At 39.5% G+C, this 144179-nt stretch overlaps 1 protein-coding gene, 1 long non-coding RNA gene and 1 pseudogene across 2 annotated transcripts; 1 reads left to right on the top strand and 2 right to left on the bottom strand.

Annotated features, from left to right (window-relative positions):
* Positions 1 to 1913: 1913 nt before the first annotated feature.
* Positions 1914 to 3429, bottom strand: LOC131490840 (S-formylglutathione hydrolase-like; annotated as a pseudogene).
* A 33701-nt stretch (positions 3430 to 37130) lies between these two features.
* Positions 37131 to 137582, bottom strand: LOC131491507 (uncharacterized). Its single transcript, XR_009251491.1, has 4 exons — positions 137484 to 137582; positions 133374 to 133541; positions 78022 to 78102; positions 37131 to 37563 (listed from the first exon to the last, which is right to left on the bottom strand). It is a non-coding gene; the product is annotated as an uncharacterized LOC131491507 (long non-coding RNA).
* Positions 45716 to 143267, top strand: MUSK (muscle associated receptor tyrosine kinase). Its single transcript, XM_058694595.1, has 14 exons — positions 45716 to 46145; positions 56292 to 56418; positions 61860 to 62011; positions 67326 to 67453; positions 68712 to 68853; positions 95184 to 95308; positions 105399 to 105558; positions 113785 to 113791; positions 123063 to 123326; positions 126512 to 126687; positions 133376 to 133577; positions 134071 to 134262; positions 135969 to 136117; positions 137266 to 143267. Exons 1-14 carry the CDS (start codon positions 46067 to 46069, stop codon positions 137946 to 137948), a joined length of 2586 nt encoding a protein of 861 aa, XP_058550578.1. The 5' UTR covers positions 45716 to 46066; the 3' UTR covers positions 137949 to 143267.
* Positions 143268 to 144179: the final 912 nt, after the last annotated feature.

Raw genomic sequence — 144179 nt, 5'->3', positions numbered from 1 at the left:
TAATTTAAGGAAGAACTCAATGTGTTCTACACAACTTACATCCGTAGATTCTGGTTTATGGATTAACTTCTAGGGCCCCTCCTCTCTTGTCAGCTTTCCAGTTAGTTTGTGTGAGCGTATAATATGCTGGAAAATACATATACCAAAAGCATAATTCTTGTCTCTGTCTGAAAGTTGATTAAGTAACTTTTATCAATTTCTTATAATTTTGGAGTGGCATCTCCAAACTAATACCGATACTGGACAGGTATCTATTCTCAGGCAGCATTCGCCACTGCCTTGACAGGTATGACAGTTACATTCCTGGCAATACTTTGAGAGAACACAGGAGCAATGGAGTTTGTAATAGATTCAGTAGTGAAGCCCAAAAAGTTACAATGTTTGAACTTCCCAAGAGCCGCCCCCTTATTTAATATGAATTTCTTTAAACCACCAGAACTGGGCCTCATTCCTCTCCCACACTCCCTGGGAATTCTGAATCCCATCCAGGATCTTCCTTATGATTTAAGACCAGGAGGACACGGTCTTTATGGTGTCTCCCAAACTGGACTTCTCCTCTTAGTTACATACAGACTACTAGTTTCCCATTGAAGTGATCCCCAACTTTGCAGAAATACCTGAAGCCCTTGCCCTGTCTTTTTTGTTTTTTTATAACCAAAACCTGTGGCATGTGCTTCTTTAAGAAAATACGTCTGCTCTCCTCTTTCTGTCTTTCAACAGCTAGCAGGCATGGCCTACTGTCCCTGTTACACATAATTACCTCTTTATGCGCTACCCCTTCTTTAAAGAGGTATTTCCCTCTTCTGTTCTCTTGTATCCTTTTCTAAAGCCCTAGGCGTGTTACATTTAGGGCTTGGATTTCACTCATTTTCTACATTTGTAGCACAAATGTCACCAGAGGATTTGTAACAGATTAAGTGAAGAAAAACACAGAGTTCAAGGTGAATGAAGAATTTTAAAAAACTCTCCTGCAACAGATGAACCAAAAGGCCAGTCAATTATTTTCTGCTAGAACATAATTTCGTCAAATAAGTCATAGTTATTCTGAGAACTACAACTAGTTTGATCAATCAAAAAAATCAATTTATATTATTTTTCTCCTTTAGAATGCCGATTTTCAAATTTGAATGCCGGAGGAATTCTTAAAAACACTAACACCTGATTCCCAGGCATGAAGACTCTGATTTAACTTGCATGAGTTGCAACCTAGACATCAAGAATTTTTAAAGTTCCCCGGGTGACTCTATTTTGCGACAGAACGATTTTGTCGTGTGCAGCAAATTTATCATGATCAGAACCACCAAGATTTTGATAAGACACAGATTGTTAGGGTGTCTGCTAGGTTTAGATGGGGCCCGAGAATTTCCATTTGTAACAAAACCCCAGCTGAGGCAGTTGCTCTGGAGATCTTCTGTGGGAAGCCCTACTTTAGAGCACTTTCACTTGCATATGAATCACCTTCTTGCGCCTATGATTCTGTTAAAAGGCAGGCCTGATTCAGCCGGATTGGAGTAGAGATTCTGCATTTCTAGTAACCTCTCCGGAGATACTAATGATACTAATCTGTGAACCATACTGGATATAGCAAAAGATTGGAGTATGGGTAGTTAACTATCAGAGCATATTCATTAAATACATATGATTTTGTGAAATAGCGGGGAAAAAATTTAGTACCAAAGCACTCTTTTGAAGCAAGTTTTCAACTGTAGTTTCGATATTATTACATGGATACATTAGAAAAACTTCATGATCTCTGAGAAATGACAACAAAACCTGTTTTATGTCACAGAATAAGAAAACCAAAAGTACTTTTCTTTTCAGGTTTTTTATATTTATTCTCAAAGTGATTCAACTATGGAATGATGCATTTTTAGCACTATGAAATCCAGAGTTTTCAAATCCTTTTCCCCTGCAATTCTGTTCATTACAATTCTATAGGCCTGAAGAAACTCTCTTATCTGTAGTCATGCATTCAAGCATTCAAGATGATGTCTGATATGATCAGTTATAAAGGTTGCAATGAAGTAGTAGCTATAATAATAACCCTCTTGTAATCTGAAAACAACAGGGACTTTGTACAAACAGCTATGAAGTTACCAGGTAGTAACTGTCCATCTGAAAGGAACTGGTCATCTTTTCCTTGGTCAATTAGCACGTCTAGCTGAGAACCTGGATAAGACTTCAAAAGATGAGAGGCATTATAAGCCTTCCACTTACTTTGATCTCTTCCCAAATATCCACTAAAGGCTTTTGTGTGTGTGTGTGTATGTGTGTGTGTGTGTGTGTGTGTGTGTGTGTGTGTGTGTGTGCCAAAGACAGAGCACTGGGTTGCAAATTGGAGCAAATGCTGACACAGATTTGTACTTTCCAGGATTCTTCAAAGTACAGATTAGAGATTCATGTGCTCCCACAGAGTGGCCAGAAATTGACATCCTTTGTGGGTCCACTGGAAAATGGGCATTTATGAGTTGGGCAGCTCCTCAGTTACCTAAGAATACATTCTATAGGTAATTTTCCAAGGATCTTCAATAGCATCCACATAAAACCCAGCGCTGTTGCCAAAGTCCCAGCTCTAGCCTTCTCCTTTAAAATTACAGACAGGAGGGCTGGTATCTGGAGCAATGACAAGGCCATGTTCTGAGGCAGCTTGATGCGAACCAGACTTAGATACAAAATTTTGTTCTGTGCAAGTTAAACCAGACAGCCAACTCAGTGCAGAGGATTTTCCAGTTTCTGCCTTTGGTAGTAAGTGATGTGGGAATGCGGGGGTTCAGAGCTGACGGCCAGGAAAGAATTCTTGAGATATCTTCGGTGCAAAAAGGTGGTTTTATTAAAGCACAGGCACAGAACCCGTGGGCAGAAACAGCTGCACTGGGGTTGTGATGGGTGACTGCTTATGCACTTTCAAGTTGGGCGGAGGCTGGGGACAGTGTAACTCGCTAAGGAATCTTAGGAGCAAGGTTTCCAGGACCCTGACAGGGCTAGCTGTTATTGTTAGGAAGAGGTCATTTATTTCTGTTTAGTAAATGCTCAGTCATGAGACCTGTCAGATGTACACCAGCGTATGCTTGGAGGATGATTGCCAACATACATTTGGGGGAAGTTTCCAAAGGAATTTTTACATGTTAAAGTAGACTTAGAGGAACCTGGAAGTCAGGATAATGTTAAGCTAAGGTTGCCTTTTGCCCTCAGCAAAGTGTCATCATGGAGGCAGCTGACCTCCTACAGGAATGTCACTCTGCCAGTCTCAAGGACTCCTCAATGGGCTGTAAATCGTCAGGAGACTTAATTTTTTTCCTTTGCCTTTGTTGCCCACATCAGTAAGGAGATAGCCAATTTTATTTTGCAGTTCAGTTCAACACTGTCATGTTCCAAACCTTTCTACAATCCTCCAAAGCCTTTGTTGCTGGAAATCTGGTTGAATGTCATTCTTCTCCTGACCTATTGATACCTGCTTTTTTGTCTGCACTAAAGAACAGATCTGGGATTGGCGGCGGTGGGGAAAGAAGCAGCAGCTGGAATGGAAAGGCGGGGCCTCTGCTCTGTCTTTTTAAGGGAAAAGTGTCTAATGCCCCAGAATGCCTCCCAAAACATTGATAATATATATGTTTGTCAGTTTTACTGAAATATAATTTACTTACATAAAGCTCACCCAATTAAAGTGCAAAATTCAATGGCTTTAGTCCATTTACAGAGCTGTGCAGCCATCATTATGATCTAATTTTAGAATATTTTCATTATTTCGAGAAGAAACTCCCTACTGAGTGGCAGTCACTTGCCATTCCCGTCGTCTCCCTTACTCTGTGAGCCCTGGGAATCACTAATCGACCTTCCGTCCTTACCTATTCTGAACATTTCCTATAACTAGGATCACACAGGATGCGGTCCTTTGTGCTTGGCTTCTTTCATTTAGCCTATGTTTGTTTCTCCGTTATATAATTCTGTCAGCATTACAGACAGGTTTTCTTCAGGTGATATTTAAGAATACTCCGTTTTTTGAAGTTCTTAAATACTGAGAACAAATAGGGTTAATGGGGGTTGGGGGAGAGGGGAAAGTGGGTGCTGGGCATTGAGGAGGGCACTTGTTGGGATGAGCACTGGGTGTTGTATAGAAACCAATCTGACAATAAATTATATTTAAAAAAAGGAATATCCAGTTTTTATATCTGTTCATTTTTTGTTTTCAAGTGCCAATTATCAGCCCTAACCAAGAATGTAAGAGTAAACCAGTAACCCATATTTATGCTTTTAAGTACATCATAAGAAGTATCAGATTTCACTCTGGCTCTTCTGAGAAGTGGGAGGAACACATGAAGATTCTGTTTGTGATATAACTGGCTTACCACCACACTAGTGAACCTTCCTAATTGGCTTATCTGGAGTGACAAGCTTCTACGGCTCTAAGTGCATTTCCTGAACTTGAACATGTACAGCTAGCACCTTACTAAAGTTTGCCACCATCCCTTTCGAGGCCTGACAAGTTTTCCGACCAAACGCTATCAGGTAAGTTCATTTGGAAGAAAAAAAGCAAATGCCAAGAACCTTGGAATAAAAGCGTAAGTCTTGTGGTCATTAGTAAAAATCAGTGCCTGAAAAGTACCTATTAATGTGACGATTGGAACAACCAGGCTCATGAATAATGATCTGGGGGCCATTTTCACAGAAGAGTTCTAATGTTACAATTTCATAATTCAGCTTCTGCTAACTACTTTGTATTTTTTTTATTTTCTATGCTTAAACTTAGTAGGCTTAACAATTTCTATGCTCCTTCTACTCTGCAAGTGTTTATCCATTTTTGCATAAATGACGAATCAATTCCTGAATTTTGTTTAGTGCTTTCTATTCTTTGGATAATGAAGGTCTTATTATAGGGTGGAGAGAGAACATTTGGTTTCTTTTGTGTACTTCGCAGGCACACGTTAAAGCAATGACTTCACTTTCAGGAACTGATGGATTTTTTGGGAAACATCTGAATGTCAGACTTTCAAATTCTGAGAAAATATGTGAATAACCAAATAAAACAGCATCGTAGTGTGATAACCGAACCTTTCAGACTTAAGGTTCTGGATTTTAGAGGCAGTGACAGATACAAAAATGGCAAGAAATACCAGAAAATGATAAAGAATTTGATAAGGCCATCTTTCAAAAATAGGAATAAGATACTTAGCGGATGTTAGTGAAAATAAAATCAGTAATATGTGTATTTCTCTCTTGCAAATTAGGATTATTTTCACCAGGCTGAGAGCTCATGGGTGAAGGTATAGAGGCTTTCGGGGATCAATGCAAGTGAACAAGACAGGTTGGGGTGACACCCCATCTGGGCTCTCTGTAAAATGAGAAGGTTCTACCTGACACCATTTCCTAGTCTATGGGGGCAGTGGCTTTGAGCTTCTTAATGCTTTGAGAACCTTCCGAAGGCTATGGATCCTCTCCTCAGAAAAATTCATAATTTGCACATAATTCCATAGATTCCAGATGCCCTGAAGATGGCTAGTGGGTGAGGGTGCCTGGAGCCCAAGTGAGTCATAGACTTCACACAATTCAGCATAGAATAAGTTACATATGTTGGCGATGATGATAATAAATAGCTTTGGTTCACGAGGTGAAGAATGAGGAAAAAACCTACTTATTTTATAAATGGAGTTTCATTTAGGATAGTGACTAGTGACAATGCCTCCCAGATTCTGGCAACAGGCTGTCAGCCTATACTGTTGATATGTTATTTTGAATGCTCATTCTTTTCTGTTTTTAATCAATAATTTTTGGCAACTTGGGAAAGGATCCATGTAAGAACTACTGGCGATTTATTAATGACCTTGTACCAAGCACTCTGATAAGCAACTAGTCTGCATTAGCTGATTTAATACAAACAAATCTTAGTAAACAAATCCTTCCTACTAATGAAGAACTTCAGAATTCTAGTAACTCCCAATGGTCTCACAGTCTATTGTGGGACAGGAACAGCTTTGTTTCATGAAGGGAAGAATGTGTAGAACACAAATCATTTTTTTAATAAAGCCATCTTCGTTGCCCCAGGAATTACTGAAAATTTCTTCCAGATTCTAACAACAGGCTGTTAATACTGCTTTTCACCGTTTGTTGTTTCGGACTGTCATTATCCTCTGGCTCTGTCAGAATTTTAATGTGAACTCTGGACATGGTAAAGTCGGAGCTGCTAGTCAGAGGCCATTTGAGCCCTTGTATGCACCATTCCAACCAGAATTGTCATTTCCATGGCAGAACTCCAACACTGCCATTTGGCTTTCCTATTAGCTTTGGCTTTTCCCCAAAACCAGCTACCTGCGTCATAAACTGAAACTTATTCTATGTTTTATACATGCGTACCTTGTTTTCTTTTTCATTCATCCTGGTTTCATGCTAAATACGAAATCAGCTAGAAAACTGCCACTTCCAAGTGTTCATTGCAAGGCTGTGAAGAAAAGAACACCGTTTTTGTAAAGACTATCATGCCCACGTTTATTTGGTAAATATTTGCCATTAATGGCAGCAGGTAATGGAAACTGCTCGTCCTGTGATCATCTGCTTTCTTTTTTTTTAGTCTTCTAGCTTCTGTCATTTCCTTCCACCACTCAAAAGCTTTCCTTATGCATATTCCTTTTTCTGGCCTCATATTTTCATGCCCTACACATTCCCCTTGAGTGACTTCATCCAGTCTCTCGCAGTCCTCCACTCCCAGCCCAGACCTCTTTCCAACCTCTTGACTTGTTTAATCATTTACAACTTGGATCGGCCATCCGCTTTTCCATGGGCATCTCAAACTCAACACGTCCAAAATAAAGTTATCACCTTCAACAATCTTTCTACTTCCTGAATCATCCACTTCCCTCCCGCCATTCACCCATTAAGAATTAACCTCTGATGTTGCGCGCTACCCCATACTATTCACCTTCATTAATTTATCCACGTGAAACTCAGAATCCCCTACGTTCATCGATCCACGTGGTATTATCTCGTTAAACGCCATTTTCTGCATATGTAAGTAGGAAGAATAACATCCACTTATCCCAGCGGGGTGGGGGTAGTTGCTACTGTTTTAAGGCTCTTTCAAATCTATTTTTGTGTGATTAAAATGATGGAATATCGTTGAATGAATTTAAGTATAAAACTATCTCTATGTGTTTTTTTACTTTTGGCTTAGAAAATGTTAATATTTTCATTCAAGCCATCTGGGTGTTGGAAATACGTGCTTTTGATGACTATATGTGAAAACTATTTTTTTGCATCTTTAAAAATTATTGAAGGAATGCTACTTACTAAATTTGCTTTCCATTTTTCTGACCACAAGTGACAATTAACTTGCAGTTCAAAAGACAAACTTGAAGTATATTTAAGCTGTTCCAAGTGAACACCACAGATATCAAATGATCAGATGAAGATAGGGATAGCTGTAGATGACTCAAATGTTTCCTTGACTTACCACTGTCTTTTGTCTGCATGTAATTTTCTTTCATATTAAAAAAAAAAGTCCTTTGGTACCATCTACTCCTGTATTGCTTTGCCACGCTTAAAACATTTTATTTCCGGACACTACAGTTTTGAAATTACTCCCTGAAAGTCTCTTGAAGAAAATAAATTGAATTTCCATTCCCCCAGCTTGTTTCTTAACAAACAGCAGACGGAGAAAGTTTGAGACTCACGAAACACAGAACTACATGAATATTTTGTTATAATCAGACATTTCCCTTCTGATTCTCCCTCTGACCCTAAGGCGACACGGTGCCCGAGGAAACAATATTTTATGTGCTATGTACACAATCTGTGCAACAGTTTTCCTTTAAAATATGCAGATCTACTTTTATAATCTGAACCATAAAATGGGGAGAGTTTTCAAGTAGTCTCATCCATTTTATGGATAAACATTCAACAAATGACTAGACTGCCAAAATAAATTCTCCGAGGGAAGTTGACAGAAGCAATAAGACCGGTGAAAGAAATCCAACAAAGTAAACAGAGTCTTCCTCTATGCAACACATACACTCAGATGTATGTAAAACTATGTAAAACATACACTCAGATGAAAATCAGACTTTTCCAATTTTTTTTTTTAACGTTTATTTATTTTTGAGACAGAGAGAGACAGAGCATGAACGGGGAAGGGTCAGAGAGAGAGGGAGACACAGAATCCGAAACAGGCTCCAGGCTCTGAGCTGTCAGCACAGAGCCTGACGCGGGGCTCGAACTCACGGACCGCGCGATCGTGACCTGAGCCGAAGTCGGCCGCTTAACCGACTGAGCCACCCAGGCGCCCCCAGACTTTTCCAATTTTTGACAGTGGTAAGAGAGGATGAATCAGCTGACATCTTCAGTGTGTGCAACTCCAAGTGGGTGATACTGATTTAGAAGTATAAATACGTGGTATTAAGATAGTGATATTGAAATGGTCATAGATGGAATAACAGTAGGCCAAATATAGGTTCATCCATTTAGTCATTATTCAATATACATTGAACACCTGTTATGTCTAGAGTCCGTATCAGTTTCTGGAAAGAATCAACCATTTTCTTAGAATTTATAACAAAAATTTACTCATCAGCTTGTAGATGCAACTGGACCTCCTTCCTCCAGTATATTCTATTTGAATCCATTTTCCACATACAAGCCAGAATTAACTTTGTAAAGTTAAAATTTAGTTACATGGTTAAGCTCAAACTCCCCAATATGGTTTACAAAGACCTTTACGGTGTGACTCTTGCTTACCTCTTCTGCCTTGCTGTTCCACCTAGCTCCCTGATCATAATGAATTACTAACCATTCACAGAGTAAGTCAGGCCTTTGCATTCTGTTTCTCCTGGCCAAATGCTTTTCCTCCTCTCCTTGTCTCACCCTTTTCCTCTGACCTTCAGTTTCTAACCTAAACATCTCCTTGGCTAAAACTTCTCCAAGGACTAAAACATGGTTAGGTGAGCCTCTTAGGCAGCAAATGTTCTACTCCCGAGCTATACCCACAGGTGAACCTTTTTTTTTTTTTTTTTATGTTTATTTTATTTTTGAGAGACAGAGGGAGAGAGAGAGAGAGAGAGAGAGAGAGAGAGAGAGAGAGACAGTGCGAGTGGGGAAGAGGCACAGAGAGAGGGAGACACAGAATCCAAAGCAGGCTCCAGGCTCTGAGCTGCCAGCACAGAGTCCAACACGGGCACAAACCCAGGAACCAGGAGATCATGATCTGAGCTAAAGTCCGATGCTTAACCAACTGAGCCACACAGACGCCCCCTGCAGGTGAACCTCTTATGCACCACATAACACCCCAGGCCTTATACCTTGTAGCCCCTAACACAGCAAGTGATTTACTTGCCTGCCTCCTACTAGACTATATATCCCTCAAGGACAGGAAATATCCCCTCATCTGCTCTGGAAATCTCCTGATGTGAAACAGAGCCTTGGCACATCTTAGTGATGATTTGCTAAGTAAGTGGAAAATTAAACCGTGTATTCTTCCCCTTGATTTTGGTAAGACCATTTGACGGTGGCAGCCGTGGGAGGTAAGGGAAGTTATCCCCAGCCTCACTACTTGACTACATAAATTGAGATATCTGATGGTAAATGCACACACTTGAACATATTCCCTTTTCCCCTCCCTCACACATTTTAGTTCTAATTTATCATTAAAATGTTTCATCCTGAAATCAATAAACACCCCAATCTTTCCCACTGAGAATATTCCATGACTTCTTCTTGCTCTATGTTTTATGATGGATCAAAATACAAGGCATCTCCAAAATCAACTTAAAGCTTTTTCTTTTCTTTTGAGAGCAGGGTGAAAACTAAAATGAACTAATCTAGAAAAATAAAAAGAACTCCGTCCAAATAAATTGTTGTTGTCTGCACAGTGTAACACATAAAAAGTACTGAACTTCTTAAAATGTTTTCTGTCATTGGTATTTTTCTTTAAATATTTATTGATATGGATATGGCACTTCAGTGTTACAGCATAATTTTAAGCTATATCTATAGATTCCAAGATCAAATCTGGAAAGTGAATAAACCTCCATCTATGTATATTTGACTGGGAGGGATTAGATCAAAACACAACAGTTATCTATGGTTGAATTTTATTTTCATTTTTCACTCTTCTATATTTTCCCACACTTTCACAATGAGCAAGTCAAAAAGAAAACCAATAAACATGCTTACACACAGGAATGAACAGAAAAGATAGTGACATCATTCAAACAGAAATTAGTAAATATGGGTGGTCTGTAAGTTTCTTGCTATCTTTAAAATCCTATAATTTTATGACTTCTCAATGTACTATGCACACATATGTAGATTTGTCTATACTAGACACAATAGGGATCCAGATCCCTACAGAAATGCATGGCAAATGTTCTTTCACAATAGAAGTAATTAATGGAACAGTTTACATATGACTTTGGTCATAATAAACAGTGAATGCCTTGCACATAGTAGGCACTCCTTAGGTGTTAAATGAAGAAATCCAGCAATTGGTCAACGAATGGTAAATGACCTTGGTGTTAAAATTCTGTCTCTGCTGCCCTCCAGTGGCTCACGTGCTCAACTCTGAAAGACTTCAAAAGAGAAAATCAAGTGTCTTCCATTCCCAGATCCTTATTTGAAGGGACTATTGACTGTTCAGATTTTGGGGGCTTGGTATTCATTTTGGACAAATTTTTATATACGTCCTCTGTGATATTACCTTGGTAGGTCAAGATCAAATGCATTATCTGTCTCCTCCCACCTGAAGAAGGTCAAACTGAAGCAATAGTTACAGATGGGGTCAATAAACACGAATATTTGTACATTCATACTTCATAGAGATTTTTCATTTGTGTCACCACATTAAACTTCTAGTAAGAATCTGTGCTGATAATAATGAAAATAATTGCAACTCTTTTATTAGAAAGTTCTGGGGGCGCCTGGGTGACTCAGTCGGTTGCGTGTCCAACTTCGGCTCAGGTCATGATCTCTTGGTTGGTGGGTCTGTGCCCCACATCGGACTCTGTGCTGACAGCTAAGGGCCTGGAGCCTGCTTCGGATTCTGTGTCTCCCTCTCTCTCTGCCCCTCCTCCGCTCACGCTCACGCTCTGTCTCTCAAAAAATAAATAAACATTAAAAAAATAGAAAAGAAAAAGAAATCGTTCTGGCCCCTTGTTCAGATACAAAGGCATGATAGTGTTGTCAAGTGCCATTAGGCATGAAGGTTCGCATCCATAGTACACCTTAAGGAGCAGCCCAGAACTCTTAAACTTACGTATCATCTTGGTGTAGTACTGTAGAAAAATGTTAACTTAGCAGCGAACACCATCAGCAAATATCAGCGCCGCAATCGGTGAACTTTAGAACCGTATTTTTATATCGCCTTGGTCTGTGGGGGTTATATCCTGAATTCAGGTAGTTGGTCAGTAGAATGATCGCAGGAAGAAACCTTGTTTCTAGAGAAACCTTGTTTCTGAAACCTTGTTTCAGTCTCAGTGCTTTGACATTAGCTATGATCTACTAGATATCCTGCTTCCGGCCTCATCCTGTGGTTTTAGACAACAATCTCCAACTGAGTTATCTTCTACATGACTTCCTAATGTGTTTATCTTCCCCTGTTATTGTAGTTCTTCTGGAATATCCTTTTAGTGTTAGCCAAGGAGTCTCTCAATTCCTTCCTCGTCTGCCACCATACCTCCAGGTGAGGCGATTATTTCTATCCTTTTGCTCATCTGCAGTCTATCTTTTTGAATTAGAGTCTTTTTATGTACTCTTATTTATTTTTATTGTATTTTTTTAGTCTTTACTTTCCATCTCTTACTTCTGTCTCTTACTTGAACAATTTTTTCCTTTTCAGTACTATGGAAGTATGTGGTATTATTATCCTTCATAATAATGAGTATTTTTTCTTATTCTCAGATTACTAGAGTCGTGTGGATTTCACTGATATTTTCATAAGCTCTTGGGTTTATTTAGCCAATGTATCATTTTTGTGCTTTTTACATCACAGTAATTTAGCAACTTGTTTTCAATTATAATACTGGCAATATTATAAAAGAACATTTATTTTTAGAACTAATCCTAAGAGAGTAATTTTTTCACAAAAGGTTTTTTATTTATAAAACTGAAGCATTTAAAAAATAAACTAAAATAAGGGCACCTGGCTGGATCAGTCAGTTAAGCATCCGACTCTTGATCATGGCTCAGGTCATGATCTCATGGCGTCAAGAGTTCAAGCCCCACATCGGGCTCTGTGCTGACAGCATGGAGTCTGCCTGGGATTCTCTCTCTCTCCTCTCTCCCTGTCCCTTCCCAACTCGTGCTGTGCCCCTCCATCTCTCTCTCTCTCAAAATAAATAAACATTAAAAAAATAATAAACTAAAATGAATGTCCAAGAGATGTATGATACAAACTCAATAGTATCATAGAATGCAGTAATATTCAGGAATTCCAAGTTTTACTTTAATTATTCATTTGCTTGTTACAAGTCCCTAAAATACCAAGTGAAAGTTAAAATTATAAGAGATTTTGGGAGTTAAAAAATAAAAACAAAGTACTAAGTACAAACAGTATTTTCCCCCATTTTTAGAAATGAAGGTGCGTGCATATATTGTGTGTATGTTTATGTGTTATGTATATGTACACTTAATGTCTGAAAGAACATACTCTGAGCTAATAACAGTGATTTTATCTGCGATGAGGTTGTCAGATAATGACAATCTGACTCTGTAACCAAAAACTACCCCAACTCTCATTATTCTTATAACAATGAGGACTTTAAACTGTCCAATTGTGGGGGTGCCTGGGTGGCTCAGTCGGTTAAGCATCCAACTTCGGCCCAGGTCATCATCTCGCGGTGTGAGTTCCAGCCCCACATCGGGCTCCATGCTGATGAGACTGGAGTCTGCTTTGGATTCTGTGTCTCCCCTTCTCTCTGCCCCTCCCATGCTCATGCTCTGTCTCTGTCTCTCAATAATAAATAAATGTTAAAAAATAAATAAACTATCCAATTGTGCCTTAAACTTCAGCATATATTTTCATACAATTTCTTAATAATCAATTTATTGTAATGCAATGAAATCTAACACATAACACCATCTCTAGTCTATCAGTCCCCATCAATTATTAGCAGAATATATTTGAGACTAGCACATTAAGATAATTTCGTTGATCAATGGGCATTATTAAGCAAGAAGGGGAATTCAGAAGCAGAAATGCACCGCGTTTGAGAAGCAAAGACATCAAGCTTGGTTTGTAAGTACAAAATGATGAATTAAGAAGATGTGTCCTTAAGACCTTACGGAGACAAACACAAAAGGAAAAATAAATAACTGAACCGTGGTAGCCTTTACATTTTTGTGGCAATGAAAGTGAGCCAGGAACACAATGAGAATTTGTTTTAAACCACCAAGTTTGTGGAACTCTGTTATGGCAGCCATAGGACACAAATACAATTTCCTTAGGAAATTATCCATTTTATCAAGGTTTTAAATTTTTACATGTATAGACACCTATAAAGCAGTCCCCTGTGATTTTTAATTGCTTTCTGCTTCAGTTTGTTTCCACTCAATTTCTCATTTAGTATTTTTTAACTTTCTTTTTCCTTAAGTTAGTGTTTGTCTAGTGTTTTATTTTGCCATAAAATGGGGGTTTTATTTATTAATTAGATCTACTGTTTTCTATTCTGAACCTCAACAATTCCTGGTTTTATCTTTACTACTTCCTTGCTTATTTCTTTCTTTGGTTTGCTTTATTTATCTTTTTTTTTTCTTTCTTTTTTCCCCTTTGCATTTTGAGCTGGAAATTTATTTATTTGCATTCTTTAAGTTTTGCTCATAAAAGTGTTTAAGGCTATGAAGCTTCCTCTGATCGGCACTTTAAATATACCAAATAGAGTCTGATATGTAGTGTTTTCATGTCATTATTTTTCGAAAATTCTGTAATTTCAGTTTGTATTCCCCCATCACCTATTAAGCAAGAACTGTTGAATGGAAGGCTTTTAATTTTCCAGCTGGACTTCTGTTGTCAATAATTTTTATTTGTTGGCTCTGTGATAAGATAATGCATAACATTTCTACTTCATGGTAATGATTGACATTTTCCTCATGACATATGATCAGTTTTTGTGACTGCCATGTGCACTTGACTAGGTACACTCTATTAACAGAGTTTGAAGCTTTATATATCCTTGAGCTTTTATTATCAACTTGGCATTTGTGGTCTCAAGTTTATCATAGTATTTTATAATTACAATGTACATTTGCTGAGTTTTTTTCTATACATTGCATCTTTTCTTTGTTTTGTTTTTTACCTTTTAAAATCTCTTTCTATTTAGAAAGTTCTAGTGTTGGGGCGCCTGGGTGGCACAGTCGGTTAAGCGTCCGACTTCAGCCAGGTCACGATCTCGCGGTCCGTGAGTTCGAGCCCCGCGTCAGGCTCTGGGCTGACGGCTCGGAGCCTGGAGCCTGTTTCCGATTCTGTGTCTCCCTCTCTCTCTGCCCCTCCCCCGTTCATGCTCTGTCTCTCTCTGTCCCAAAATTAAAAAAAATAAAAAAAAAATTAAAAAAAAAAAACGTTGAAAAAAAAAGAAAGTTCTAGTGTTATCTTTATCCTTACGTATTTTTTAATACTCCTAGTTCTCTCTTCCTTCTTTAACCTTTAATGCAACATTTTATTAGTTATTTCTGATATCCATTTACTCTCCTTCATTCTCTATATTTAAAAAAAAATGAAATTAGCGGGGCGCCTGGCTACCTTAGTTGGTGAAGCATCCGACTTCAGCTCGGGTCTTGATCTCATGGTTCATGGGTTCAAGCCCCACGTCGGGCACAGAGCCTAGAGCCTGCTTCAGATTCTGTGTTTCCCCCCCCCCCCCCCGCCCCGCCTCTGTCCCTCCCCCGCTTGTGCTCTGTCTCTCTCTCTCTCTCAAAAATAAGTAAACATTAAAAAAGTTTTATAAAAGAATAAAATTATTCTGCCTTCCCCTTTTGCTGTCCCTTCTCCCATAGTTTAGTTGCATTGTTTATATTTGTCAAAGAATAACTTACACAGCATACAACGAGTTCTTCTACCACACTTGTCTCCATTTTTGTTTTGATCTTACTTAGATCTACAACTGAACATATTAAATGTATGCCGTCTTTTTTTTGCTGAAGCTTCCTCAGTCATATCTTCAGTTATGAGAAGCTCCTGTTCTAGTAGATTTCTCAGGAAGGGCCGTTGGGTACAGAATGAGCTGCTCACTGCATATTAGCATCAATATCTGAAAGGCAACTTGCCTTTCTACAATTCTTGGTTCACACCTCCTTTCCTTAAGCTGTTTGAAAACGCTGTCAATTGATGCCTCGCTTTACTTATGCTTTTTTGAGAAATTTGATGTTGGTCTCATTATCTTGTCCTTGGAACTTTTTTTTAATTTTTTTTTAACCTGGTGGCCTTGAGAACCTTGTTCCTAATTTAAAAAAAAAATGTTTTAATGTTTACTTATTTTTGAGAGAGAGAGACAGAGCACAAGCAGAGGAGGGGCAGAAAGAGACAGGGAGACACAGAATCCGAAGTAGGCTCCAGGCTCTTAGCTGCCAGCACAGAGGCTGACGTGCAACTTGAACCCACAAACCAGGAGATCCTGACCTGATCCGAAGTTGGATGCTTAACCGACCGAGCCACCCAGGCATCCCTCTTTTTCCTAATTTTTAAAGTCTAATAGTTTCAGACTAATAGGTCTAATAGGGTATATCACAGCATTTATCATTGTGGTTCAATTTTGCCTGGTGGGTCAATTTTTCCTCCTTCTGAAACTGTAGTTATACGTAAGTTAGTTCTTCTTTGCTTGAATACCATCTCAGTCACTTTTCTTTGGCCTGTTAGAAACCTCTTCTTTATTTTTCATTCACAAGGTTGTTTTCTCACTATTTTTCATTACACTTTATTAAGTGTTCACTCACATCTTTTCTTCCTTGGGTTCTCCATAATTTAGTCTTTATTTTTTATATGATTCCCCTCCCCCTCCAATTCAGTTAATTCCCATTTCATTTCCTTCTATTCTTGACTCTTGGATTTCTGATGTAACCTGTTTTTTGTTTTAATTCCAAAAGACTGGTTTAAGAATATTTAATTCAGCTTGGAGCACTGTGTTATAGTTTCCTCCTACTTTGCTCTTCTTCTGTTTGAGGAAAAGTTCACCAGATAAACTCTTTCGATTTGCATTTTTGTTTTCTCTTAACAGTAAGTTGGACAAAGACTATGTCCTCGCTTGGGACTCTTTTGTTTTTAAGGTTTTATTTTCAAGTAATCTGTACACACAACGCAGGGCTCGAATTTACAATACCAAGATCAAGAGTCGCATACTCTACCAACTAAACTGGCCAGATGCCCCTTATGAGATTCTTACTCAAAAACACCTTCTTCTGTCAGTATAACAAAGTGTAACTTCTTTTTAGATGGTGCTTGATTTTCTGTAGAGAGTAAAGAAAATGTGTGCTCTTTGACATTTTTATTTCCTTTTGTCTTTAAGGATCTTAAATTTCTTTTGCTTCTTTTTCTCATTTACGCTGAATTTTTCAAGACATGTCTCTCTCACCTTTTTAACCCTTCTCTTTCACCAAAATTTGTTCTCTTCCAATTGCTTTCTTATATCCTCTTATACATTTTTAAGCCCCTTTCATGAAATTACTACCCTTTTTCAGCATTTTTACACTTAGGGTTGATTTCCTTTCTCTGGAAGTAATTTTTAGATCAATCTTAGGTCCATTGACATTTCTCTTTTTCTCTCACGCAGTTTTTAATGGGCTGCTGTTGACCTCAAAAAACACTTCTGTCACGAGTATGAGATATAGTTCACTGGTCTTTTTAGTCTTCTAATTTTACATGTAAACTTTGGACCTTCTCTACTACAAGAGTTTTGCATAGTTTTATTTGTTCTTCTTGTTATTCTGATTTTTTTTTTTAAGAGGCCATGTTGGGAGATTTGAATTTACACCACTGTCTTTGCTTTGGGCTCCTCAGACTCCCACAATTTTAAGTGATGGATTTTAACATATTATAGCGATTTTGATTTTGAGCCTAAAATAGTGTTACAGAATGGCTATTAAAAAGGTAACATGTGAAGCACTGATTGAACATCAGTTTATTGTGAAGAAGTACTATCAGGTTATCTAGACTTTTTTTTGACAGGATAGCTAGATTTGGGGATTGTTGTAAATATGAATGTATCTGGATGTGTGGTTACATTTGACAAATCTTTTATTAAACCCCTTCGGACAGAATGGAAAAATGGAGGCTGTATATTTCTTACTGTTTCCTATAAGCTATTAGACTTATATTTGTGACAGATACTCATTCCTCCCTACAAAAGAGGTCTATCAACACATTCTTTTTCACTACTGTTGTCCTAACCAATTTTCCCTTATCTGATCCTTGTTTGTTTTTACCCCAGCTTCTGACCTGTTCCATTTTCCCATTTATGACTTTGCCTTGAGCCTTGGCATTCATTACAATTTTCTGGCTAGCAGTGACACCTGGGTAGAATTCACATTCTCTTGGATTACTTCTAGAAAAGGGATGACTATAAATTGAAGATGATAAAGCTATAATGTAAAACAAAGGGATAAAAGAATGACAGAGTCCATATTCAGATTTTGAAAACCATTTTAATGGCACCATATGTAAGTTAAACTAAGTGAATTTCATAAGATTTCTTCATATATATTCCTCTTTTCCCTTAAGTATGTCACAATGTTTAAGAATTACTGACTTCCCAAATTCTGAAACTTCTTGCTGTTCTGAAGAAACAGCAGATGGCACTGCTAACTTGAAGAACCAATTTCTAGATGCATTAAAAATTGGAGACATGACTTCTTAAAACTATTAACAGACACTATTGTTTTCACCGTGTATGTGTATTGTAGAATGGGAAAATAAAGTTAAGCAGATGGAAGAAATTTAAAATCCATAATTACAGATAAAATCACTATGAACATTTTAGTGCACAGCCAAGTTTTCTATTCACATGTTTAACAAAAATGGAATATATCTTGCAAGAGCTTTGTAACCAGGTTTTTCAAATGAACCACGTGTTAGAAACAAATTGCCTTGTCATATTTCAAAAACCGGTTTTTTATGGCTGTAAAAGTATATCATAATTTAGTTAACCAATTACATGTTGTCTGAAATTTGGATTATTTCCAGTTTCCTGTTCTCATAAATAACACTGTCATGAACATCCTATTGCCTAATTCCTCAATTACAGGGTCACATGCTTAATTGTCTCCACAAGATAAATTCCTAAAAGTAGAATTTTTGTTTTAAAATATATCTCTATTTTTTAAGTATTATTTTTAAATTGGTCCCAGGACCAATTTTTCCCTTTGATTTACATATACTCTATATTAAAATACGTTTGTTTCAAAGTAAGTATAAAGTATAACTTTTAAAAAATTCTGTCTGATTAAATATTTTCAAACTTTTTATAGGTTTATGGCCTGCTTGATTTTTGTGAATTTCACAGAGTTCATGTCTTTTACCCCTTTTTAAAAAACAGAATAATTCATGATTTCTCTACTTATTTTGTAAGGATTCTTGATATATTAAGGTTATCATCGCCATTAAGGTTATCCTAAATATCCTAATACCGTTAACCCAAAAGTAATGTAGGACAACATTATTTTACTTTAAAAAGAATATTATTTCTTATTTTTAAAGTTTATCGAATTTTTCTTTGAGTGTTATTTTAGGATTAATTTTAATAAATGTCCACAGGGGCTACGAAAAGAGTTAGTCTATACTTGCATTCTATAGAATTCAAAATTTATAGTTCTGGCATATTTCTCATATCCTCTACATAATGTTTATTTCTTGACCACTTGGTTTTTCATGGAAAAACAGTTATGTTTCTTTTCATTTTCTTTTTTTTTTTTGCTTTCTCATTATATTATTTGGTGCATGAAAGCTCATAATCAACATATTGTGTAGATTTTGCATTTTGGTTCAAAAAAAAGCTCTTCGCCGTATTTCAGTTGCTTCTTTCTCTCGCTCTCTCTTTTTTTTAAATCTCAAATTACACTACTTAGTATGCTTCTTAATTAATGTATCAATTAGTACATTATTAATATATCAATCAATAGATACTTCTAAGTGGTTGAAGAGTTCGATCTTTTCAGTAGCCTTAAACATTGGATTGATAATGTTTTCTAGGTGTTTTCAATGTCTCCCTTCAAACTAGCCCTACCACAGATTCATGTCACCACACACAATGGATTATAAGGGTCTGAATTCCATAATATAAATGCTATAAAGAAGGATGTGAGTATCTCTTATGTACTCACTGCTTAGGGAACTGCTTAGTTGGGATAGAATATTCTCATTTAAATTAATGGCTTTTTAAAAAATAATAGTCATTCACTTAAGGACAGGGTTTTCAGGAATAATTTAAAATCTTTAAGCACAGGATGGTGTATTTCCTTATCAAACATCCACACAAGGTAGGTATTATTATTATTACAATATTTTACAGATGAAGAAAGAAAGAGATTAAATTACTCCCCTCAGGTAAAGCATCCGGGATCCAAACCCACACTACAAAAATATCTGAGTTTGTGGTTTTATTCCCACAACCATGCCAGAGGGAGAAAAGCCTGTGAATTTTTATGTCCTTTGCTGAATAGTCAATTGGAATTTTTTTCTTATTTTATGTAGTTTACATAAGCTCTTGATGTGCTATAGTTAGTAATCAATTACGATTTCAGTAACAAGTATTTACCCTTAATTTCTCTTCAGTAGAGAAAGGTTCTACCTCATTCTTGATGTCTATGTGTGAATCTATTTGCATAAAATCCCTGGATATCTTGACCTTGTTATCACTCTTTTCGAGGGAGAAAAAAGCATCATGATCCCATCGATGAGTTTGGGAGCAAACTTCCCTCCAGTGAGACAAGAGAAACAAGTTCTGTTCTGCTCTTTCATGCTGTGAGTTTGATAGGGGCAGGCCCCCCGTATTTTGTGAAGGCTCTGGTTGGTCCAAGGCTAGCTCTGAGTGGATGGGTATATCGACCTAATTCAGCGACTTTATATTAGCACACACCTGCCTATTACTATCCAGCAACACCCTCCAAGATTAGCTTACTAAGAAAGGTGCTATCTTGGTCTCTACTGACCGATCTCTTTTATTTTTCAATAGGTTCAGAAATGGGACAGAGTAGAGAGGTACGATTTATTGGACAATTTGAATTGCACTAATTTGGTGTTTTCTTAATGATTTTTTTATAATATAAAATATTTTAATTTGGGGGAAGTAAAATGTATTGCTCTTTTTTTATTCTTTATGTTGCTTTTATCCTTAGAAAATCTTTACCCATGCTAAGATCATTCAGATTTATCTATATATTCCATCCAGCTATTACATAGTTTGGCTTTTTGTTATTTAAATTCATGTGAAATTAGCTTATGTACAAAAGATGGGAAGATTTATTTTCTAAATAATTAAGAAAACACCCTGGCAAGTTTTAAATTTTCTTTTTTATTCACAAAATTGCTATAATTTCATAATATAACATCTATTTATGTGTGAGTGTATATGTGTATGTATATGTTATGCATGTGCGTGTGTGTATATATATGTGTGTGTATATATGTGTGTGTATATACATATGTGTGTGGGTGTATATATATGTGTGTGTGTGTGTGTGTGTGTGTGTGTGTGTGTGTGTGTATATATATATATATATATATGCACGTGTTTACCCACATATTAGTATATGTCATGTCTCTGGACTGTCAATTACATACTCTTTTGATTCTTTTACCAAAGTTCTATTTGTCAATTACCCTAACTACCTATATATCTATTTTTTTCATTAAAGTATAGTTGACAAGCAGGGGTGCCTGGGTGGCTCAGTTGGTTAAGCGTCTGACTTTGGCTCAGGTCATGATCTCATGATTCGTGAGTTCGAGCCCCATGTCAGGCTCTGTGCTGATAGCTCAGAGCCTGGAGCCTACTTCAGATTCTCTGTCTCCCTCTCTCTCTGCCCCTCCCCGGCTCATGTTCTGTCTCTCTCTCTAAAATAAACATTAAAAAATTAAAAAACAAATAAAGTATAGTTGCCATGCAATCCACATATATTTTTTAATCATGTAAGGAAAGTTCTGGTTTGTGTGATCTGATTATGCGAATACATGATATAATCCACAACATAACATAAAATACTATTTTCCAGCTATAAAGTCTGCAAGCAAATGTTTAAATCAATTTCCTACAACAGCTTTTATCACTTTATAATTATAATATTTAAGCACTGTCCGTGTGTATGAAGAGTCTGTGAGTCAGGCCATAGACTGTATTGCGGATTGTGCTGCCAGCTGGCCTATTGCATGACAGAGAACGGTCACCACCAGTCACAAATTACATCTGTTTGTGCCTCTATTTGTTAGACAATCTGGCACCAGTAACAGCTGAGAAGAAAGATTTGCAAACAGCTTGTTTGATTGATGTGTCTAGAGTCATCTCTAAATCCAAATGAAATGTCAAGGGCTATCAAGAAATCATAAATCAGGCATATCTCTCTTTGAGCCATGAGAAGGTTTTGCTAACACTTTTATGGCACCCATGTGTGAGAGGTATGATTGGCTGATATTCAAAAAGAAATCGGACCTGCTCGTTCCACACAATTAATTAGGTCACATTTTTAACTTTATTGAGCTGTGAGGTGTTCCACAGGGCCTAGCACTTAAGTCATGATCATAAAAACTGTTGGAGTAGGGTTTTCAACCAGGTAAGAGGAATACAGCATCAACTACGGATATAGAAGGTGGTTGATTCCAAGGAGTATGTTGGGAAAGCAGATAACCTGTGACCGAGGTTACATGTTCTGGGGTAGCCAGACATCTATCAGGACAGGCATGTACAACCAGGTTAGCTGAGCCCTAACCAGCAGGACACAACCTTGGGGGAGATGCCAGCACTGAACCTTCACGGGCTATGACAAGAAGTGTTCACATTTGGTATCTGTGAAAACTCGAAATGCCCAGGAGAGAGTGCAAAAGTACCTTTTTGTGAGGTAAATCTTAAAACAAAAAATTCCTTATCTGTTGTATTAGATGCTACTGATTAATACCACCTCTGCCTAACTGAAGGGGACAAGTAATTACTGGAAGAAGATCATGAATCTCACAGAATCCACACGAAGCCTAGAGGATCAAACTTGAAAAATGGGTAAAAACCAAGGGAAGTTAGGCGGGAGGCACTGTGTCAAAGCAAGGGCCCGGGAGACGTCGGGCTCTGGTGACACGTTGGCCCTCGCACTTCTGTCCTGAACTCTGTGGCTGCCATGTGCCATGACAGTGAATAAGTTCTAAGGTATCCTTGGCTTTCGTTTTATTCTTAGAACTTAAATTCCTGGTTAGGAGCATCTGATTGGCCAATGCTCTTCATGTGCCAGCCTGGTTTGGAAGCAAGGGGGGAGAATCTGAAACCTTAGGCTTCTTTAGCGTGAGGAGTGCCTTGACTCCTTAGAGAGTCCCTGAGAGTAGGAAGGGAGAAAGTCTGGGTGTTGGGTAGGTAGCAGGGGGAAAAATGGAGAAGAAAAAAAAAGAGAAAGAAAAAGAAAACAGGCACACGCGCGCGCGCGCACACACACACACACACACACACACACGTATCAGTAATGAAGTTCTATACCTGAAATTTTTAAAACATTTTGAATATTTGTTACTTAGACAATAAAAAAATTTCTTTTTTCCACAATAATTTGTTTTGAAAAGGCTATTTCTTAAGGTCTGGTTTTTTTTCTACTTTTGGTGAAAGAAATATCTTCTCTTTGTTCATTCTTTTGATAAGCGCCTGGTATACCTCCCAGAAACAGGGTGCTTGGTTGCTCCTTGATTTCCCCCAAGTAAGGCTGATCTCTAGCTCCTGGATCCAGTAGTCCAAACTGAGTGCAGAGGGATGTGGGGTAGTGGACAGTCCTGGTAGGTAAATCTCATTTCTGGAGAATTTCTCATCTGTGTCTCTCAAAATATCTCATCCTGTGTGGCTGGATGTCACGGCATAAGCTGTGGAAACCCACGCAGAAGCTGTGCCACCTCCAGGAGACTATTCCCCACCTCTGCCCATGCCTATTTCAGCCCTCTGAACAGTGAGCGGTCTAGACCTTGACCAAAGCTTTCTAACGTCACCACTGTTAGCAGCCAGTGACTTGATGAAGACTTCCATGGCTCAGAACTCTCGGGACAGTTACTCGTGAGCCCTACTGTACTCCCCTACAGCACTTACACCATCAAAGTCTGGTAAGCAGCAGCTGGCAAAGGCCTTCCAGGAAGAGGATTTTCCTATGATCCCATGGCCCATTTCCAACTCAAGCTATGGACCATATAAAATAATGTATGTTTAGAATTCTTAATTTTTGGAAGGCTCTAATTTCTAAGGCAAATGATTTGCAAGTCAATCTTGATTAATCTTCTTTAAACAAGTCTCATGTGCCTTATAATTAGAAATTCTAGCATTTGGATGGTACCCTTCCCTAGTTTCTTATATGAATGTAGTTGTTTCTCCATTCTTGGCTGATTCCCCTAGTTACTACGGAGGGAAATGCTGGACATCTGCTGTCAAGTAGCCAACTTGTCCAACAGATGGCAACGTGATCTGCAATTGTTCTTGTTATATTTTATTTCACCTCCTCCTTTGAATTCCTGTCTCCTTACCTTCTTTTGGCATTGACAGAAAGGCAGGAGGCAGAAATGAATTAGGCAAGAAGGGAAATAGCACATTTCTCTCATATCCCCACCTCTTCGAGAGGCTGCTTCCTGTGAGCTTTGCTTCCTGCCCTCACATCTACCTAGTTAACAACTGTTCAGCTCAAATGGTACCCTCTCTGGGGAGTCATCTTAGACTGCCCTCAACATTGCAGGAGCCCCCATAAGTGCCCAGAGTGCTCCCCTAGAGTGCTCTAAGCATGCCTCTCTAGCACTTATCCATGCTATCCTAATTGTTGATGTATTCACTCATCTCCCTACCCAGACTCTGAGCTCCCAGATAGAGACGGACTCGTCACTGTACTCCCAGGGCCAAGTTCAGTTAGTAAAAGGAATAAACAGGTTTGGGAAGGAGACAAAAGAGTCAAGAAGGAGCGTTTTCCTAAAACCTCTAGATTGTTCTTAAATTGGTACCACTGAAGCTCTCCCATGCTTTTGTTCGACCAATTTGAGAAGACAAATGTGAAGAATAAAGAAAGAGCTGGATTACTGGAGCTGGTAACTATTTTTTGCTTATGCCCTGTTAAAAACATAGTGCGTGTGTTAGGTTAATTTATTGATTGTAAATAGTTACTAACAGCAAATAGCAATACAACATAGCTTTTGATAATAGGCTCCACATAATCCCAGCTCTTTATAATACATGCACTATTCTGCACTGGTAGAAAAATAAGTTGTTCACTGTGAAAATGCCACCCATTAGTGCCACCGCTCCCAAACGATATACAATCTTGTGTTTTATGGCTCTCAGCTGCACACTGCCTGGAAGATGCTTTAGACATGAGCCAACTTTTTACATCTAACAAATGCCCAGTAAAAGACACTTAGAATTCCAGTTGGACTAAACTTGCCCCTTCTCCAGAGGGCACATAAATGAATAAATACAAGGAAATCCCCTCCCATTGCACACACACACATGCACGCACGCAATCCTCAGAGCAGCTGTGTTATATTATAAGTTGGAGGCCTTTTGTTAGTTCAGATGTTTCAGGTCTGCAAAGGCACTCTGGAGAAGAAATAAATATTATGAGTAAGTCTCGTTTCCATGCTTGTAGTGGGGAAACACTTACTAGCACCGTTTACTACAGTCTTAAACTGAAACAATCTCATAAAAGAATACCAGCATTACTCACTCAGCACATGACTGCTAAGACAAGATGGTGTCTGTTTTATTCCCTAAATATTCAAAACATGATTTCATTCAGACTCTTTCCCAGATGGACTTCCTTTTCAGTTAAACTAATCAGAATAATCATGGATTGTGTGCTTGCTAAATCTATTTTTTTTTTCTTAAACCATTCAACTCTCTTTTATTTTACTAAGTAGTGCATATAAATAAAATTTCACAAATGAGAGAGCTTGGATATTAGCATTAACTTATCAAAGGAAAGGCAGGTTGGAGCTTGGTGGGAGCTCAACCTGGAATCCAGGTCATTCCATTTGAGGATTTGGTCTTCTACTGGGAAAGCTTGGCGTCTGAAGTTGACAAATTTGGTAAGAAGAAGACCGTGTGCTGGAGAGTGATGTAAATGTGGATTTAGTAATTTACGAGGAGAAAGGACTCTCGTAATAACAAAAACACTACAAGCCTGCACAATCAGTGCATTCTCTTATTATTATTAAAGTATGTGTGAAGCCAAAGTATAATAAAATTTTTTCATGAACATACAGTCAGAACAAGGGGACACGGAGAAATTTATTTTTAATGGCTCTGAGAGCCTGATACGTCCATCTCTCTATGAAGCCTTGTCAAAGGGATTAGAAACACTTTGCCATGCTTCTCCCAAAGCCTGGTACATTCTCTCCCCATTCTTCACTAACTTTTACTAATCCATCTAATCTTAGCTTCATTATCACTTTCTTAGAGACACCTTTTTTGGTCTTCTTATCTAAGAAAGGGTCCCCACTGAACACTCCAGAGCGCTCTGTAATTTCCCTTTATAGCACTTACCTCACTTACTCATCTGTTGCTGTAAGATCTGTCTGCCTCTAGACTGTAAGCTCTAGGAGAGCAGGAACCACGTTTGTTTTGAGTCCCACTAGCTCCTCAGGGCCAACCACAGTGCCTGGCACCTCTGAAAGCATTCGGGACCTACTTGATAAATGAACTAATGAAAGCACATCCAGGAGCTGGGCAGAGTAATGGCGAAGGGCACAGGTGCTATATTCAGGCTTCCTTGTTTGAAATCCTGCCTCTGCCTCTTAGTGACTGTGTGAGCTTAAACAAGTTACAAAATCGGATTCTTTATAAAATGAGGACATTGACAGCTCCTGCCTCCTAGCATTCTAATAAGGATTAAATAAATTGATACAAAACACCTGGAACGGTGACCGGCACAGAGTGAACAGTCAAGCAGAGTCAGTTCTTCATATTATCTTGTAAAGGACAACTCTAAAAAAAATGTTAAGCCTGACTGCTAAAACTCAGTTTCCTTGGGATGTTCCTGGGATGGGTATGATTAATACTAACCTCTGAAGATATTTATTCATGTTTCCACGGTTTAGCAGTACTATATTTCTGATTAAGAATACTTCAGGGGCACCTGGGTGGCTGGGTTTGTTGAGCATCTGACTTCAGCTCAGGTCATGACCTCATGGTTTGTGAGTTCGAGCCCCACATTGGGCTCACTGCTGTCAACCTAGTGCAAAGCCCACTTTGGGCCCTCTGTCCCCCTTTCTCTGCCCCTTCCCTGCTTGTGCTCTCCCAAAAATAGATACATATTTTTTTTTAAAAGAATACTTCAATTAAATAGGTGAATATATTAAAACAGATTATGCCCAAGCCCTTCCAGCCTGGAACCCACTTTATCTCCTTTGCATGATGTTTTGTGTCTATCTACTGATCCATCATGCATGAAGATCAGAGCTTAACTCTAACGGCAGCTGTATTATCCTTATCTCCAAGTTCTTGGGACAGCCATCTCTGTAACAACGAACTACGGACAACAATATTCAAGGTGGATATTTTATAACACTTAGAAAGTAAAAAAAGAACATTATAAATACATACAATTCCGTAACAACAGAGGTAATCATTGTATTTGTCTTATTTGGTTTTAAAGGCTTTACTGCTAAATACTATGGGGCAAAGTACCATATTTAACAATTACATATTACAGTGTTGTCAGACAAAACTTGCATGGTTGTTAGAATCTTGGTCCCTGGTTCATTTGCTGAACATGTATTTACTGAGTGCCTAATATGTGCCAGCCATTACACTGGGGGTGGTTTTTAACACTTTGGGTTTGAACTGAAGAATGATACAAATAGGACTCCATTATTTGATGAATTGGTATTTCAGTCATCAAACACTAAATAAATTTTTAATATTTTACTGTCTGCTATTTTCGATGATAAAATGCTGATAGTGATAATGTGTGAGAATGCACTGCTAAAACAACTAATGTGGGGGCAACCACCTTTTCCTCCCACCCTACATACACATGAAGTGTGTCCTTTGATCATTCGCTGTAGGTGATACTCAAAGAGCCTATTTTCATACACAGTTGAGCAGTATTTACTTGAAATTAAAACACCTCTATGTCAAAACACACCTCTTCCTTACTTTTAATGTCACTATAGTAAACCCCAAATCAGGCCTTTCTGATGTGCCTTTCTATATCTGAGCCTTGATTTGTCCATCTTCTCTCTGTTCCAGCTTCTTATTCCCTCATATCGCACATCTAGTGTTTTTAGTCCATAAGGTAACACTTTACCTGTGTCCCCGTGAATATCCCAAAGATTAAACTAAGATACTGAATCTCAGAACTGGGCCAAACTCAAAGATCTTACACAATTACTCATGTGTTGCTGAATTTCTCCTTGCAAAAAAAGAAAGAGAAAAAAATTTTAAAAACCTAATGAAAGAAATTGAAGAAGACACAAATAAATGGAAAATTTTATATTCATGTATTAGAAGAATCGGTACTGTTAAAATGTCCATACTACCCAAAGCGATCTGTAGATTCAGTGCAATCTCCATCAAATTCCAATGGCATTTTTCACAAAAACAGAAGACACAATCCTAAAATTTGTATGGAACCACAGAAGACCCCAAAAAGCTAAAGCATTCTTGAGCAAGAAGAGAAAATGGCTGACATCACATTTCCTGTTTTTAAACTACACTACAAAGCTACAGTAATCAAACCAGTATGGTAATGACATAAAAATAAACACAGAGATCCATGAAACTGAATACAGCACTCAGAAATAAATCCATGCATACGAGTTCAACAAATTTTCCATAAAGGCACCAAGAATACGCAATAGGGAAAAGACAGTTACTTCAATAAATGTTGTTGGGAAAACTGGATATCCATATGAAAAGAATGAAACTGGACCCCTATCTTACACCATACACAAAAATCAACTCAGAATGGATTAAAAACTTAAACATAAGACCTGAAACTGTAAAACTCTGAAAAGAGAACATAGTGGAATAGCTCTTTGACATCAGTCTTGGCAAAGATGGTTTGGATTTGACACCAAAAGCAAAGGCAACAAAGGTAAAAATAAACAAGTGGGACTACATTAAATTAAAAAGCTTCTGCACAGCAAAGGAAACCATCAACAAAATGAAACAGCAATCTATGTGACAGGAGAAAATATCTGCAAATCATACAGCTGATTAGGGATTAATATCCCAACTATATGGAGAACTTCTACAACTTAATAGCAAAAACGAAGAAACCATCCAATTACAAAATGGGCCGAGGGCTGAATATCATTTTTCCAAAGAAGACATACAAATGGCCAACAGGTACATAAAACGGTACTCAATATCACAAAGCATCAGGGAAATGCAAGTCAAAGCCACAATGAGACACCATCTCACACCTATTAGAATGGCTATCATCAAAAAGACAAGAGGTGACAAGTGTTGGCAAGGATGTGGAGAAAAGGAAATGCCTGAATGCTTTCGGTGGGAACACAAATTGGTGCAGCCACTATGAAAAACATTATGGAAGCTCCTTAAGAAATTAGAAACAGAACTACCATACCTTCCAGCAATTCTGCTTACGGTATTTATTCAAAGGAAACAAAATCGTTATCTCAAAGAGACATCTGAACTCTCATATTCATTACAGCATTACTCACAATACCCAAGAGAAGAAAACAACCTAAGTGGGGTGCCCGGGTGGCTCAGTCGGTTAAGCATCTGACTCTAGGTCTTGACTCAGGTCATGGTCTCAGGGTTTGTGGGTTCAAGCCCTGTGTTGTGCTCTGCACTGACAGTGTGGAGCCTACTTGGGATTCTCTCTCTCCCTCTCTCTTCCCCTCCCCCACGCATGCACACTCTCACTCTTTCTCTCTCAAATAAATAAACTTAAAAAAAACCTTAAGTGTCCATTAATGGATGGATGGATAAAGAAAAGGTGGTCTATACATACAATGGGATATTATTCAGTCTAAAAAGAGAAGGAAATCCATTTGTGACAACATGGATGAACCTGGAATGTGTTATGCTAAATGAGATAAGCCATACATTATGGTATGGTATAGTTTATAAACAGAATCTAAAAGAAAACAGTTAAGCTCATAGAAAGTAAAAGCAGAATAGAAGTTGCCAGGAACTGCAGTGGGGAGCAAATGAGGAGAGGTTTATAAAAGGGTACAAATTTCAGTTATAAGCTGAATGAGTTCTGAGAACCTAATGTATATCATGGTGACTATAGTTAATAATACTGTACTGTACACTTGAAATTTACTAAGACCATAGATCTTACACATTCTCACCAAAAATAAAATTTAAAAAAGGTAACTATGTGAGGTAACGAGTGCGTTGATTGTAGGAATCATTTCACAATACATACATATATCAAATCATCCAAGTTGTAGAGTTTAAACATCTTATAAATTTGCCAAAGAAACCTTAATAAAGCTGGGGGTAGGGTGCCTGGGTGGCTCAGTCGGTTGAGCGTCTGACTTCGGCTCAGGTCATGATCTCGCAGTTGATGGGTTCAAGCCCCACATCAGGCTCTGTGCTGACAGCTCAGAGCCTGGAGTTTACTTCAAATTCTGTGTCTTCCTCTCTCTCTGCCCCTCCCACACTCATGCTCTGTCTGTCTCTCTCTCTCTCTCTCTCTCTCTCTCTCAGAAATAAACATTAAAAAAAAAATAAATAAATAATAGATAAATCTGGGGAAAACTTAACCATTTCCACTTAAATTACCAATTGTAGAGAGGTATGTTAAAATCTTCCATAGAGGCTATAGATTTGCCAATTTCTCATAGCAATTCTATAAATTTTTCTTTCATGTTTATTGGGGCTATATAATTAGATGCATAAAGCTATAGTACATGACAGTGCATCAACAAGGAACAGATATTAACAAAACACAATGTACAAATATAAAGCATGTTTACTATTACCCTCCCATTCGTGTGCTCATGGGAGACATCAGTAATCAATTATGGCACCCTAGTCTGCTCTCACATGGCTCCAGAATGTTTTAGCGTACCATTCTATGCAATCATCTTAGTTGTCACTCAAACTAATTCCTTTTGCCTTTCCCTGGCCTACCAATTTATCGCCCTAAAGGCTGGAATATTCTAAAAAGGTGAGATGTCAGATCAGTGGGATGAATAGAATATTCTTCAATAAATAGAGGTGGAACAACTTATGCTTTAAGAAATAATGTCATCTTTCTACTTTCCATGTAAAGTAAGAATAATTCTGGATTTACCAAAAACTTCAATATAAAAATTATGAACTCCTGAACAGTCTAAAAGAGAACATGGGTGAAAATGATCTTTTCTGGGGGTTCAGAGAGCTTTTATGACCACAAAACAGAGAGAGGATACAAGAAAAGAGTCTGATAGATTAGGTTTTATAAAAATTAAAATCTTTTTGGGGCGCCTGGGTGGCGCAGTCGGTTAAGCGTCCGACTTCAGCCAGGTCACGATCTCGCGGTCTGTGAGTTCGAGCCCCGCGTCAGGCTCTGGGCTGATGGCTCGGAGCCTGGAGCCTGTTTCCGATTCTGTGTCTCCCTCTCTCTCTGCCCCTCCCCCATTCATGCTCTGTCTCTCTCTGTCCCAAAAATAAGTAAAAAAACGTTGAAAAAAATTAAAAAAAAAAAAAAAAAATTAAAATCTTTTTTTCAGTCATAAAAAACAAACTGAAAAAATAAGGGAAAGTTTAGCAGCGTACATAATAAGGTTCTTTTTTTAATGTTTGTTTGTTTGTTTGTTTGTTTGTTTAGAGAACACGAGGAGGGAAGGAGCAGAGAGAGGGAGAGAGAGAATCCTAAGCAGGCTTCGTGCTGTCAAGGCTGAGCCTAATGCGGGGCTCAAACTCACAGCCATGAGATCATGACCTGTACCGGAATCGAGAGGCGGATGCTAAGTCCACTGAGCCACCCAGGCGCCCCATATAACAAAGTTCTTAATGTATAAATATCTTCTAACTTAAATAAGAAACAAACATCCTAGAGGAAAAATAAACTAAGAACAACGTAATAATTTACAAGAGACAAAGTATTAATGGCAAACACGTATATTGCAAAAGGATACACTTCATACTAACAACAAAAGAACACGAGACATCTTTTTCGCCCATCAAATTACCCTAACGGGTTCAAAAACGAGAATGTCGTGACAGAGTGTGCATAGGCAAAAACATCTGGAAGGAAATTTGAATATACATATCGAGGGCCTCATTAATATTCACACACTTTGACTCAATAATTCCATTTCTTTAATGATTGGAAGGCCATAATTACAGCATCACATGAAACAGAAGGGATAAGATGCTGACATTTTATTCCTAATAGTTAGAAATCAGAACTACCTACAACAGGAGAATGGTTACACAGATAATAGTGTATTTGTACATTAAAATAAAATCTGTAATAATCAATGATGGTAGAAATGTACACGAAACCATGTGCAGTGTGCATCATATTTTATTTAACATATTTTCTGTACATAGAATATGATAGAAGTTAGGACATAAATGTACAAACATGGTAATAATGTTTGTTTTCTAAAGTCTGGGCATGTCTGTGAATTGACTGTTATTTTTATTCTCAATATCTTATGGTTGTTTTCTTCTTATTTTTTACAGTGCATGGCTAAAATCAGCAAGAGATTTTTAAAAAGAAAATGTCGGAGGACAAAGAGTGCCTAAAATCACATCAGTTTATTGCAATCTTCAAATATTTCTTGATCCAGAGACGTACAATCAGCAACCAACTTATTCGACTATTGCCAAAGAAACATCTCCAAATAGTACTTTGCTCATGAAGATAGAAAACCACAGAAAATGTGTGTGCCCTTGAGTATGTGTTGTAATAATGCATAAAGGCCTGTGTAAATCACAGCTCAAAATCTCTAGGACTTTCCCTAGTCAGCACAGTTCAGTCCGGCCCCTGCCCTGCACTAACCTAAAGCAACCCTAAGTCTGGTCCGCAGGCCACACACCCAGGCTTTGAGAAAGAGCCAGCAGCACTGCTGGGTTGCCTACCCTAATCCTGTGATTACCAGAACATTACAAAAATAAGACTTATCTGGGGGTTTATATTTTTATTAAATTAAGTCTCCCGAGAGCATCATGGCTATGCATAAACCACATTTATTAATCCTGGCATAGCCCAAAGAGATCGCTGCAAAAATAGACTATGAATAAATTGACCACGTCATGCTTACTCAGTGTGCAGCATAATTTTCCTAGTGTTATTTTGTGCTGCTGAGCCGTTGAGTTGCTGAGGGGCTACATGAAGGATTCTCTTCCCCTGGGGTGGTATAGTTTTCAAAACTGGAAAATTCCTTTCCACGCAGTGTTGACATACATACACACTTCCTGAGCCCCTATTTATCTAACACAGTCACTGTAAGTGTACTGCATTATTTATAGAAGATGCTAGAAGATGCATCTAGCATCTACAATTCATTCAAGATGGCTGAATTCAAGCATGTAAAGAAGCATTTTTATAATCTGTGTGTGCAACTAGCAATTACTGCTAGGTAAGGTGAAGGGCAAGTTGACTATATTCATTTTCTGATCTTTCAATCTATGGCAAAAACTAGGGCTAGTCATTTTGGGAAGCAATTTACCAAGCTACTTTAACTATGGTGTTAACAATTCAAAATGTATCATGCTTTAGGTTTCTTTCTTTTCTTTTTTTTTTTTTTTTTTAATGTTTACTTCCCAATGTTAATGGCCACTTCCCATTCCTAAACTCCCTCACCCACTCAAAACCCTCTGACCAAGCTGACCACTCCCATCTTCTCAGGGAACTTCCTTCTCTTTCCCACAAGAATGCACATGCCTGGACTTCCTCCAGCTTCTCTGGCAGCTGTTGACCACTCTCTCCTGCCTTATTAACGTGTTCTTCTTCAATACAGCCTCTCGCAGTTGACATTACTAAGGGCTCGATCCTGGGTCCTCATTTTGGCTCCATCTGTACTCGCCCATGACAATCTGTGCTGTCTCATGATTAAACATCATCAGTGTGCTGACAACTCCCCCAGTTTATACTCAAGCCCAAACCTCTTTTCTGAGCTTCGGACCTAAATTGGTCCTACTTAGCAGACATTTTTATTTGCATTGTCACATAAACATCTCAAACTTCACATCCAAATAGAAAATCATCATTAAGAACATCCCCCCCCCCCCAAACTGGTGTTTAATCCAATCTTCAGCATCTCAGTTCCTGATACACATCCACCTAGTTATTCTATCCCGAAACCTCAACATCATTTCTGTTCCTCCTTCTGCTTCACCGAGTCCTGTTGTTCTGAAACCCCCTGACAGAAGAAGAATCTTTTTAGAACCTAATCTCGTAAGTGAAATAACATCACTTTTGCTGTGTTCTGGTCTTCAGAAGTGAGTCATTAAATCCAGACCACACTCCAAGAAAGAGGATTGTGCACTGGGGGGCCATCTTAGAGCCTGCCTGCACCACTCCAGCAACTGCCAGGGCAGGCTTGGCGAGGGTTGCTCTGACCCTTGGGCAGTGCTCTGAACCCTGCCAAGAGCTTCTCTCCTTACACTGCACATGGCCTACTGGAAGCAGTTGTCGATGTTTCCTTTGGACTCCAGGGCCTGGCCTAGTGCCTAGCCATGACCTGCTGAACTGAATTGAATTGGGCATCTCTAAGCCAGGGTTAGAAGATATAAACAGTGCTGGGACTAAACTGAGAAATGAAGCTCCTAGGACGGGATGTTTCCTTTGGAGGATCTCACGGTGCCCTAAAAACCAATCTAACATATTTGAGGAATATGTGGTAGGAGTCTGGAACACTCCAGTTATAATGAAGAAGCAGAAAGGAGACAAGCAGTGAGAAAGAGGGACGAATCTGTCAGCCTGATAGGAGCTTCCACTATGGTTTCCAGTCTTCTGTGTCTCTTCATAATGATTCAGGAAACTCCGGATGAGGTTTGTGATTGAGGGAAGCAGAAAAGATGAGGCTATAGAAGGGAAAACCCTAGGGGACTCAGGTACCAGTTTTATCATAAGAGGAACCAAGGAAGGGCATTGGCTTACCGCTACCCTCAGGTCCCCAAATGACAAGGGCCAAAGAAGGCCCAAATCAAATATACTCTTTTCCTGTACACAGAATATGCCTTGAATTCCTGCTCACCATTTCCCTCCTAATTTAACCAGATGAGTAACACAGATAACCTCTCTTCTCTACCAAAGCATAGACTTCAAACATGTAGCACTCTGTAACTCCAGCTCTCCTCTCTCTCCAGCATTCAGTGGGCCTCCCAACAATCGCTTCCCCAAGTTGTAAAATGCAGCTCTGTGCAACTCAGCACTCCACATGCTACTATAAAGAAAAGGGCGGCGGGTGGGGGGTGGGGGAGAAGACCTAAGGGAATAAGCCAAGGAAATCTCTTTAATGCTTCATCCTTCTATCAAGAGAATCTACCAGCAAGGCCTAAAATTCTTAGGAAGAAAGAAGGATGTGGTTTCATTTATCCAGTCTTTCATCATAAAATAGGTACCAGGGGCTACAATACATCAGGAACTCTGTTAGGCACAGGAATCACAGACATAAAGAACACAAAAATCAGTGTTCAATAAGCTCACCTTCTTGTGGAGAGAAAGAGTCAAGATCAGCTAAGAATTCTACTACCTGTGCTGTGGGTTAAGAAAGAGGTGAGCCCAGAGTGGGAGCTTCTGCTGAGAGCAGGGGGCAGGCAATTTAGACAGGGGCATCAAATGAAACTTCTCAGAGAGGCCAGAACCAGGTGGAATCTTGAAGGACAAGCCATGTTTGGCTAAAAGAAAACAGGAGAGTGACATTCCAGCAGAAAGGAAACCATGTTAAAAGGCATGAAGGTCAGAACAAGTATGGTGGTGATTCCGAGGCACTACAGTTACTCCTTGAACAGAGAGTGTGAGGAAGGGAAGGCGAGGAAAGAGGGAGGAGAGGGCAGCAGAGGACTGCCAACAAAGGGAGCGTGGAGTTTACCCCCAAAGCAGCAGGAAGTCATAAAACATTCTAAACAGGAGAATGACGTGGCCAAATTTATATACTAGAAGGAGTGCTCTCACATTGGCGTAGAGAACTGATTGGTAGGGAGACCCACTCGCTGCAGCTTAGGAAGCAGACCATAAATTAATGAGAACTAAAAGTGGCGTGGGGAGGGCAGTGAGAAAGGGACAATCCAGACAGGCCTTCAGAATGTAAACTTGATGGGTTAAGGAAAAAGAAAGGTGTCGGGGATGACTCAGAGCTCAATGAGTTAGGAAGCCGAATAGAAGACGGGCTATTCACTGAAACAAGAGATAAAGGAATTAAAAAAAAAAAAAAAAAAAAAAAGGAATTCCCAGGCTTTAGGGAAGATGATGAGTTTAGTATTGGACATATTGAGGTTATAGGACTTAGGATCAATTTCTCCAGGTGCTAGCATCTTGGATTTATTTAAATTAAGACAGATTCTTTGGTCAGCAGAAATTTAGGCTCTAGGTCTTGAGAGTCTTGGAAAAGAAGTTTGAATTTCATCAGCTCTGAGACTATAATACCTTCCCAAGCTCTCTCCCACAACTCCCCATAACTACATCCCTCTTCCATATAGGGCTGGGGCAGTCGGGGAACAAACAGTGGAGAACACCATAGGTGGAGATACAGCTAGCTCTACTGGGCTAGCTCTTTTCTCGTCCTATCTTATCCCTGAGAGCACTTGAACATTGAGAATCATGTGTTACAAGTCAACCGAGAGCCATGTCAACCTGAAAAAGCTCTGAATTTATGCACAACTCGTATTTATTACACACATCGCATGTGCCAGTCACTATTCTGAAGTACCTGTTTTCACAGAACTCGCCAATAAGAAAAAGTTTGTATTTTCCAACTTTCCTGCTGACACCTTCATTTACAGGTGCGTGGAACCGGGTACAGCATGTGGAGGCTCAATGACAGCAGTAGAAAGCCATTTTAGAGCTGTGGCTTGTGAAAGTGGCATTTTGTCTCAGAGAGCCTTTTGCAGCAATGGGGAGAGAAAGCAAAGTTTGAAGGTTTCCTGTCCTTCCTCTCTGATTGCATTGCTAATTCTAGTTAAATATTAAACGTTTTTAAGATTAATAATATTATATCTCAATATTATATATCTTGAGTTTCAGTTGCTTGTGAGCTAGCCATACAGGCGACTAGTTATACAGGTGTTTCTGACAGAGATTTAATTCAGAGCTACAGGTAAGAGTCATACATATTTAGGTGTTTTCTAACGCTGTAAAATGGTCGAAACAACTCTTAGAGTATGGCACACTCAAGAGAGGTGTGCCAAAGACTTAACTTGGGAAAATAAACATTTATATTCTGCATGAAGGAATGGGGCAGGGTGGGGAATTTATTAAGGGGACAACAAAAAAATAACAACAAGAAAACCAGGAAATAACTCTATCATAAAAAGGCCAAGTGAAAGAGAATCTTAAGCAAAAAGAATGGCCAATACTTTCACACGTTGAGGAAAATTCAAGTAAGATACATAATGAGTATGTACGTACGTATCTATTAGCTTAGCAAGTTGTGTGCTTTTTTTTTTTAATTTCACTTTGATATTTAACCTTTGGCAACGTGTTTCTTTTTACCCCAGGTGGATTTTAAAACTTTATGTAGTCAAATGGAGTCATCCTTATATGACTTCTAGGCTTTGTGTCCTATTAAAGGTTTTTCCATGAGAATATATATATATATATATATATATATATATATATACACACACACATATATATACAAATTATAATGTATTTAAGTAAATTTAATTTAATAAATAAATTTAATTAAATTAATTAAATTAATTAATTAATTTATAAATTAATAAATATAAATATAATATAAATAAGTGTAAATATAAATATAAATTAAATTAATAAATAAATTTAAATTAATTAAATAAAATACATTATATTCATATATTATACATTTATTCATTTAATTATATTTTAGATGTATATATATTTCCTACAAATAAGTGTGTGTGTGTGTGTGTGTGTGTGTGTATGTATCATGTAACTCGAGAGAAAGGGTTAACTTGGGAGGAAGGAAATGTTTTGGAAGGCTACTGGGCAGCTTACAAAATACACAGGAATACCGGAGAGGCAGGCAGGAACCAAGGCAGTCAGGTGGCGAGCACTGTGGCCAAGCTCTCGCCCGAGGAACAGCCCGGTCAGGGTGACGCAGCTCCGCCACTGACGCTGGGCATGGCCACCAGCGCTGCCATCACCAGACACTAGATACTGCTGAGGCGCCGCCGTGGCTGCGTGCTACTCTTGGCTCCGATGCCGTCGAACGCGTGATGTCGCCACCACTGGAATGAATTCTCACTACCTCCTTCTTTGTGTCACTTGCTCCAAATTCAGAGTCCCAGCAGACGTGTCTGATTGGCTGAGCTGAGGTCACTCATCTGTATCCACCTATCAGTATTCGTTTTTCTCAGCTTACAGAGGCAGAGCTGGGACCTGCCGCTTCCAAAACCCATACAAACATACGAAACGTTTCGGATACTCAGTTTAAGAAACAAAACCAAAAATGACTTCGCTATAGAGAATAATGCTTTCCTGGCAAAGATGATTTTATGCTTTGTACTTGCTTATAATATGCCATCTGTAGTTGTCATAATTTTTTATATATAAAAACTTTAATGAAAACATAAATTGATCGGCGCCTGGGTGGCTCAGTCAGGTTAAGCGTCCAACTTTGGCTCAGGTCATGACCTCGCGGTTCAGGAGTTTGAGCCCCGTGTCGCGCTCTGTGCTAACAGCTCAGAGCCTAGAGCCCATTTCAGATTTGGTGTCTCCCTCTCTCTCTGCCCCTCTCCCACTCATGCTTTGTCTTTTTCTCTCTCTCTCAAAAATGAATAAACGTTAAAAAATTAAAACAGGGGCGCCTGGGTGGCTCTGTCGGTTAAGCGGCCGACTTCGGCTCAGGTCATGATCTCGCGGTCCGTGAGTTCGAGCCCCGCATCGGGCTCTGTGCTGACAGCTCAGAGCCTGGAGCTTGTTTTGGATTCTGTGTCTCCCTCTCTCTGACCCTCCCCTGTTCATGCTCTGTCTCTCTCTGTCTCAAAAATAAATAAATGTTAAAAAAAATTAAAACATAAATTGAATAATATCATTGTACTGGACTCTTTATATATATATATATTTTTTTTTTTTTCAATTAGCAATAGTCATGCCTCATTGACTGATTGGCTATAACACTGCTAGTGCACAGAGCTACAGATGCTTTTTTTAAGACTTTATTTTTGAGAGCTGTTTAGGTTCACAACAGTATTGAGGAGGTACAGAGATTTCTCCTATTCTCCCTGTCCCTACACTTGCTTAACCTCCCCCTCTATCAACATCATTCACTAGGGTAGTACATATTTTGGCAAAGATGAACTTATCTTGACCCATCATCACCACCCAAAGTCCACTGCTTACCTTAGGGTCCACTCTTGCTATCGTATGCTCTGTGGATTTGAACAAGTGTATAATGACATATAGCTATCTTTATTATATCATATAGAGTATTTTTACCGCCCTAAAAATCATCTGTGCTCTGCCTATTCAGGCACTGTTCTCTTATTCTGCCTATTCTCCCACTGTGTCCAGAAACCACTGATCTTTTTACCGTCTCCATAGTTTGACTTTTTCTACAATGTCATATAGTTGGAATCATATAGTATGTAGCCTTTTCAGATTGGCTTCTTGCACTTAGTGACAGGCTTTTAAGATTCCTCCACGTCTTTTCATGGTGCCATAGCTCATTTCTTTGTAGAGCTGAATAACAGTCCATTGTCTGCATGTGCCACAGTTTATTTATCCAGTCCCCTACTGAATGAAGAACAGCTTGGTTGCTTCTAAGTTTTGGCAATTATGAATAAATCTGCTATCAACGTCTGTGTACAGGTTTTTGTGTCAACATTTTTTCACTCCTTTGGGTAAATACCAAGAAGTATGACTGCTGGATCATATGGTAGGAGTATGTTTAGTTTGGTAAGATACTGCCAGTCTTCCAAAATGGCAGACTCCTTTTGCATTGCCACCAGCAACGGGTGAGATTTCCTACTGCTTCACATCCTCGCCAGTGTTACAGATTTTGCCCATTCTAATAGGTGAGTGGTAGACAATTTTTAATTTTTTTTTGGTAATGTTTATTTTTGAGAGACAGACAGACAGACAAAGTGTGCGTGGGGGAGGGGCAGAGAGAGAGGAAGACACAGAATCCGAAGCAGGCTCCAGGCTCTGAGCTGTCAGCACAGAGCCCGATGCAGGCTCAAAGTCATGAACAGTGAGATTACGATCTGAGCCGAAGTCGGAGGCTTAGCCAGCTGAGCCACCCAGGTACCCCAGTGGACAAATTAAAAAAAAAATTCCCTCTGGCAGCAGCATCAAGGGTCTAAACAGCCTGTGCCAGCAGACTGAGGCAGGGTGGATGGCCTGCAAGAACAACAGCGACGCCGCGGCTTTCTCTGGCAGAGGCCGATGGAAAGAACGGACCTCCCCGGGAAGCGTGGTGGAGGGCTTCTTCCCTCAGAATGATTTATATCATATGTGTGAACTTCAGGGTCTTTGAACTGTAGCCACGTCTGCGTTTTCCATTGGGTTTTCAGACTGAGAGTGGGGCTGGATGAACCAGGGAGAAGCATCGTGTTCATGCAGGCGACCAACAGGTTGGAGGTCTCAGAGAATAGAGAGTACAGAAAATCCAGACAGGCAGACCCGTACTCTGGAAAAACCCCTATAACATGCTGGGGTACCAAAGATATACTTCAGAGAGGCCAGAGGTGGTATGACCGAGAAGCAGTTTAGTCTTTGGGGGTAAGCAGAGAGGCGGGGTAAAGTGTGATATGCTGATCGAATGACTGCAAATGTAACTGTTGCAGACAAATCGGAGAACGGGCGTGAAGTCTCATCCGGTGTCTGGTTTGTGCTCTGGGAGAAGCTGGAACTCTTTAAAGAGACCAGCTGGGGTCTCCTTCCATTTGTCCTCCAGATCTACTTGTCCCCTGTTCTGTGCCTGTGGAAACTGATTTCTATGAACTCTATCAATGGGCTTTCTTGCCCTCCAGTTCCTTATTGGGTTTGGCCAATGGTGAGGATCTGCCAGAAATCAAAAGCATTCTCGTGAGCTACCTGAATCCCTCAACCAAAAGTCTTAGCTCCTAATAGGAAGCTCTCCCATGACTTAGTCTTTAGATTCCGTTAAGTGGTTTTCTGCCCCTTCAACCCTCAGGCCTAGAGATGGTAAAGAGCACCTGTTGGCGGTTCACAGTCTCTACACTAATTCTTGCAGTTTCCGAACATCTTACACCTATATATCTCCTTTTATTCTAGTTGAGCAGGCCATCTCTTTCATGTTGGGACCCAGACAGCAGCCTAAGATATAAATTTATAAATTTTATATGATACAAGTTGATCATTTTAGTAGACTTCTTTTCCTTTCAGAAGTTCCCGCTAGCATACAATTAAAGACTCCACATTCTACATTCATTTGATTTTTCTTCCACCTACCCCCAGCCCTCGCCTGCTCACCCACCCATAGGCTCACCGGCTCTCCACACTCCAGCAGCCCAACTCCACTGAATTTTTCAAGCTGAAAATCTGGTGTTCGTTTTGACTTCATGACCCAATCTTTTCCATATTTGTCTCCAATCTACCCTTTCCTCTCCAACCACCTCATTGTCCTTCATGGGCAAGAACAGTGGACTCAGAGCTGGTCTCCCCTCTGAGAAATGAACTTAACTGCACATAAGCAAAATGGCCCCAGGTCATGGTCTATGTTCCCCAGGTGGACCCCTGAATTGACTTGAAGCTACCCCACATCACTGAATCTCTCTCTTTCCGGGTTTTGCCCCTTCCATTGTCCACGTTTCTACCTTCTTTGTGCTGCCCGTATCTTATTGACTTATTGACTGTGTCTGTTCTCAATACACCCACTTTGCTCCCTAGCATCGCATTTCCCTCTCTCTTCTGGAATGCTGCTTCCCTGGACTAATGTATCACTAACAAATACCCTTTCCCCACCCCCCACCCCCCACCCCCCAAAATAAACCCAACCATTCAACATCTGTCATTTGTGAAGCTGAGAAGGGCTGGTGAGAAAAAAAACACACTAGGGTGTATGATATCAGCATAACTTTGTAACAACAACCTCAACTGTGGGCTCTCTTATTTTCCAGAATAACTGTTTTAAATCTTCTTCAACCTCACCTTCTACTTCACAGAGATGATAGAAGTCATTAGATGAGGGCTCAGTAAACTCTTCCCCATTCTCACCGACAAATATGCCTACTTACCCCTTCCTCATCATCTCCTATTACAAGATCCAGTGCTTAGAGCTCCAGTCCCTCCTGCCTTCCTGGAGACCTTGAACTACCTATTATCTTTTCTTTTTCTGTGTCTTTAACCTCTTTCTTGCTACAGGATCCCTCACAGCACACCTTCAAAATAAATAATGAATGACTTCTGGGGCGTCTGGCTGGCTCAGTTGGTAGAGTATGCGACTCTTGGTCTAGGGATTGTGAGTTCAATGTTAGGTATAGAGCCTACTAAAAAGAAAAAAAAAAAAGAATAAATTCTGTCTCTGTCCAACCCTTCCCTCCAGCTGCTGCTTAGCTTTCTCCTTGTCACTCTTCTTGAGAGAATCCTCCCCACATACTGTCTCTATTTCCTCACATCCTGTTCACTCTCCAGTTTGTGTACACCATCCAGGGTCTTAGCTCCTTCCCCACTGCTCCCCAGGACTGCCCTTCACCAAGATCATAAACCACTTCTATGATGCTAAATTCAATGGAAACCTTTCAACTCCTTCCTACTTGACCGCTTAGGGGCATTCAACATACTCCATGCTCGCCTTCTAGAAATGCTCTCTTCCCTTCCCTTGTGTGCCACTCTATTAGTATATAGCTTTCTACCCAACTAGCTGCTTTGTGTCCATCTCTTTTTCTAGCTCTTTATCTTTCACTGGCATTTAGAGGTTGGAACGTGTCATGGCTCAGATCTAAGGCTTCCTCTCCTTTCACGTGCTCCCTTCAGCATATCAGATTCACGTCTGTAGCTTGCACTGCAATCTACATTCCCAGGGCGTTTCACTTCTCGTAGAATGAAGCTCTTACTGAGACATACAAAACCCTGAGTGATCTCCCCTATCTGCCTCTGTACCTTTCCCCTTCCTGCACTCCAAACAATTTTCATTTCTATCACAGCACCATGGTCTCCATATCCCCAGCCATTTCCACATTCTTCCCCCACTGCCTGTTAGAGTCTACGCCCACACCTCCCGAGTCTGGCTGTCTGACTTTGAGTTATCCTGCAGCGGGGAGCCTCGGTGGCACTTCCTCAGAAGAGCATTTCTTGCTTCCCTAACTAGGCCAGGCTCATTTTTTTTCAGGCTCAGTTTTTATATGATCTTACAATGTAGTGTATCTCTCCAGATTCTAATTTATGTATGTATGTATGTATTTATTTATTTATTTATTTATTTATGTAATTGTTTGTTATTCATTCCCTCACCAGACATTAAGCCCCATCTCTTGTTGCTGAATGTCCCACATACAGTAGGTATTCAGTGTAATTCATTCATTTACTGAACATTTTCTTTCTAGAGTCCTTTCCAATTTTATAAGGTAGAGGCTCCAAAAATCCTGATGCACCTCTAATAGCTATCCTCACAGTCAATGGGGAGATCCCATCCATTAAAAAAAATATATAACCCTACCACTATCTCTTTGATTCCCCACAAAGGGCAATCCATGTGGCATTCATGACCCGTTGTCTGCTGACCAGTGAGGCAAAGAATTAGGTCATTGCCCTTTGTGATAATTAGAAGGGGCTCTTTGCCAAGCTTCACCAGATGTATGAGAGCCTGGTGCAGACCAGAAGCACTAACTTGGTGATGTGCTGGCTCCAGCACGAATGGGGCTAGTGTCATCAGCTGCTGTGCAGCTGAATGCCAGTGTCTACTTTGAGATGTGGTTCAGAACGGTGCTACTCGCTCTTTGATCCTACTTCCTGGGAGTTTTGGCCAGCTTCTGAGATGAAGAAGCAAAGATAGCAGAGGTAGCCAGGCAAGCTTCATTGGCGTATTTATTTATCATTTTAAATGCTTATTTATTTAAAATAGAGAGAGAGCAAGCAAGCAAAGGAGGTGCAGAGAGAGAGGGAGAGAGAGGATTCCAAGCAGCCTCCACACTGTCAGCACAAAGCCCAATGCGGGCCTCGAACTCACAAACTGTGAGATCATGACCTGAGCCAAAATCAAGAGTCAGACGCTTAATCAACTGAGTCACCAAGGCGCCCCCGACTGTATTTTATTAACGGGAAGACTGGCCATCCGCCTCACCTACTCTCCTCATGCCCTGAGGACTGGTGCCCAGTCTCACTCCACAGGGCTGACTAAGTCTGCTATTGTAAGGCACAGCAGATTGTGCTGTAGGATAGAAGGCCATTTCATATCAGGGGTACAAGAAATTGCTGCAAGGAATGTAACTGGCTGCCACACTTTGGAACCTGCTGTGGTGTTCCTACCTAAACCACACTCCTCATGGGCTTCTCTCAGCCAATAACCGCCTCATCTTGAGCCAGCACTCTCCCTCAAATTCTAGCTTCACTTTTCCCTCAATGGAGTTTTGTCTCCCCTTAACCCTGCATGGCACTGCGGTCACCTTCGGACTCAGGTCATGGTGGAATATGAAGTAGGAAATAACTTCCTGGGGTTCCTGGCCTAGAGGGGGCAGTTCCTACTGGATTCAAGACAGGTGTCATCATTGCTTGTTCTTTATTTTAGGGGAAAGGGGATGAAGAGTGCTCCCTTATAAGTCCTCCTCCTGGACATCTGAAGGAAGAGGGTCCTTGGGGGGCTCATAAATCCAAAGTCGACCAAATTTCCAGAACCCTGCACTTTCTCTAGTGTTATTTATGGAAATGATAGGTAGCCACACTGTTCAGCCTGCTGATTCCTAAATTTTACATAAAAAAATGTGCTCATCTTATTGACATTCAAATTTCTCATGAAATACACAGCATTCACAGGATGTTCTCAGCAGAAACCTAATCAAATCTATATGTCTTCTGTTAAAATTACACTAGCATTATTTTGATTGCAGTTTAAGGACTCAGACTCATGTTTAGCCAAGCTCCCCAAAAGGGTGAATCTATTAATTTAAATAACAAAGAAGTCCGGTAGACAGATCTGGCTTTGCACATTATTTCTTGTTAATGGAGCACAGAAGCTTCCAACAGCCCTGGATAACCTGGTCCTCCCAGGTCCTGATCTAGGAAGGAAGAACTGATTTAACACAAGCTCTCTATGGTTCGGTAGCAGAGGTGTTCCACATGGAAAATATTGACAGTATATACAACAGACAAAGGACATAAATTATTTATATCGAGCATACATTTAAAATTCCTATAAATAAGAAAAATAAAAATGATGTAAGAGGAATACAGACTAAAGCCACAGAAGAGGAAAATGAATAACAATAAAAATATGAAAAATTCTCATTACCAATAGTATTCAGTGAAATAACTATAAATTAAAACAATGAAGTATCATTTTTACTCTATTTAAATGTAAGAATTCAAAGGTAAATGTTGATAAGAGTGTGGGGAAATGGGTCCTCTCAACACATTGCTGGGAGCAAATATATACCATCACACATTCATAATTTAGACAATTATATTGTCAGTAGAAATGATGGGTATGTAGTAGCATGGTAAAGTCTCCAAGACATATCATTCAGTGAGAAAAGGCAATTTGCGTAGTAGAACATTTCGGAAGCCATGGAGGTGCACCTTTAGGAAGATCTGCTGTAAGTAACTAATTTGGCTGATAGCCCCCAGCTTCCAGATCCATGGACTCATGAGGCCAAAGAATGAGGATGCACCAATAAGGCAAAAATCTTAAAACAATGTGGTAAGTGCAGTGATAGACATGTGCACAAGACACACACACACACACACACACACACACACAGAGGAGGCAAACCCAATGCAACTTTGGGAAGATATAGAATTCTGGGTCTGGGATGGCACCCAGGAGGAGATCATGATCAAGTTGGGATGGATGTTAACTGAGTGCAGAGAGGGGAAAGAATTCCAAGCCGGCAGAACAGCCTGAGTAATTCACAGAGGGAAGAAAGCTGCATATAGAAACAGGTTGCTAAATATTAAGATAGAGGCACGGATTGTAACAGATGAGGCTAACAAGACAGGCAGGGGCCAGCAAGGCCTCCCATGTCAGAGAGGTCTGAATAGGTTTTGATGCGGTCAAGAGGCACAGAAGCCTCTTGAGCAGGAGAAGAGATCTCTGAGAAGAGATCAGATGACAACAAGACACAGTAGAGGAGAACAGACAGGATGCTATCGCCATCATTCAGAGAAGATGAATGTCTGGAAAGGAGACTGGGACAGCATTATACTAATCGGAATCAACGGAGGGGAAGAAATGCAGGAATATGGAGTTGGTACCATCTGTAGGAACTGGTAATGGGCTGGAGGTAGGAGGCGGAGTGAGCGATGGGGAGGAGCCTGATTACATACACCCAGGGTGGTGGCGTGAGCAGAGAGAGGTGGTGAACCGAATCAGATCAGGAAACCTATACCTCAGGGAATACAGTGATGGTTGCAAAGGCATCTGGTATTGTCCTTCTGCCACTGTCTTAAAAGGGATTCTAAAGGGATTTTCTTTCCCTTGTTCCTCCAGCACTACACTTGCATTACTGGCCTAAGTGGATACTCACCAGCTGGCCGTGTCCATCACTACAGCCAAGACTGAGAATTCCTGATTATACTTAGAGCCTGTGGAGCTGCTGACACAAACAGTCATTAGCAGACGACCCTTTTGTAACAAACTGTGCTTTAAAATGTAAATTGTGGGGGCATTTTCCTTGCGTTGTCCAGAAGGAACTTTCTCCTGCCTGAGCCTGGATTAATCATGAGAGAGCTCGTCAACATTCCACTGGTACATATTCTTACTTTGGTTGCCTTCAGCGGGACTGAGAAACTTCCAAAAGGTTTGTTTGAGGAATCTTGTCTTCTTGTTGCCTTGTCACAGTTCTAAAGTGCATGTGTGTGCTCCGAACACGACCGATTCATATTATGGCGGGCTTGGGTTTTACTTGGTGAAGTAGGGGTACGATGTATGGAGAGGGAGCAGTTGACTGATGATCTCCTTTCTACCAGTATCCCTCCCTCGCTTAAGTTCTGCAATAAAAAGTCTAGCCACACAGGGCATGCAGAGTCCTCACTTGTAGGAAAACATCAGCAGGTAGACTGCAAGTTATCAAGGTCCGTTTTGTTTATGCGTGTGTCAAACTTCAGGGTGGTCTAAATGGATGATGAAAACCTTTTCACATTAGGTTTGCTGGGAATATAATCAACCCTACTCCCAGATGTCCAGACTGTTTGCTTCTGAACAAAAGTCATTTCCATTTTCAGTTTTGCAAAATTCTTAGTAAATATTTTAGTTCTTAAAAATTGGAATTACAGAAAGACTCACACAATTTGCCTATATAACAAAAGCCTGAAGACAATGAGTTCTCAATAACTTTGAGTTTGGAGGCATGAGTTGGCTCAGCAAGAGACTGTGAAAGTTTTTTTTCAGAGCCTTTGGAATGTACCGGAAATAACACCACCTCAGGGAAAGGAAAGCAACTTAAGAAACTGACAAACACCTGTTGCAGCAGCAAGAATGTCCACAGTGATATGGTTTCTGGCCAGTGCATTATAAAACGGAGACTAGTGTATTTCAAATCAGGAAGAAAGACAGGAAAGTATGTGATTTACAAAGCGACTGAGGGTTTCTCTGAAAAATTTTTTAAAGACATGAAAAAGACTGAATGATGTCAATTAAAGAGTTTTCAGATTTAATGTATTAGAGTAAAAGAGTTCTGCGTTTTATGATACACTCAAATTAATTATTTTCCTTTTATGTTACTTTCCCAAGGAACTGAACACATTTGTATTGCGTAGGTCAGTGAAGGTAGTATGTGTATGTAGATGGGAAACACAGCTTTAGATTTTGTGGGTCATTAGAATTTCTGGAGCCCCAAGGGCAAGATTCACATGCTAACAAGATATAGCTTTCTTCACAAACAATCTGATTTCGGAGACTTACGTTTTGTTTTCTTTTTCCATCTTACACAAGTAGAATAGTATCTTCAGATGTATTTAAACATTTAATTGCCAACTAATAGGTTAAGGTATCTCCAGATAAGGAAGAATCTAGGTCTTTTCAAACAGCTAATAATAGCCAGAAAGACTTAACATTGGCTTTGGATTATTTTAATACTTCCTGATCATACAACGGATGTCCGGTAAGGTAGCACCTGAACGTTCACATTTACAGATTGTTAAGTCTTATTTGTGCTCTCCTAAGCCATGAAGTTACATAAAAGTGACATGGGTAAACGCTAACATTTATTAAACTTCAGTCTTATAAGGAACAATTGATTTTGCTGGTTCAAATCAGGATTTGGTGTATTAAAAAAAAAATAAACAAACCCACCTCCCTGTATAAACAACTCCTAATTTATATTCTAGAATGAAATGATTTGCAGTTTCCAAACTTCACAGGTAAAGCCCTTAATTCAAATGCACACCATCTCTATTTCGAAAAATTCAAAATATGGTGATCTAAAGATAAAGCCAAACATCTTGAACTTTGAATAAAAAAATCAGATTGTTAATCTGACTTTGTTTATAATTAATTTATTGCTCTGATTAGATTATAAAACCAAAAAATTAAAAGAATATTTTTGCCTAGTCTACTGTATTTACGGTAAAATTTAAATTAGTTACGGATTTAACACCAATCTCAGCCAAGAACACCAGGCCTAGTAGAACAAACATTCATTCACGACACGCACCAGTTCTGAGAATAAACATTATCATAAAAACAGTCCTTAAAATTTTAAATGTTAGAGTTCATGGAATATATTGGTACAAAAAACAATAATATGCTATTATTTCATACTGCTGGAAATAATAAAGATGTTCCACACAAACTATCTCAGAGTTATTTTCTCTATTCTTGACAGAGAATAAAAAGAGTTCTGTAGCCAGGTATCTTTTTCCTAAGTCCTTTAAAAAAATGAATGAATCAAGGAATTTGCACAATAATGTGTTACAAAATGACAGATTTTTAAATAGCACAAGGTATTTAGTGGATTCTCTTCTAACTCTCCACATACCATTTCCTCAATAAAATTAATAATAGACTTTGTAGAATTATTAGTTTCTTGTTTTAAGTTTAGTTGGAGATTCCTAATGTTCAAAGACAAAAGGAAAAGTCACTTGTTCTAAATAATTACGACTAGTGACACTTTCAGTGACGAGCTCAATATCATAACCCACAACCAGAAATTTACAAACCATCACGTATGAAAGTAACCAACGTTTCATTGAATACTCGCCTTAACCACATATTTCAATAATAGTGAGTGCTTTATCAGGGAATATTAAGTGTGTGGTGGGATTTAAATTCTGTAGAAGTACAGGAGTTCACGTAAGCAGTACTGAGTTTCTTTAATACGCAAAAAGAACTCCTGTCCAAACTCCACCTTTTTAAATTACCTCATTTGCTCCCATACCTAGAAGTGTTTGCGCCGAAGTGATTTATCTTCAGATATATTTGAGTAACTTCCTCTTCTAGATCGTATGCATACAAAGATAGGGTTCACAGATTCAACATATGACTAAGTCAGAGCAGGCACAGCTGTCATTGAAATCCAGGACACCGAGTCCTGGATGAATATTGACGTACATTGAAAGAGCAACTCATTGCGTGTTTGGGGAGACACAGTTGCTTTAAATAATACTGGCCTTCAAGAACAGAGAGAAAGAGCAGAAACGTCAAGACTTCTGCCATATTTCCAGAGTAGTAGGCAACTTCTCAGTGAACTAGGACTTAAGTCATGGGAGAGAGGGTCAAGGTGAGGGGGGAGAATGGGACCTGAAGGATGTGGCCCCATTCAAGAAAGTGAGCAAAGAGCAGACCAGAGTAATGCAGAGGAACTACGTGGGCCATGCTGAGGGCCCAGCTGGGGTTGGGAATTAACCTTTATAGTGGCCTTGATTTGCACCAGTGTTTCATTTCATCTAACAATACTATATGAACATAGAGGCAAGCGAGGACAGCGGGTGAGACTAGTTCAAGGTTGGTGCTTCCCAGGGTCAGGGCAGCTGAAGGACTAGACAGTAAGGGAGCTGAGATTATATGGCAACATACCGTGCAGTCTAGGCAGAATAATGAAGGCAGTGAAGTGAGGACATTTAAGGCCTGGAAGAGAGTGTTAAGATCAAGTTCCTTTTCCTAGTCTCCAATGTCTTTCTGTGTGTCTTTGGGGATGGCACGTAGTATTTGTGAGCCTCCATTTCCTCATAAAATGAACAAGTGCGTACTAGTGCTCAACATATAACATTAGGTACTATGCTAAACAGTCAGTGATTGCTGAAATGATCGCTCTTGGGTAACATGAACATTTTAGACGGGTCTCTGTGGGACTATCTCTTAACCCAAATGAATTCACCCAGGAGAGGCAATTTCAGAAATTCTGAACAGGCTGAACCTAAACCCCTTCCGGTCTATGCCCAGTACCATTCCTGAAGGCAAGGACCCAAAGTGTGTTCTGTGACAAAGAATGAATGATACAATATTAATAAGTGGTTGAGATTATCAATGAAGCTTACAAGTTCCAAAAGCATCATAATAAAAAAATAACTTATATTTTATTGTATCGCCAGTAGAATAAATGTGCCAGTTTCTAAGATAAGCCAAATGATGAGCAATACTGAATATCCTCTTTCTTTGGGGATATCTGAAAATTTTCCAACACCAAAGTGTTTTCTCATACTGAAAAAACAATACTGTATTCATGATATTAGAAAAAAAACACGAATATGTCCCAAGTCTGAGCTCTAATTTTACTAAAACAGAAAGGAGCAAATTCACCTGACTTCTTGGTGTTTACTCAGTCATTTGGTCATGTTCGTCAACAACTAGTCAATCAGAAGCTGGTCTGTCAATGGCCATGCGGTAGAGCCCATAAAAGGGTTAATATCATTTTCCTTCACATCAAGCAGCTAGGATTCAAGTGAAGTTGCTCTTTGGGTCCAGAAAAGCATTGTGCTCATTTTCATGTATTTGTTATTCATGTGGTCCTTGGATTGAGGGGAGAAATAGTGCCCTAGTTTAAACAGACTCTGGCTGAGATGAAAGCTGGATAACAGAATGAAAGTAAACAGGAGACAGTCTGCTGAGTCAACAAATATCATTAAATACAACGATGTGATTTTGCCAGTAACAATTTGAAAGTGGATTTGTTTGGGTAATTTTGAAAGATGGGCAAAGTGAACTTAGCCAACTATACCCTGCCTATATAAATTGATATTAACGTAAACCTTATTTTTCCCCTCTGTCTGTAATCAGTATTATGCTCAAGGCATGGAATTGCTTAGAGTTAAAAGATAGGAATTTTAAACCGACCTTCACCTTGAAGTTTAGCTCTATTATTTCCTACTTGTGTTATGCTTAGACAGCTATTTAGCCATTCTTATCCTCCATTCTTCATCTGCAGATGAGAATAATAATAGTATCTACCTTTATGTTTGTTGTGCTAAATGAGATAATGAACGAAAAGTATAATGCCTGGCCCGTGGCAGGTTCTTAATTTTGGATGCTAAAATTATTAAAAACAGAATCAAACGATGCACAAGACTATCACGCCACTGCTCATGGTGGGAAGGTGTTAATCTAATAAAGTTCTTAGTAACACCTCATATTTCTCCATAACTGTGTCAAGACATTCTCAGATTTACTTTCTTGATCTTAACTGATCTCCACAGTTTGTAAAAATATTAATAACATATGTCTGTTACCTCTGTCACTTCTGAAGTATCAGGTGAGAAGAAACTAATGAATTAAGTTTATTTTCTTATAAAAATAATACATGGCCATTAAGAATGATTTTGTAAATATAAAATACAGAAAAGCTTAAAACAGGAGGGCACCTGGGTGGCTCAGTCGGCTAAGTGTCTGACTCTTGATTCAGCTCAGGTCATGCTCTCTCACGAGAGAGATCTCTCACAAACCGTGAGATCGAGACCCACGTCAGGCTCTGCATTCACAGTGCAGAGACTGTTTGGGATTCTCTGTCTCCTCTTTCTCTCTCTGCCTCTCCCCTGCTGGTTCTCTCTCTCTCTCTCTCAAAATAAACTTAAAAAAAAAAAAAAAACCTCAGACTAGAAAAAGTCACCTTGACTTCCAAGACTGTTTGAACATATATTTTCTCCCATTTTTTCTATGTATCATAAATAACTGTCTATATACTTCTGCTACCTGCCATTTCTATTTCACATGAATGCATGAGCATATTCTATTTTATTTATCCTCTTAAAAAATACCATTCGCAGTGATTATGTGAATAATATCTTGTTTAGGTAAGAGTTGCTAATATATGCTTAATATTTGCCTCCCTGAGACAAAAAAAAAGGCCCTGATTTGTTGCATTTGCTGATTTCTGACTCCAACCACAGTCGATTTCAAGCTAACAATGAACACTGAACTGGGAGGGATGAACACTAACGTGGCTTTCTACACTAATTCTACCAGACAGCGACCTTGGGTATAAATCACTTCAAGAGCATAGGTAACAGTAAAACGTAGTAACATAATTAGGAAGTGATAAATTTCGAGTATTATTAGTTTTTAATATAATTTATTGAATTTTAAGTTTTTTATTTTAGCTTTTTACCTTGAGTATAGTTGGCACACAATGAATGTTACGTTAGTTTCAGGGGTACAGCATAGTGACTGAGCTTCTCTAGAGGTTGTGCTATGCTCACCACAGACGTAGCTACCATCTGTCACCCTAAATGTATGTAATTTAGTTTTTAATAATGGCTGTATTTAACAGTTGTCTCACAGAATTCCGGAGAAATTAACACTTGGCTATAGCAAGCCAGTACAAGCCAGCTCCAGCAGACCGCAGTTACGAGGCAGAAGTGTGTGCCGAAACTTTCCTCCCTTTCAGCACCATTAGTACGATCCAGGGCAATTCATCTGTTCTGTACAGTGAAAGTCATCTGTGTGCCTTTCTGCCTTGAGATTATTTCCTTGGGATAGATTCCCAGAAGTAAATATTAATGGTAAATCTGCAAGTAATCCAGAGACTGGGCGAACAATTGAACAGTTCGGGCTTCTGTTTCTAAATTACAGACTCAAATAACACACAGTGTTCCATATGGGGAAAGGACCGTTTTAAATGCTTTACGTGTATTCATTTAACTAATCCTCATGACAAGCCTATGTAGCGGTTTTATTATCATCTCCATCTACAGCTGAACATGCCTAGGCACCAGCTAGGTGACTTGATGCATCACGAAGTGATGGAACAGGGATTTGAACTCAAGCCCTGTGCTAGCACCTCTGTCTGGCTGCTCATTGCTCTTGCTTTTTAAACAACGAAAGCATTCACTATCATCAATTCACCTTTGGGCCCATCATTATCTGCATCTCACAAACTTAATATTCAGTGTTTTTATTTATCTGTATGACTCTGCAATTGATTGCTTATTCCATCCACAGGAGCTCTGATGCCTACGTATAAAAGATGTCATTTCACCTAAAAATTTTCTGCTCTTATTTCAACTATTTGCTTTCAACCTTTTCAAAAATTTATGCCTTTTATAAAGGCCTCAGAAATACAGCTTATTTAAACATTATATCAGTAAATCTGCTAACCCTAGGGATAGAAAAAGGTCTAGGACATGGTCCTTGGCCCCAAAGCTCAAGGTTTTTATTACTGAGTATGAGATAAAGACATAAGCGGATCATTTTAATAGCATCTGTGTGCCAAGTGCTATCAGAGTGACATTTATAGGATGACCCATAAGGAAAAGGGCATTTGGCTCTGTCTAGCTAGTCTGAGAAACTGAGCTAAGATGCTCCTTAAACTGCATCTTAAGACAAGAACCACATTAAGGAGGAAGATGGGGGCTCAGTGGGACACTCCCAAGCACCAGGTTCCCTTACTCTCAGCCCATGAATTTGTCTCTGAGTTTAGTGAAAAAATAAGGTTTAGACTGTGAATGCATGTTTTATGGCCAATGTGCCCATCTGTCCTAGGTGTCTCATGAGGCTGTCACCCCCTACCCTGCATCTAAAATACTGTTCACACTACTTACTTGGCTCTGATACATACCTTGCATTTTATCTAAAATGACCATATAATCGACTGTCCAAACTCAGGCACTTTTGGAATACAGGGGGCACTACCAATTACGCCAGGAGAGCAGGCGTAACTATTACAGCTGATCGTTCTATGTAACCGTCCATCCTTATTAGCTAGATGGTGGGCTCTTTTCTTTTTCTTTAAACACCACAATAGAAAATCACCTTTTAATGGTTTATTGTCTATTCTTCTTCCTAAATATTTATACTTATATTCACATTCCTATTATTTACAAGCTTGTTTTCTTGATACATGTATCATTTCAAATCTTCTTTTTCACTTAAAAACATATTTATACATTTTCCCATGATATTAGAAATCCTTCAAAAGTCTTTTTTTTAATATAACTTATTGTCAAGTTGGCTAACATACAGTGTATACAGTGTGCTCTGTTTTGGGGGTAGATTCCCGTGATTCATCGCTAATATACAACACCCAGTGCTCATCCCAGCAAGTGCTCTCTCTCCTCAATGCCCATCACCCATTTTCCCCTCTCCCCTACCCTGCATCAACCCTCAGTTTGTTCTCTGTACTGAAGAGTCTCTTATGGTTTGCCTCCCTCTCTGTTTGAAACCGTTTTTTCCCCTTCCCCTCCCCCATGGTCTTCTGTTAAGTCTCTCAAGTTCCACATATGAGTGAAAACATATGATATCTGTCTTTCTCTGACTTATTTCACTTAGCATAACACCCTCCAGCAGCACTTTCAACAATAGCCAAATTACGGAAAGAGCCCAAATGTCCATCAACTGATGAAAGGATAAAGAAGGTGTGGTTTATATATACAATGAAATGCTACTTGGCAATGAGAAAGACTGTGGGCTCTTCTAAGGCAGAGATGGACTTTACACATCTTTTTGCTTCTAGTCAACCTGGTGCTTGCTACATGGAAAGCAGTAAACAAATCTCTGATAAATAATAGTAACGATAAAGTGGTAATGATGATAATTATTTTCAATAAGGTCATGCAATGGGGTAGATTTCCAGACTCATGCAAATACAGGTATTGACACTTTCTTTCCCACACCATCCAACCCTTGAGATGACCAGGACCCCACTCCGTTTGCTCTGGTAGATTCACAGGCTTCCTAAATGATTAAAGAGGGATGCATCCTACTACTAACCGACTCTCATCCTTCTTAACTTCCTTGTCCTTCTAACTCCTATAATCCAAGCAACTCTCATTTCATGGGGGGACAGGAGGAGAGAAGGATCAATGTCAAAGCCCCTCCTATTTTCTTTCTTTTTGTGGAACACACACACATGCAGAGGCACATACACACAAACAATAAAAAACAGAAACAAAACCAGAAAGTGTACAACTAGGGCTCCTGGGTGGCTCAGTCAGTTAAACATCTGACTCCTGCTTTCAGTTCAGGTCATAATCTCACCGTTGGTGGGATGAGGTCCCGCACTGGGCTCTGTGCTGAGCACAGACCCTGCTTAGGTTTCTCCCTCTCCCTCTCCCCTTCTCTCTCCCCCTTCCCTGCTTGTGTTCACACACTCTAATAAAGTTTTTGAAAAACTTTAAAAAATAAAGTGTACAATTCACAGAGTTGTGCATTTATCATCAAATTAAGCAGAACATTTTCATTATACCTCAAAGAAATCCTGTGTCCTTTAGCCATCTCTTACCCCCTAATCCCTCCATCTTGCTCCCCTGATCTTAGGCAATCGCTAATGTATTTTCTGACTATAGATTTGCCCATCTGGACATTTCACATAGGTGGAATCATGCAATATGTTGTCCTTCTGACTGGTTTCTTTCACCTAGCTTATTGTTTCCAAGGTTCATTCATGTTGTGGTATATATCAATACTTCATTCCTTTCTATTGTCAAATAATATTCCATCGTATGGATATATACCAATTTCATTTATCTGTTAATCTGTTGGTGGACACCTGGGCTCCTTTCACCTTTTGGCTATTGTGAATAACGCTACTATGAACATGGTTCTACAAATAAATGAGTCCCTACTTTCTATACTTTTGGGTATATAGCCAGAAGTGGAACCACTGGATCATATGGTAATTCTATGTTTAATTTTTTGAGGAACCACATACTGTTTTCCACAGAAGCTGTGCCATTTTACATTCCCACCAGTAATGCACAAAGGTACATCTACCCACCTGCTTGCCAAGAGGTGTTGTTATCTTTCTTTTTGATTAGAGCCATTCTGGTGGATATGAAGTGGTATCTAATTGTGGTTTTGATTTGCATTTCCTTAATGGCTAATGATATTGAACATCATCTCATGTGCTGTGTCTCCAACACAAATGAAATTTGTACAAATTCTTTGGAGAAATGTCTATTCAGATCTTTGCCCAGTTTTTTCAGTTGGGCTTTTTGTCATTTTATTTACTCTTTTTCTATTCCATTCACATGCAGATCTGATTTTTTATAAATTGGACGAAGCTTAAGCTTATAAAATCTCTTATTTGCAGGAGCCCCCATCTAAGACCCTCAGTGGACTCTAGCAATGTGTTAATATGAACATACATTATTATGAAGTTTAGAAAAAATTGTTTTTAAACAACTGTTAAGATCTCTCTCTCCATTCTGACTTCTCTTCCCTTCAAGCTGATCCGTGTTGGGTGGCCACGGATATTTTGTATTTATAATTTTCTTTTTTTTCCTCAATGTGTGTACTCAAATTTATAACTTTGGGCATCATAAAAGCTGGATCTGCCCCTACTTATATAAAATAAATTCTAAGTCCTACTCTCCTGAGATCCTTCTCTTTTGATTCTCAAACGTCTATTTCGGAAGTAGAAACAAAATTCTCTACATACAATCTTCCTTCCTTTTGACAATTTTCTGCTATGGGGAAATATAATTCTCATTCAGTAGGTGACGGCCTCTGACTGCTCACAGAGGGTTAGTAAACAACATTCTAGAATGTTCTCATCTGATTTCTCCTCTCCTTGTAGCTCCTGTCATCACTACTCCGCTGGAAACAGTGGATGCCTTAGTTGAAGAAGTGGCTACATTTATGTGTGCAGTGGAATCCTATCCCCAGCCTGAAATTTCCTGGACCAGAAATAAAATTCTCATTAAGTAAGTATTCTGCCTTTTTCTGGTAAGGCTGCCCATGGCTGCCTTGCAATTTAACTTTGTCATCAATGTAATCACAGCTCTTGGTAGGACAAAAGCTTACCTTCTAAAATATGTAAAATGCGGGGCACCTGGGTGGCTCAGTCGGTTAAGCGGCCGACTTCGGCTCAGGTCATGATCTCGCGGTCCGTGAGTTCAAGCCCCGCATCGGGCTCTGTGCTGACAGCTCAGAGCCTGGAGCCTGTTTCAGATTCTGTGTCTCCCTTTCTCTGACCCTCCCCCGTTCATGCTTTGTCTCTCTCTGTCTCAAAAATAAATAAACGTTAAAAAAAATTAAAATATGTAAAATGCAAATTTCCTCATTTTATAATTGTAAGATCTGCAAGTCAGTGAGGTTAAGAGAATTGCCTAAAGCCAAACACTGATTTAATTGACCTGGGGATGTCAGGGCTATTTCATGGACTCCAGGTTAGGACCCAGAGGAAGTTCCAACTAATTAAGACACACGATGATATCCTAAGGCCGGGGTACAGGACACATGTTCCAGGACATGCTGGGGAATTAATAGGGACCAGACTCATCTCTACTTCTATTCCAATAAAGTAAAATACATTGTCCAAGAACCTGACCTCTTGGTCACCAGAACTTTTTCATTTGAAATCAGAAGGGTTTCCTAATATATAATGAGGCAGCCTCCTAAACAGACAAAAACTCCCATTTGACATGAAAGGGTCAAGCTATCTTTTCCTCATTTGCAATAGCTATCTGATCAAAAATACTCCAAAAAAAATCTGTAACAAAGGGAACCACTGGCTTCTCAGCAGGCAATATAGCTTGCAGTAGGACCAGAATTCTTGAGCTGGTATCTACACACTCGGGTCCATGAACCTGCACGAGGAAAACTTACGTCTTTATTTGCACTAAACTCTAATGAAATTTAGTGTTTCCTTCAATTATACATGTTGTAATATGGGAAATTACCCTGTGCTGTGGTCACCCTCAGGTTGTCTACCTGGAAAACTATGACAGAAGTCCTGGAATAGGAAGGCTGAAAATAAGATGCTTGAAATACAGTTTAGTAAATCCATTTGAAATCTCTAGAGAGAACAAGGGGAAAGAAATGGGATAAGTCAATGTACTCAGGAATCTTGGTTCACTCAATGTTTATATGGCCAGTTGCTCTTGTGCCTCGGACTTCCCCACTGTCAAGCTCTTACAAGGACCAGAGTAAAGTCTGAGCCCACAGGTGGAAGGCACCAAAGCTAAGGACATATGCTTGCTCTGTTGGAGAAACAGAAGGACAAGCGCACCTGGCCATGACGATAGCTTGCCAATTAGCCTGCTGAACAGCCATGGATTTTATCTGTGTTCCTTGGGGAGAGTGCACGGGACCATAAAGGGACCACGTTGTATGTCACCAACAGGTGGTTGATTTAGGGGTGACAGAGCCGTCAGTCTAGAGATGGCACGATTATAAGCTTGTCTTTCCATCCCTTTCTACTCTAAGTGATACTCTTCTTTATGCCATCATATTTTCTATGTATTCCATCAATCTTTGGCAGGTTGCTATTTCACTTATGGCCTATATTCAGCACATCTCACCAGCTCTAGCTATGTTCCACAAGTGACTCTCTTCCTCAATGGCTCCATTTAACATGAGTCATTGTGCTAACATCTCATACACTACTAGCTTTACAATTTATATGCTCAACATTTTCATGAGTTTTGTCTATTATTTATGTCTTTATCTTCTATAATAAAATTAAGTGTCTTTAAATAATACAGAAAAACCTCACTGTCAATATGCATCATGAATAACAGTGGTCATAAAAGCACCTGTGAAGGCAACACAGAAGTTACAGAGTTTTGTATTACATTACGGTTGTTGCTTATATCTTGGCATATGATTCGTGCACTTCCCTACTTTGAAATTATAATAGTTGTTAGACAGGCAACATTCAATAGTCAAAGGTCAATGATCAAAGATTATTCTCTCCACTATGGCCCTCTACCATGCCTGGGAAGGAAGTGTATATATTTGAAAAATATAGCCTTACGATATATATATATATATATGTATATATATATATAAGTCTTAGAAACTGTGACAGCCAAAAGGAGCCTAAGGAGATATGACAAATAAATGTAATGTAGGGTCCTGGATGAGATCATGGAAGAGACAAAGACATTAGGTAACACTGAAACAAATCTGAATAAGCTAAGACTTACATAAACTAGTTAACAGTATCAATATTGGGTCATTAATCGTATATATATATACGTACGTATATATATATACGATTATATGTATTATATATATTATATGTATATATATAAGTGTATATATTTGAAAAATATAGCCTTACGATCCTCTCAGATGTTTCTTTCTCAAGATTATAAGGAGATGAAGAAATGGACAATGGAAGAGTTTTTTTAATTACACAAAGAAAATCAACATTATAAGAATGCTATGAATAAAGTCACTTAATAAATTGGAATCTTCCCTTTATTATAAGGCAAAAATGTTACAATAAATAAGAAGTAAATGGAGTTATAGGTTTGAATAGTTAGCTGTTAGTCAAAGGATCTGTGAAATAAGAAGAAATTACATTTTGAAAATATATTTGTGTGCCCTTTTAGGAATAATGAATAGCTTTACCAAAGAAACCTGACAAGCACTACTTTGCCAGGTGATAAAGGTCAATATTGATAGTGAGAAATCATATTGATAGCAGGCACCCTTATTTTTTATGGGATGAAATGGCCCTCTACTTTTGTGATCTTCCTCTCCCAAAGCCACAAACCAAATTTTATCATAATAAAAATATAAGGCAAACTCCAGTAGAGGGGCATCCTACAAAATACTTTACACGTATTCCTCAAAACTGTCAAGGTCATCAAAAACCAAGGAAAGTCTTAGAAACTGTGACAGCCAAAAGGAGCCTAAGGAGATATGACAAATAAATGTAATGTAGGGTCCTGGATGAGATCATGGAAGAGACAAAGACATTAGGTAACACTGAAACAAATCTGAATAAGCTAAGACTTATATAAACTAGTTAACAGTATCAATATTGGGTCATTAATCGTAACAAATGTACCAAACTAATCTGATTAACAACAGGAGAAACTAGATGGAAAGAGGTATATGGAAAGTATCATCTTTTCAATTTTTATGTAAATCTAAAACTGTTCTAATTAATTCTATTTTATTATTATTTTTATTATTTTTTAATTTTTTTTAAATATGAAATTTATTGTCAAATTGGTTTCCATACAACACCCGGTGCTCATCCCAACAGGTGCCCTCCTCAATGCCCATCACCCACCCTCCTCTCCCTCCCACCCCCCATCAAACCATAGGAGACTCTTAAAAACTGAGAATAATGAATTCTATTTTAAAAATTATAAAGACTTGGGGTGCCTGGGTGGCTCAGTCGGTTGAGCGGTCGACTTCAGCTCAGGTCATGATCTCACAGCTTCTGAGTTCGAGCCCCGCATCGGGCTCTGTGCTGACAGCTCAGAGCCCGCATCCTGCTTTGCATCTGTGTCTCCCTCTCTCTCTGTCCCTAACCCATTCACATCCTGTCTTTGTCTCTCTCAAAAGTAAATAAACATTAAAAAAAAATTATAAAGACTTGAGCGTCCTCACCACCCACAAGCAATTTACTCAAATTAAGCAACATTGATGCAACAGCTTACAAATTTGGAAACTTTCTATTTCACAGAGTGGTTGGACTCTTGGTCCACAAGTATATCTGTGAAATATTCCAATGTACGTATTTTCCCACGAAAAACGTAGCAAAACAACATTATGTGACACTGAGTATCATGGCTTTCCACAATTATTTATTGTTATTTTGTGAACTACCCAGTGATTATACTATCCTCAATCACAAGAGACCAAAATTTACTACATGCTTTTATTCCCTTTAGTATCAGGAAGTGATGGTGGGCACCTGTAGAGATTAGAACATCAAGAAACCACTTCCTTTTCCACTGTTTGTTTGCATTTTAGTTTCCTATTTCTACTATAAGAAGGTGTCACAAACTTAGTGGCTTACAACAATATAGGTTGATTATCTTACAGTTCTGGGAGTCATAAGTCTGAAATCAGTCTCTCAAGGTGAAAAGCAAGGGTTGACAGGGCTGCATTCTTCCTAGTGGCACTGGAGAAGAATCTGATTTCCCACCTTCCCCCAGCCTCAAGAAGGCTACCTGCCTTCCTTGTCTCCTTCCTCCACTTTCAAAGCCAGCAATCACAGCCCTCTGGCCTCTGCCTCAACTGTCACATCTCCTATCATCCTTCAGCTTCCCTCTATCATCTTTTAAGGACCACTGTGATTACATTGGGCCCATCTGGATAAGCCATGATACTCTATTTTAAGATCCTTGACATCTGCAACATCTCTTTTGTCATGTAAGGTAACATATTCACAGGTTCAGGGGATTAAGACCTGGGTTGAGGTGGGGGGCATTTTTCTGCCTCATGTATACATTTTGCATAAAGAATCTTTATTTGGTCATAAAACCCCACTTTTATGTTGATGCTTCCGCTCAAATTTTTCTGTTTCCCTAATTCCTTTCTTGACAAACAGCATGTAATTTAATGAGATAATATATGTAAAACATACACTCACAGCTTGAAGCTGTTTTGCTTCCTTTTATATTCCAAGGAAGTAGAACTGTGCTTGGCACTTGTTAGGCATTCAACAAATGCTTAATAAATGAATACTCAGCTAATTGTTAGTTACTCCTCTAAGAATTTAACTCTTCCCACTGGTAACATTTATGTACATGTGTTTGTTCTCTAGCTGTTACGTTCTAGTAATTGTGGGGAGAAGACTCATATACCTTGGTAATAATATACTTTCCTGAATAAAGTAAACTTTATGTTTGGTCTCATCAACAGACATCACCTTTTGAAGGCACTTTTTTTTTTCTTAAATTTTGAGAGAGGTAGAGAGGGAAAGAGAATGAGCATGGAAGGGGTAGAGAGAGAGGAAGAGAGAATGAGCATGGGGGGGGAGGGGCAGGGAGAGACAGAGACAGAGACAGAGAATCCCAAGCAGGCTCCATGCTCTGTGCTGAGCCTGTCGTGGGGCTTGATCTCACAGTCATGAGATGATGACCTGAGTCAAAGTCAAGAGTCGGATGAGCCACCCAGGTGCCCTGGAAAGCATTTTTGAAGGACTCAGGTGCTTTGGTCATTGGAGCATAGGACCAATCTATTGGAGCATAGCATTCTAATCTTAGAATGTAATGCTAGCTTTGTATTACCAAAAAAGGTGATTCTATTATTCAGAACCCATCCAAGTTTCCTTTTGCTTTTAACCTGCTTCTTCCATTGATAAGTCATCTACTGATCAGTTAATCACAGCCTGAAAAAAAAAAAAAAGTCACACAGGAGGTCCTAACCTGCCATTTCTGTCTGCGACCTGCAGGCTCTTTGACACCCGGTACAGCATTCGCGAGAACGGGCAGCTCCTCACCATCCTGAGTGTGGAAGACAGCGACGATGGCGTCTACTGCTGCACGGCCAACAACGGCGTGGGGGGTGCTGCGGAGAGCTGCGGGGCTCTGCAAGTGAAGATGAGTGAGTGGGAGAGAGCCTCCGCTCTTGATGTTAAAGCTGACTCGGTACACTCCGAAGCAGGCACTAAACAGTCTCCAGCACAGCTTGGAGGCTCGGCAGTCAGCCAAGCTCAAGTTCAAATCACACCCCTGAGGCAGTGAATTCTAGACTATGTATTCCTGTCCTCAACTACAGGCAAGCCCCTCAGTTCTCTAGGCTCTCCCGTTTCCCTGCCTGGACACAGCTCCCTATTTGCTCCACCTTGACTCCTTCCACCAGGGAACTTCCATCTAAAATCTTCTGCCTGCTCCCTTGAACCGGTTCCGTTACAACCAGACACGCTTTTTATCTCTAACTTCTTTGCAGACACTTGTACCCTTTTGCCTTATTTCAAACTTGATTTTCTTGGGTGACTTTTCAAACTTGAGTGGCCTTTCTGCTTCACTGGAGGCTACTTTTTCACCACCTTTCCTGTCTACAAGGCTAGCAAGGACTCGCGGTCAATCTCCTAGCTCTCATTGCTGCTTTCAAGCCATTACCTTTATATTGCTGTGCAAAATCTTCTCATGAGGGCATGTGCCGTTCTGACCATTCTCTCCTTCTATTCAAGTCACCTACTCATTTCCAGGTACTCCCCCTCAGCCCCCACCCCGCCCAATATCTACCAAAGGCTTTGATTCCTATCTATCATATTTTTCAGTCTATCCGTCCCTACTCCTGCCACCATCCTAAGGGATTTTTTTTTAATTTTTTTTTCAACGTTTTTTATTTATTTTTGGGACAGAGAGAGACAGAGCATGAACGGGGGAGGGGCAGAGAGAGAGGGAGACACAGAATCGGAAACAGGCTCCAGGCTCCGAGCCGTCAGCCCAGAGCCTGACGCGGGGCTCGAACTCACGGACCGCGAGATCGTGACCTGGCTGAAGTCGGACGCTTAACCGACTGCGCCACCCAGGCGCCCCCTAAGGGATTTTTTAACAAACCATGAAACAGCCTCTGGCCACTTTGTCCTTACAGCTCCTGACCTCCACAAGTCCAGTGATATTTGCCTTAACTTCTTATCAACCTATCCCATCAATGACTTTGTCACCCCCAGGAAATGGTCCGTATTTAAAATCTTAAGCTCCATACTCAGAACACGGACACTTCTATTCCCAGCGCTGTCCCAAGAAGAAAACACTTTCCCACACTCATGATGTGCCTCCATCTGTCTCTTTCTCAGCTAAGAACCAGAGTCAGGCTCCCTCCCTCCCCTACTCCCTCTGCAGAGCCATCACCGCATGTTCACATTCTCCTCCTTTCTCCCTTCCACCGACCCCCCCGTGGGGACTTACTCAGTTCTCTCTTCTTTTAGTCTTCTCTTGCACCTGGTGGTGTATCTTTAAGCACTCTTAGCACCCTCAGATCTCATGACCTCCTGTGCTGGAGGCACTAGCTGCTTGCAAATCATCTACACTGTAATAATGTAACTTTTATTTTCTTCTCTCTGACATCACGCTGCTGAGGGCAAAAATCACAAAACAGCCATACACGAATCAGCAGGGTCCAGTTCCACTCGGAAACTTTACAGCAAGTTTTGCTGTGATTCTTGATTAGCATCACTATTTCTCATATCTTCTTTCTACTGTGTTGTCATTGTTTTTGTTGAGTTCGCTGCTTCTTTTCAAAGTGTGAGCATGTGATCATATATAATCTGAGCATACGTTTTCTGATTCTTTGAATCGCTCGAAGTCTCTGCCTTTGCTCCGGGATAAAAACTTGTCCAGGTACAGACAAGAATTTCAAAAGGCTTTTCCCTCAGCTTTTATTAAACAATTATTCACTATCATATGACACGCTATGTTGCAGCTGAGAAAGCTTTTTCTTATTCCTAAAGGTAAATCTAATGTTTATCTTTCTTAAAAATATTACTATTTTCTCTTTATTTCTAGAATTCATAAGATTTTCACATTCATAGGAATATGTTAAATGTATTCTCTTACTATTCCTACTGAGTTTTAGGTAGGCCTTCTGAATCCAAAAAAATAAGGATTTGTTGTTGTTTTTCAAAATGAGGTATACATTTTAATTTTTCTTCCTCTTTATTTTATCTCATTCTTAAATTTTTATTTTTTATTTATTTTATTTTTTTAATGTGTATTTATTTTTGAGAGAGACAGAGACAGAATGTGAGTGGGTTAGGGGCAGAGAGAGAGGGACACACAGAATCTGAAACAGGCTCCAGGCTCCAAGCTGTCAGCACAGAGCCGGACGTGGGGCTTGAACTCACAAGCTGTGAGATCATGACCTAAGCTGAAGTCAGACGCTCAACCGACTGAGCCACCCTCAGGTGCCCCTTAAATTTTTAATTAGTACATACTAGATCTCTTTTTTTTCCATTTTTCGTGACCCCATTTTTTTCTCCTCATACTTTCTACATATCTATCTTGATATTCTACCTTATTGGAGATTTATTTTAACTTTTCCTTCTATATCATGAACTCAGTCTTCAATATGACCATTCTACTATTCTACACTTACACTGAGTACTTTTGATCTTAAAAACCCATGTTTTTAATTTCTAGGAATTATTTTTCTGCTCCTTTTTTTCCTCATAGCAAACTCTACGTGTTATATGATGCAATATTTGTTCCTCTCTGTAAGGATAACACTAATGCATTTAAAGAAAAAAATTCCTGGGGCGCCTGGGTGGCGCAGTCGGTTAAGCGTCCGACTTCAGCCAGGTCACGATCTCGCGGTCCGTGAGTTCGAGCCCCGCGTCAGGCTCTGGGCTGATAGCTCGGAGCCTGGAGCCTGTTTCCGATTCTGTGTCTCCCTCTCTCTCTGCCCCTCCCCCGTTCATGCTCTGTCTCTCTCTGTCCCAAAAATAAAATAAAAAACGTTGAAAAAAAAAATTTAAAAGAAAAAAATTCCTCTTTTCCTGGGGCGCCTGGGTGGCTCAGTTGGTTAAGCATCTAACTTGGGTTCAAGTCATGTTCTCACGGTTCGTGAGTTCAAGTCCCACATCAGGTGATCATGAGCCCCGCATCAGGTGAGCTCAAACCCTTTCTTACCATTGGGTAAGCCCAGCTTTTCTCTCTCTCTCTCTCTCTCTCTCTCTCTCTCTCTCCCTCCCTCCCTCCCTCCCTCAAAAAATTCTGTCTTCTTTTCCTTACTTTATTTCTGTTTTCTTCATAAGTTTTTATTTTCTTTCAGTTCTTTGCTTCTATGTTCATGTTTTTTTTTTTTTTTTCTCAAACCTCTATTAATCTTTTATGTTTGGTCAGACTTATAAATGAAATCCTAGATTCATCAGACTAGGAATGTAGTAGGGCTAGTGGGACATTGTGGGGAAGCTGGTCTGGGGGTTCTTCTGTAAGTGGGTAGGGATGTGCCCATAAGAAGGCATTCCTTACTTGAGGAAATCAAGTGAGGAAACTGGAATGTTCTCCTTTGCAACATAATGAAGGCTTGATTCTAAAGACAGAGCACATTTAAGTATTTCATTGCTACCTTTCCTTTGAGAGTTTCTCATATTCTCTCTGGCACTAAATGTTCTTTACTTCGGTTCTATCCCAAATCTCCTCTTTTTTTCTTCTTTAGGAAAGCTCACCCAGTCATGTGGGTATACGGTGGTGTGGCCATCCCAGGTGCTACCATTTTAGAATGCTCCCACACCACTTGGTACAGAGCTTCTTCCTGAGATCCCTAAGACCCCCCCAGTCCCATCACTACTCCAGCTATCCAAGGATCACTTCCAGGAGCTCCCTCTCCCAAATTCCTTGTCACCCATCAGAAAATGGTTCCATGCTGGCACAGCATGAAGTTCCAACATCCCGCTTTAGCCAGATGACGAGCTCATATTAGTCAGTGCTCACGGTTTCACCTGAAGAGTGTTCCCTTACAGTGGGGAATCCATGACTCAACATCAGTGCTCACCTCATTCCCAGTGCACTTTATGTTCAACTTCCCAAAAGGGTTCTTCTCACTTCTCACCCAACAGATGACCAAGATATCTATTTCACTGAGAAGATAGGAGTTAACTGCTTTAAACAAAGGTTATCTGCTTAAGACATTTGCCATAGGGATCTTCAAGGAAACCAGTGGAAGGAATGGAAAACACTCTCTTTGACTATGTCATAGGAATATCAACTTTTAAGCTAAGCTTTTGCCAGCAGCTGTGTGACAACCCCACTCACAATTGAGGTGCCTCACCATCATCTAAATGTAGGGGTTCACTGTTGTTGATTAGGAGAGTTGTGTGCTTTAAATAGCAGGCAAAGTGACAACGTTGATATTTTCCTATAACATGCTTAAAGCCTGTCTTGTATTTTGTTTGTCACAATGCAAGATCATACCAATTCTAAATGGCACTAAATTAGACATCAGACCATGAAGTCTTTGCAAATATCACTTCCAACTCCCATCAACCCCCACACGCAAAATTAAAGTAGAAGGAAAAAAGTCCTTATTCCATGCTCTTCTGTCAAAGTAGCACACTGATTACAGCACATGACCTAAAAGAAATAGAATGCATCCATTTCTCAGTAGTCCCTCCTGCAAAGACAGTCCTCTGTTTTATAACTGTAACATGAGACTAGTAAGGAAATAAATGTAGTTTTCATTCTATATGAATCCTTCAAGTAGTAAAAGAACAGGCATCCTGATTTTGTAAATTCTTCTACACATTAGATTTAATCACTTCTGAAATCTTACTACTGGAGAATAAACAGAGGCTGGCATAATCTATTTCTTCTGAAAGAATTAATTTAAGAGTCTTTCACAGCACAGTAAGTTACAAAAGTTTGTCTTGCAGACTACAGTTACCCTAAATTCTATGACAGAATTTCTCCAATTACTGATATAAATAACATCTGCTTTACTTTCTAGAGGATAAATGTACCTAATTTTTCATCACGAAATTTAAAGGTCAAAGTAAGATGAAACTAAAGGGAAAGTAGGTCATAACTGAGAATGACATGAAAAATAGATCAAAAATGTCTCTTCAAATGTTTCCATGTCTGTTGGTATGAATTAAATAACGTCGAATTGTTATGGTGACGGTATGCTTAGTCAACTTTTTGTTAACTATCTTTTAAAGTGAAGAATACTATGACCTCAAACTCCTAATATGTTTCATGAGTTTGTGTTTTGCAAATAAGATATTAATAGAACAGACATAACCTAAACTTTGAAAAATGATTTCTGTCGATACCCGCTAAAAACCCCTCAGCATTTGATAAATTCTATAATGTCATCAATTATTCTTAGAGTGGATATTGAAAACTAAATAGAAAAGAGAAAGCTTAATGCAGCCATATTGCATTTTTAATTTTGAATTTTTATTTCCCTTTAGAACCGAAAATAACTCGTCCTCCCATAAATGTAAAAATCATAGAAGGACTAAAAGCAGTTCTACCATGTACTACAATGGGCAATCCCAAACCATCAGTGTCATGGATTAAGGGGGACAGTGCTCTCAGGGTAAGTCCTTATTACAAAAACGTGTCTATACAACATATTTTCAAGTAGGGCAATTCTTTGCAAACTCAGTTACGTGAGTCCAAATTTCTAGAATAAAATTTCCCCTTTTATAACATTTTAACCACACGTAAATATCCCTGTTCCCATACACACAAACTATAAGGCATTCCAGCTGGGGGTGGCTAGGGGAAAAAAAGAGACGGGAACCAACAGTTCTTTTGAGGGATGAAAAAGGAGGCAAGCAAAAGCAACGGGAGTGGGTTTTGTTGGCTGGTGGGGTGGTTGGCTCACGCGGGTTTTAACATTGAATCTTTGAGACACAGGTGACAAAAAAGATGAAACTAAAATCCAGGTTTTAGACCCGACAAACAGCTTCTGGGAGGAGAGAGAGAAAGGAGGTTTGGAAGCATGGACGGGAGAACCTCCGGAGTTGAGTTAGAACAGCAACACTCAAGACCAGTGAACTAACACCCTGACAAATTCCTCGGTCACAGAGCAGTCAGATTAAAAACCTAGCGCTTACATGCTTGTTTTGCACTGCTTTGGAATCTCATACCTACGTTTACTGGGAAATCATGACACTGTGTCATTACTGTCACCTACTAACTGTGAACGCAGTGAGGTTTTTCATCCTACTCTGCTCAGAATATTCCACACAGAATACACAGGTGTTGACATGCGTCCGTCAACTGGAATGAAGTATAAAATCAGTTAGCTTGGTTTCACTTGACATAAGACAACATGAAACTGTTTAAGGTAGCCTAGGTAATTTTCTGACTTTCCCTTTCTTATAAATATCAGTGGGTTTCCTACAATAAAAAAGTAGGAATTTTCGTATGAGACTGAATTTAGAGTCTCCAAAGGTAAATGTGGTATTTTAACTTCCAAGACCATCTTTTTTTTAATTATTTGTAGAATTTCCCAATTTTCAAAAAACGTATATTTTCCTAAAGATACCACATAGAGTGTTTTGAATCAAAGAGACTTGGGTGTAACTTTTAGGAAATCAAGTAAGCCTACTGTCCTCATATGATGAAAGACAGTGAAAATAAACTATGTATTATAGAACCATTGTTAAGCTTCGTTTCGGTAATCTTATACTGTGTCATTTAATACAGTATGTTACACAAAATAAATGCCAAATGTTCAAATGATGCTTTTGATGCTAGCAGCGATGATAATGACCTGATGAAATAAGGCACATGTATCCTTGATAAAGCCATGGATGTTTTAAAATTCATGTCCCTATCCCTGGCAGGAGAATTCCCGCATTGCAGTTCTTGAATCTGGGAGTTTAAGGATTCATAATGTGCAAAAGGAAGATGCAGGACATTATCGGTGTGTGGCAAAAAACAGCCTCGGGACGGCATATTCCAAATTGGTGAAGCTGGAAGTTGAGGGTAAGGAGTTGCATTCCTTCCCATTCTGGTGCTGTTCGAGGGACCCGCCCATTCTACTCTGACGGCTGGACTGTTAGCTTGCAAAGGCAGAGATGTGGGTAGACCAGTCCCGTCCACTGTTCCTCAAACGACACCATAAGTTCAAAACTATGGAAAGAAAAACTGAAAAGAGAACGAAGTGTTCACCAGTATAATAGGTCATATCCCATCTACTGCCCACAGTCACTGGTAATTTTTAACAAAACCAGACTAAATTCACTAAGATACTAAAACAGTAGAACACCAGTTCAGAACTTCGGTCTGGCTTGGACAATTCTCCCTTGCTTATGAATTTGAAAAGCCTCCTTTTATCTCTTTCAGCACAGAGACATGACTTTTTAAAACATCAAAAGAAAATAAGTACCTTCAGATTGTATTCTATCACAAAGGGTTGAAAAAGAATACAATACTGACTCCAAATGTCTGACTAAAAATGTTCCTAGCCCTATGAAGTTCCCTTGTCAAACTAGTTCCAATGTTTTAAAATGTTCTTTTAAAGTCAACCAATTCAGCAGCTGGTTGGCAAGGTCTTCACTGAGAAATCATAATGCAGATAGGGCTCGGCGCTCTACCCACTAAAACTGCATCACATTTTGCTTACAAATAGAAACTACCAGCATGCCTGTGCTAGGTAAACAAAACAAATACAAAACTCTCCCCAGCTCCTCCTGGTCTATGCTACAGAACCCCTCCTACTTTTCTCATCTGTAAAGTGGGGTTGTTAGGAGTTGTCAGTGAGATAAGGTGTTGACGGTATCTAGCACAGTGCCTGGCCTTTTGTAAACACTCAGTAGATGTTGACTGTAAGAATCATTGCCTATTTTTCTGCTTTTCTCTAATGTGATTGATAAAGTGTTTGGACTGTCACACACTAGCCCAAATTATAGCTCAATGGGGAGAGACTCTGAGAGCTCCCCATGGCTTACTTTGATTTCTTCCTACTCATTTAAGCTCACGTCTCTTCCTTCTCCATCATGCACTTTTCTATTAGCTTTTAGACTATTTTTATTTCCTAGCTAGGCCATTCTCTCACAGCATTAATAATCTTATTTCCCACATTTGCTTCCAGTTGAGGTGACATGTCTATTATGTCATTGCATCAATTGCTCATAGAATTTCTATTAACTTCTCATAGAAAAGAACGAGGACGATAGGAATAATGACTGTCAGACGTAAAAAAGATGTGTTCTCGGCATAGTTGCTATAATTTAGTGTCTTCTGCATTAGCAATGGTATTTAAAGCTCAGTATGCTATAACCAGTTGATGTGACTTATTCAGTGAAAAATAAACATACCTACATTCAGACACATTGACTATCTGCCTGGATTCAGTATTTCCTTGAACTGTATGTGGAATGACACAGAATGAATGTTATCCATTTGTATAGAATATCATAAAGATTTTCCTCTTTAAGACATTAAATATAAGCCCTTTGTATTATAACATAGAATTCTGATAGTTTAGGTCCCTGTCTTCATAGATATTGAAATTGTTTGCTTTAGCAGTGACCTAGGGAAAATTAACACAATCACAATTAGTTGGAGTCCGTTACATAGTTTGGCCTTGCCTTGTCACTTAATTTTGCATCACACCTATCAGTAAAACTAAATACTATCTTCTTTCTTCTTAACATTTAAGTGGTCATGCTCATCGCCGTAACAGTTAATAGACAGAGGTTTCTATTAAACTTGCTAATATTGAGAGCTCATAATATCATTTAAAGTCACTCTAACAGTAAGATGATCGTTTTAGCACATATCTATTTTTATTCCATTTGAGTCCCTATTAAAGCAGCTAATATATGTGAAAATTCATGGCATGCTTAGCATGGTTGCTGGTACATAATAAGCATTCAATAAATGGCATCAATTATAATTATTACTATTACAACATAAAAATTGTAACAAATCTGTGTAGCTTCTCTTGAAGCTCAAAAGGTTGGTTTCCACTTCAAGAAACAGTTCGGGCATTTCCACAAGATATAATGCAGACGTGATCTATTTAAAGGAAAGGCCAATTTAACCTACAATTCAGAACAGGTGAAAAACCAACTGAAACGCAACTGGCCCAACCCCAAAAGTGTCTGTAAATGCCTACTAACTAGGCAACAGAACTGAAGATAAAGCCAGGCCATAGCCGGTGAGGCAGATGAACATTCGTTATGTACTGTGTCAGTACCTCTGAAAATTCGCTCGACCAAATTAAAATGAGAACTGCACGATGTCACTCAATGCTGCCAGCTTCTAATGAGGAGCATACCAAACATGGGCTTGGTGGAGCATGCTCACTCAATCTTAGCTGCCATAACAAACATCAAATACCCTTCAACCCAAAAGTAAAGCTCCCTTTCCAGATTGCCATTCTCAGTCTGCTGGATGTCTGGGATGGCAACATGAAGAAATTCCACACTTCTGTCCTATCTTAAAAGGTTCAAACAGTGACATACAAATTTACTAATGAAACCATCTCACTCACGCACAGCCGAACATGGACGTCTTTCCAAAAGGTGAGCCACGGGAAGGCTAACATTTTAAAATGCTAGATGCTCACGTGGATCGCTTTATTTAATCCTCACTAACAGTCGGTGAGGAAGGTCCTATCATTGTGCCATTCTACGAAACTGAGGAAAAGAGAGGACAACTAACTCACAGACGTGTCTAAGAGATTGATTAATGCTGAATACCGTCTGTTCTATCAGAGAACAGATAACCACATGTGACGTTGCCAAGAGCAGAGTCAGAACAGGGGTGAGAGAAAAAGCCAAAATTCTATAAATGATGGAGAATGGGAACTGAAAAAAAGAGACAGTGGGGGTCAACAAATTTTTCAATGAACTTGGCAGAGAAAAGAGAAAAGGCAAAAAGGTGAGCAGGAATAGAGGTATATATGGTTTACAGGTAATGTTGCTTGGCAAGATTTCTCTTTAAAAATTTTTTTTAATGTTTACTTATTTTTGAGAGACAGAGAGAGAGACAGAGCACAAGTGGGGAAGGAGCAGAGAGAGAGGGAGACACAGAATCTGAAGTGAGCTCTAGCCTCTGAGCTGTGAGCACAGAGCTCGATGCGGGGCTTGAACTCACGAACCGCGAGTTCATGACCTGAGCCAAAGTTGGCGCTTAACCAACTGAGCCACCCAGGCGCCCCACAAGCTTTCTTTTTTAAAAAGACTAAAATATTAAAAAATACTGAAAATGTTAAAATAAGAATGAGAAGAGCCTCCGAGAAAAGGACATTTGAACATAAAGGAGAGAGGTGGAATATTCAAGGGAATGTGGTGCTTGAGAAGGCAAAAACAGCACATTCAGGGGACAAGTAGAGTGATAAACCATAGACAGAGGGTGATCACTTGTCCCAGTTTGCCCAGGACAGTTCTGGTTTACACCTGTTGTCCTGGCATAATTATTAATAGAGTCCTCCTTTTACTTTCAAAAGTATTCAGGCTTCAATAATAAATTATATGATCACCACACTTAGGAAGAAGGAACTTCCTTCCTTGTAATAGGAAGGAGAAAGGGGTGTATTCCAGTATAAACGAGTTAATGAGTTTGGTGGATGGAATATGAGAAAGCTCTGTTGGTTTCTATTTCCTGTAGGAAGTAGAAAGTAAGTTTATCCTCTGAAAATACTTCTGTAAAGGGGGGTGGAGGGCTGAGGAGAGTGGAAAGATTTTAAAATAGCTGTGGGGTATGAGAGAGATGACTCACAAGGGGAACTAGGACTCCTAGGTAACATGAAAGTTTTAGCAAAGAATGGGACTGTGAATGTGGAGTGGCAGAAAAAGCAGAAGTTCAGAAAAAGGAGAATGGCACATCCAAAGGCAAGACACCATTGTGGAGTTTGCCAGGGAAGACAATAGGGCAAAGGATTTGGGAATTATTGCAAGAGAATGGTTACAGCAACGAATTATCTTTATGTACCAAAAATACAAATCTAGCATTAGACACTTATAGCGTCAGCAATATGACAGACAAGATAACATAAACTTCTTCCTACTATGAACACCCAGAAATGCTGGGTTAGTCATACAATCCACAAGAATAAAATTAAATGTCCAAAGGCCAGGAATGAATAGGAATAGAAAAAACACAGCATTAAGCTCATGAGCTGGTTCTGCATCGTCCTGGAGGTAATGACACAGGTGCCCATATCTATAACTTAGAATATTGGTTTTAAGACTCTTAAAGGAACAGGAGACAAGGTCTTGGGCCCCTGGAAAGTGGAGGTTAGCACTGGGAACCTTCTATAAAGGTTAGAATCACACAAGTAAAAAGATGGATCAGAACAATTCTATTTGATGACAGAAAGACAATGAAGAGGCTTGTCTGTCTCTGCACTGCAGGTGTGAGGGAGAAAACCACCACATTTTTAAAAAAACATTTATTTATTTTTGAGACAGAGAGAGAGAGACAGAGCACAAGCAGGAGAGGAGCAGAGAGAGAGGGAGACACAGAATCCAAAGCAGGCTCCAGGCTCTGAGCTGCCAACACAGAGCCCGACGCAGGGCTCGAACTCATGGACCGTGAGATCATGACCTGAGCCAAAGTCGGCCACTCAACCAACTGAGCCACCCAGGGCCCCCAAACCACCACATTTTTAAATGAATCAATCTGTATTCAGTGCTCAGGACTATATCTCATGTAGGTCTGATATTGAATTCATACTGCCAGCAGAGACTGGGGTTCCCTGGCTAGAGAAATTAACATAAAAATTGATTCCAGGCCAAAAAAAGTTAATAACCAAAAAGCTTAAAAAAATACCTGACCCAGGTTACATAGGATTTTCATAATAAAGCCATACTGAGGAGGAGTTCACAAGGCAAAATTCTAGCACCCACTGAAAACAAACTGCCTTAAGTGATAGTCAGCAGATGTAATATACAAAGGGATCAAAACCCCAGGAAATTTAGCTAACGCAATACAATAGAGACTCAAAATTAAATATGTTTAAACGAATTAAGACACAAAAGGAGAAAAAAGAACGAAAAAGACATTAGAAGGAAAAAAGCAGAATTAAACTTTTTAACAAATGAAAAAATAGGATTATAACTGACATTCAGTGGATGAGTAACAGTATGCTAGAGATAAGGAGATAATGTACACATTAGAGGTCATCTCTTCAGAACTTGGAATTCAGTGCAGAGAAATGGAAAAGATAAAACAGAATTAAAGAAAGAATTAGGGATATGCATTACAGAAAGAGAGAAAAGAGAACATATAAGAGGGGCTATACCCAAAAGCATAATGACCGAGAAATTGCCAAAATGAATGAAAGACCTAAATCTTCAAGTACAAGAAGCACATGGAGTCCCAATCAGTAAAAACAAAGAACACGTATATAAATAGCTTCACCCCCAGATGCATCATAATAAACAACAAAAAGAGGTGATCTCAAACTATTGAAGCAAAAAACCAGATTACTTATAAAAGACAATTAGGATGAAAGCAATAAAGAGGGTGTGAGGAAACCATTATTTGGTATCATCTAGTGGAGATCTTTTTGTTTGCTTCTAATAAAAATCAGACTTTAAAATATGTATACATTCGTCTCAATAATTTAACTTCTGATAATTTATCTAAAGCAATTATTTGCACAAGTGTATGTTCAAGATTACCACAAAGTTTTTTATAATAGCAAGAATATTTAAGGAATTTAAATTTGCATCAATAGGAGACTGACAAAATATGTGATAAAGTCCCATGCAGCCATTAAGAAGAATGAGATCGATCTATACGCATTAACTTCCACAATTACCACCATGCATGTAACTTGGGTCTGTATTCCATCTCTGACCTTCAGTTTTCTCGCCTCTAAAAGAGGGGTAAAAAGCCTAGCACCTACCTCTTAGGTTGCTGCAACGATTACATGAATTAATACAGGCACACTGCAAATACTATATAATTATTTGCTGTTTTTTATTATTTATTAAGTCCCTATACGGCGCTTATTATGTGCAAGGTACTGTTGTCCTTAGAAATACTAACTCATTAGAAATACTAATGTGTTCATAAGTGAAAAAGTTACAGAACAGTATGTTTTATATATTCTATATTGGAGTGGATAACCAAGCTGTTAATAGCCATCATCTCTGCATGTAGAATTACATAGGAGGTTAACATCTATCATATACTTTATACAGTGCTATACTTTTTGGATTTTTACAAAGAGACCTTCATAATTAGGAAGAATCCATACATGTACTTATGCTTTTGAAGAGATTATTTCCTCAACACATCATACTATTTTGATAAAAATGGCATCAACCTTTCTGCGCATGATTTTATATACTACTTTTGCAGTTCTCTTGCTCCATTCTGTTCTAGAACAAAAGTTCTAGATTCAAACTTTGTTTTTGATTCCTATGTTGATTAGATATTCACAACACTTGGCTATTGGCTGAGGCTCTGGGGTTGAGGGTGAGGTCCTGATGAACAGAACACGAAGCATGCCATTTCCTTGGGGAAGGAATCCATCCATAAAGACAGTAAGTTTGAGGGGCGCCTGGGTGGCGCAGTCGGTTAAGCGTCCGACTTCAGCCAGGTCACGATCTTGCGGTCCGTGAGTTCGAGCCCCGCGTCAGGCTCTGGGCTGATGGCTCGGAGCCTGGAGCCTGTTTCCGATTCTGTGTCTCCCTCTCTCTCTGCCCCTCCCCCGTTCATGCTCTGTCTCTCTCTGTCCCAAAAAAAAAAAAAAAAGTTGAGGAAAAAAAAGACAGTAAGTTTGAGACCTGCAAGAGGAAGTAAGGGAGCCACCTGGACGGAGGGGGAAGAGAAGGGGTTGAGAGAATAGCACCTGCTGGTGGATTCTCCCTCCCCCCAACCCCGCCGATTCTTCTTTCTTACTATGAGCAGACCCGGAATTTATGATCCCTTAGTGCTTGGTGGATCCAACAATAAAATCCAACTTGGGTTCTGATTTCTCAATGAGTATTTCCTACAAACGTTTGGGTGTTAACTGACTCATAAAATAAACAAAGGTAAGGTCCCATGGAAAAGTGAAGGACTACGCTAGGTGAGAACTATCCAGATATACTGATTTAAGATTGGTGGGAGGTATCTGTGGTTTCCCAAATTCCGTAGGCACTTGAAATGTAGCAAAGAGTTGTCAATCTCACAGCTGTGGAGGCTCTTTCTTAGAAAGGCTTAACCCCTGTCTCATGTACCTCTGTGACAGTGGCCTTTAGGACAGGTAATGAGGGCCAGAGAAATCTCCGCATCATATTTCACAGATTCTAAGATGTTCATTTTAAATATTTACCGTACCTGGGGTGAATCTCGGAGACATCGGTTTCTTACAATCATCGTTGGCCAGTATTTATTTTCTTTGTTGTGCATCTTAATATCTCTGAAATTGAGATTTATCTTATTGGTCTTAAAGGCAATCACATTTGGCGTGCGGTTTCTGCCGTGAAGCTGAGATCTTTCCTTAGCTGTCTCCAAATACGAGAATATTTAATGATAAAACAGAAATAAGTCAATTGTCTTGGCTCATAAAGGTTTCCTCATGGTTAACTAGTAATATTCTTTCTGCTTGAGATCATTTCTTTCAATCAGCTCCTCACAGAGGTGAAAGCATCATTTTCAGTGGCAGGGTTCCATGTAGTCTCCCCACCAACCACAATTATATTTGCTGCATATTAGTTTTGTTGGGCTGGAGACAGAGACAAAATGCTTCTCAGGGCCCTATAGAAGGAATTATTTTCTAAGCCGAAGGAATTATTTTCTAGGTCAAGAGGCAGTCTAACCTGTTCCATGTTCCACTTTAGGTATGTATGTATCCAAAGAATGATCCATACTGTTTCTCTCCTGTATCTTCACTGAAACAGTTTTCTCCCGAGTACCCTACAGGCCAGGAAGATAGACACACAGTGGCATAGGGATGTGGCAATGAATACGATGATTTGGATGGTAGGGCTGGGATTTTCAAGGAAAGGCTGCATCATGGAGGCTTCAGATGACCTCTGAAGTGGAAGACGCTGATTTTTACTTTCCTGTTTTCAACCAGAAGGATACTCTCCCTTCAAAAAACCGTGTTTAATAAACACTATACCACAGAAATTAAACACTTTTAATATGATAATGTAATTCTGGTTGTTTTTTAGCTAGAGCAGAGAGCTCGCTGTTACGAAGTTTCTAATCACTGGAGGAGATCCACTTAAAATTGTACAAATATCTCATTTTCTTGTATTTCCCTTACATTCTTTGACTTAACTATTTTGAAATGATTTACTTATTTGGAGCTGAGTGTGGATTTTATTACATTCCGTGAATTTCACGTTCAGACAAGTTCTGCTTTGCATATGGAAACTGGTTGAGTGTAGAATGTTTGCAGCTCGATTTAAAATAGACATATGTTGGGATGTATTGGATTCCCTGTCAGTTGCATTTTCTACTATTACCTTGTTTACCCCTGGAGGTTTAAGCCATGAAGGAAAATACTGGGCAGAAGAGGAGCTGGAAGCAAGGGAGGGTTATCCGTCCACAATCGCCCGTGGGAAAAGGGGGCTTAGCACCAGTCCAAAACTGCAAATGAGAGCTCGAGAAACAGACCAAGACCAAGAACAGAACCCTCTGAGGGAGAGGGTTAGTGCAGGCTTCCCAAATGTTTAACAAGACCTCATGTGCATGGAGCCTCAGAAAGCAGAACCCTGTCTCAGCACTTGAGAGAGGCATTTTAGGGAGTGAGGAGGGAGGGTGAGCCAACTGGCAAATGTAAGTGGCCTCGGTGAATGAATCTCCATCACTTGTCAGGGCCCTTGAGGGCTGTCAGTCTGCTTCCCTGTAGTCTAAGGCTTTATCGTTAGGGCTGATTTGGTCTTTCAAAGGCTTTTTTTTTTTTGGAAGATTATCTGCAGACATATGCAGTATATCAGACAACAGTAGAATCCCAAAAGATAAAAACAAATTATTATGTACACACATTATATATATATGTATGTATGTATATATATATATATATATATATATATATACACATATATACATATATATACATATATACATACACACATCTGTATATATGCATACACGCACATACATCTGTATATATGCATATACACACCTACACACATATACGTGCACACACACACACACACAATGTGACGTCCCAGAGGCAAATATCAATAGACGTACCTGTAAGAGATCAGCACGATTTTCCAAAATGTTAGACTTCTGTCTGCCTTCTTTCCTAGACATCAGATTTCCTTACTGCATCTGGAAAAGTGGAAGCCATCATGTAATGTTTACACACCATTTGATTTGCTTTTTCCTTTGTTTATGCTGCAGCTCTTAATATGACAAATGCCACAGAGAGAGGTATTTAAATCCCAACGTGTGTGCTGTGTTCTCAGTGATTGCAGTTTTGATAAAATTTGCGGTGGCCCTGTTCCCGGCATCAGTTCTATTTGCTTGATGCCACTAACAGGTTTGATTTGCTGTCATGAGTACATTGTGTGTCTAAACACTGAACCAAAGAAAAAGGCATAAATCTTTGCTATCCCTGCGGGTTACCGTGGGGAAAATTAAATCTGCATGATTAGTAAGGTGCATGCTCTAAAAGAACAGTTCTACCCACTGATTTCCACTTGAGGGACTATTATGTTGTATTCCCATCTCAAAAGCTCTTGGGTGCTTTCAAGAAACACTGGTAAAGTGGCCCTTTAGTTGAAGAGTTGCCAGTGAAATTCTCTAAGGAAAGAAGAGGTTCTATAATGATCATAGCACTGAACAGATAATATGTCAAGTTAAAGAACAAGGTGGCCCTTTTTAACTGCAGGCGTGAAGGAAAAAAAATGTGACTCAAAGATTTGTCTTAAATTGTTTAAGTTGATCAAATTGTTTAATATAATGTGGATATCATATTATTTGAAATGAAAAGTTACTGTGCATACTCTAATTATGCATACTCTAATTAGAGTAAGCTTTGATTTTCACTTTTTAGGTATTAAAACGAGAGACACAAGTTCAAGCATACATACACAAAAAAGGAAAAGTTCTTTCCCTTTAATGCATTAATTCATCCAACACAGACTCATCTCACACTGTGCAAGACGGAGAAGGCCATGCCTTCACTGGCCTTAATTTCAAAATGTAACAGTTTCAAATCATGAAAAGATATAATGGAAAGCTATTAGAACTTCCACGGCAATACGGAATTCAAATAATGTTACCTTCAGTTATTTCCTTCAGAAATCAAATATATGACTTTCAAATTGTAATTAGTATATTCATCTCCAGAAATGATAAACTAGTCAAGCATGATTTTGAGAGTGAACTTCAATGTTCTGGCTGATAACATGGGCTCTAGATTCTCAAGAAAGCTGCACGGGCTCCAGAGTCTGGAGTAAACTCCGGAGTTCAGATCCTGGTTCAGATCCTGGCTCTACCACTCACCGCCTGTGTAATATCAGGAAGGTTACTTAGTCTCTTTGTGCCTCAGTTTCCCCACCTGTAAAACGAGGTCAGTAATACTCTGTACCTTATATGTTGTATTTAGATCACACAGAGCAGTCACTCAGATCCTAGTTTTCAGTGTTAGTTCTAGGACTAATGTAACTTTTGCACAATGGAAGCACTGATTTAAAAACACTTGTGGAGATAGTTACAGCTTTTTACTCTATGTGGCATATTTATCTTTGAGGTAGAAGCAATCAAATTCAATGGCAAAAAAACAAAACAAAACAAAACAAAACAAAACCCTACATCTTTCTTTAAATAGAAGCAATTTTTATTAATTTTGGTTCCATCAGAAGAGTAATCATAGATTTTAAACCTGAAGTCATAATCCAGTCCCTCATTCTGCAGATCAGGAAACTTGAGACTAGATCATCAGTACTTTTTCCCAAGGTAGCAAGGAGCCTGGACGTCTTGGTTCCCAGGCCAGGATATCTTCCACTGCCCCAATTCTTGAGTTTTTCCTTTCTCTATGTTTATGTTTCACAGACCAGCATGCCGGAGTACCCACATGCTTCAGCATCAGACAGATCTGGGTGCTAATCCTGACTCTGCCTCTTGCTAGTTACGTGACAATTTCCTCAACCTTTGCAAGTCTATGTCCTCATTTGTGAAATGGGGGCGCCATTAGTTGGAGTGTAGAGTTCTTACAAGTAGACTAAGAGAGCATATATACCGTGTCTGCATGGTAACTCTTTGATAAATATTGGCTGTTGTTGGTATTGTTGCCTGTTGTTTACATGGTTTACATTCTACCCAGAGAATATTACTGGTTAGCCTTCTCATATTTCACAAATAGAATGTCAACATTACCAACTGCTCCTCTTGTTTCCAAAGAACATAAATCTACCCTCAATCAGCAATGCTTTATACCTGCATGCTTGGTACTTGTTAGAGATTATAACTTTGGTTTGGCCCCACTGTGACAAGTGATAGGAGAAAGCTTCTCTAAGAAGCTGTGTGAAGACACACCCTTACTGGCAAACTGGAAAGGGGCTGGTTAGAGTCAACTTGTACAAAAAACATAGTCTACACAACAGGAAAGTCAAAGCAACCTTAGCGTGCATCTTGAGCTACTGCCTATTTTACTCACTACAGAAATAGCTGTTTGCCAAAAAATCTTGTTGAAAATATCGATCATTCCATCACTCACTGCTTCAAGGTAAATCCTAAGTGAGAAATTGCTTTAAAAATTTAGCACATGGGGGGGAAAATGGTCTCTCCTGAGAAACTGGCCTTTTGTTTCCCTTCTTGTAGTGAGAATGCTGTACTTTATTTTTACTTTGTTCTTTTGTCCTATCTGGCATGTATCTCAGAATCCAACTTGGAGCTAAGTCATAGTATCCATTACACTAAACCAACCAGAAGTCTCCTCTTCCCTGATAGTAATGGGGTGTTATTTCATTTAATTCACTGTCATATGATTGATCATATTCACTTCAAAACCTCTACGGTTGGAAAGGGATGGAAAAAACCCAGTTGATGGATTAATGAAACTCCTCCTCCAAGGTAGGGGTTCTCAAACTTCAGTGCACATCAAAAGCATCTGAAAATCTTATTAAAAAGAATAGCTCTAGGGTGCATTCCCCAGAGATTCAGATCTGATAAGTCTGTGTTATGGTCTTTTAACCATTTCCCAAATGATCCTCACCAGGGTAGTCTACAACCCACACACTGAGAAACATTAACTTGAGGATTTCTACTTGGAATGTCCTTATTCCAGACGAAGCGTGAAAATTTAAGGAAGAGGTTAGCTTATCCATAATTAGGAGGGTAAGAGTTAAAATGAGCTTCATATGTATTCATTTGTTGAGTGCCTATTATATTTCATGGAATGAGGCTATTCCTAAGGAAATGGAGATAAAGACATGCTTATTTCTTGAAAAGTTTTCAAATTCGGTGAGGAAAATGCGCGGACAAGCAAGTAATTACAATAATGAAAGTTTAATTATTTGCAACGATAGAAGTTTGTGCAGGATGCATACACAGGACAGGGAGATGGTGGGAGGTCAGGGAACCTCAGAGAGGGGAGGTCCAACAAGGCTTTGATCAGTGAACAGCAGCTCACGGTACACATCATATATCACAGTGAGGGGGTACGCGGGATGCAGGCTTTTCATGAGAGAACAGGCTGCCACTGAGTCAGGAAGTAAAAGCCAGACTAGGGAGTATGAGAGAGTATCTATTGGGATGCCATAAGAACAAGAACCGGCTACAATTTGATTCACAGACTAACACTGAGATTATAAACCCTGGTATCTTTTCTTAGACATGGTTTTCAAAGGTTATCTCGCTAGCCTGGGGACCTACAGTTTGGAGGTCTGTGGTCCTATTTGGGCATCTGGAACTCCAACCCCAAGGCCACAGAAACGTCCCCAAGCCACTTTAGACAACGAGGATAATACGGTGTCACTTACGCTTAAGGTTATGGCTTCTGTTTCTTTTCTCAGCTAAAATTTCTGGTGAGCTAAAATAATAATTTCAAAATTAAAAAAATCTTATTCTTAATATACTTTACCTTCTTTTATTGCTGTCAGAGCTCAAGTATCTTCCTTTTCATGAGATTAGGTCCAAAATGTTATTTAAAAATACTCTAAGATTTTGATAAATGTATCATGGTTACATTAGATGTTAACATTAGGGGAAGTTGGGTGAAAGGTTCCTGGAAACCCTCTATATTATCTTTGCAACTCTTCTGTAAATCTAAAATCATTTCAGAATTAAAAGTGTTAAAATGTTTTTATTGTTTTTATTTATTTTTGAGAGAGAGAGAGAGAAAATGCAAGTGGGGGAGGGGCAGAGAGAGAGAATGAGACACAGAACCCCAAGGCAGGCTCCAGGCTCTGAGCTCAGAGCTGTCAGCACAGAGCCCAACACCAGGCTTGAACCCATGAACCATGAGATCATGACCTGAGCCGAAGTCAGACGCCTAACCAACTGAGCCACCCAGGCACCCCTAGAATTAAAACCTTTTAAAAGGGTATACCAAGAAAGGCTTCTGTCCTGGTAATTAAGTAGCTTAGCATCTCCTCCCATTAAAACCAGAATATACACTTTCTCAAAGAATGAAAAACATGAATCACGACGGACGTCCAATTTTTCATTGGCTTATGGCTAAACTTCTAATATATTTTCAGAACCATTTTAACAAAAGTGTCCTTAATAGTTGCCCTATCTGCATCTAGGACTGAAGCAAAAACAAGTTAATTTCGTGTGGCTCTTATCTGATTGACTTTGATAAACACTCCTTGCTCAGACTCATTATTCACCATCCATATTTACAAGCTTGGAAAATGTTATTATCTCAAAGGCCACAGAAATGTTCCCAGCCCAAGCCACTTTAGAGAATCATGATGTCACAGAGCCAGGCCAGCCTTACTTTGAAGATGCAAAGGAAGGCTGTTTGTGAGGGCGCTGTGTATGTTTTCTAAAGGAGCGTGCCTTCGGATTCCTCCGGAGACGGAGCCACAGTGGATAACCCTCATGCATGCTGTGCTTCAAAGGAGACAGAAATGTAAACAGCGGCAGCACACCAGGGTCGGGTTTCTTTGCTTTAGCTACCAAGAAGTCAGAAAAGGAAAACAGGTATTTACTTAGGTTTATTGTTATTATTGTCACATGTTCTTTGAATGATTGGAAACCAAAAGAAGACTGTATTCAGAAACAGAGTACCACAGAGCCTTAACAGGATTACTTTTCAACAATCCTCTGGGCCAATTTTAAATAAAAAAGAAAACAACTAAAATACCCCCTTTTTTGCTGTTTGTGGTACTTGTCTTCTACCAGGCATCTCCAACACAACAGTTCTTGAAATATGATGCTAGACTAGGAGACGAACGGAGCCGATTTAAGAACGGACTCCATAATCTAGTATGGATTAGCATCCATGTCTTAATAAGGTCTGGAGAAGGGATTTCTCCTTCTACAGAATGATTCCTCTCTTCTCAGTGAGGAATAGATTTCAGCACATGCTTTTAATACCAACACAAAGGGTACTCAACGCAGGAAGTATCTGGAACATAACTCATTAAGGCAGATTGAAATTTAAAAATGAAATAAGCGCTTTTTCTTCTAAGGCAGTTGGAGAAACAGCTTTCATCAGCCAGGAAGATACCATAGAGATGGAAATAGCTCTGAAAAAATAAATAAATAAAAGAGCAAGCTAGAAGACCCAGCTTCAAAATGAGCTTCCGGTACTTTCCAGCTGTGTGTTAGTTGCTATATTAACTGCTTTGTGCAAATCATTTCATACAAAAACGAAAAAGCCCTAAAATGGTGTCCTGACATTACCAGATGGTCAGAGATTTCTTTAAGGTATTGCCGATGAAGAAAATGATAACCAATGTCATTCTACAAAGAGCAAAGAATGTGCTATTGTAGCTTCCATTGAGACTTCAGCTCTAGGTGACCAAAATCCTATGATCTTGGCTCTCCTCACTCTTGTAGTCTGAAGAATGGGAGCCATCCCAAAGTACTGCCTGTTTTTTCTTCTGGTCCATTTCTTTCTTCCACAAGATCTTGGTGACCTACATCATCATACTAAATGTGTTCATTTATGCAAGGGAATCTTGATGGCTTTCCTTCCTCCTATATAACAATACATTTCCCCTCCAAATTTCTTCTCCTATCAACTAATACAGTGAATCACGTAGGAAAAACATTTCTTGGTGTTGGATATTCATGATTTGCAATGGGATATGACCTAGCTGTGTTTTTACATAAATGCAAATAAAAACTCAAGCAAATTTATAGTCATAGAAGTAGAATATTACAAAGAGTCCTACTATTCTTTGAATTTGTGGGACTCTCTAAGTGTGTGTTAGTTTCTGTCTGGGGACCACAAACAGGTAAATTAAGAAGGTACAATAACCTCCCCCGCTCATGCTCTCTCTCTGTCAAAAATAAACAAACATTTGGGGCGCCTGGGTGGCTCAGCTGGTTAAGCGTCCGACTTCAGCTCAGGTCACGATCTCGCAGTCCGTGGGTTCGAGCCCCGCGTCGGGCTCTGGGCTGATGGCTCAGAGCCTGGAGCCTGCTTCCGGTTCTGTGTCTCCCTCTCTCTCTGCCCCTCCCCCGTTCATGCTGTGTCTCTCTCTGTCTCAAAAATAAATAAACGTTAAAAAAAAATTAAAAAAAAAAAATAAACAAACATTAAAAAAATAAAAAAAAAAGAGGGGCGCCTGGGTGGCTCAGTCAGTTGAGCGTCCAACTTCAGCTCAGGTCATGGTCTCACAGTCTGTGAGTTCAAGCCCCGCGTCAGGTTCTGTGCTGACAGCTCAGAGTCTGGAGCCTGCTTCAGATTCTGTGTCTCCCTCTGTCTCTGCCCCTCCCCCACTCATTCTCTGTCTCTGTCTCTCTCTGTCAAAAATAAACATTAAAAAAATTTTTTAAAAAAGAAGGTACGATAAGAAAGTTCAAAAGTGAGCAATCAACATAGGGAACTGGGGTTAGCAAGCTTGGAAAAATGAAAATATTTGAAGGATTTTTTCTTTTTAGTCCAGTGGATAGAAGTAGAAACTAAATCTTGTGCGTGGTAATCATAAAGAGACTGATTTTGGTTTGATTTAGAATATATAAATGTGTATGTGTGTGTGTGTGTGTATATATATATATATATATATATATATATATGTTCATTTTAACAGAGTATTTTAAATGGGTTGCTATGGTATACTGAGTTGCCCATAATTCAAAGTATTCAAAAAAATGAAGGATATACTATTTAACTTGGATGTTGTTTATATTTCAGATTAGTCCAATTTAAGAGAAGTCCACGGTTCTCTGTTCTAAATTTTTTTTTAATGTTTATTTATTCTTTGAGAGACAAAAGATGAGTGGGGGAGGGGCAGAGAGAGGGAGAGACAGAATCTAAAGCAGGCTCCAGGCTCTGAGCTGTCAAGCACAGAGTCCAACGCAGGGCTCAAACTCACAGAGTACATGTTCATGACCTGAGCCGAAGTTGGTCACTTAAACAACTGAGCCACCCAGGCACCACTGTGATTCTTTATTCTAAATGTCTTATTGAACAAGTCCCAAAAAGCAGAGAAGGGAAATGAATCACTGCCCAGGTCCTTTTTTAAGTATTTTATTTTTTCTACAAGACACTGCTAAACTTTAGGGAGAAAAGAAAACAACAAAAGTATTCTGTGCCACTCCCTGCCTCCGCCCTGGAAAGGAGGTTGATTACACATCAGTCTGGAAGACAAGGCTGATGCATTACATATAAAGCAGTTAAATGAGAATAAAGACCCTGAAGCCAAATATTTACAAGTTGATAGGTGGCAAAACAGTAAGTTCCAAGGTCAAGAGGGATCATAGGCTAAGCAAGCAAGACACATGAAAAAACTAGGACTGCAGTCTGACCTTGAAATGACCAACAATCTCATATACTGAATGAGTGTACTCAAGCTTAGATAGGTTTTGCAGATTATGCTTGCATTATTTTCTCTAACTTAAAGTAATCTCGATTGTGTGTGTACGTGTGTGAATACGGTACAAGTGTATATGAATATATCAGCATATATAAATATATACATACAGAGCTGCATATCTGCTCTTGCCCACAGAAAGAAACTTTGACAGTCTGTCTATGAACGTGTAATTTCCGGTAGAACTGCTAAGCCAACTCCTAGGAAAACAGCAGATCTCAGACAATCTTTCATCTCCTGAATTGGTTCTGTAGATCCACAGTGGAAGAAATGGGTACATTCTTTCGAAACGTCACACTGCTCCCGATTCCAAACCAATCAAGCAAGATGAAAGCAGTGACGACAACTACACAGTGAAAGATCACACAGGGAAATCAGCACAGTCCTCACGGTCTATGCTGAAGAACGGTCCAGTAAAAGACCACTGGAGCAAAACTGAAAGAGACTCAGAATTTACCTGCACTTGCTCCAGGACCCAAAAAAGAGTAGTGTAAGAGAGGGAAAAAAAAAAAAAAAAAAAAGGGAATAAGATTCTCAAATTTTACTGAGGCCTTTGAACTTTGGTGGAAAACATTTTGGAGATAATAGCAGCCAGGGAATGAAGACACTTAATATTCCCATAGGAGTGCATGCCCATTTCAGCCACTCATAGTTACTCGGCTGGTGGAAAAAAAAAAAAAAAAAAAAAAACCGAGATTTAGAAATAAGCACAATTGTGTTGAGAAACTAGAAAAACACGCCTAGCCCAAAGGCATTCAGACACAATTTTTCAGGTCTAATCTGGCCCAAGCATGGACTTTCACTGATTTTTCCTGATTAACGTCTATGTTAGAAACAGGGGGTCACTGCTGTTCCAAGTGTCCATATGACCAGTTTTCAGTATGAAAAAACTGGTGTCTAAAACCAGGCACTGTTGGAGGTGTTGTAAAAAACGATTTTCTTTGTTTAGGTCCATCTGACAGAAAACTTCGAACTGTCCTTTTAACCATAAATGTATTAAATTCACAACTTTTGTGTGTGTGTGTGTGTGTGTGTGAGCCCGACGCGGGCTCAAACTCACAAACCATGAGATCATGACCTGAGCCGAAGTCAGACACTCAACCCGACGTCCCTCAATTTACAACTTTCAAGCAGACTTTGAAAAAATAAAACGGGAAAGTGTCACTGGCCTGGGTGGTGGAGATAGGGAATGTTCAGTCAGAGTAAAATTGAAATAGGAAATTATAAGTTCATTTAAATTTAGGACTGGGTATTAAGTGCAAAAAACGAGGGCTTCTTATGATGATGCTATGTCAGAACACAGAACTTGAGGTTTGAAAACTGAAGTGGCATTTCTGGCTCTGTACCTGCAGCAAAGCCCTGAGTCTCAGATTCCTTGTCTGGAAAATGGGCTGAATTAGGTTTAATTGAATCCTATTGAATCAATTAGGTTTAATCACAGGGATATGATCTGGGTACAGGAGATAATGTACAATGTACATGAAAATATCCATAACTTGTGAAGAACTATGCAAATGCATTATCAAGATCTTATCATTAAGTATTGCTATTTTATACTTCCAAACAAATGTTGCAATTGGCTTGTCGCTAATTCAAAAGGTCTAAATTGACACAAACTTCTCAGGAAAGAAAAATGAAAGCTCCATATGCGACCTGCACCTGATACAGTATTATGTTAAACATTTTGGAACAATTAATTTGGTTGTCTTCTCTTCTAGGATTTAAAACCATTGTAAATTCTCAATTCTGCATACAGATGTAGACATTTTTACATTTTTCTTTGTCGCTTGCTCTACTGGTAGTTTCCTACGCAAGATAATGGTTTGCTCCTCTCTGCTCGCTGAGCAGCCTCCTGGAGTTGGTAGGAGACAATCTCCGCTGGTGGTAGACTCTCTTCTGCAGAAACCCCCTAATCCTCTGTTTACCACAACATGAGTCTATTGCCATAGAAATGATAGTTGAGATCCCAGAGTCAACCTCACTGCCTTCACAGCAGGACCTTGTAAAAGGAGAAGCCATGCTAACAAAGGGAAAACACAATTTATCAGACTAGTAGGCAGTCTGTTGCCTTGAAAGAAAGGGTAATTGTCAACATTAAAACAAAAATGCATGAATGAGCTATGTTGTTGGGTATGCTGGAGTTTATTTTCTGTGTAGTACTGCCCGACTAAAAGTAGCAATTTGAAATTTTATGTCCTTTAATAGTTTGCTTGTACAGGTCAGCAGTTTCCCTTGATTGCATGTTTCTTACTGAAATAAGAAACAAGCAGATTCTAATTAATCTTGTTGCACAACTGATATTTCTGTGCTCAAAGATTTTCCCTTTTCATGATGTGTTGTTTTTGTTTGTGTGTTTATTGTGTGTGTTTGTCTCGTTTCTATTAATAGAAGAAAGTGAACCTGAACAAGATACTAAAGGTATTTTTTTTTCTTTCTGCACTGCTTCTTTTCCAATGTACGGTTCTATTCAATTGTTTATTTTTGCCGACCTCATAAACAAGTCTAAGTGCCGTTATTTTTTTTAGGAAATAAAATGATGTACGGGGAATACTGTCAGCATTTATCAGAGTATTATGAGATGCGATGCTTTATTTTATAACGTATTTATCGACCGTTTACTTTTTATTAAGTCAACTCTGAAAATGCAAACAAAATGGCATAAATCAGCATGAGAATAGAAATCTCACACAGATTGGAAAAGGAAAAAGCTTCTCAGGGGAGTACGTGGGGGGAGGGAGGGTGTTACAATTTTTGGAGAGATATAAAAATGTCAAGATGCCAAATTAGGTTTTTATTGTTATTACTTCAAGAGGACAAGTATTATGCAACTGCTCCAAACCAAATCAAATCAATCAGATTTAAATTAGTTTTAATGGCGCACAGACATATACCTATATTTAGTGGAATTACATTTACAAGAAAGTAGTGGGAAATCAAATCTGTTTGGGGAAAAACCCTACTGTAGAATAACAGTTCTTCTTCCAAGAAAGCACCTTCTACCCTCATGAAGATTCAAACTTTGTGCTTTATATTTTTTGGATCAGATTCACAAGTTCTCATGCAATACAGTTTCGGCTTTAGGAATAAACCTTAGGCTAGTATTATTTGAAACAGCACCCCCTTTCTACTTCTAAACATCAGGCTTCTTACAACTAAATTTAGATAAAACCATTTCACCAGCTCCTGTGTGATTTTAATTTTTGTTTTTGCTTGCTTTCAATCTCCCTCCATCAGACATTGCTGGTTAGAACCCAGTAACCTGAAAAAAAAAATCTCTTTAAAGGATACCAGAATAAAATAAATAAAGGAAAAAAATGAGAGAAAATAAAATCCATGTGAGTTCATTGTGTCCTTTTGAGATAATTGCTCTGAAACAGAATTTATAAGGGACCTAAGTATTCCTCTGGTCATACTCCCTTAACAAGACAAAAGCAGTAATTCATCTCAAGCTGAACTGGTCATTAATTTCAGGACTTAATTTGGGTCCCCTGCCCTAGGCTTTCCATTGCACCAGTGTGCAATTTCAGACTGAATAATAGCTCTATCTCCTTATTACTAATTCAAATTACCCCTTAAAATGACAATCAGTAATAACATTTATTATGTTTCTGAAAGTGCTTTAGAAATTGGAAAGGGGGGGAGGGAGAAAGGAGGTATGGATGAGAATATAATATAGTTATGATATAAAGGACTTTGGAATCAGTGGCTGCTTCAGCCCAATTTTGAATATAGGATTCTCAACCTGCAGTTAGCGCTGTAAACTTACCCAAGAGAAATCAAAGCCCAAAACTCATGAATAAATCCCATGAGAGAAAACCCAGGGATAAACAGATTGCCCATGTGTATTTCCCATGATGCAGGTGAACAATAATGCATTTGCCACAGGAAAGCAAGTGTGATAGAGCTTACAGTGAATTGGAGAATGATGCATATGACTATTTACAGAAAGAAGAGTTGCATCATGTTAAAAATCCATATCAAAACAGTTGCAAACATTTTCCAAATTATTAAGTAATGTTATACCCCTTCTATTAAGTAGTCTGTTTATGTAACAAAAACATTTTAACATAGTCTTGCATGCAAAAAAAAAAAAACGCAAGTTAGAGATATACAATGGACATTTCACTTGATATGAAACATATCACATTACTTTTAAAATTGATGACCTAGAATGCATTTTTGGTTTGGGGCTATCACTAAGATAATGGGAGTTTATTATTGGATTACATTTAATTTTATTATTACCAGTGTATTATTATCCATGGAGGTTAGGCTGGCATTTGTTTTTAATTACAACTGGATTTACTGTTTCCAATGTCTGATAAATATGATGGAATTTCTTTCATCCCTCCTCTACCTCTTATGCTTGGAACTGGTAACAAACACAGATGGGTATAAAAATATCAGTTTTACGGCTGATAAAGCTGAATCAAAAAATAAAACTTTCTAGTTTTTCATCCAAGAATTCGACTAACATAACTTGTTTCCTCATCCTCCTCAACCGCTCCCCAGGATGGAGAATATTATAGGATGGAGAAGCCCTGACCCGGGACCCTCACTGCACATTAACCCCATACCCTTCTTGTTTAGAGTAGCTGGGAGAATGATGGCCCCAAGAGGACTGAGATACTCCTAACACAGACAAGTCTTTTTCTCCAGTCTCACCAATCAGAAGAGTCATTCATTCACTTATTCATTCACTCATTCACCAAATATTTATCGAATGCCTACCATGTGCCACACAGGGCTGTCTATCAACCAGCCTGTATTACTGAGCAAAGCAAGCTCTGGCCTTGTGATGCTTACATTCCAGAGGAAGAGGCAGCCAACTAACAAACAACAAATCGGTAGTTATGACACAGTGGTAAGTGCCACGAAGAAACACAAACAAGGGTAAGGAGATGTATTGAGACACATTTTGATAAGGAGACATCTGTGACCTTCTTTGGGGGAAGGAAACTGGCAAGAACGGTGGAAGCCATCTTTCAATAATGAAAAAAAGGGGGCAAGGTCCTGTTTTATCTTTTGGCAAGAATGTAGGCATGTAGAAGAGAACAGCTTCCCTTTAATTCCTGGCCTTTTTTTTTTTTTCCCTCCTACCGCACTAGACTTAATGTGTGTTGAGAAGCCGGTAGATCGTGACCTGACAAACGAGGGGGCACAAGCCACCCACATGGGGTTGGCAAGTACCTCCTTCAGCATCCCGGCTCCCACTTTGAGGAAGTGAAACCCATGGGATCATTTTGATCAAAGGCATAGTTTCAACACATCCACACAAAGGAAGCAGAATCACGAGCTTTATTATTTACAAATCGCAGAAGCATGGGTCTGAGGAGCATGCCCTGAGCCTAGGGAAGGGCAGATCTCTGACCCAGGTCACAGAGAAGACAGAGAGCAGGGTACCAAGCACCTATACTTATAAGGTGATTGGGGCAGAGGTCACTAACTTTTCTCAGCTTCACTTTAAGTGGTTACTTTAAAAGGTGCCCAGGGGGCACCTGGGTGGCTCAGTCAGTTAAGTGTCTGACTTCAGCTCAGGTCATGATCTCAGTTTGTGAGTTCGAGTCCCACACCGGGCTCTGTGCTGACAGCTCAGAGCCTGGAGCCTGTTTCGGATTCTGTGTGTCTCCCTCTCTCTCTGCCCCTGCCCCACTCAGCCCCTGCCTCACTCATGCTCTGTCTCTGTCTCTCTAAAGTAAATAAAACATTAAAAATAATAATAATAAAAGGTGCCCAGGAAGAGCAAAATGGGAACTCAGGATGGACGTCTTAACCTCAAGTCCTTATCTAAATGTCTAGACTCTGGGTGTAGCAGGGTTATCATACTACAAAATCCTGAGACACCAACTCAGAAAAATAAAATTTTTTGGTTTTTTTTTTTTTTCAAAAGGTTTTTCTTTTAATCACACAATGAAACCCATGGTCAGCCAAGGGTATATTTGTCCTTTTAGAGGAGAAGACCAGTTGTTTGTCAGCACAGTCACACCTTCATGAAGTCATTGAAAATGCTAACAGTTCTCCTTTATGTACCATCCTGTGCCCACTGGACCCCCCAGAAGGTTTTGATATGAGACAGAGCAGTATATTAAGTAAATTCACTGCAAGGTCCTATTGAGCTCTCAAATGGTCATCAACTCTATTTTCTTTACCATGTCACTTTATGCTTAGCTGTGTTGTGCAATATAGATCATTAAAAGTTTTGCAATGAGCCCAAGTGATATTTCAAATAATACCAGCCAAAAGAAAAAAAAAAGCTGTAAATTAGAACAAAATAAACCCTCCCTGATTACTGCATTTCCAGGAAGAATTTATGGTTCCCAAATGAAAACTCTTGCCTCTATAAATTAAAGCAAAAAGAAGGGTCTAGATTTCATTCTTTTCCAATTTCTTATTCTCCTCTTCAGCCAGAAGGCTCTCATTCAGGTTCAAGAGTAAAGCATTATCTGCAGCGGCTGCTGGCTACACTTTTCCAGCACCTATGGGATTAAAATAATCCCACTCCCAATCTGTCAAGGATCCTCCTTTTTTTCAGATTCTGAGAGTCAATGGGACCCATACACTCAAAAAAATGTAAGACACACAAGTATCGCCCCAACCCCAACAAGTTATTTCAACCAAATGAAGAACGTGGATTCAGATATGTTGTGCAGTCTAGGTCTCCATTATTGTTTGCAGAAAATGTTAGAAAAGGAGAGAATACTTGGGAGCGCCCTTGCTGGGATGCCAGTCTGTGTCAGTTGTCAAGACTTCACAACCTGTGAGCTAAGACTGAGCTGGGAGAAATCTCCCGTCAAGTGATCAGATGGGTCACCATGTGTCACTCTGGTATATTCGGAAGAAATGTGTATCGCCTCCTAGCTGGCTGGCCTTCTTGAGAAATTGAGAATTTCCAAAGTGCACAGCCTCTGTCACTTAGTCTTGATTGACATTTCCTTCGGACTCTTGCATTCTGCAACTTTTTATTTCCTATTTCACCTTGGAGCCTTGCTTTCCCGGGATTCCCATAGAGGTACAGACTTCACCCTCTCTTTTAAGGCAGCAATTTTAGGACTGGCTCCATAATTTGTGGGCCAGGTGCAAATGACAATCTGGGGCCCTTAATTCAAAAATCACTAGTGACTTCAAGACATGGGCAGCAGAAAATCAAACCAAGCGTGGGGCCCTCTTAGCACGGTGCCCTATGAGACTACACAGGGCCACTCACACTTGAGGCCAACCCTGCGGACCATGATGGCTACTGTCACTCATTTTGCTATGGAATTTTTCAGCTGGAAACATCACCTGCTCGGGAAATTTTTCACAGTCCCACATTTTGTTTCAATTTAGAATCGTCCCCCATTGAATTTTGATCTAAAACTGTTGTAGATATTTCCGAGGCTCTTAGGACAGATGCCTCTGCCAAATCTTCCTTCTCAGAGCCTTACTTTTCTTCAGTTTTGGGGTTTTCTAAAACTTGATGTTATTTCAATAGCAGATGAAGTGGGTATCTCATCACATGTTTTCTGGAGCTGTGGGGTAGGCTCCACAGCATTTTTTAAAAATATTATTATAAAATTTTCAACCTTACAAAAAAGTAGTTACAGTAATATAGTGAACTCCCATGTTCCCATTACCCATTGGGGAACAATGATCAACAGCCTACCATTTTTGTTTCCTTGATTCCATTACTATTTTATTGCTGCTGGTTTCTTTTAAAGCAAATCCCAGACATTAATTCAATCAACCAATACGTACACTAGTATAAGGATTTTTTTCTTAAAAGATATAATGCCATGTTCATTACTCCACTCATCCCCAATTAGCACTCATTTCTCAGTACCATTTACTACCAGGACTGTGTAATTTTTATTCAAATGTATCAAAATATCTTTCTACATCTGACCTGTTGAATTAAGAATCCAAATAAGATCCACACATTGCATCTGGGGTTATGCCTCTTAAGTCTTTTTAACTCTATGATTGTTCCCTCTTTCTTTTTTACTTCCTGATACATTTTATCTATTGAGAAAATGAAATAATTTGTTCTGCGGAACTGTCTATACTCTGGCTTGGACGAATTGCATCCCCATAGTGTTGTTTCACATGTTCCTTAACCTCGGCTTTTTATAGGTTGGTAATCAGACCACAGGACTTACTAAAAGCAGCTCAGTTTTGTTTGGGGTGGGGGGGGTGGGGATGTTGGGGGTAGATTCAGCTGTATTTTAAACATTTGGAGCATTTTTTTAACCACCTCATGCCTTGAAGATGGAGGCTTCCTTGCTGTTCCTTTCTTCTGGCTTTTGGGCCCAACATTGTATTTCTAACATGCTCTTCTAGATTCCATCTCTTAGAGTCCTCAATTTGAAAAAATAGGAAGTTGAATTAATCTGAACCTGCAAAATCTAAAATTAGAATCTGCAAGGGTGGCCTGAGTGGCTCAGTTGGTTAAGCACCTGACTCTTGATTTCAGCTCAGGTCATGGTCTCATGGTTCGTGAATTTGAGCCCCACGTTGGGCTCTGCACTGCCCAGGCAGAGCCTGCTTGGGATTCTCTTTCTCTCCCTTTCTCTCTGCCCCTCCCCCTCCCCAAATAAATAAGCATGTAAAATTAAAATAAATAAATAAATAAATAATAAAATTAGAATCTGCCAAAAACATCCAGTTGTCAAATCATATCTTCTCGGAACTTTCTCTTATCTAATCAGGAGGGATTCCGTCTCAGAATGGAATATTAATTACCTATTCCCCTGCTCACACTTGGCCTAAAATGTTTCTTTGGGGCCCGATGTGCTCATCGCATTCTCTAAAAAGTTTGACAGATTTTGTCTGTCCTCCCACCATGACACAGTTGAAGATATAAAGCACTAATCATTTCATTACTTAATTAAATACTATTACTTTGGTCAGGCACTCTTCTGGGTACTGAACAAACAGGCTAGGTTTCTGGTTGCTGAAAACTCACAATCTACTGGGGGATGGGGGGGATGGGGAGGAGGTAGGCATTAGACAAATGAAATATAACTTCAGATAGTGGTAAGGTCTGGAAAGACAGTAAACCAGGATGATGAGAAAGTGAATGGGGGAAGGTTACACTCTATGTTGCGTGGTCGAGGAAGGCCCTTCTGAGGAAATGCCGCTCAGAGACTGGATGATACAAGGGAACTGCCGCATGGAGATCTGGGGGATGAGTGCTGTTGGCCGAGGGACAGCATGGACAAGCTCCTAAGGTGGAAATAAGCCCGGAGCATCCATGGGTGGTGAGAAATGTAGGGTTAAAGCATAAATGGCTTAGAAGCCAGGGCGTATCCGTAATACGGAGGGAACACGGAAGCGTTCTACATGGGAGAACGTGACTTGATTTGCATTTTTAAAAGACCACTCCAGCTTGAGCATTCCCTATAGGAGAGTCACTCACCACTTCTGTTTTCCTAACAGTTTTTGCCAGAATCCTGCGGGCTCCTGAATCCCACAATGTCACATTTGGCTCCTTTGTGACCCTGCGCTGCACAGCAACAGGCATCCCTGTCCCCACCATCACCTGGATTGAAAATGGAAATGCCGTGAGTGCCATCGCTATGGGGACTTGTCTGGGGAAGATCACTCGAGAGGAATCTCAGGATGGGCCACATATTTGTAAAGTTACCCTGATCTCTGTCATTGGTCCCACCTGCACCTCTATTTTTCAAAGCCTTCCAGTATTTTCATCCTAGCAGTCACTGCCTTAGAAATTGAACCCCACGGGTTTGCTTCTTTCCTTGTATCATGGGGAAGAGTAGAAAATCAAATTTTCCTTTATGCCTTTGTGTAAAAGAGAAATGGCAGCAATTCCTTCCCACACTGGTAAAACAATTTTCACAAAATTCACCAGCTCAAGAATTAGGTCACTCCTGGAGGGTACTTTGATGAAAAGTAATCCAGAATTAGAACCCATGACTGTCAGTTTAACCATCTTTAATTCATTTTTTCATACTGATAATAACTGACATATATTAAGTGATCACTATGTGCCAGGAGCTGTTCTAAGCACTTTACATATATCACACATAAATTTATTCATTCCACAAATATCTACTGAGCATCTCCCGGGTGTCAGGCACTATTCTGGGCATTATAGATATAGGAGCAAACAAAAGAGGTTAAGTTCCCTGCCCTCAAAGAACTGACACTATGATGGGGAAAGACAAACAAAAAATAAAACCAATATTCTATGCAGATAGTGTCAAATACTATGGAGGAAAATAAAGCAGGAAAATGAGACAGAAGTGCAACCTTAGGAGAAAGATTCCATTTTCAACAGAGTGGTCAAGGAAGCCTCATTAAGATGTAGAGAATTCAGGGGCACCTGAGTGGCTCAGTCAGTTTAAGCATCCAACTCTTGATTTGAGCTCACATTATGATCTCACGGTTCATAAGATCAAGGCTGACATCAGGCTCTGTGTTGACAGCATGGTGCCTGCTTGGGATTCCCTCTTTCCCTCTCTCTCTCTGCCCCATTCACACGCATACAAGCATGTTCTCTCTCTCCCTCTCTCTCTTTCTCTCTCTCAAAATGAATAAATTTTTCAAAAAAGATGAAGACTTTTGAGCTAAGATCTGAAGGAGGTAAGGACGAGATAACTGTAAGACAACTACAGTTATCTGTAGTAGATAACTATGGGAAGAAAACTGGGGCAAGTTTCTGAGATAAAGGTGCACGCCATACATCAAAGGAATAACAAGTTAGTATGACGAGAGGTGAATGAGAAACGAAGAAAGAGGTAAGGGGTGTGTCTAGGAATTGTGGATCATATACGCTTTATGTAGAGTATTGAAACAATTTTGGCTTTTAATCAAGTGAGATGGGATGCCATTTTAGGTCTCTTTCTCTTATCTGCTTTCCTGCTGACTCTTGTTCCTTGTGTTTTGTTTCCTCGTGTGCCTACTTATCTTTGACTACCTGTGGCTCATTGTTTTGGGGGAAGAAAGGTCAGGGATTAATACGAGGTCTAGATAAAGGTACTTTTCTCTAGAAAGAATTTTTGTTTATTTTTGCTAAAGACCAGGGGCAACTACTTATCTTGGACCATCTTAAACTAAGTTCAAAGTTTGAAGCTCCTTGGTCATCCCAGATCATTGTAACACAGTCTTCAATTCCATGTAGGCTAGGTCGCTTGTAGTTCACATTGGTATGTCCCTGATATCCGGTTCTTTGAGATGTTAGTTTATTGTATCTCTTATTAGACTTCTTACCCTTATGGAACCTGACTTTTGATTTCTGTCTCCTCACTCTTCAAGGCCATCCAAAGGAAACAAATTTTTCTGGGTTGGAAAACTGTCAGGGAAAATAGAAGCTTCTCAGTTTGTTACATTGGTTAAAAGTATTTTTCCACAATTTTAATTTTTTTCAGCCTACTATAGAAAGTCTTAGATGGACAAATGTCTCAGCCTAGTGCTATATGCACACATAATAGCTCACAACGCTCTTCTGCTACTTTACTGACTCTCTCAAAGTTGGCTCCTACTTACAGCCCTGCTATCTGAACTCTGGATTTTTCCATGACTCTACAGGGAAAATTTATCCATTCTCCTCTCAGTGAACTTTTAGATTTCAGCAACTTAGCTGATATTAATTTTTCTATCAACCCAGTCACATCTCTTTGTATCTTACAGAAATTGCTGAAAATTTCTGGCCCTTTGATTATGACACCCTTCTACCTTTCTATGGATTGATTTTTCCTAATTTTAGATTTTATTTACCTTTTGGGATTCAGGTGGAAAACAGAGAGTTAATACACATGTGGGCTGAGATTATCATTGTAACTGTTGGCCAAGCATGACTTCCATGTAATACAACCTTATTTAGTATTTTCTCTGCCCATTAAGTGTCTTCAGTAGGGCAAGTTCTTTTCTCACTACTGGCTACCTCACACAGGCTCTGTGGTTTTTCTGGTTGCTCTTAGGTGATTTTAAATCACTAATACCATCCCAATTTAGTAATTTTAAGTGCCTAAACCTGAGTAATAACCAAAGCTTCCAAATGCAATTCACAGATGGGACGTTTCCCTCCCCCCACCCCATCCCTTTTTTTAAGATTTCCTTTTTAAGTAATCTCTCCACCCAATGTGGGGCCTGAACTCACAACTCCAAGATCAAGAGTCACATCCTCTACTGACTGAGCCAACCAGGTGCCCCCCCTTCCTTCCTTTCTTAAGACTACCACATGGATGCTACCTGCCTTCCACAACAGTCCTGTGGTTAGCTTCTTCTCTCACACTCATTCATTCGCTCTTCCTCCACTTCCTAACTGCTACTTAAGACTCCTACAGCTTTGGGGTTGGAAGGAGGGAGGAGCGGTAATTGAAGAGGAAAAGTTCTAATTTAAATGACACTCTTTTAAGTTGGCTTTACACCACTGTGCCCAACAAGTATTTAAAACAATTCTTTCCATCATGGACACATTCATGATTCTTCAGAAATCAAGGGATAGTCAAGATGACCCCATGACCCATTTTCCTCAGGGCAGCAATCTGCTTCTTAGCCCCTAATCTGTTTGTTGATGGGAAGCCTTTCTGTCAGGGTCCCATCAATGCCCCCATAAGATCTTTGGGGAAGACTGAAAATGAGTCCAAACCAGATCTTCTATAAAACCTCTGTATCCACAAACTCTTGCATCCAGACCACTGAACAGAGCTACCCCCTCTTTTCTCCTTCTGTTGGAGTTGTTAGGCAGCCCGGCTCTGCCCTTTCGATTTTACAGGTGGTTATCAGATACATCTTGGCTGTGTCAACAAACTGCAGGTGTGTCAGGGTCCCCAAGACCACCCTCAAGTTTGATGATTCACTAGAAGGACCCACAGAACTCAGAAAAGCCATTATCCTTATGGTTATAGTTTATTACAGTGAAAGGATACAGACTAAACTCAGTAGTAGGTAACCAGTAGTTCTCTCCCTGTGGAATCCCATGGAGAGCACCTAAATCTCCCAGCAATGATGTCAACCTGTATGGCGTCTTGTACCAAGGAAGTTCATCCAGCCTTGGTGTCTAGGGATTTTCCTGAAGGTCAGTTACATAAGCACGGAGGGCTCACACGACTGACCTTAGCTAGTCTCTAGCCCTTCCAAAGGTCAAACTGATACAACATAGCCTAGAGTCCCTGCTGAACAAAAAGAACTATTCACCATAATTTGCACTTGAACATAAACCATCTGGCATGGCTCATGGTCTCAGATATACAAAGACACTCTTACGAGGCAGAATTTTTCCAAAGGATGAGAGGTTATCTCTTAGAAGCAAGTCAAAGGCCAGTCCTTTCTGGGTTTGAGTACAGGGTTTGAGCACCTCGAGTCCAATAAGTTAACCCTTTATTACACAGCAGGGGACATACGTCAATCCTTCAGGTGGTCCTATTGAAGACCCTCTTTCATGCCTTAAGAAGATGGGGTTCGTGGGGCGCCTGGGTGGCTCAGTCGGTTAAGCGTCCAACTTCGGCTCAGGTCATGGTCTCACAGTTCTTGAGCTGGAGCCCCACATCAAGCCCTGTGCTGATGGCTCAAAGCCTGGAGCCTGCTTCAGATTCTGTGTCTCCCCATCTCTCGGCCCCTTCCCTGCTCATGCTCTGTCTCTCGATAATAAATAAACATTAAAAAAAATTTTTTTTTAAAAAGAAGATGGGGTACTTTTTCAAACCAGTTCCTTGGGTGGGGTGGGGATGGCTCTCACTACAGCTAAGCAACTCAAACCTTGATGAGTCATCTAGAGGGGCCTCAACCATATCCCTTTCTCACGTCCCCCAGGATAGTCTCTCTCCAACTGTTTCGTATCTTGGTTGCAGTGTGCATATGTTGTCATATTACAAAATATTAACAGCAACATTTCAAAGTCAAAGGAGTGTTCTCATGAGGAGAAAAAAAGAAACAGAGGAAAAGAAGGCGAGGACGGGAAAGAGAAGTAGGACACTAGACATGGGGAGGGAAGAAGGGAAGAGAGAGAGGTGTGTGGGAAGCAAAGCATGTCATGTGTGAAATTCCTGTGGATGTGGTTCACTAGGAAAAAGATGCCTACCTGAACTAATTCTAAACCTACCTGAACTAAACCTACCTGAACTAATTCTAAACCTACCTGAACTAATAATGTCATCCTGCAAAAGCAGGCTCTTTAGGGCCTACAACTCATTTATTACTTTGTTTTCAATTCTGTGTTTGCTGAAGGGTTGTTTTTTCTTTTCTGATGCTTGTACAAAACCACTTTTCTCATCATTTGTGCTTAAAACCAATTTAACTTGTCTCTTCAAAATAGAGTAAATGAATTAATGTCACTCTACAGACTTTCTACATGAGGTATCAGAAATAAGAATAGGTGAGGGGTTGGCAGACTAAATTGGAAATGGCTCTCTTTAGCTAATGTAATGGTAGGGAAGTCTACTTACCTCTCAGACACAGATTTTCCCATATTTTTAATGATAGAGGTGTCAGGTGGCTGGAGAAAATGATCCCTAATAGGACATCAGGGTTAAAGTTCTCCATTTTTGTTAAGTTACAATCAAATAACTTGAGGTTCCTGTTCTTCTTTAGCTCTCTAATTAAAGTGTCATCTATAATTCAAATCTTGGGGCGCCTGGGTGGTTCCATCAGTTGAGCATCCAACTCTTGATTTCAGGAGGTCATGATCCCAGGGTTGTGGGATCGAGCCCTGCATTGGGCTCTACAGTGAGCATGGAGCTTGCTCAAGATTCTCTCTCTCCCTCTCCCCCTCTCCCCAACTTGTGCTGCCACTCTCTAAATTAAGTAAAAGAAATTTCAAATCTTATTTGGCAGTGTTTTGTGGCTCTTCTGTGGAAATCACTGTAGTTGTCTTAAGCCTCTCAAGGTAGTGTAAAAATATGTCCTAAGAAAGCTGGGGAACTGATGATAGGACTTTAATGATTTGTCTTCCTCTATGAAAACAGGAATAAAGAAAATGGGAAGACACATGCTTTACAAAACCTTCAGTGTTTTCAAAGGCTCATAATAGTCTAGAACTGGAAGATACATGATTAGTCTCTCTTGGAGTTCATGAGTAATAAAAAAAGAGTCTGATGGTTTGAGTTAGTTTGGGTCCTACTGAGACCCCAACTTAATCATTCAAGATGTGATTCACAGAAAGATGTGATTCACAAGATTCAAGATGTGATTCACAAAAGGCAGGAAGCAAAATAGACCCATTGCCTCTGATTCTTAAACAGGAATAAAACAAACTAATAGTGGCTTTCTTCTGGAAGAAAGCAGAAGTACATCCGTGGTTCTCATGGTCAGAGACAGGGTTGCTCTTATAGCCAAGTTTCGTTCGTGGTGATATGACCCGCGTCCAAACAGAAACCAAGACGATCTTGCTCATGCTGACACAAATCACAGGAAATGGAGGCAATCTCAGGCATTTAATGCACAAGGGGCAACCAGAAAATTCTACTGAGAACAGGAAGAGCCCACAGCCCTGGTATTATCTAGGGTGGACTGAACAAAGATGAATACAGAGCTGGGAGCTAATTGGCACAGAATAAAACAGAGTTTAAACTGTGGTTCTTCACTAACTCCAAATTCATGAACTTCACTAACACACTCCTGAGAACAGTGAGTACTCTAACGGATGTGACGACTCCTTTCCCCCCGCCTCTGTGAACACATCAATAACCTAAAAGCCTGAATGGTTAAACCAAAGAACAAGAGAAAGGCAAGCCACATGCTCTGAAGTGATCAAGAATTATTTTTTCTTCTCTTTGTACACAAATGTCATTCGTTTTTCATGGAAATCTGTAGTCTCAGATGAACCTCAGAACGAGTAGTAATATTCCTTTTGTTTTACAACATTGGAAGTAGTAGTTTCACATGGATAGAGCAGAGCTCACTTCTCTTAAAGAAAACAAACTTCTATTCCGATAACCAGACTTGATTTCAAGTTAGACTGGTAATATCTCCATTATTTTTGCATTCAAGTAAAAAATATAGAAAAATTACATGTCTCTCTTGTTTCTCCATTAAATACAGTTCCTAAAGGATTTTAAAAGCTGGATCATTTTAATTTTTTTAGAAGAATTTTATAAAAAATAAGTAGCCAAACTATCTATGTGGAAGATTGTGCTTTTGAATTTTCTTAAAGGTCAGCTCACCTTGACATGTATTTTTAAGAGGTAGTATTTTTGGTTTGAAGTACCTGAGCTTTGGAGTCTTCTCATCTTACTAGCTGTGTTAATTAAGATAATTACATGTATCAGCTGGAATATATTACATGAAACATGGCAGTAGCCAGATTGAAAGAGGCAACTACGGCGATGTTGATCAGAAACAATGTGGAAGATTTTCTCATTCTGTTATCCCCTTTTCTTTTTTTTCAAATGTTGATTTATCTATTTTGAGAGAGAGAGAGAGAGAGCGCGCAGGGAAGGGGGAGCGAGAGGGGGAGAGAGAGAATCCCAAGCAGGCCTCTGCACTGTCAGCACAGAGCCTGATGCAGGGCTCGAACTCATGAATCCCTGAGATCATGACCTGAGCCGAAACCAAGAGTTGGATACTCAACCGAATGAGCCACCCAGGTGCCCCTAACCCTCTTTCTATGATGCACATACAGACATTATTCCAACTCCCTACACATGGACCCTGCTGGGCCATACCCAACGACTCCATGAGGCATTCTCAGCAAGCTGGAACTGTTTGTAAGAAACAGCCATTGAAGCCAGAGGCCTTCCTATGCTAAGGCCAATTCATGACGAAGTGATGAGACTATTTGTACCTGTGAATAGATTCTCTCAAAACAGCATTATTAATGTGTTAGTGATACATAAAAATATTCCACAGGTCAATACTACTTTGCCACTTTCAAAAAGCTTTTACACACATCACCTCAGGTGTGAACCAAGGTGCCTATTTATGACAGGGTTTCCTGTCCGCCTGCCTCTTTTCGAGGTCACTGTCTCAGAAAGAGAACCGCACATACACAGCAGAGCTGTTTATCCAGCAACTTCAGGGCAGTATGCCTGACAGGCTTGCAGAAAATAACGTATTTACTGTAAATCCCAGATATAGTCACCTCAATTAAGTACTTGGTTTTGCCGAGACATACCTTGGTCAAAACTCGTAATAATCTGAACCTGAGGAGCAAAAAAGACCAAAATGGAGGGCAAGGGGTGGTTTTTATTTTTAGGTCATCAAAAAATACGAAACTGTTGGTCAGGATGACCCATGAAGGAAGAAAAACAAATTCGCACTCTGACTAACAAGGCCTGCTGTGCCTGAGTCACAAACCGAATCAAGCAAGGCCTCTGAAAACAGGAGGAAAAGCATTTAGGAGCCATGCCATAATCGAGCAATGGGCCTCATAGCTTGTTGGTCTCCTTGCTGAATTACTTCAACACCCGGATGAAGTCCAGGAGAAGAGAGGTCAGCCAGTTTAAAACTCATCCTCTTTTCTACCAAGAATGTTTTCATTAACCTTGAGGAGGAGTTTAGGAATGACTTTCTTAGGTGTGAACATGAAAATAATGCTAGTTTCGTCAACCTTGGGGAAAAGACTCCTTCCCAAGTCATCTCCCAGGCATTGTGCACACCTCGTTCTTGAAGGACGGATTAAGCTTGCAAAGGGAGAAGGCAATTGTTCTATAGATTTCACTTCTATCAACTGGAAAGGGATTGTCTTTATAAAGGAAACATCTCAATAGCATAAAGCATGTTGACTGAGCATAGAGGCTTGAGGTCTTTAGTTTTTTTCTCAGTGTTGCTTTGCTCCTAAAATTCAGGGAGAATCCAACATTGCATTTCAAACTACTCAGTCTTTTCCGTTTAACTTGGAAACTCAAATCCATAAGAGGTTGCACTGCTGATAAATATGATAATGATGAATTTCATCTGAATTCCCAACCGAGTGTATGTCTCTTAAAGATATTTTTCTCTCTGCCTCGTCAATTTCTCACAGCGTCCAGGCTGCTTTTCTGGGGAAGCTACCACAATACTTGATCTGACTTAAGTGAATGCTCGCATGATATTTTTATCATAAAGGTTGGAAACAGTAGTGCATAGAAGGAATAAGAAGTAAAAGAAGCTAATTGAGCAGACTTCCCTGCTTAATTGCTACAGAGGGTATTTGGTTCCAAGGCTAGCCAGACACCTGGCAGCAGAAAGAATAAAGCTGGTTTCACCCCAGGGCTTGCCATCCCCTTGCTGGTCTACCCGTGAAAACAGGCAAAATAGCAAAATAACTGGCTCCAAGTTTCTTATTCCCAGCCTCATTTCCCACTAAGGGACAGAGAGAGATCTCTCAAGGCCACTCCTCTGACATAAGGTCAAGGTGAATCACTGACTGATTGTCATTCCATTCAGATTTCCTTCCAACTGGCATGTTCCCCTCATACAAACAGTGACAATTAACGAATAATTATTGCAAAGATGGTACAGTGCTCAAAAAAATAGTGAATAGAATCGCCGCTTTAAAACATGCCACCACCTTCACAGTGACATTTAAGTCATGCATTTGTTTTGTTTATGGGTGATTTGTTGAGGTTGGCATTCTTGTTTTCTAATAACTCTCCATATGTTCTCTTCTAGTGCTAGGGAAGGCACTCTAACTTAACAATTAAAAGCACAGGCTTTGGGATCAAACTGGGGCACAAATTCTAATTCTGCAACCTAACAGAAAGTGCTAGGGGCGCTTGGGTGGCTCAGTCGGTTGGGCATCCGACTTTGGCTATGGTCATGATCTCGCGGTCCGTGAGTTCGAGCCCCGCGTCGGGCTCTGTGCTGACAGCTCAGAGCCTGGAGCCTGTTTCAGATTCTGTGTCTCCCTCTCTCTGACCCTCCCCCGTTCATGCTCTGTCTCTCTCTGTCTCAAAAATAAATAAACGTTAAAAAAAAAAAAATTAAAAAAAAAAAAAAAAGAAAGTGCTAGGCAGCTGTCTTTCCCACAGAGCTGAAGTGATGATAATAAACAAGCACATAAACTAACCTGCCAATTAGGTTAATATTGATACCCTGACTCTTTAAGGACATTTGATTTTATGATTTGAATAGTATGACAGGATGCAAGTCATGCCTCAGAAACAGACTTGGCTTTATAACCATTTTTCTTCACAACCATCCATCTATCTGTTGTGCATTTGTGGAGGACAGAACAGGAGCTAACCTTTTAATAATGCTCGTAAGTGTGTGGGTTGACTGGCTGGTTTTGCTGATTTGGGCCAGGATTTCGTGATCGTGGCTGATCTAGTTCCTGTGACTGGCATGCGGACTGGGAGCTAGTTGATCTAGAATGGCCTCACTTGTATATGTGGTGGTTGTTCTTGGCTCCCAGCTGGGGCAGTGGGGATAACTGGACTGTGTGTGCCTCTTCCTCAAGCAGGCTAGCTCTGGGTTGGTCATAGGAGGTCACAGGCTCCAAGAGCAACAAGAAAGTAAGCCACAGGGCGCAAGAATTTTACAAGTCTGTTTTTGATTTTCTAAAATAGGTAGGTACAAGGCCAATTTAGATTCAAAGCATGGAGAGAGACGCTACTTTATGGGGGAAGAGCTACAAAGGTTTTGGCTATTTTTGCAACCTACCCGTGCCTTTTGATCATCACTTTAATACTTTCTCTTTCAAGTCAACCTGGTGCATCATATTAGGAAATCCTTGACCTAATTCTATCTGCTTTTTTCCCTCTACTCCACCAGGTTTCCTCTGGGTCCATTCAGGAAAGTGTGAAAGACCGAGTGATTGACTCAAGACTGCAGCTGCTTATCACTAAGCCAGGACTCTTCACATGCATAGCTACTAACAAGCACGGAGAGAAATTTAGCACTGCAAAGGCTGCGGCCACCATTAGCATAGCAGGTAAGATGGATTTTCTTAATTGCATTGCTCTGGGAGAAGGGAGAGTTGGCACTATTCCACACAACCTTTGGGGGGAAATCTGTTTTATTTCTTACTCCAGTCCCCTTTGGGCTATTTCTCCTCCTTGGGGACATTCCAGAGGTTGATCTAGATCATTGACAATGGGAGATTTATCACCTCGAAAATGAAATCCTCAAATACCTGTCCTAGTGATGGGTTAACAGCTTCCAGGAGTTCATTTCTCTCTTTTTTCCCCCTCCCTTTCTTTTCTTTCCTCCCGCCCTCCTTCCTTCTTTTCCTGTTTTACCTTTTCTTTCTTTCCTTTCCTTCCTCCTTTTCTCTCTCTCTTCCCACCCCCCCCCTCTTTTTTTTTTCTTTCATAGAGCCAATCACACTTTCCAGGGCTCTCAAAAAGTTGGCAGATATTTAACATGGTTGTGCCAATTTCTACATGGCTATTTCTTGAGGGCATTTTTACTTATGAGTATTTGATCTACTCTGTGGCCTTTCCTTCTCCTGTTTCATGAAAGTGATAGCAAGATTTACAGGTGTTTTCAAGGAAAAGAGCTGACATGGATTTCTAGAATATTTGTGTTGAGTTATAACGGTTTATTTTTAAAATATAAATGCCCCAAAGGCTTCTGAGAACATTTGTGGAATTCCTAGAGATGGAAATAATCCCTGTATCAGGAAATGCCAGGCATGTTACACTCAGAATGTGTCTACTGCCCAAGGGTCAGCAGAGATGCTTGGCCTCACATGTAAGGCAGGCACTGGCAGAACCTGTGCCCAGGGCCAGCTCTCCAGATCCTGCTATTTCTTATGGCTGTGCCACTTCTTTGATCTTCCACGATGGGGAACTTGCTAGTAATGTTTGGGATTTTAATATGAGGGGAATAGAGACCACAGAGAACTATACAGGGAGAATTGGACAAGGCTGGCCTTCTAAAGCATGCCTGTGAAGTAAGAAGATTCCAGGATTCCTTCTGCCTTCTTCTCCAGGGATATATCTGCTTGTAGAACCTTGATATAGCATATCAGTTATTTTAGAATTTTCACTGATGGGAAATGATTTCTGCCAGAGGATGGTGAGAATTCTAAAAGTACATTCAACTCAATTTAACAAGTAATAAGGAAACAATTATTGTTATATATAGTACCTTGTTTATAAAATACTCTTGCATGCATTTATTAACTACTCGATCCAGGCCATCATTACGTAGAATACAGGATGCACACGTACGTAACAAATGGGATAATTAACAATAGGGTGCCTGCCTCCAAGGGACTCTCAATCTAGAAAGGAAGTCAGTTACCCATATACATTATGGCACAGACCATGTTCTATTGCAGAAGCATAAACAGAGTATAAGAGCAGAACAAGAGAGAGAGAGAGAGAGAGAGAGAGAGAGAGTTTAAGTGTGGGAAAGAGCAGCCACTTAAGCAGGAGACAGGAGCACGAGACAGAAAGGTTAAACTGTGTTCAGGAAACAGCATGTGGGCTGGCAGGCTTAGAGCATGATGGGAGACTGGGAGTGAGGTGGAGAATGGGAAGAAAGGTTTGAAATGTGGGCTCTGGCCAAGTTGTGAACAGCCTGAGTAGGTTAAACGTGTTCTTCAATCAGTGGGAAGTCATCTAATTATTTTAGAGGAAGGAGACCAGTGATATGGTCAGATATATCTGTTGTCAAATTAACAGACATTGGGTGGAAAAGAGTAGGAGGCACGTGTGCTGGTAGGAGGCTCTTCCGGAGTCTAGAAGAATAACGAAGGTCTGAACAACACCTGCAGGACTTGGTGCAGGGAAGACAGATACAGGATAGATACAGGATACATACAGATACAGGAAGACAGATACAGGAAACATCCTGACAGATGTCAGGATAAAACCATAGGAGCTAAATTCTAGAATGTAGCAGTGTAGTAGAATGCGTTAAGATGTGACAGCTTGAGGAAGGTGTCTAAGATAAATAATAATGGATAAAAAAAACAGTTAAAAACAAGACCATGAGGAGGTCCAGGGGATAAGAATTAAAATTTTTGATGCATTTGAATAACCTGGGATTATTCTAGTCTATCTTATGTTTTATTTGCTATTTGATCTAAAACCAATGTTAAATAAATAAATACCTATTTATAGTATCTATCCACCCTGGAGAGAGAATGAGAGAGACAGAGAGAGACAGAGAGACAGAGAGACACACAGAGAGAGAGAGACATTTACATATGAATACTCAAATCAAATAAAATAAACGGATTTAATCCAGTTTAACCTATACCTCCACAGGGTAGGAGAGAAAAATTAATGTTGCTAATCTTGAGATAATTATTCAGTCTTTCACATATTCACCCCTTGCCAGGGCTCTTCCTTCCCTTCTTCCTGCTTCTCCCTAGACGGCAGGGGAAAAGGGACTTGGATACATGCTGTGGTGTCCTCTGGAACAAACCCCTACCCCATTCTCTGGTGAAATCTACAGCTGGAGAACTCGTGATCTCATCTCTTGGCTTTGTTAGGACCCAGAGGATCCCCCTGGCTGGCTCGGCACCTTTGAGGCTTTGAGGCTCCTCCTGTAACAGCACAGTCCTCTACATCTCAGTCACATCCTTCATCAAGCCCCTCTCTAGAGTCTACTTTGCAACCTCTGCAACGAGGTCACCCTGTCTCTCCCTACGAAGGCGGGCCTGCTGAATTCCAACTCAGCTCCTTCCTCATCTGGAGCCTGAAGTAACTTCTGGATCACATTCATGTTATATAAAATCCAAGAGAGTCAGACTGATTGACCCAGCTCTGCTGTCTACCCACCCACGTCATGCTACCATTTTTACACAAACGTGGCCATCCCATGTCAGAACAAGGGATCCCTATAATGTTCCCTGCTTCTAGTTCCAAATAAGTCAGGAAAACTCCCTCTGCTTTGGCTTTTTCCTTAATTTATACCGCCCTTCTAGGATTTCGGTCAGAGAAAGGAATCTATAAAATGTATATGTGAATTCTTAATTCCTCTGCCTTCCACCTTTCCACCACATACCAAGCTGGAGGGACTCCTGTTTAGTGTAGCAACCTTCAGAGCCTATCATCATAAATACAAAGATGAGGGTGAAGGCAATGAGAGGGCAATAAAGAAGGAGAACCTAATATAATGGGTATATCTACATCACACCAAGGCAGATTCACTGCATGGACATGATCTTCAAATGCTGAAATGACTATAGAGCATGACTGTTACCATCTTGTATACAGCAACATCACCCCTGCATCCCTGAGCTAGCTCTAAGGAGAGCCTGATCCAACTCCATTAATTAGTGGAATATACCAACAGAAGAGGATGTGATACTAAAAAATTAATGATATCTTCTGGTGGTAAAAAGAGCCTTAAGTTATGGCAAGCAGCAGAGAAAGGCAGGGTCTCAGGATGGAGGGAGAAGTGGTCTTAGGCATCAATACCGAGTGAGGATGGAGGCAATCAGCAATGGTAGCCTGGGGGGAAATAGCAGAAGTATCTGCATGAGGGAAAAGATTGTGGAAATGCATGGATTGGCACACAGCAGCAGAGAGGACTAGAAATCTCCTAGAGCAGCAGAATTGAAAGCAGATGAGAAGCAGTGACCTAAGTAGGGGTAACAGTCATCTAGACTGTAACCAGCAAGGACCTGACTGTAGCCAATGGGCCTGGCAATGCATACTTAGCAAGTGTTAGGTGCTGTAACCGATGTGAACCCTTCTGCACATGGGGAGAAAAATGTGACTAAAATGAGTGAAGAGGGACTCCCTTAAGGAGCTAATTCATAAAAAAAACGACACGATCTTTCTGTTCATCCCCTGATCTGTTTTTCCTGTTGGGTCCCACTGACTTTGAGGCTTGAAGCTCCCCTACCTTTCCTAAAATTTCCCCAGGCAGATCAAATGAGAGTGTCTTATGAGTGCAAGGGAATAGGACTCTGAACCCCAGGAGACATCTGCCATTTTCTCTTCCTCTCCTCGGCCCATTCTTTTTAGTTAAATCTGCTAGATGCCTCATGATGATCCCAGTGCCATCACTGAAAACTACCTCTCAATCCTGGGGTGCTCCCTGAGGCAATATCCCAGGAAAGTGAGGCCACGTTGGTGAAAAACAGATCCATGGAGCCACTTAATTCAGAATCATTTTAAAGAAGCTTGGTCTTATGCTCCCCAGACCTCCTGGCGCTTGGATACGGCATCTGCTTTCTGCATTCCTGCTTTCAGCCCCCCTCCTTTGGCCTCAGAGGTGCAGAGCTTTGAGTCAGACATGGTGACTCCTTTTGACTCTCTGGCAATGCTTCCTTACCCAAACTCTCCTTGCTCTCATGTCAGCCATCCCCATCCTCCCCTAGTGTTCTGTAGTCAACGGCCTCCTTTGTCACATTCTCTGTGTTTCACTTTGAAGCTTTTACTCCATCTGTTTATTTACTCATCCCAGCAGGAAAACTGGGAATGGCAAAATCTGATGTGGTGCTCAGGATTATGTCTAATGATATTTCTAGCGCGTGAAGGGAAACAAAAAAATAAAGATCAGCCTTCATTTTCCCAAAACTCTTCCATGTGTATGTCCAAATCCTTATATGTTGTTCGAGAAATGTGATAGACTTCTTTCTGACTCATTTACATTTGCTGTTAGTCATCAAACGAAGTCAGGAGAACTTTTGGAACCTCTCCCTATGAACCAGGAAGTTGCATTTCCTTCCAGCCACAACCTTGAAAGGCTCAAGTTACAATTTAAAATCACCAGGATGCTGGGTATTTGGCCAGGTGCCTTCTCTTTGTCATTAGAACCCTCGGCCCTATGACAGAGACCAACAAGACAGCCCATGATCCCTGTAATGAGCATCATTCTGAGCCAGGTGCCACCAAAATAGGCACAGGTACTATTTCTACCAAACATTTAAAGAAGAATTACCACCGATGCTTCTCACACTCTTCCAAAAACTGAAGAGGGAGAAATGCTACAAGACTCATTTTACAAGGCCAGCATTACCCTGACACCAAAGTCAGATTAAAGGATACAACAAGGAAACTACAGACCACTTTCCCTGACGAATACGGATGCAAAAATTCTTAGCAAAATATTAGCAAGTCAAATTCATTAACATATTAAAAAGAGCACTTATCAGGGTGCTCCATCAGTTGGGCATCCGACTCTTGATGTCGGCTCAGGTCATGATCCTAGGATTGTGGGATCGAGCTCCACATCTGTCTCTGTGCTGAGCATGGAGCCTGCTTAATATTTTCTCTCTCCCTCTGCCCCTCTCCCCTGCTTGCTCTCTCTCTCTGTCTCTCCAAAATAAAATACAAAAACAAAAAAAGGCACTCATCATGACCAAGTGGGATTGATCCCTAGGATGCAGGGATGGTCCAACATATGCAATTAAATAAATGTGATACGCCACATTCATGCAAAGATAAAAACCCTATGATCATCTGAATAGATGCAGAAATGCATTTGAAAAAGTGCCATATCCTTTCATGATAAAAATGCTCAACGAACTAGATATAGAAGGAACATACCTCAACACAATAAAAGCCATCTATGGCAAACCCACAGCCATCATACTCAATGGTGAGAGGTTGAAAGCTTTTCCTCTAAAATCAGGAACAAGACAAGGGTACCCACTATCACCACTTCTATTCAACATAGTACTAGAAGTCCTAGCTAGAGCAGTTAGGCAATGAAAAAAAATAAAAGGCATCCAAATTGAAAAGGAAGAAGAGGGGCACCTGGGTGGTTCAGCCTGTTAAGCGTCCGACTTTGGCTCAGGTCATGATCTCGCAGTTCACAAGTTTAAGCCCTACATTGGGCTCTGTGATGACAGCTCAGAGCCTGGAGCCTGCTTCAGATTCTCTGTCTCCCTCTCTCTCTCTGCCCTCCCCCACTTGTACTCTGTCTTTGTCTCTCTCTCTCTGTCTCTGTCTGTCTCTCAAAAATAAATAAAACACTTTTAAAATTTAAAAAAAGAAAAGGAAGAAGTAAAATTATCTGCCTGCAGATGACAGGATCTTACATAGTGAAAATCCTAGACTCCACCAAAAAACCATTAGAACTAATCAACAAGTCCAGTAAAGTTGCAGCATACAAATCAACATATAGAAATCAGATGTGTTTTTATACACTAACAACAAAACATCTGAGAAAGAAAAGAAAATCCTCCCATTTACAATGACATCAAAAACAATAAAATACTTAGCAATAAGTTTCACTGAGAAGGTAAAAGACCTGAATGCTGAAAACTAAAAGAAAAGATTTTGATGAAAGAAATTGAAGACAAAAATAAAAAGATATCCTATTTTATGAATCAGAAGAATTAACATTGTTAAAATGTCCATATCACTCAAAGCAAGCTACAGATTCAATGCAATACCTATTAACATTCCCATGGCATTTTTCACAGAAATAGAACAAACAATCCTAAAATTTGTATGGGATCACAAAAGATCATGAACAGCCAAAGCAATCCTGAGAAAGAACAACAAAGCTGGAGACATCACATTTCCTGATTTCAAACTATATTACAAAGCTATAAAATTCAAAATAGTATGAAATTGGCATAAAAACAGACACAGACCAATGGACTCAAGAGCCCAGAAATAAACTCCCATGTATATAGTCAATTAATTTACTACAAAGAAGCCAAGAATACACAATGGGGGAAGAACAGTCTTTTCAATAAATGGTACTGGGAAAACTGGATAACCATACAAAAGAATGAAACTGGACCCCTACCTTATACCACACACGAAAAGCAACTCAAAATTGATTAAAGTCCTAAACATAAGACCTGAAAAAAAACATAAGCAGTAAGCTCTTTGACATAAGTCTTGGTGATGTCTTTTTGGATATATGTCACCAAAAGCACAAGCAAAAAAAATGATCAAAAATAAGCCAATGGGATTACATCAAACTAAAAGGCTTCTGCACAACAAAGGAAGCCATCAACAAAATGAAAAGGCTTCCTGGGGCGCCTGGGTGGCGCAGTCGGTTAAGCGTCCGACTTCAGCCAGGTCACGATCTCGCGGTCCCTGAGTTCGAGCCCCGCGTCAGGCTCTGGGCTGATGGCTCGGAGCCTGGAGCCTGTTTCCGATTCTGTGTCTCCCTCTCTCTCTGCCCCTCCCCCGTTCATGCTCTGTCTCTCTCTGTCCCAAAAATAAATAAAAAACGTTGAAAAAAAAAAAATTAAAAAAAAAAAAAATGAAAAGGCTTCCTATGAAATGGGAGCAAATATTCTCAAATATCTGAGAATATCTGAGAAGGGGTTAATATCCAAAATATATAAAGAGCTCATACAACTCAAGAGCAAAAGACAAACAATTCCATTTAAAAAAAATGGGCAATGGGTCTGAACATTTTCCTAAAGAAGACATATAGATGGCAAACAGGTAGATGAAGAGGTGCTCAACATCACTAATCATCAGGGAAATGCAAATCAAAATCACAATGAGGTGTTACCTCATACCTATTAGAATCACTATCCAAAAAAAGATGAGAGTTAATAAGTGTTGGCAAGGATGTGGAGAAAAGAAAACCCTTGTGCACTGTTGGTGGGAATGTAAATTGGTTCAGCCACTATGGAAAACAGAATGGAAGGTTCTCAAGAAATTAAAAATAGAGGTAACATATGATCCGGCAACTCCACTACTGGGTATCCATCCAAAGGAAAAAAACCAGGACATCAAAGAGGTATCTGCATTCTCGTAGTTGTTGCACCATTATTCACAGCATATGGAAACAGTAGATACCAGTTACAAGATATGGAAGCAACCTAAGCTTCTGTCAACAAATGGATAAGGAACATATATACATATATATAATATCTTATCATATATCTTCTAGTATCTCATATACATATATACATACAATGGGATACTATGCAGCCATGATAAAAAAGGAAATCTGGCTACTTGTGACAACATGAATGTCACTTGAGGGCATTATGCTAAGTGATGGAAGTCAGAGAAAGACAGATATATATCACTAATATGTGGAATCTGAAAAAGTCTAACTCATAGAAACAGAGAATACAGTGGTAGTTACGCCATGCTGGGTGGTGGAGGGAAACAGATGTTGGTCAAAGGGTACACACTTCCAGTTATGAGATGAATAAGTTTTGGGAATAAGTGATTATAGTTAATAATACTGTATTATACTGAAAGTTGCTATGAGAATAGATCTTAAGTGTCCTCACCACAAAAAAGAAATGGTAATTATGTGACAGAATGGAGGTGTTAGCTAATGCTAAGATGGTAATCATTTTGCATTATATAAGTATATACCTTCAACTTAACATCATATGTCAATTATGTCTCCATAAAGCTGGTGAAAAAATAGACCCAGGGGTGCAGGGGAGGAAAAGCTTGTATTTTCCATTCTCAGTGGCATCAACAGGTCCCTCCTGTAAGACTGAGGTTCCGAGTTCTGTCTATCTTTAGCCAGCCTGAGAGTATAGGAATGAGTCTGTGTTCCCATCCCTCCTCTAATATAAGCCACTCACTCTAATCCCCACCATTTGCAATGCCCCTTCTTTGGACTGACCTCAGGGTCTGGGGTGTCCAGTCACTCAATTTAAAACTCAAATAAATATATATGTAGCATATCCAAAAATAGGCATAGGGAGAAATACGATGTGGTAGTATTGGAGTTCCCCACGCCCACAACGGACCACATATTTTTCGACTCTGTATTTTAGGAGTTGATGTTTCACACTATTACCGAAGGAAAAAAAAAAAAAAAAAAAGGAAGTTTGAAATATTTTCACAATGGATATAGCTAACTGAATGTACTAACTACCATGGGTCATGGTCTCTCTCATGTCTTATAGTCACATTCCCGTGTCCCTGCAATGTTCTTCCCAATAAAGAGACACATGGTGATGAGTAGGGGCGCGTGACCACCTCTATCACTCAGTGCTTCGTCCAGGATAGGTAGAGTGCTCTTACCAACAAAACAGCACTGCGCCCTCGTGCTTGGTGGTGGCTATCTGGTTTCAAACTGATTAAAGGTGTTTGTTTTTGTTTGAAATGAAAGGGAAAAGAATATACGAGTAACAGCCAGTAGCCACACTAAATTGCTACCAGCTGTCCTGCAGTTAGGCATAAGGAGCGAGCATTCTTTTTACAATTGGGCAGCTTTCTCATATTAAAGTTTACTGTGTGTTTTAGAAGACAGCCAAAATTTTACTGACTTTTCCAGATAAATTTAAGGATACTGAACATATTGACGACTGTTGGAAATTTTGGGAATTTTAAAAAATCTAGTTTTGAAATCAAAGCACTTATTTATAATTACGACGTTCTTGGAATCCCCGCCTGCTCCCCACCCTCCTCCCAAAACAAAATGTGACTGGGGGAATATCTGTTAGAAACACATGGAAGGCCCTCTGATTCTGTTAATATTCTCAAGACAACCAAGCATCCTTAAATGAGTTTCATTTTTCTTTCCTTGCTTGTCCACAAAATAGAAGCCTATCTAAGCTGAGTACCTCCTCCCAAGTACTATGGCTGGGTTCTCTTTGGCACTGACTGGCACATCTTCACGGTATTGAATCCTCCTTTTATATCTCAAATTGAGGGCTCTTTCATATACATAACCTTGGCCTCTGGTATTTCAACAGGTTTCTCTGCTCAGCTGCTATTAGAACCTGCCTTTACCCCTCCAAATTATATACCATTTTCTCTAGAAGAATTTCCTGATGACTCCTTTCCTCTTTTCTATCTGCCCAGTGGCAGAGTTGTCTTGTGGTTTGGGTCCCGTGGGTGCTTTATATAGGCTGGTCTGTCACCTTCAGGCTTGATACAAAGTCCCTTGGTGGCTAGGAATTTAAAGCTGCCTGGGCTGATAATGGCTGAGGTGGACCCAGCCTGAAAAGGATAGTTCCTGGAGACCCTGTTTGCTCTTCATCTCCTCCAAATATGCCTGTTAATGCAGTGTCTGGCATCCTAACTGAAGAGAACTTTCCAGAAACTTAGGAATTAGAGATATCAAAGCTATTTCTTGCAAATCTTAAGGTTAAAATGTACTAACTTTTGTTTCTTTTCCCCTTTAATGTGATTTCCTGTGGGGCCTTCCTTTCCTGTTAATAGAATGGAGGTAAGATATCTCTGTCACATCATGTTTTGTTGTGATTTCTTGTTTGCCATTTATTGCTATTTGCCAAATACTGTAATCTTTCAGAAACCTTCTAATGAAGATAGGTAAAGTCTATTGAATACTTACTATGTATGCATCAGACACTGTGCTAAGAACTTTACATGCATTATTTAAATTTATCCTGGGGCACATGGGTGGCTCAGTTGGTTGAGCGTCTGATCTCAGCTCAGAGCATGATCTCACGGCTCATGGGTTCAACCCCTGCATCGAGCTCTGTGCTGACAGCTCAGAGCCTGAAGCCTGCTTCGGATTCTGTGTCCCCCTCTCTCTGCCTCTCCTCCCATCACACTCTGTCTCTGTCTCTCAAAAATAAAATAAACATTAAAAGAATTAAATTTATCCTCAGGACTTCCCTATGAAATAGGTACTATTATTAACTCCTAGCGTACAGAATAGGAACTAAGAGAGTTTCTTTGAACTGGAGAGTTCCAGTGACTTACACAAATAGTAAGTGACAGGCTTGGAAATTGAACCCAGAACAGACTTCCCAATTTCCACTCATAGTTTTATCCTGTAGATAAGAAAGTATCACCTTGTAATATAATATTTTGCAACTTACAGTGTTTTATTTTCAGTAAAATTGATGGACTTTCATAAAACTCTGAAGTGTCATAACTTTTCATCTAATTTTACAAGTAACAAAACTGAAATTCAGAATTATCAATAATACTGATAATTATAATACATGTGTTGTGGTGACATTTATGATCACCACTTTTTTTTCATATTAACATTTCAGTGACTTTATAGGCCAAGACCTCTGAGTATTCCTATTCTTTAATAGAAGGAACCTGATACACTAGGAGCTGTCCAGACCACACAGCTGGCAAACTATAAAGCTGTCAATCTGAGCTCAGGTAGACAGACTCAAGAACATAGACTGGTCACTACTCTACTAACCCAGATAGCACAGTTACTGAGCAGGACCTAGAACTCCAACCACTGATTCTAAGTCCATGGAATAAAATAAGTCATTGCATTAGAAAACTTGGTTAGTTCTCAATCTTGTGCCAATTCATGCAGTTTTGATGCATTCATTGCCTTATCACAGTTCTAAGAGATAGTCCTGTCCCCAAGGATTCTACAGTGAAACTGAGTATCTACTGAACAGATATACAACATAAATGTGGTAAAAGTTAAATTAAAACACGGGCTACCAAGAAAAGAGATGCCATCTTTCCTTCACATGCCATTCATTCCTCCTGTCCTTCCTATGCATTTTTATTTATTTATTTTTAATGTTTATTTTTGAGAGAGAGAGACAGAGCACGAGCAGCAGAGGGGCAGACACAGAGGGAAACAGAGAATCTGAAGCAGGCTCCAGGCTCTGAGCTGTCAGCACAGAGCCCGACGCGGGGCTCAAACGCACCAACCGTGAGATCATGACTTAAGCTGAAGTCAAACACTCAACCAACTGAGCCACCCAGGCATCCCTTCCTATACATTTTTAAACCACTCACTCTATTTCTGACATTATATTGGAATGCAGAAAAACAAAACAACTTGTATGTATTCACTGCCCCCAAGGAATTTACATTTTACTAGGGGTGTACGTGCACACACACAGATTAACTACAAGACAACCTAATAATGGAAGCATGAACAAATTCCAAGGACTCAAGGACAGAAATAAATCATTCAAATGCAAGTAAATGCAAATGAAAAATTTAAAGCTAAAGAAAAAGTCCATACTATTTTTCACCTGTGGTAACGTAAGCACTCTCGAACTGCTGGTAGAGGGAAAACTGCTGTAACCTCCCTAGAGAGCATTTGGCAGTTTTTATTAAGAACCTGAAGACGGCTGTAGCTATTGATTGGATAAACCCACTTTTAGCAATCTATTTTAAGAAAATAATAAGTGTATGAGCAACAAAACTGAAAACAGTATTATATTTGTTAGTGAAATTTATGAGTAATGTCAGTATCTACCAATAAGGGAAACTGTTGTGATTAAAAACCATGCTTTTGAAAAACTATAATAGAACAGGTAAATGTTTATAATATCAGGCTAAGTAAAAATGCAGGATATAGGAGTGCCTGGGCAGCTCAATCTATTGAGCGTCGGACTCTTGATTTCAGCTCAGGTCATGACCTCATGGTTGGTGAGATCAAGCCCCACATTGGCTGTCAGCATGGAGCCTGCTTGCGATTCTCTCTCCCTCTCTCTCTGCCCCACGCACATGCGTGCACCCTCCCTCTCTCAAAATAAATTTTTTTAAATGCAGGATACAAAAATATATTTACAGGATGATTCTAAATATACTTACACTGTATATACAACTATATATTATGTACATACACTATATACAGTATATGTAACACTATATATGCTTATGTATTTACTGATTATAACTGATATATGTACAAACATGTAAAATACACAGTGTTTATATATTTGGCTAATATAATTAATTTTCAAATTTTTACTTAAAAACTTTTTCTTCTTTACATCATCATTCCTTACATCTTTATTTTACACAAAAACTAGGCATGAATTTCAGCCCGGAGAACTACAAGAGGTGTTTTTCAGAGGACATCCTGTCCTTCTTGAGGACACTGGATATGGCATTTCAGCAAAAGGACATTTGATCTATGTCACAGAGCAGGGGTTGGCAAATGTCTTCCATAAAGGCCCAGATATTAAATATATTTGGCTTTGTGGCCACACAGTCTCTATTGCAACTGCTCAGCTCTGCTGCTGCAGGGTAAAAAGCCGTGGGTGACTCATAAAAGGTTGAACATGACTCTGTTCCAAAAAAATGCTACTTATGGATACTGCAATTTGAATTTCATGTAATTTTCACTTCTTTTGATTTTTTTCACTTAAAAATGTCAACACCATTCTTAGCTCACAGGCAGTAGGCAGAATTTGATCTGTGGATTCTATTTGCTGACCCCCGCCTTAGAGAATCAATTATATACAAAGATACTAGGCAGTTAAGAATAAAAATTATTCCAGTTTGCTTTGGACAGTGGAAGGGGTATTGAACCCGCCATCACACTTGTTAGGAAAGTGCAGTTGCTACATAAGGGAACATTTGCAGGGCAGTTCCGCCTTATCCACAGGTGATACGTTCCAAGACCCCCCCCCCAGTTGACGCCTGAAACACAGAAAGGCCTGAACCCTACATATACTATGGTTTTTTCCTGTATATACACACCTGTGGTAAATTTTAATTTCTAAATTAGGTGTAGTAAGAGATTAACAACAGTAATAATATGACAGAACAATGATAACGATATACTGTAACGAAAGTTGTGAATGTGGCCTCTCAGACTATCTTATTTGCCGCACTCACCTGTCCTGTGATGCTGTGAGAGGACAAAATGCTTAGGAGAGGAGGCAAAAAGAGGTGAGTGACGCAGGTGTGAAAGTGTGGTGTGACCTGTGACCTTCTGCTGCTGCGTCAGCAGGAGCATCTGCCTCTGGCCCTTGGCTGACCGCAGGTATGATACCAGGACAAGCAAAACGGAGGATAAGGAGGAAACGCTGCCCCAGAGGAGAGCTCTCAGCCGTGCCCCGCCCAGGGAGGGTGGAGAAATGTGCGAGAGTTTCCACTGGAGGAGCGGGGCTGCCTTAACCCAAACTAGCCTCAGCTGGCCCTCTGCAGGTGCCCCCCCCGGGGGCAAAGTAATGTGTGTTCAAAGGGAGAAGAGGTCTCCTTCGTAGAAACTGTAAGATCACATTTAAAAGTGCTCTATCCATTCCTTGATTTCTCTTCCTGTTGCTTCATTGTTGGTGAACAGGTAAGGGCATTAAAAGGAAGCTACTCCTGAAATCATTTGCTGCACTATATGCTAATTTGGATGCAAATTTTAAAAAGTAAAATTAAAAATAAAAAAAAATGCCCTACTGGATGTGATTCCTCTCTGTTAAAGTGGAGAGAAATAAGAGTTAAAGGTGTAGTGAGGCTCCTTTAAGTGTTCAGTTTGACCAAGCAGAGTTGTGTGTTTTAAGTTAAAGGAGGGACCTGAGATCATATATCCATTGCTGTCTCTGAGAAGAAAAAACTTTACAGCAAGGGAGGTCAGCCAGGTTTCATTTGTCAAGAGGCAAGAGAGGGACTGGCTCCACGTGCAATGTGAACCAGCATTTTTGGAGCTTGTCCGGCAGACCATTCCAAAATAACCAGCATTCTGTGAACAGATCCCTGTGACCTCTGCCCCACTGTTCGTAGGACGGCCAGGACCCGCTGCTTTCGGGGTTGCTCCATTTGTAGTCCCCAGAGCTGTGAGCAGGGAAACACAACTTCAGTTGAACAGGGAGGGGTCTCGTCATTTGCAAAAGAGAGCGGGAGATACCCGTGGAGATTTTTTGCATTCATCTTGTCCCCCAGTTTTTGCCGTGAGCTCCTGTTAAAACGTTTAAGTGATAGGGTTAGGAGGATGAGGAACAATGGCCCCACGTGCCTCCGGCTCTTGCCTCTAAAAATTTGATCACCACAAAAAATTACAGGTTTATGAGTCTGCAAAAGAGAGAGGAAAAAGAAAAGTTGTTTAAACTCTGAAACTCCGGGCAGTCTCTGTATATGTGTATGTGTATATATCATTATACATAACATATATGTATTTGGTCCTGTATATCCTTGACCTTGTACAGCTAATCCTAGCATAGATGTATTTCCAAAGCTAAGTCTTTAATGCCCCTAGGAACATCACAGAGGCACAGATAATTAGTAAGAACCATGTATGTTGTATTGTATGGTTTTTTTCCCAGCAGGCAAAGGGTTTTCACAGGTTACTTCTCTGCAAGCTGGTAGAAAGAACCGAAATGACAACCAAGATCTCATTTCTATTCAATACGTACTCTGCTGTTTTTTCTTTTTTCTTTCACATTATGTAACTAATAAATAAATGAGGACTCAATACTATCAGGCCAACTGAGGTTGTTTCAAAGATTTTTCTTGGCTTTTATTAAGACAGCCAGGAGAAATACACACAAAGAGATTGCTTATTAATTGCCATTAATCCTCATTTCTGAGGCTATTTTTATTAATTTTTCTTTTGTATACCTTTTCCGTTTGTTTGTTTTTTTTGCTTATATAGTTAAAGGAAAAAGCATGAATTTTTTAATTCAAAAACTACCTATGGAAAAATAAAGAGAGTCATTCAATGGTTAATACGTGATGGCAGAACCTGGATGAATAATGTTCAGCCAAGAAACACTAGGGGAAATATCTAACTTTTACGTGACATGGTTTTTGTTTTAAATGAAAAGAATCCCGCCTGCTTTTATCTATCCCCCAAGGTATTATACCAAGGTATTATATTAATATGTGAGACCATTTGGTAAACCAGTTTGAAGTATTTCTGGTTATTAGGTATTATTCTTCAATTTCTTAGAGCCCAGCATCCTTGCTTCTCTTGAACTTTCTTAGTGTTACCATAGGCCAAGTTTCCTTGGGTGTTAGCTCAACCTTATCTGGCCCAAGTTTTCAAGAGAGTTTTCTGTTTTCTTATTCAAGGCCTTTATTTAAAAATATTTTTTAGGGGCGCCTGGGTGGTTCAGTCGGTTAAGCGGCCGACTTTGGCTCAGGTCATGATCTCACGTCCGTGAGTTCGAGCCCTGCGTCGGGCTCTGTGCTGACAGCTCAGAGCCTGGAGCCTGTTTCAGATTCTGTGTCTCCCTCTCTCTGACCCTCCCCCATTCATGCTCTGTCTCTCTCTGTCTCAAAAATAAATAAACGTTAAAAAAATTTTTTTTAAATAAATAAATAAAAATAAAAATATTTTTTAAATACTTAGTTATTTTTGAGAGAGGGAAACAAAGCGTGAGTGGGGGAAGGGCAGAGAGACGGAGAGAGGCAGACACAGAATCTGAAACAGGCTCCAGGCTCTGAGCTGTCAGCACAGAGCTGAATGTGGGGCTTGAACTCAGGAGTGGGGAGATCATGACCTGAGATGAGGTCAGATGCTCAATCAACTGAGTCATCCAGGCACCCCAGGCCTTCACTTTTAAAATGAACTATGAACTAGAAGTAATGCCATAAAATCATGCTGGCTAATTAGTAAAAGGCTAGTATGAATTAGAGAAAGATTCTATATTATAAAACATTATTTCAAAGTATAATATTTCTTGAAAATTCACTGTTTTACCTGAATGAGCTGTATACCATTTAATAGATTTTCTTTAAACACTGGTCAATGATGGTTTCTAATCCAAGTATCAATTGTTTGAATTCAAATGGGGTCTCTTCACAATTTAAAAATTTCCCACAAATTCCAACTTAATTTTCTTAAAATCCTTTAAATAAAGATAATGAAATGTGAAGTTCCAACAGTTGTACAAATCTAAATGAGAATAAACTTAGTTTTTTGTCATTGTTAACAATATAGATCTGATGGAAAGCATAAGAACATGTTGAGACCGTCACAGTGTCTACATATAATAAGTGCTCAATAAATATGTGACGGGGGAGTATAGGAGTCATTATCTTAATTCCCAGCATTCCGCTAGGGGGCAGTGGATGAGTGCAGAGAGTACCAGCAGTATTTTTCCATTCTGCCTATTATTCTCCTCAGTTGTTACAGCAGATAAGCTTTTAACCTTATTTTTGTGCTAGCTCTATAGAATTTAGATTTTTTCTTCATATATTACCCATTAACACACAATCTGAGTTCCAAATAATTCCTTACATCACTCAACAAATTAGAACCTTGGGGCTCTGGGTGATCAGATGACACTCCCCAAATCATGTGAAGAGAAAATAGCAAAGCTAAAGATGCTACTTAGCTCCTTTGAAAGCCATATCCAAGCTTCCTCCTCCCTATGTGGTTTCTTTTTCTTCTTTAATGAAATGCTGGGAAGACGTCTGAGTGAGAGAATCTGAGGATAGAAGGTGTTGCAAAGATGGCACGTGTTCCACAAAACTCAGGTATTTAATAATCATAACACATAAACTATGTTCAAAAACCTGGCTCACCACAATTATTATGCTTAATCATTTGTTAATCATCACAATGAATATGTTTTTAAGATGTCTTTTACTCGCTTAAATCAGCTCCATTTGTAAGAAGCATATGAGGTGGCTTACCTAAGAGTAGTTAAGTTCTATTTATAGTGTAAATAATAAAAACACTCAAATCTATTCAGTCCTTGATAGTTCTCAAAGCTGTCCACATCCATTTTCACATACAATCTTATAATAGCCCTCTGGAGTAGCTGGAGGTGATATAAATACAGCTGGAAATGAAAACAGTATTCAGATAGAACATTTCAGCCAATTTGCTAGTACAATCTTCTCCTATTTCTGTGATGCAGAGGTGGAAATCAAAAAAAAAAAAAAAAATGGACCGAAGGCTAAGAAACACCATGTGATTGGGTACGTTGTTCATTTCTTCTTTCAGTAAATTACAGAAAGATAACAAAGGCTACTGCGCCCAGTACAGAGGGGAGGTATGTAATGCTGTCCTGGCCAGAGACGCTCTTGTTTTCTTCAACAACTCCTATGCACACCCTGAGGAGGCCCAAGAACTACTGGTTCACACGGCCTGGAATGAACTGAAAGCAGTGAGCCCATTTTGCCGGCCAGCTGCTGAGGCTTTGCTGTGTAACCACATCTTCCAAGAATGCAACCCTGGAGCAGTACCTACTCCTACACCCATTTGCAGGTAAAATAAAAGAAGAAAGACATGGGAAAATTCTTTTGATTGCAAACAGGAAGAGTTTTCAAAAGAAGTTGTCATGTGCAACAAAAAAGGCAAAAGGTGGCTTTTGCCCAAAATAGAAGGTAATTAATTGGACAGAATTCCTACCATCTAACTCCCTGATGACCTCCTATAATACAAGGACTCTAAGCTTCTAGAAAATGTCATAAAAGGTACAATATTCTCTTATACTTGCTATTTTTCATATTGTTGTCATATTCATAAATATCCCTACTTTCTATGAAATAAATATATACAACCTGAACAAACATGGACCTCATGAGTAAGCTAAGATAGCGAAGAGAAAATGTCCGTTTCAAATGTTTCAGCATGATTTGCCAATGAATAGGAGATCTTGGTGAGCATTTCAGAGTATTATTTTATATCATATGTATATTATTTTAAAATACATTCCACCCAATGCTCTTACTGAAGTACTAACACCCTTTCTCATGGTGGGGGGGAGGGGTTGTAATAAATAGTTATTTCTTTAAAACCCCCATACTCTTTAAACATGGAAATTCATAAATCCATATTTGATAGAATTATCTTTGCCTTTATTTACTTCTTATGGAGAAAAGATAGGAAGCAATCTGGCTTTTGAGCCAAATAGAATACTATTTTCAAACACTATTTGTACTTCTTTCTAGATACATGTGACCTTGGCTAACCAGTTTCCTCATCTGTAAAAGAGAGAGGATTAAAAGATCGGTTGAACCCGTGGTATACGTTAGAAATGGACATTGTTTGCTTTTGAAGAAAACACATGAAAACTACCAACACAGCACATTTCCACCTCTGTTTTGATAAAACCAGGCCATTATTTTTAGCTTTTACATATGATTGCATCATCATATATCCAACTACCTGGTAGAGATCTCTGTTATTTATCCCTCATGCTCACTGTCATTTGTATCATAGAAAATCTTTCTGTTTCTTAAGTTCTCAATTTTGATTCATCTCTTGTTCAGCTAGAGTAGATGATTTTTAGAAGATTACACGTAAACATTTTTCACCATAATGTTGTGATCGTGTGTGTGTGTGTGTGTATTTCTCACTGACTATTTAGGTCTTAAGTTGCATTCAGTTTTCCTCAAAATCTTGTGCACTCTAATTGTTTTTTGGCTGTGTTGTAATGAAGAACATATAGGGCAATCCTGAATTTTGTTCCTTTGTAGGGAATATTTTTCTCTTGCCAAATGGTAGGAGGATTCTTTTTTAATCTTTGAGATTCACAATACTTGTCAAATTCATCTGGGAGTAATTCTTTTTTCATTATTTTCTTTTCTATAATTAATATAAAAATAACGGATAATGTACCTTAATTATCAGGTTTACCTCCTTCTTGTCCTAACAATGTTTTCTTTTAGTATATCTTTGAGTATTTTCCATTTTTTCTGTGCTCTAGTTTTCTTATTGGGAAACATTATCCGAACTCTGGGTTTCTTCCTGGCTCTTCCGTCTCAGCTGTCTCCTCATACATCATTTTCACTGTTCATGCATTCTGTCTGCATTCAGTTTGGACTTGTAAAGTTTTCCTCTGTTACTTGTTCAATGTCTTCCAGTGACATTTCTTCACTGATTTTAATGACAATTTTACTTTTGGTGTTGATTTCACTTCTTTGTGGTCTTTATTTTCTTCAGTTACTACTATGTTCAAGTTAACTTAGTTTTCAGTTTATTTTCCATTTCATCCTGATTTTTTTCCTTGCAAAAGACTCTTCTATAGGGGTCATCTTTAATACATGGCAATGGAAGCAAAACAAAACAAACAAACCTTTCTCTAATGTGTTCTTCCGATTAGAATAAAAAATAGCTTTCCAGGGTATTTGCTTCCTCCACATGATGTGGGCTGTGGAGTTTCTTTCACCTGCCCCCTATTGATTTTTGCACAGTTTAACTGTGCTGTATGAATGCAGAAAGTTGTGTTTGTGTGATCCCGGGGAGGGGGGTGGGCAAGGCATAAGCAGAAGCAAGCTAAGTAATTCTCCTCTGGTTTTTCAGGCTCTCCTCTGGTTTTCAGAGGCTTGAAAGCCTCACTGCTCTCCCTTCCACTGCGGATACATCAAGAATTCAAAATCCTATTGTTGTTCTCATGACTCCTATTGTACCCTATCACAGTCATTTGCAAAGCCCTTTCATTCCACACATGTTCAGTTGGCCCTTACTGACAGGTGGTTGCCCAGAAAAGTGGCAGTGTAGGCATGACTATTTTAAAAAGACACCATTATGACACAGATATGTATATGCACACACATACATACACAACCACAAATTCCTTCCTCGCTGAATCCTTTAGCTATTGAATGAACAACATTGCTATTATCTCTAATTTCTTTAATAATCTCTAATTTCCTTTTATTTTTAATCCAAAATGTCTTACTTTGGAGTTAACCAGGTTTCTCCTATGTAGTCTTATCCTATTTTTTATAAGATAAGCTTGAATAAGTATTAATGCACAAAATTATAATTAGTATAACTAGTCTTTCTTCAGTCTCTTCACTTACAATAAAACACATGAATGAACATAACATTTCATATTCAAGTAGACATTACCCTGACTTTCTCAGATGGAAGCATATGCGGAAATGGGACAGGGGGTGGCTTCTCCAAGGCCAGGGTGGATAGGAACCATATGCCCTCCTGTAACCTGGCAGGAAGGTGATGTCTTCTGTTCTGATGGGCAAAGCATTCAGACAGGCCAACTGTGCCCCTCAGTCCCTGCCCATTAGCCCTGAGATTACAGGAGAATCTCTCAGGCTAGACACTGATTGACAATGATCTATGACTTTTATTATGTGTATTTTTTAAACTCAATGCACCTTGTTTCTGTGCCTTTGTATTTATTTTACTATGAATATGAGGGAATGCATATCAGGGATTTCTTTTGAGCTTAAAAATTCTTTTTCCCCCTCAGTAGTGTTAGCTACACTATGAAAACCAAACGACAGCATTTCGTCTCAGGGATATACACTATATTTCATAAAGTCTCACATTATTTACAATAAAGGATCCTTTAAAAATGCTTTTGCAAGAGCAGACAATGTACTGTGATGATATTTTTGAAAATACAGAATCTAGGCTCTGCCACCAATTTGGCTTTAATATGCTATGACTCATCAAGTTTTGTTCTCCCTGAAATATTTTAGAGAATACTGCCTGGCAGTAAAGGAGCTCTTCTGTGCAAAAGAATGGCTGGCAATGGAAGAGAAGACTCACAGAGGACTCTACAGATCTGGAATGCACCTGCTCCCCGTGCCAGAATGCACCAAACTCCCCAGCATGCACTGGGACCCCACGGCCTGCACCAGACTGCCATATTTAGGTAACAGAGTTCTCTCAATACTTTAGAGGTTACAACAAATTTACTATTTTGAAGAAACTAAGTTGTGAGCTTAAATCTCCTAATATTTCTAAGCATTTCTAACTTATTTTTTGAGTTCTGCCCTTTTTAGAGACCTAATCACAGAATCCTACTGTCCACCCTAATTGCACAGGTCAGCATAAGAGTTTACTCCATTTGGTTCAAAAAGAAATTAAAGAGCACTTTTAACTGCTGCTTAAGATCTTATTTCATAAGGGGATCTTATAAAAGCTTGTAACGGTTTTTGGAATGTGCAGAGAATGGCTAAGAAACCTCATATTATGTCAGATGAGTGGAATAAAAGAATAAAGTCCCCCTTCTTAGCCAACGAAGCAGATTTCTAAGCATGCAAAAATAAGCCACATGGTTGAAAGTGCTGATCTCACAAAACAAAGCTGAATCGCTGCATGTTGTTTAATGAACTTCGTTTGTAAAGAGCTATGTTGTTAGCCCTAACAGCTGGTTTAATTTCAATGACACAATCCTTTCTCATTCGAATGCAAAGCATGTTGACCAGTTGTATGCTGAAAAGCTGAAAGAGAACTTGCATTTCTTAGCACTCTCTCACAGAATATGTGAGATATCTGGATGCTCATTTAAAACAAATTTTTATCCTTTCCCCCTCAGATTATAAAAAAGAAAACTTAACAAGTAAGTAATTTTGTTTGTGCCCTTGAACCCTTATGTGTATGTAATTGGATTCGTGCATGCGTATTTACACTCCTACTACATGATGTCCAGAACAGGATGTACGTCCCTTCTCAAAGGCTGTTTTCCTCTGCTTACTGGGGTAAAACATGAAGGAAGATCATCAGAGATCTCAGTTTACAGCTTCTAATTAGGCCATAAAGAGCAGCATATTTAGTGAATGATACAAATGAGATCCCCTACCCCAAGGTTATAACTTCATTTATCCTTTCAATGGCCACAAAATAAGCAACTGAAAATGCCACCTTCTGATTTTGCATTCTTGATTTTTATACCATCTAATTATTTACAGATGAAAACAAGTATTTATTTCTTCATTGAGCCGATTCATGATCTTCATTTGTGACAAGAGATCTTTCCTTTGGAAGATATGTTTTTTAAGACATCTGATTTCCAATATGAAGTTTACAGGGTCAAATCAAATGTTTGGGGTTTTTTTTAATGTTTAATTATTTTTCAGAGAGAGAAGAGAGAGACAGAGACAGAGCACAGGAAGAGAGAGAGAGAGGGAGACACAGACTCGGAGGCAGGCTCCAGGCTCTAAACTGTCAGCATAGAGCCTGATGCGGGGCTTGAACCCATGAACTGTGAGATCATTACCTGAGCCGAAGTCGGACACTTAACCGAGTCACCCAGGAGCCCCCAAATCAAATGGTTTTAAAAGTGGATGCCTCCAAATCCCTAGGAAGGAACTCAAGATGGTTGCTTGCAAAGAGAGGCCTAGACACGAAGTTGAATCAGATGATGCTTTAACCCTACCAGAATGCAGACATCTTCAGAATGAAATTGGAAGAGTTTTTCATTTCAACTAACTTCCTCTGATTTGAGCTTTCTAGGGCTTCAATCATACTCATTTCCTATGAGGTATATTCTGGGCCTAATTGCCTCTGCACCTGGCAAAGTGCCAGGCCTTGATTTTACCAGCTTCCTTCAAGAACTAAGACTTAAAAGTATAAAAACAAAGAATGCCACTGGTCCCACTTGAATCACTCCGCATTAATAAACAAGAGCGGTATGGAAACCCTATAAATCTATTATTCTGTAAGCCTGTCAAATTGTTATTTCCAAATTGAAGGAAGGAAAAAGAAATGCTTCAATCCTTTGTCATATAAGTAGCTAAAGCCTACTTTGACTGGACTTTTAATTGGCAACGGTGGTCTTTGTTACCCTTTGTTTACTCATTCATCCATTCAAGCACTCACTGGGGGTTTACCATGTGGAAGGTGCCGACCTTCAGTCCTAGATCAGACAGGGACACACACAGAAAGCATCCATGGTTCTGCCTTGTATACCGATTATAAAAATTGTTAGCTACAACTAGCTAACAATAAACCAATTTCCTACTCTTAACCTATTTTTATGAAATCTTTGGTACATGTCAGAAAATGAACTCCAAATGTCATAAACGGATCATTTCACCTGACCATGTCATGGAGAATTGTCTAAAAGTATGCTCCCTGGTTAAATGCGATTATTACTGAAGAAACCGGCTTGAGCTTTTCAGGCAGGTTGCTAGCTAAGCAAAGAAGTCATCCTTATTCAGTCGAATATTATAAAGCCCTCAAATATTTCTTGAAGTTTCTTGATTTCTGGGTAAACTCTATAAAGGATATTGCCAGTTCACTTAGAAGGGCGACAGAAGATTTTTTTTTTTTTTTGCTTGAACACACACAGTAAGATTTCAGTAGTTTTCATTTGTATAACTTCTTTTGCTGAAGTGAAATATCTTTTTGAGCTGGCGATGTCTTTGTACTATTTACTTTGTCTGCTGAGCAGACATCTCACTATTCCTGAGTTCCACAAGGCTGCACATACTTCGTGTGTTTCCTCAGATGGCTTTGTGGGTGACAGAGTCTCTGTTTCCTTGCAATGTTCAGATTAGCTTGCTTTCACCTGTAGAGTTAAAAGGTAAACGAGCTGGACATAGCCTTGAGTGACATTTCTTTTTCTCTCAGGAATCTGTAGATGTGATTTCACTCTTTTCCAGCTTCTAGGTTTGGAAATGACTGGTCGTCTGATATGAGTCTGCTTACTTTTTCCTATAAGCAATGTGTTTCTGTTTTGAAAGCAGCTTCGAGGATTTTCTCTTTATCCTTGTTATCCGCATAGTGGAAATCCTATGTGATGGGGCATCACGGAACATCTCTTTCCAACTCTGCATTCAGGACCTTCTTTGTCTTGGTAGCTTGAAATCGGCCATGGAGGTCAGGCTGCAGGCAGGTGATATTTCTAAAGCAAAAGGCTGATCACGCTACTCCACTGTTTAAAACCCTCTGATGATTCTCTCCATTTACTGCCGGGCCAAGTCCAAATTACCTACCTCGGCATGCAAGGCCTTTTATGACCCAGACCTAGTATCTACAGCCTTACCTAGACACACTCCCCCAACTCAACAATGAAACTTTCAGATGCATTTTTAGGGAAGCATGCCGACTCCTTGGTTTGGACACTGATACATGCCACTCCTTCTTTGTGGAACACTACCTCCCTACTTGCCCCCTGCCCCCGCCTCCCGCTCCACCCACACACACATACCTTCGACTGCTTGTTCCCTTTTTATTCAACTTAAACACTTACTCCAGAAAACCTCCCTAGTTTGCCTAGACCTAGAATTGAGCTGTCCCAGGCCGTTCACAAGCTTATCAGTCTTACAACATTTTATTATAATTACATTTTATTAGAATTATCGGTTTACAAATTATTTCCTAGCTAAATACCTTAACACAAAGACTTGTCATGTCCACCATAGTACTCTTGAGACCCAATGTCAATACTAACTTAATGACTACCTTAATGTATGGATGAATGAGTGAATAAAAACTCCCCTGATGTTCAAAGGAAAAGGGTGGAGGTAAAATTGATGACAGAAGACAAAGATAAAAAGATGCTGGAGATGTGGATTGATAATTTAGATTCAAAGAGATAATTGATATCCCTCTAGGGAAGGCCACAGCAAACAGATCAGAGGCAATAAACAAGGAGTAACAAAACGAGCCAGAAAGGAAGATATAATTAAATCCATAAAGCAAAATTATTGTTCAAACAATGCCAATTTTTGCATTTTGAAAATAAATCTTACTAAGTCCTCATGGATCACTCTCTTAATATGTGTGATTTTTTTTTTTTTTTTTTTTTGAGAAAGAGAAAGAGACGGAGACAGAGTGAGAGCAGGGGAGGGGCAGAGAGAGAGGCACACACACACAGAATCCAAAACAGGCTCCAGGCTCTGAGCTGTCAGCACAGAGCCTGATGTGGGGCTCAAAACCACAAACCGCAAGATCATGACCTGAGCTGAAGTCAGGCGCCTAGCCCACTTAGCCACCCAGGTGCCCCGATATGTGTGATATTTTTGATAAAAAAAATTATCCTTATATTTACTAATGAGATTATACTACCAATTTTACAAATTACATTGCATTCCTTTCCATGTTAAATAAGTATGAACTGCCCTGTAAAATCCAGATACAAAAATAGTCACCTCTTTCTGCCTTTCAATGATTACTCCTACTTTATTATTAGCAGGAAGTCTAGCTTTCCCCTCCCCACCCATCTTGGATTGATTTTTTAAAAAACCTTCAGATGACTCAGTCCAAAGAAAGTCAGATCGGCTTTCAAGCCAATCATAAAGGAACCCGGAAAGGCTAAGTCCACTGTTGTTGTGACACCTGATGAGAAATGCTGTCATTGCTCCGAAATGCACTGCTGTGCTGTTCCTCCAGTTCCAGTCCTGTGCTGATGTTCTTCCTGTCACAGAAGGGACCAGACTTGGTCTCCATGGGCTTTAAAACCATTTGCCAGCTATCGGTGCTCAGGCCGTAATAACTGTGTCCACTGCTACACTAAGAAGTCCTACATGGACACCCCTTGTAATCTCTGCTTTTGCAAGTGTCCTATTTCAAACGGCTTTAGGTGTCTGCTGCAATAAAAGTTTTCTTCTGATTGTGTGATGTGTTATATTAATATATGTCTGTATATCAAACATATAATTCTTTTGCTATATTGCAGCCACTTTCTAACATTTCGTTTAGGATTGTTTAAATCTATGTTCCTTAATCTAGGAACGCACTTTTCTTTGGTGCTAATGTTGCCAGGGTGTGATATTAGTATTATAATAACTTTCTAAAATAATTTCATAGATTTTTCTCTTACTGTAACATTTTCTAAAATCTGGGAATTTTATTTCTTCTGAGACCAAAAGAATGTCTCCGTAATTCTATAAAGACTTTTAAATGTCCTGGTTATGACTATCTTAAGATTTTCTGATTTTTCCAATTTGGCAATGTGGTCCTATCGTTTTTCTAAAGATTTAAAAAATGTTATTGCATAATTACATTCTACTATCATAACTCCTTTACCATTCCTAATTTCATGTTTATGCTTTTATCTTTTTAAAAATTAAAATCCTACTTACCAGACTACTTTAATAAAGATAAGACCAAACCTTGACCTATTTTTAAATTCTAGCATTTGTGGTATGTGTATTCTAACTTATTAATTACTGCTTGTACCTGGCTGTTACTTTATCACCTATTTTTGTTTTCTGTAGTTTTTGTTTCTTTTCCAAAGTCTTGAGTTAAATGTCTAGTTCATTCACTTTCTTCCTTTTTATCTAATGGAAAGAGACAACACCGAGTTTCCCATTGAGGACGGCTTTGGCCAAAGCTCACATCCTCTATCAGCAAACTATTTTCTAATCTGTCACTGTGGCTACTTTTTAATCTTTGATCAAAAAGTTATTGAATTTTTTATTTTTCTAGATGTGCCATTGGATTTGACTCAGTCTACTGTTAATTGCACTTTAGTCAAGGAGTAATTCCACATGATTTTTGCCTTTGAAATTTGAGATTTACTTTTGTGGCCTGAAAAAAGACCAGGTCTGTCAGTATTCCGCAAATATTTGAAAACAGGGTTTATTCTTTCTGTGTAGGGTACAAAGGATATTGTTTGCTATTAGAACATTCTTGTCAATATTATTAAAATACCCTGTATCTGTGTTTTTGTCTTTACCAGTCAATTAAAAGAATATAAATTAATAAAGTTGTTTTAACAGATACACAGTGGACTTTGTACTCTACAGAGTGATATGAACATGGCATCTGTCGGTTTCCAGGGAAATGTAGATTTTACCTTGTTTTCATACTGCATTGACTTTTTTAAAAAAATTTAAATAAATAAATTTATTTAAATTTATTTAAAAAAAATAAATAAATATTTATTTACTTTTGAGAGCAAGAGTGTGTGAGCAGGGGAGGGGCAGAGAGAGAGGGAGACACAGAATCTGAAGCAGGCTTCAGCCCTGAGCTGTCAGCACAGAGCCCGACGCGGGGCTCAAACCCACAAACCGCGAGATCGTGACCTGAGCTGAAGTCGGATGCTTAACCGATGGAGCCACCCAGATGCCTCTGCACTGACCTTTTTAATAGGAGTTTGACAGTTCAATTTTTAGATGAACTAACTTCTCATTTGTGTCTAATATTTCCACTCTTCATCTCCTATTATTTTTGTTTTGTTTGTAAATCAACAGTAAATGTGTATAAAAGCTCAACTTTAGACAGTCCTGTCCTCAAATATAATTTCATGAAATTATTTTATTTAATAACCTAACAATTTCCATAACTGTTGTCAGGTCATAAAAAACATGATGCAGTGTGAACAGCACTAACCCAGGATCTGCATTTGTCTTGGAAAAAAAACAGTTCTTTTCGCTGGGTCTCATCTTTAAAATTCTGTGATTCTGCAAGTTGGATTTACTTGGACCTCTGGATTATCACACTTGGACTTTAGAAATATATAACCAGGGACGACCTGATCCATAAAAACATATCCTTAAAATTAAATTTGGCTTACTAAACTTGCTTGAATTTAGCGAAGATTCCTTGACTACAAACATTGCTTCTTAAAAGTTTAAGAATGAATGAAAAAAATTATTGTTCACTTACAGCATTCCCACCAATGACGTCCTCAAAGCCAAGTGTGGACATTCCAAATCTGCCTTCCTCTTCTTCTTCCTCCTTGTCCGTCTCACCTACATACTCCATGACTGTAATAATCTCCACAATGTCCAGCTTTGCAATATTTGTGCTTCTTACTGTAACTACTCTTTATTGCTGCCGGAGACGAAAACAATGGAAAAATAAGAAAAGGTGAGATTCTAATTTAAGCTAATCACATGTAGTAATATATTAAAACCTATAAACTTAACATGGGAATTGGGGATGGGAAGGGGGATCTATACGACACAGCCGGTCTCTTTAGGACGTCTAATGCCTTGCTTTAAGATCAAGCACCCCACCATGATCTTTAAAAATATCAATACCTTTTTGCAAAGGATCACATGTCCTAATGTTAACTTTTCACAGTAGAGAGAATCTAAACAATAATTTGGAAGAATATGGCTACTCCAGCGCAGTCCCATTGCTATGCCGACTGGATAGTGACAAAATTCCCACAAAAATGTGCTTTTTGACTCCAGACCAAATGAAATATTTCTTGCTCTAAAACTGAAGGATCTTCAGTTGCCTTAGTATAATTTGTTTTGTTTCCTCCTAGCATCCTCTCTCTTTAAAACCCGAGCCTGAGTACAAAGATCTCACCTGACCCTGAGCTCATTATCAATCTTGCCTGTCTTACCTGCAGAGAGTCAGCGGCGGTAACCCTCACTACTCTTCCCTCTGAGCTCTTACTAGACAGACTTCATCCCAACCCCATGTACCAGAGGATGCCACTCCTGCTGAATCCCAAACTGCTGAGCCTGGAGTACCCAAGGAATAATATTGAATATGTGAGAGATATTGGCGAAGGAGCATTTGGAAGGGTCTTTCAAGCAAGGTAAAGTTACCCATGTGAAAAATCTTTCCACCGAATTTGTACCTGAAAGGCTAGGAGACCGCTCCTTTGATGCCTACGCTGAATGTATGATACCTATTATCAAATAATTCTTCACATCATTAACCTCATCTCATGGAGTACTTATACTCTGAATCTTAATAATTTTTTCTCTCTGCTGGAAAATAGGGCTGGGCAGAAGGAGAGAACCTTCATTTATGCTGTATTCAAATTATAAGCAATTAGCAAAGTTTAATTATATTTCCTTTTCAGAAATAATTTTATCACACATTTTAATCATAATTTCTTGCCTTGTTTTTAGTAAATAATTCTAAAATTTACTTCTCTTCCATTTTCTATTGCTATATTCTTCACTTCATCTAAAATTTACTTTGAACTAGTGTTTCCATTTAAGAATTCAGACTCTTGAGGCACCTGGGTGGCTCAGTCAGTTAAACACGTCTGACTTCAGCTCAGGTCAAGATCTTATGGTTCTTGAGTTCTAGCCCCGCATCAGGCTCTGTGCTGACAGCTCAGAGCCTGGAGCCTGCTTCAGATTCTGCATCTCCCTCTCCTTCTGCCTGTCCCCCATTCGCATTCTGTCTCTCTCTCAGAAATAAATAAGCACTAAAAAAAATTTAAAAAAGAAGAATTCAGAGTCTGATACGTATAGATATTAAATGGATGTCCATGGAGTCATATGATATTTGTCTTTCTCTGACTAATTTTGCTTGACCTCACTCATATGAGGACTTTAAGGGACAAAACAGAGAACATAAGGGAAGGGAAACAAAAATAACATAAAACTAGGGAGGGTGACAAAACATAAGAGATTCTTAAATATGAAGAACAGAGGGTTACTGGAGGGGTCGTGGGAGGGGGGATAGGCTAAATGGGTAAGGGGCATTTAGGAATCTACTCCTGAAATCACTGTTGCACTATATGCTAACTCATTTGGATGTAAATTAAAAAAAATAAAATTTAAAAAATAAATAAATAGATATCCATGGAATGGCAAAAATAGAAAAAGGAAAAAATAATGCAAACATGCCAGAACATAATGAGCTCAAGGAAGCAGTACATATGGGGGTCAATGCTAGCCCATTTACTGCCTTTCTGTGAACTGGAAGGAAATACCCTTTATGGATGGATGTGGCTGAAGACACACAACTGGGCCAGAGAATGTGGACTTGGTTTTAATCACTAATTGTCATTCGGTCCTGGTGTTCTTGGGCAGGACACAACCTCAACTCCACTCATAGTAGCCCTGGTATGGAGGTTACATAATTAATGAAAACCTCACACAAATACGTACTGGGAACCAAAAATATGCAAGGCACCATTTGAGGCTTTAGAGGGATATAAAGCATAAGCCATGGTCCCTGCCTTCCAGGAATTTCGAGTCTGGCCAGACATTAAGGGTTTAGGATGGTAATGACAATCTCATTGGATCTGTGTACTTTAGAATTCCCGAAATGTACAAATAATGCATTTTTCAAACTTAATCCGTGTTGAAAATAGTCCCAATGATTTTTATTAATTGGAGTCAAGGAGTTTTAAGTACGATCTACTGTTGGCATCTTACTCTGATTCTGTGGCTCTGGGAAAGGCTGCAAAAGTGGAAGGAATGTATATGAATGTGGGTAGATTAATGTGGGTAGATGGTGTTCCCGATCTTTGATTTCTTTCTAAACAAATGTATCTCTCAGGGCTCCGGGCTTACTTCCCTATGAACCTTTCACAATGGTGGCAGTGAAGATGCTCAAAGAAGAAGCCTCAGCAGACATGCAAGCCGACTTTCAGAGGGAGGCAGCCCTCATGGCAGAATTTGATAACCCTAACATTGTGAAACTCTTAGGTATGACTATAGAAATGAAGAAATGCATTGCATCCCCCAAACAGAAGCTTCCCAAGTTTTCCTCCTTTACCCCTACATTTGTGCTTTTTTCCTTCACTTCTTTGTCAGAGAGCCATCCCTGTTCCTTTCCATATATTTTCTGCACCAAGGAGTGGAACGTTACGTTAAATAACCTCAGTTCAAAACATCGCTTTTTTTTTTTAATTACTCAGAGAAGTATGTTGTCATTTAATTTTCTCTCTAGAATGTATAAATATACTGATTGCTAAATCCCTGGAATTAAAAACCAGGCCCAATATAAATAAGCCAAGATGATAGCATTCATTATTTCTCTTCCTTTTTGAACAGAGACTTCTAATTTTTGCCTGAAAAAAAGAATAATAGGTCTAATAATCTATTTTTACAGTGATGTGAAATTGCACCCAAATGATCTAATATTTCAAGGTGTCCCATTTCCCTCTCAAATACAGCAAGAATTTAAGTTTTGCAAATGTCCTCCTGGCACTAACCCTGAGACTCCATTTATGTTAACATTTTTTTTCTTTTTAGAATGAACATCCTAAAAGCTAAAGTCTGAAAAATTTTACTGAGCACTTTACCTAAGATTTTGGATTGTGTTATCCTTTCCAAATCTCATACATCTTCTTTACCATCCTTCCCCATGGAAAGAGCGGGAAGAGCAAGTAGCTCACACGCTCAAAGCAAGCGCCATTTGTTAAGTTCACTCGGCAAACAAGTACCGAGTACTTGCTGTGCCGCACACGTGGTAGGTGTGTGGGATTTAAAAAAAGAATAAGACATGACTTCTGCTTTCAGAGCGCTAAAACGTTGGAGGAGAAACCTCAAACAAACGGACGATTGTCACGGGACGGTAGGTCCTCCGCTAAAGGCTGATAGAAGGCAAATCTGGTAACAGGCAGTGTCTACAGTGGAGGCACTTAGCAGGAGTGATGGATAAGCTGAATCTTAAAAGGTAAATAGGCAAACGTTGACACCCAAAAAAATGGGGTCAGGGTTCGAGTGCGATGCCATCCACAGAACACCGGGGCCCCTATTTTCTGATGTGGCCACCAAGTGCTTTGGGAGCGCTCTTTCCCCCGCGTCACTTGAGACACCCACCCTAACGAGGGCCGTGATTTCGGTTGCAGGCGTGTGCGCCGTCGGGAAGCCCATGTGCCTGCTCTTTGAATACATGGCCTACGGCGACCTCAACGAGTTCCTCCGCAGCATGTCCCCGCACCCCGTGTGCAGCCTCAGTCACAGCGACCTGTCCGGGAGGGCCCAGGCCGCCAGCCCGGCCCCGCCACCGCTCTCCTGCGCGGAGCAGCTGTGCATCGCCAGACAGGTGGCCGCCGGCATGGCTTACCTCTCGGAGCGCAAGTTCGTGCACCGGGACCTGGCCACCAGGAACTGCCTGGTGGGCGAGAACATGGTGGTGAAAATCGCCGACTTCGGCCTCTCCCGGAACATCTACTCAGCGGACTACTACAAAGCTAACGAGAACGACGCCATCCCCATCCGCTGGATGCCCCCCGAGTCCATCTTCTACAACCGCTACACCACCGAGTCGGACGTGTGGGCCTACGGCGTGGTCCTGTGGGAGATCTTCTCCTACGGCCTGCAGCCCTACTACGGCATGGCCCACGAGGAGGTCATCTACTACGTGCGCGACGGCCACATCCTGTCCCGGCCCGAGGACTGCCCCCTGGAGCTGTACAACCTGATGCGCCTGTGCTGGAGCAAGCTGCCCGCCGACAGACCCAGCTTTCCCAGCATTCACCGAATTCTGCAGCGGATGTGCGAGAGAGCGGAGGGGACGGTGGGCGTCTGAGCGCGGGGACGCTACGCGGGACGCACCGCAGGCCTGGCTCAGACTCTGGGAGCTGCAGGAATCCGAGCCGCTTCTCCCACCTGGACGACAGCACGGCGGACGGATACGCGCGCGAGTAGCGGGGCGGCTAGCACCACGCGCGAGTAGCGGGGAGGTCAGTTTCTCACCAAGAGCAAAGTGCAGAGGTCATCCCGTAGACCACTCCAACTTGGAAAGGCTGACGAGGACATGGTTTACGGGGAAGCAGAGCATCCTCTTCAGTTCCTGACTCGCCTGGCAGCAGAGTGAGACTCTGCTGGATTAAATTTTAATATGAAATGTGATACAGAGCTTCATTTTCAATAGCGTTTACTCCTGTCCATATGAAAGTAGTATATCTTTCTGTAAGACACTTAGGTAAAATACAGAACACTAGGAAGAAAAAAACATTCTTTGTCTCCCACCCAAAGATGACGGGTGCTGGTTGTTTTTGTTTTGTTTTTTTAATTGAATTTCTTTCTTGCATTTGTGCATAATTTTATATTTGTTTGTGTTCTCCAGAGTTGTGGTTATACTTTACTGATAGAGGGCTTCTAAGGAATAAAATGATAAATCGGTAAGGCCATATCCCCACTGTGATTTTTAATTTCCTATTCTGTCTTTATGCTTCTTCTCCTTTGGAAGTTTTTCCTTTGTGGGTACTTGTCCTAAATTTCATCTGCTTATTTTATTCCTACAGTTTTTCTGAAATATGTTTTTGTATTTATCTTTTTCTTTGAAAATTTTCTCTGTATCTTTGCTTTCATTTTGTTTCTTTCACTTTGCAGGGCTTTATGTCCTTTTTTGGTTATTTATTTTTTTTCTTTTCATCTCATATATACAATGAATACCCAGGCAGAAGTAATAACTTTTAAACTAACACCGTAGACTAATGTGTATATAACTTTTGCAAAGTAATACCATTTTCTTCTGTACTTGCTTCTGAAGCTACACATTTCAAATTTGTCATCCACTAATGTATTGCCACAGTCTATTAAATCTCCTAAGCCATAGTTTAGGAGATTTCTCAAGATGGTCTTATGGCTCTAAGTTATTTCAAACTTGATGTTTTTGTGCACTTTGATATTTTTTTCCTTCTAGAAAACAATTCCACAGGCAATAGCATTAATATGGTGTTGGTTACCAACTTTTTTGTAGGACTATTAACCCTGTCTTGTTACATTTTATGATTGTTTAAGAAATAAAAACCCTCTCGAATTCAGATCCCTGATGCACAGATTTTTGAGAGGACACCCCCCCATGATATATGTTTTTCTAAGGTCAACATGAATAAAATGAATTCATTTCTGAAATGATGTGAACCCAAATACTCCTGGAAAGCAAATAAACAGGGAAGAGAAAATTACAATCTACGGTAGACCAACTTACTTTAATTCAAACTAATTGGTAGTTAGGGCAATGAATTTTTAAAAGGAAATTTTCAGCTGTCTGCTGGAAGAATCCAACTGAAATCAAATTTTCTTTCATGCAACAACTTGTTGCCTTTGCTGGAAAACCTGCCATTTCTTGTTCATAGTCCCTCCATGCAATCTAGACAAAAGCATCAGAAATTACCCTGGATTTTACCCACTCCTTCCTCCCTGATATTCTATCAATTTTACTTTTTAAAACCCTCCTTCCTGCTCATGTACCTTTCCTTCCAGCCCATCTGACTATTACAGATTCTATCACAACCTTCCTTCCATTTCAGGCCCAAGCAGATTCCATTGCTATGACAGCATGAGGACATGCTTATTCACAATTCTGATTGATATAACAGAGAAGTCAGAGCTCAGGACTGAGGCCTAGAGAGATGCTTTAGATAAAAGTCATGATTGTAAGTCCAAAATTGAGACAGTCATCCAAAGGGCTAGCTGAAGAATAAGGTTGCAGCCCGAGTCCATAACAAAAGGCCAAGCGGCCAACAAAGCAGAAAAGCTGGAGAGGCCCAGCATCCAGTGTGGATCTTTTGTGTGGATATCCATGGCATACTTTAAATGGTTCACACGTGTGTGTCATATATGTTGTGCAAGCTTCAAAGAAGTCCTCACATTTCCTCAGCTGAGAAAGTTTTATTATATAATCTTTTTAATGTTTTATTTATTTTTGAGAGAAAGGCAGAGAGCCTGAGCGGAGGAGGGGCAGAGAGAGAGGGAGACACGGAATCCAAAGCAGGCTCCAGGCCCTGAGCTGCCAGCACAGAGCCCATCGCAGGGCTCGAAGTCACGAGCCGTGAGATCATGACCTAAGCCCACGTCCGACGCTTAACCGACGGAGCCACCCAGGCGCCCCTGAGAAAGTTTCATTATAAAAGAAAGACATGGAAGCCAAGCCAATCAGAAAAGCTACCCCAAAGAAAATCAGAGTCAGGACAGGAACTCCGAGTACCCAACGTATGGCTCCTGCTGCAGGCATCCCGTCTCAGAACCGGGTGTCCACAGCTCTGGTTCTGTTGTTCACCAACCACTTCGAGCTATTCTCTGTTTCCCTCCCTGCCGCTGAATAACTGCCCTTAACTTTCCCGACTCTTCTTCGCGGCCTCTACAGCCTCATGGATTCTCTGTGTGTTTTGGGGGGCTCTGGTATTCAAGATCCCAAAGCAAACAGAGCGCAGAGATATGGGGAAATACAGTGAGAGAATGAGTGAGTTACTAAGCAAGCAAGTATTAGGGAAACCACGTGATTTTCTTAAATACTTGCAGTAACTGAAAAATCAGCAAAAATCCCATTATAATAATGGTAGTAATAAAAATACCATCAGCTCGTACTTAATGAATGCTTACCATGTATATTCAAAGGTCTCTAAGTATAGTAATACTTTATTAGCACACTATCCCTGTGATGTCCGTACTATCATTATGCCCATTTTTATGTGAGTACACAGGCAAAGCGAGATTATGTAACTGACCCAAACACATAGAGCAACAGAGCCTGGTTTATGACCAAAAGAGGCTGAGCTCTCAACCACGACACTATGGTGCTTCAGATGAGTACAGAGGGAACAACTGAACTTGATGACTATATGGACGGGATTTGTAATTCGTACGTAGTTTCAAAGGACACCCTATAGCCCTTATACTATTAATTGTCTCTCCAAGTCTTGAATAGCAAAAAAAAGTATATTTGGGGATTGCTGATTCAGTCACAAAGTCAAATAAACGGCGTGTTTACTTTTTTGTCAGTTCTAAGGGCATTTCCAGGTTATGTTAAGGTCACTACCTTATTTCCTTAGTGCTCACCTTCAGGTTCTGTATCTTAGGAACATGGACCCATTATTTACCAGTACTGTTTTCTTTGTTAGATACAGATCTTTCCCATTGTAAAATCACTGTATAAATTTATAAGGAGAGACAAGAGAGAGACACTCACAGTACCATTGTTATCAAGCGTCAGAACAGACACCAACAAGCTGTGTTAAGTGGTCGAATATCAAATGTAACAAGAATACCGGGGTAATGCATGTGGCACCAAAGGAACATATTCCCTGGTTCTGTGATGAAGCAGAAAACGAACACTTCTCTCCACTTTACAGTGTATTATAAACTGTTTGTTCCATGTCATTGGCTATTCTTCTAGAAGTCCAATTTAATTTCTGAATAAGGTTCCATGTTATGGATATTACCATAATTTAGTTAATTTATCTTTGGACATTTGAGTTTTTCTAATTTTCACTATTACAAACAATATTGTGATGATCGTCCTTATTTGCATGTGTGCGTAATTATCTCTTTATGGAAATTCTGAGAAAGGGAATGTCCGGGCCAAATGGCATGCACAACATTAAGGCTTTTGTTAAGTATTATCATATTCTCTAGAAATATTGTTCCCATCTGCATTGTACAAGAGATCTCGTAGCCCTAAAAATTTACTGTCACAGAGAATTAATTCTCTTATTTTTTTTAGAAGACTTGTCTATTTGGTGATAGAAAAAGATGATCTCCTTTTGATTTTATGCTTTAAATTACTAGTGAAGTTGAATTTTTCTTGTTCCTAGGTCACTTATAGTTTTTATTTTGGGAATCATCTATAGCCTGTTTTTCTGCTGTGTTGTTCTTTTCTCTAATTGACTTGCAAGAGTCATTTTATAAAACAAATATTGACACGTTGTCATACTTTACACAAAAGGGAAAATATATACATGCTTTTTTTACCTTAAAATAGCATTTACTTTTTTATTGCACAAGCAATACTTTATTGCACAAGCAATACATAATCTTTTGAAAAGAAAATAAGCAATAATATGCAATAACAACACATAGTGTAAAATAATGGGGAAAATGAAAAAACACCAACCAGTGGTAACTAACATTAATAGCATGATAAATAAAGTTCCAGCTGTTTTCAGATAAGTGTATAGGTAGGTAGGCAAATAGATAAATGATAGATAGATAGAGATAGACAATCATTTTAAATGAAAACCAGATCATACTGTTATATTCTTTTGAGCTTTGTTTTTTCACTGAATGAATCATAAACATCTTTCACATCAATAAGTATTCATGTGCCTCATCATTTTTGGTGGTTGAAAAATATTCCATCATGCGGACCTATAATATTTAACTATTACTCCATTGTTGGACATTTATTTTTATTTTTCATTATAAATACAATATTTTGATTATTAATCTTCTTGCTAAATTTTGTAAATATCTATTTCAAGTGATTTCTTTAGACACAACTTCTAGAAATGTAATTTCTAGAACAAAGATTATCTATACCCTTTTAATACTTTTGAATATGTTGACAAATTATCTTCCAGAATTAATTTATCAATATACACATCTTCCAACTAGATGAGAGATGAGCCTGTTTCTTTCAAATTCTCCAATCCTGAGCATTTTAATACTTGCCAGTATAATAGCTTAAAATTCTATTTTGTAGCTTATGCTTATATTTCTTTAAATGAGATAAGATTGAATATATTTTTAATGTTTTGGGGACAATCGATTTACTCTGTGATTTGCCTCCTCCTTCTATTATTTTTCTATTTGGTGTATCTTTTTTCTTATTGCTTTGTAAAAAGCACTTTAAATACTAAGGATCTAAAATTTGTCATACACATTTTAACCACTTTTATCATGTCAAAAATATATACTTCTATTTGTCTTTTACTATAAGAATTTATTAAACAGGAAAGAAGGGTGAATTTTCAGTCTTTTGAGATAATTGTGGCTTTTTCCTTCATTAATCTGTTAATAAGTAGAAATGTATGAATTGATTTCCAAATGTTGAAATATCCTTATGTTCTGGGAATAAACTCTCTTTGGATGTGTCACATTAAACTTTTAATTTACTACCAAACCTGTTTTGTTAACATTTATTTGCATCCATATTTATAAGTTCATAAAATTAAAAGTTTACCATTTTCTTCTTTGTTAGAATTTGGTATTAGCATTATGATAGTTTCAAAAACTTAGGAGTTTCTTCCTCTATGATCCTGGTTGGTTTATTTTAAAATAATGCTTGGGGCACCCAGGTGGCTTAGTTGTTTAAGCCTCCAACTCTTTGTTTCGGCTTAGGTCATGATCTCATGGTTCATGAATTCAAGTCCCGCATTGGGCTCCGTGCTGTCAGTGCAGGGCCTGCTTCAGATTCTTTCTCGCTCTCTCTCTGCCCCTCCCCTGCTTTCTCTCTCCCTCTCTCTCTCAAAATAAACTTTAAATATTAAAAATAAAATAAAATAATGGTTACTTATTAATAATAGCAATACGCACACCTGTTTTTTTTAAACACTCCTAAGAAGGGTACAAATAAATTTAAATATCCCCCCATCCAATTCATCTCTAGTCCTAGTTTAAGTGCAAACCACTTTACCCATTTCTGGTTTCAGTTCTTCTGGTGATTATCACTGCAATTCTAATAAATACACTTACTTTATAACAAATATTCTTCCTGAATTGATCAATTAGAAAAGCTATGTAATAGCTCCCTTCCTAAAAAATTCAGAGTACTTTTGAACTAAAAGTTCAAAACTAAGTTCTGAACTAAAAGTTCAGAGTACTTTTACTCAAACTCCTCTCGAATTTCTGAGATATGTTAATTAACTTCTTATTATCAGTTATATTGCTTATTGTTATATTTTTAAAAAAATTTTTATGTTTATTTATTTCTGAGACGGAGCATGAGTGGGGAAGGGGCAGAGAGAAAGAGAGAGAGAGGGAGACACAGAATCCAAAGCAGGCTCCAGGCTCTGAGCTGTCAGCCCAGAGCCCG

This window comes from Neofelis nebulosa, chromosome 12 (genome assembly GCF_028018385.1).
Source record: "Neofelis nebulosa isolate mNeoNeb1 chromosome 12, mNeoNeb1.pri, whole genome shotgun sequence".
Lineage (NCBI taxonomy): Eukaryota > Metazoa > Chordata > Mammalia > Carnivora > Felidae > Neofelis > Neofelis nebulosa.
Note: the sequence above shows the minus strand (reverse complement) of the source record. Positions and strands in the feature narration are given on the sequence as shown.

Coding starts and splice junctions, on each gene's coding strand:
- MUSK (XM_058694595.1), top strand. CDS start 46,067: ATGAGAGAGCTCGTCAACATTCCACTGGTACATATTCTTACTTTGGTT. Junction 56,419..61,859: donor AGAAATAAAATTCTCATTAA/GTAAGTATTCTG, acceptor TGCGACCTGCAG/GCTCTTTGACACCCGGTACA. Junction 126,688..133,375: donor CACCAGACTGCCATATTTAG/GTAACAGAGTTC, acceptor GTTCACTTACAG/CATTCCCACCAATGACGTCC.